Raw genomic sequence first — 144,179 nt, forward strand, 5'->3', positions numbered from 1 at the left:
ACACAGCTGATGCAGATTCATCTCTGCAGTTCCACCAACTCTTCCATTTCATTTACTTTCAACAGCATTTCATCAGACCCCCCCCCAACCCCCCAAAAAAAAGAAAAGAAAAAAAAAAGCTTATGGTCACAACTGACACCCCATTTAAAATGGAATATATCAGAAAGGGAAAGGGAACAATAAAACAATTATTATCTTATAATTAAAAGCACCAAGAAAATGCATAGCAATGGTAAAATAGCAATGCATATAAAGATGATGAAATTTCACTCCTAATGGGCTCAAGGGATCCTATTATATGTTATTCTCCTTGAGGTAGCATCATGTGTGGCTAAAGTATATTTAGCTGGAACAGTGTTAAGCAGGTGATGGAAGTAATTTGGGGATAGTCCTAACAGGACATGCTTAAACACAGCAACTGCCTTACTGGCAAGGTAAGCTCTTTGGACAGAGCTGTGCAGAGATAAAAAATAAATAAATAAATAAATAAATACTATAGTAAATGTGAAACTTTCTCAGACTCTCGAGCCATTGTCTCATGCCCATATTACATTGACACAATAAAAAGCCAATATGCTGATGCTGCTGCCAAAGCAATCAGGAAAGACAGCCTGACAGAGAAGCAAAAGAGAGGCATTGGAGAGCAGTCCGGACACATTCTCCTTCAACACCTCTGTAACACGAGACAATTGGCTGAGAGAGAGAGACAGGTGTGGAAAAATCACCTCAAAAGTCACATTTCAGCAAAGGAGAGAGAGGAAAAATGTCAACTAAAACTACATGGATGTTGATATGCTTTGGACAACGTCTTCTTTCAGAAAGAGGCTATCAGTGCTATCATTCACAACATTTCCCACTTGTCCTTTTTCATTAGAGCGCTCAGCTGTTCCCCCGCGCTGATATGTAGGGCGGGTGTGAGGGTAGCCGTCAGGATGAAGATGATTAATGCCTCCATTGTCCAGCGTCCCGTTTGCTGCTCACCTGCCTGTGGGGACCGAGCCAGATCCACTTTGCGCATCTGGGATTCGGCTGCCCTTGTCCCTCCTCCAGCAGTTAGAGAATGCTTTGCTCCCCCCCACCCCAGCTCGAAAACCGGGCCTCTCCTTAAGGATCAAATCACATCTATGGCGATATGTATGGTGTGGGAAGAGCCTGTGATAGCACAATGTTGGTTACTCATTGTGCTTTTCCATTTGGAGTAAAGCAAGCTTTTATGAAAGGCTGAAAATGAAGATGACACTTATCTTGCATCCAGAATTCCATACTACCTAGCAGCAAATAAATACCAGAGTTATATCAAAACCATATAAAAAACTGCACTTATACTGTAATGACAATGAATTTCAATATGTAAATACAGAAATAACAATTGCAGATAATAAACTACTAACATAACATAACATAGTTTAGCATAACAGCAAAACAGAACAAAACACAACAGAACACAACAGAACACAACATAACATAACATGACATAACATCACACAACGACAAGAACAGGCCATTCAGCCCAACAATGCTCGCATTTTCCTGACTAAACAGAACTTACTGCTCTGATTATCTACAGATAATAGTAGATAGTATCTAACACCATATCAAGCCTAGTCTTGAAAATCCCTTTTCTGGCTCAACTATGTGAGTACTACATACTCTAAAGCTGGGTCATCAACCAATTAAATACAAAGAGCATAATTATAACCTGTAAAATATATTTTTTGGTAACCCATACCGTACACAAATACTACATCAATAGACAGCAGAATCACAAAAACATATCACAAATAACATATAACAAAATACAACCAACAGCATACATTATAACATCAAAAAAGACTTAATATGGACATAAATACACATATAGTACCAGGCAAAGAATATCTAACTGTACACAAGCATCAGTAGTTGTCTTTTTGAATAATTTCCTGAGCTTGAGAAAACTTCCAGCCTGAAACTAGAAGGCTCCAAATGCATGCCAATACTTAAAAGACACACAGTGAATAAATCTGCCCAACTCCAGGCTTTCATGAAGCACACACATGCATACACATGCATACACACACACACACACACACACACACACACACACACACACACACACAGCTAATGATATATAGGTTGAAGCCTGAATCATCTTTTGGTTCTCTTTCTACTCTCTTTTGTGAGCCACAAGAAGTCTGTTGAATGGATCCCTACACACCTGTGGCAATCACATACCTAAACATTACAAAAGTATAGATTATCCTGATCAAACATCAAACGCCATTTTATATCCAGATTGCTGATCTGCCTTTCAGTCATCCGTCTGAATATTTGTTTGGTACTTTGGAGAATAATGGCTTCCCCAGACAAACTGATTAATTAATTCAGTTGCGGCCTGCGATTTCATAACTATCTGGTCTATCAGTCTTGTTACACTTTTTCAAACCCGAATTTTAATGAATGTTAAATACAGACTTGCATACGTATAGTACAGCAACAGCAGATGAAAGGAAAGAAAATCAGGCATTCATGGCACCTGTCTTCTGCCAGCCAAAACTGCCTATTTATCCTTCCATTTCTTTACTCAAAGTGATAGAATGCACAGAAATTTCTGACACACCATCTCATTTGGATTGTTGACAGAATGATAATTAGCTTGGGATCACTTGAATAATTCATGCATCTTAATTAGAAATATTTCCATCAGGGTTTTTCCATGAGTGGAGTTTTTTTTCTTTTCTACATTCCATCTCAGTTCTGCCAAAACCATTCATTCACATTAGAGAACTAGTGGAAATAGAGTATTTAAAAAATTTAAAAAACAAATGGTGAAAAAGGAAGATATGTTGCAATCATGTAATCCCAAAACACGTGTCCAGATGAGAGCCTGCATAGACATGCACAACAATGAACACCTGAGTTTCATTTTAAACAAAAATATTCTTAGTAACAACTCTGAATCCCATTCAAATATGTGATCAATTGCCAATCAAATTAATCCCAAGCATGTTGTTGAATTAACACATTCACTGATTAAAAAGTGTTTAATATGGGGAAGAAACAGAATAGAATACAACACACACACATGGAATAACCTGCTATCAGGTTCAATATTTGACATTATTGAAGCTATAAAAAAAATAATTCAGATATGCAGGGTATCTATGAGCTCTCATTCTGTCATGTGTGCATGGAAGAAATATATCAGCATGTTCAGCAGCAGTCACATCCATCTGTTCCTTAGTTTGCAGCAAAATTAGCTGCTTAATGTAGCGTGTTCCTTTAAGTAATTGGAAAATAATTAATAACCTGAAATTTGATCATCTTTGCTGAATGATTCTTACAGCACATGTAACCACAGCTGTGTTTGAGATTACTCAGGGGGTGGGGGGGTGGGGGGTTGTGTGCCTTATGGTGATATAGCAATTATAGTTTGCTATGAGGTATCAGGATGAAAGGGTCCCTATATGATAGCTATCAGGATAATGCGGAAAGCACAATGCACAAAGCTATACTATACTTGACTGGATGAAAACAAGAATATGAATCTAGTTGCATCTGATTACTACTGTGTAGAACTGCTGTTAAACTGTAACTGTAATTAAAAGCTGTTAGCTGGGCAATCTGTTTTTTAACAACAACAGCAAGAACAACAATGACATCATGTATAATAATAATAATAATAATAATAATAATAATAATAGGTAGATGCATATACAGTTAGATATGGACAGTTAGATATGGATAAGATAAATATAACTTAACTTTGAGTGTTGATTTTTATTATAAAAAAAGATCTATACAGGGGGTCATTCAAGAATTCTAATATCATCAGAAGGAAACTGTGATGCCCAGCTTTCTGAATACATTACCATGTCTCTAGAGTACACAGAAAATGGATGAGTCATTAGGCTCCTGGTTGTGTTGCATGCCAATGTGTGCCACCTGGCTTAGGATGCACCCTGAGAAATGCTGGTGACATATCAAAAGGATAAAAAAATGTGATAGACAGGACAATGGCAGGCAAAGCACAGTCTCTCTCTCTCTCTCTCTCTCTCTCTCTCTCTCTCTCTCTCCCTCCCTCTCTCATTGAGTGGACACTAGTGTACAGCTGCATGGCAGCCATCCCTCTGACACACATTGAGAGTGACTGAGAATATGAGCAGCAGGAATGGGAGGACATTAAATCCTCCCTCTAATGATGGCACTCTGAGATTGTTTTTATAAATATTTTATAAAATGTCATGTGCCTCACAGGAGCACGGCACGAGGGGGGCGGGCGAATGCTTTAGCAGCTGTGCAGGAGACTTAGCGCCCTCATTATGTACAGATCTGAGGTGTCTTGTGCCCCTGGCTTCCCCTGTCTGATAGGATGGGTGAAGGCCTAAAAGAACAGCAGAAGTTCAAATCACTGTGAGCTTCTGCCTCTCCCTAAATGTGTATGCATTTATATAATTCAGTGACTCAAGTTAAAACATCCTCTGCCAGATCTGTTTGGATGTCAGAAAGAGGAAGGTTCTCATTTTAGCACTATTTCCCTGAAAGTACTGCTACAAAAATCATGTGCAATTAAATAAATAAAGCACTTTCAAAGGCAAATAAGATAGTAATGTCAACTGAAGCCAAGTTATCAGACGCATGTGTAACTACTGTCTGCTTTTATGGCCTCTCTGAGATTCTGGCTTGCCACAGGGGGGAACAATGGTGCCATTTTGGCCTGACGTTAACGGCCCAATCTGCAGCTCTTATTCTGAGAGCAGAATGGAGATAACAATTAACAAGATGTCAAATGAAGCCAAGAGCCTGCCTCTCTTTTTCCTGTCTTGTATAACAGGTGTCCTCTCTCCAGTCATAATGTAGTGGCCAGCAGACCAGAAGCTGTTATTGCTCTCATCTCAGTAGCAGAGACAGCTATTAAACTCACCCAATCACACTCCCCTGATGAATTCCCTTATGATGATTAAGAGCAGATATCCTTTGTTTCCTCTTGGGCCCTAAACTGTGTCCAGCTGCCATAAAGGAGTGTGTCATTTAAAAGTAACAAGTATGGAGCCAAATTAGGTGATACTGTAGGGCATAAACCACCAGAGTGCCATGTCTAACATAAAATCAAAATATTGTTGAGCTAGACTGTATTTCTGTATATTTCGTCATCTGAAATGTGCACATAGGGATGCTGTGAAGACTGGACTGGGAAATACCACAGAACACAAAATCTAACATTGAACAAAACTCCCAGGCCAGGAGAACAGGCAGGACAGAATGGAGTGGGGAAATATTAAATGGCACTCATTTTGTCTAATGATGATCTTCCTGTATTTACTGCCTAATGGACCGAAGAATGTAGGCTAATATTTCAGCAATTCCGTTGTTTGTGTAAGCATTTCAGCAAGGACATCCCACCAGGTCAAACCATGTCCCTACCCTGCCTGTGGTGACAGATCTATTGACTTAGAACAAGCAGGCTGTGGAATAATTTTTTGTTTCCATGATTACATTTTCATAATTATGGGCTAAATTATTATTAATGGTTTATTTGCCACTTGGTGAAAGGGCATTCAAAAAAGAGTCATACTGTATATTACAGAGTAATTTCCCCAGCAGACACTTTGGTGAATCTCATTAATAGGCTTTGGTCTGTTGAATGCTACCTTCGTTGTGTTGCTCATGTCGTCTTTGCCGCCTGGCAGTTAAAATACTTGTGATGCCCAGGGTCAACGGTTTTTAAACAATAATAAGAGTTGTAACAGCATGACACAATAAAGCTAATTGTCTGTGGTGAGAGGGAGGCACTGAGACACAGAGCCGAGGAGAAGGGTGAGAACCGAATAGAGCAAAGGGTAGCAAAACTAATTACAGTATTGAATATATTCAATCTATTATTTTTTCAACTTGCTAGAATCATATAATAGCAATTTGGCTGAAAGTTTACAATAGCTGTAGCCAGCAATGGAAGATAAGTAGACCCACTGTCAGGGTGCTACTCCTTTTGCTCTGGTGAATGATATGGGATTTCTCTTCTGGAAACAATGCAAGCCATCATAACCTGTTGTTAATTTCTCAATTCACTTTTGGAGTTGGAAGTGAATCACTCCCAGAATTTTTGGAGCCACAGGTTAATTGAGGCAAAATTTAGACTGTGAAAGGGGTAAAGTAGTGATAAACCCCCTATTTTATTCATTCTGCTGCTGATATTTGCAGTTACATAATCAATGAAGACAAGTGAGGCAGTACTTCTTAGTTAACTTGGACATGGCCATTCTGTTTTTACAGCCAATAGGTGGTTTGCGTCTTGCCGTGTTGCCTCTGTAGTTCTGTTCGTCTTCTGCAGTAGTAGTCACATCCACGTCTGCCTCCTGAAGAGTATTTCTGATCTGTCAGACTGGTGTTTCTTTATTACGGAGAGAATAAAAAGTACTGATATTTCCACATGGTAAAACCAACATGTAATAAAATACCCTTTAATAAAGGCTGAGAATCTAGACTTTAACCAAATATGAATAGTTTTTCTTACAAATTATGGAGTACAGATCTGAATCTAGAAAAATATGGCTATGTCCCAAACTTTATAGTTCCCACTGTATATATATGATGTGCAGTATATACTCTGTAATTAAATGTCAACTTAAAAGAAAGTGCCTTTTCATAAACCAGGGTTTGAACCACATTAACTTGCATAATTTAAGGCTAATGAGAAAACAACTCTGCATGAATATCAAATCTAAGCTAATCTGACTATTCCTGTCATAGCTTCCTTCATTAAAAAGGCATCATGCTCTCCTTTTAATGATCAGCAAAATCATTAAAATTTCAGCATATTATTATAGCATGTTCCTCTCCCATTACACTGAGATCCATTTCACATTCAAAGAGATGTTCGGTTTCATTTAGTCCAAGTCAAACACCAGGTCACACATCCCACACAACTATATTAATCAAAACAATTATTTTAACATATATGAAATAAACCTCATAGAAATTAAAATAATTATATGAATTTGGAATGAACATATTCATTTTTCTTTGGTTGCCTTTCTTAGTATTGGATGGATAGCACATTTATTAAAGTTGTTTTTGATCTGTTTTACTGCTTGAGGCAAAAACCCTTCATACAGACACTCTGGAAAGGGAGGATGTTGTTTGTAGGACTGGATTCCATTAAAAATCCAGCATGATTTGTTTAATTGGGATGACAGGTATGAAATCTGCCAGGTTATGGATTGGTGGGGTACGCCCCATATCTATACAGCACTGAGAATTTTGCACATTTCCAGGTTTCCTACCACAATAAATAACCACAATAACCATAGACTCTCAACCCTTAAGAACCTTAACTTATGTACCTTCTGACCGCATGTGAACACATACAATTCAGATCCAACTTCACAAGTCCTCCTACTTTTTCAATATTACACACAGCGATCAAAATGATCAAGCATACAGGCAAGATAAATGCCGGTCAATTTGCTGATAACATTTGAATATTAAACGTGCATGTTAAATACATACTGTATGTTCAGAAAAAAATCATCAAGGGGGAGCCATATGAATTCCACGACAGCTAGTTTTCTTAAAGTGACAATGACCAAATTGACTGCTGTGGAATTTCTAGTGTTAACTATTTTTTAACTAGACTAACTGTAGATACCTTGTAAATGCCACTTTTCTAAATTAATGTTAGCTAGGCCTAGAGATCATCTATTGACATACAATAAGTGAGAAGTCTATTGTGTATCCAATAACCCATTAAACACTTACTGTAATCCATTTAAAAATATTACAAATAGTTTAATAATTTGTAAATCATGGTAAAGGAAAAAATGACTGAACCCATTCCTATGAATTTCCTTGAGCTAGAATGTGTGTGTGTTTGCATGTATGTATGATTCTTGAATTTATATACATTAGTTATTCATAACAAACACTGTATATGTAGGTTTTTCTCCTTCTGTGTAAAATTGATATGCCACAGTATCCAGACTAAATGTAATGTTTGAATGAGGATTCATGTGTGCTACCTAAAGCAATATTTATCATAAATAAGCTAATTAGCAACTGCATTGCTATTTGTGTGTTTATGGTATTTTATTGCTTAGATTAATTGTGAGAATTTGATGGTGAAAGAGGCTGTAAAAAAGGTAGATTAACTGTACAACACATGTAAGCAATATAATCAGCACTTGTGGTTTCTTTTACAGAAGACAAAGATTTTGTTTGGGGCATTTGACGTAGTTTCTGTCTCCTGAGCTAATTACCGTGTTTGTGCTCAGAACTGTGACTTTTAATTATGTTAGTTTTTTTGCTTGTGCTTCAAATAATACCTATTTAGCTATTTCTATATACTTTTATCTTCTCTGGTTGTTGCTGATTTCAGAAACTATAATTAGCAGAACAATAGTATAATTAATCACCAGATTAGTCACCAAATTGGATGAGGACTGAAAAACCTAAGACCTCTGACGACCCACTCTTTACCTGATCGAAAAACAGCATCTGCGTCATAGACTAAACATGCACTGCATAGCCAGGCCTGGCAAGAACAAAACACAGTTAAAAGATGGTTTGACATGCTCAGTTCTGCAATATTATGCTTTGTATGACTTGGATTGTATTTCCTCCCCCGAACAGATAGAGCAGTTAAGATTTGGCGGGGACCTTCATTTGATATTTGCTCCAAAATGGCTGCAGTAGCTCTTGAAGAGCTGGCAAAGAGCCCTGGCAGGGCAGACAGGACTGTATTTCTCTCTTTAATACACACAATAGTAATTGGGAAGAGGAATGAAGAGTCCTCACCCACACCTGCCACGCACTGCAAACAACCGCTCATCCCCCGCTTTATTTGCATGGAAAAAAATAAAAGCTTCAATAAAAGAAGCATTGCAGAGAGATGAGTTTTTAATCTCAGGAAGGAGATGAGATTGTGACCTGCCTCCATTTTGAAATGGACCTGAGGGGAAATTTGTGGCGGTAGGACTGCCAGCTCCCTCCCACAGGAGATTGTCATTGTACTTTCATTAATTTCCCAATATCTTGCGTGGATAATACAGGCTGAAAATTGTTCCTTCAAAAAGCATGCGCCCCGTGAATGTGCTTTATGGAACACAATCAAAGCAGTGACAGATATTTCAGTGGAAAGGAATTATTCCCTAAAATCTAGTCTTTCAAGAGGTTAGACACTTATTTAGCTTGCATTGCCCTTGCCTGACCCAGATAATGGAGGGTATTACAAGTGGAAGTGTATGAAATGTATTCTGAAAGTAAGTAATGCTTTCATTTAAGACTGCACGCCTCACATTCACAGTTGTGTCTTGAGTTGCCACTAAGGGCTACACAATCAGACCTATAATAAATGGTATACGATGCATTTTCCTGTGATTGTTACTCGCAAAAGACTGGCTCTGTATGCTCTTGTCATCCCTATGATCCTATGAAATGATGTTGGTGTATGAAGTGTCAGCGAATTCAGTACTTGAACGTGCTCAAGGGGCAATGTCTGCAGGTTGTCAATGTATTTATGAATTAAGGGGAGTGTGGACTTTTTAAAGCATCACCAAAACATAGATTTCAATTGAAGGGTTAGGATGGGTCACTTAATAGCCAGATAAATCACACAGTAACAACCTAAGAATGTCAGAATGAAGAATAATTAGAATAAGCACACGACCACAGCAGGTGAGACTCATACACACAGAAAAATGTGAAGATGAATGTAACATTACTCACCCACTGTTTCTGGTTTTTCCCAGACTGGTTCCTGTATCACAATGGAGGTGACACCTGACATGCAGTATACCAATAACACCGCAGACTGCTAGACAAAGAAGTACCATTATTCTCACATCAGATCAAAATTTTCTGTCAACTGCGGCCTGAAGCAACACTGCCTGTAACAGCTGTGTGACTGGACTTATCCCGAATTCACTCACTGGCTGCAACTGCACACTATAAAACTCTCTCAATCAACCATCTTATGTTATTAGTGCACATGCCGCAGTAAATATTCATACAGTACATGCACGTACGAACCGACGCATGTACTGCACGTGCACACTCATTTTTCTTCATGCTAGTAGCGGGCCAATAGCTGCCTGAAAAGTCCTTGCGAGCAGAATGCGAAACTTCATCACCCCGTTTCAGATGTGCTTTATCACATCTGCAACCTTCATCGCCTCATTACAAATTTGCTTTATCACGTCGACGAAATCACCTGCGACAGGCCACTTTCCGGGGCGCGCAGTCGACAGACTCCGCGCGCCGCGCGGCTCTGTCAACGTTATTTGATGTCAATAGCACTTGGCATGCACAGGTTTCATATATTCACTCCAGAGCCCGCAGATGGCTGGGGGCTGGGCGTCTACCGCTCCTTCGGGTTATTGCTATTAACTGCCAAAGTCACCTTCATCCCCAACGCGTGCATACGTGTGCTCATTCGAACCTGCACGCACACACACACACGGAAGCAAAGCCCTTTCAAGCGTGGAAAAATGTGCACAGGTTGGACAGCATGTGTGTGTGAGAAATTAAAAAAAGTATCACTTGTATAACAAGAAGCTCAGTGCAAGAGTTTTCCCCTCAAATTCACATTTATGTTCTTTTTGTGATCTGCCTTTTATCCACTGGTGCAGTGTTCTTTTCTTTAACAGTTTCCCCCTAGACTTGGTGGCCATAGTCATGCACTCATGAAAGTCCATGCAGCACAGAATTTTCAACTTTACACACAGAAGTAAAAATTACAAAGAAAATAGAATTTGTCAATCGTCGTTGCTAAAATAGTATAAAAATGGCACAAATGATGTTCATCTTTAACTGGTAGGCCGATTGAGAAACCAATTTAATTTTGCAGTGACAACCTGGGCAATCAAAGTGGGTAGGGAATACAAGGGATTCTGTAACTAATGGACTGGTCAAGTGGCCAGACGTAAAGAGCCTATTTTATTTTATTTATTTATTCATTTTGTCTAGCTGGGTCTCACACATAATGGCAGAGCCTGTTTTTTTGTGATGGATGTATCTGGAGTAAAGTCAGAATTCTGTGGAAAGCCAAGTTGCATTCAAAGAAAAAGCAAACTACAATGAAAAACCATGAAAAGGAGATATTTATCAGTACCCGAGAAGTATGCAATTGTCCTTTCTTAAAATCTCAGAGAGGCTGTAGTAGTCTAATATATACAATGAGCTCCAGAATAGGACAAAGACATATTTTTATTCTTTATTTGGCTCTTCACTACACAATTTTATATTTGTAAACAAACAATCCACATGCGGTTCTCAAGTGTAGATTCTCAGCTTTTGTTAAAGGGTATTTTTATACATTTGGCTTTCACCATGTATAAATAGCAGCACTTTCATACGTAGTCCCTCCATTTCAGGGAAACATAATGTTTGGGACAAATGCCTTTGCAGGTATTTCCGATTGGTCAGGTGTGTTCAATTGATTCCTTAGTGCAGGTATAAGAGAGCTTTCAGTATCTAGTCCTGGTTTTAGGCTTGTGATTGCCTTTGAAGTCTGTTATGGGTGTTTGTCAATATGAGGGGCAAAGTTGTGCTAATGAAAGTCAAGGAAGGCATTATGAGGCTGAGCAATACGAAATAAATAACAGAGACAAAGGCCAAACCTTAGGCGTACCAAAATCAACATCATAAAAGAGAGCACTGGTGAACTCAATCATTAAAAGCACAGTAATCGCAAAGGGTCTGGTAGGCTAAGGAAGATCTCTACAACAAATGACTAAAGATTGCTCACCATAATGAAGAAAAAACCCCAAACACCAGTCTGACAGCTCAGAAACACTCTTCGGGAGGCAGGTGTAGATCTGTCGTGACTAATGTACGCAGCTGACTTCACAAATAGAATAACAGGCTACAGTGCAAGATGCTAACCATCATTTAGTTGCAAAAACAGGGTAGCCAGACCACAGTTTGCAAAGAAATACCAAAAGCAGCCTGCAGAGGTCTAGAAAAAAGTTATTGTACACAGATTAGACAAAGATTCACTTGTATCAAAGTGATGACAAGAACAAAGTGTAATGGCCAAAACAATCATCCAAGTTCCAAAGCTTCACCCTCATCTGTGAAACAACCCCATTGTTCATTAAAAAACTCTTTTTCAGTTAGACTGACGCAAATACAATTGTTTTCCAATTTGTGTCATTTTGTATTTTTCCCATTGGAATTCAGTTGTTCTTTGCTTGAAGTGTGAATTCACAGGAGTGTGGGAAAGGATTTCTGGAGCATCTGAGCATGTCACAAGTGCACCTGCTGGAGCCCCACAAGGAAGTGGCAACATCTAATTATCAGGCAATTTTAAACAAAATTATGTTGCTTGTGCTTCTGTTTTAATTAGAGAGGCTTTCAGAGGTCACATGAAATGAGTTTTTAATTAGTGTCAGCCATCAGTATATTTCTCCTCTATTGAAGCCATCTCTCCCGATACCTCTTTGTAGTTAATTGGATCAGAGAACTCACAAACATGCACACACACACAGACACACACGCATCACTGTCAAAAGTTTTCACAAATGAAAGTTTATTGAACAAAGAGGAAAAAATAAATATTTGAAAGTATGGGAGTGCTTGAACAAGAGCGTGAGTTTAAATTATGCTTTTGGTGTTTTCCCTTCAATTAATAAAACCACATTAACGACTTGCAAACAGGCAGAGTAAATAAAAGCGCACAGCTGCCAGTAAAAATTAGCTTCTCCAATAAATAGGAATGTCAGGTAATTGCAATTGCAAGAAAGACCAACAGTGGGTGCCTTGAATCTCAGGAGTGTGCTCTGTTTGTACTGGGTAATGACACCGCAGGAGCTAGCATACACACACTGGCACTAGCCACATTCCCTTCTCCTGATTGGTTATCCTCATGACAAAATTAGACTAGCAAATACCAGAGGTGTTCACCTAATTAGCTGCAGTCAGCAGACTCCTTAATTCTATGACCCCTCTTAGGTAAGCTATTCAAAGTAATAGATAATGACTTCTGTCATTCAATGAGCTGAATTCCATGTAAAAATAGTGCTGGATTTCTGGCCAGCTAACTTCAGAAAAGGTGCACAGTGCAATGATCTTTACAGTCACCGATCAGAATATATATTCAACTGGATGTGTATTTGTTATATATAGAATTTGACATTGTTATATGAAGAGATACAGTGAGCTCCATAATATTTGGTACAAAGAGATAATTTTTTTTTTTTCTTGGAAAACTTTCAAACACTCAACGGACAGATCAGAAACACTCTTAAGGAGGCAGGCATGGATGTGTCAGTGATTACCTTCTGCAGAAGACTTTGCAAAAAGAACTACAGAGGCTATACTGCAAGAGGCAAAGCACCAGTTAAAAGGGCTGGGAGAGTTCTGGAACTCACATCAGTGTAAAGGCAAGAGCAAGGTGTGGAGGCCAAAAAGAACTGCCCAAGATCCAAAGCACTCTCCCCCATATCTATAAAACATCTTTGAACATTATAGAGCTCACTGTATATTCAATATCTTATATTTTGATGTGTGAAATATTTTGCATGTATGTGGATGTATATAAAATATTAAAAATACAAATTTTCTAATGTGAAGTTAATTCAATTCAACTTCACTGTGTGTGTACATATATGTCAACCTCCCACAGAGTTCAGCCAGCTGTCACAAACTAAAAATGCAGGATTCATTTGAATTTCAATTAAATAGAATACATTTGCCCATCGTGTGTACCAAGTGGTATCACAGAGGAAAAATAATACAATATTCAGTGATATTATAATGCAGTCAGCGATTTAAAAAATGTTCAGCTCTTTAACAGCAAGTACACTTGAAATTATTCCTTTCAAACAGCCCCTCCCAAAATTTAGGTTTTATCTGAATTAGAGGAGACTACATGTTATATGTTGGCCAAAATAGGTTTGTGTTGTTCACCTCCAGTGGAATTTATCTGGAAAGCAAATAGGCATGACTGAGCATATCGGCATGCATAATGCTGTAGTCTTGATTTAATCAAATAATTGCTTTAGAAACATATTTTGCATCTACAGCATGTCAGACACCAACATTTTAAAAGCAAGATACAGAACATAAAATGGTAGAAGTGAACATTATATCAATTAATGATGTCATGCAAGTGATTTGTTTCCAAATGAACTTGAATGCATTCACTATAAAAGATACCAAGTTAATTTCCAAACAAAATGACCTCTATGTTAATGTCTACATTTGTTTTAATATACATCCTGAACTAATGCCTACATAGCTGGTTTTTCATAGCTACAAATGAACCAACAAAAATGATATTATTTCTTTTTGCCTGACATAATTTCCAGTTTTAAAGATAAACCACATATCTGGTGAGAGAGAATGGAGAGCTGGCCTACAGTACTGTCTACAGAAGTTTCTCTGAAGCACATACACTGCTTTATGACACAAAAAGACAAGAAAACATATCTGCAGCTTATATTGATAAGTGTATCTCACTTCTACTTTTAATCTTTCTCACAGCTCAATTTCTTGTTAATAGGGGACGGAAGGTAATTTGAATTGATTTTTAAGTCCTTCCATTACTAGCGATCCTGCACACTGACTACAGCTCTACAGAAGCGAAACGGGATTTCTTGGTCACTGCCGAAAAAGCTCACAGTTTCTAAGGTCAACCAGCAATAATACGAGTGTCATCAGTTTATTCCTCTACTTCCCTAAATTAAACGTTTAAAGATCATCAATGGGGGGTTTTCGCAAAGAATTTCACTTTGAATTTGACAAATGGTCCCCGAAGAAAAGAAGCCATGGTCTTTAAGGTCTCTCCAGTGAGGAAAAGCAATCTTGCACGGTGTCAACTGACATTCAGGAACAGGGTGTGAGAGGCCGAGAAAACTGGGCGACAAAAGCCAATATGAGCACTTACGGCACAGTGCAGGATAAATCCTCTCCCTCCACGCCCTCAGTGCTACTGCAAGAACCGTGTCCCTGAAAGAGAAAGAAACAAAAGCAAAGAAAAACACCAGGGCTGCAGGCAATTTACAATGCTATTGCTTTTTTGAACTAATATATTAGCGGTCGCTACCTGTAAATTACACAACATATAACCAATATTTCCTCAAAGAAAGACTTGACATTATTGTCCTGGATGAGGGGAAAAAATGAAACAACTTCACAGTGGGGGGGGGGGGGGGGGGCTTTTGGTTTCCTGTAAACAGAAAAGCAACTTCATGAAGTGGCAATTACCATAGTGACATCAATTTTGAGCCATTCTAAAGCCTTTCATGAAACAGAAATGCACAATTACTCAAATAAATACGGGTGAGTCACAAAGGCTGACGAATGCACTCCTAGCATCATAAGTCAGTTTAATTAAAGCACCACAGCAATACAAAATATAATTTAAACAATGTGACTGGCCTATTATTTGCAACTCTCCAAAGTCAGTATTAGCCAAGTTAAAAGCTAGAGCTAAATGATTTAATCCACAGTAACCTCAAGTGGTTTTTGCCTCATCTATATTTATGATACTACAGAGCTAATGTCAGAGTATATTCACACACATTTCAAATGACCTCGACTCAATTCTGAATTAAACAATGTCACTGCAAGAGCATATTTTAACAACCCTTAAATTCAAGAGCGCAATCCATCAGCCTGCATATTTCTGACACAGCATGAAGACCATGAAATAAGCAATTATTGGACCATCAAGCCTATTTAAACGGTTACTGTGCTGCCACAATGCGAACTGAATGCTCTTGTCCAGATACTTACGTAGAAATAACCAGAAAAAAAAAATTCCTCGCTTTCCGTGTATGGAAGGTGTGTTATTTGTAGGCAAACCCCAGAGGGAAGACTGCGCTGGCGTGGAGTAGGAGCAGGCATAGTTTTAGAGAGTTGTGCTGTGGAGAGGTGGAGGGGGTGCGAGCAGCACAGGGAGGAGATTCGGGGGCCTGAAGCGCGAGGCCGAGCGAGCGGGCGGAGCCCCGAGCACTTGATCCCGTGGAGGATCCGCTCTCGGATCGAGTGACAGGCAATTCATCAAAAGCTCGGTCGTCTGACAGGCCTGGATTTTGGTGCGCCGACCTGAAGCGCTTACCTTAGTCTCCCGTGCTTCTGTAGGTCAGCAACTCCCGCCTCTCCTTCGTAAAGCCTCTTCCCCTCCACCCCCACACCTACAGCCACCTTTTACTTACAGCCCACTTGTATGAGAAGGCCTCAGTCAGCATGACTTCAGACTCTTACACATTCACGTTACACATATTCTAAAGTACTCCTGATTTTACTGAGCATTAGCAGTGCCATCACCTAGGATTTAAACAAACACGACAACAACCTGTACTTCGCTATGATACAATGCAGAACATTGGACTCATGGGGGTTGGACTGGGGGTAAAATTGAAAACACCAGGTTCACTATCATTTACAAAAATTGTATGCAATTTCAAATCGTAAGATAATAAACCGTGAATCAAAAACAAAAACTAACATGAACGCAACCTGAATGTATCATTAGCTAGAAAAATACTTAAAATGCTTACGATCCATTAACTTCCTACATTTTTTAAATGTCACACACTCAAAGCACTGTTCTTTTTTACAAACCATGAACATGAGACTAAACATTCCGCATGTAGTGACAGCGAATAAATAATTAAAGAGCAGTCATGCTAAATCAACTGCAGAGCAAACACAAGAGAAAAACGGTAATTGCTTTCATTGAAACATGAGCACACAACCCCATGCTCTACATGCATTCCCACAAAAAGCAAATGGCAGCAATGCTTGTTTTTTAATAGTGGAAACATGGTTCATTTTCCTAAGCAGTATGTTGTGACATGAGGATTGAAAATGGAGTACCTAATGAAGGTACTGACACAGCAACTGCCCTTCACCCAAAATGTCAATCGGCTTTCTTAACATTTCTTAACAATATCTTTCAGATTTAAAAGTAAAATATGTAATGGAACAATGGCCTTTCCCCATACAGGCAAATTCTGTTCACTCATGTGGAGCAACGCAAAATAGACCAGTGTGAATATATCAGTAACGAAAAGAAATGCAGCTGAAGTTTCTGACAAATGAAAATGCATGGTTTCTCATGTTACTCAAATATTCAAATTTATTTAATCTCTCAGAGACCCGTTACAGTTTATGAAAGCATTACACTTTGACATTTTCATACAAATTGACAACATTAAATAAATCCCCAATTACAATGAGACAAAAATTATGTCTTGGATTAATCTGCCGGCATTGAACTACACTGAGAGAAAACAATCATAAGAATGCCTCGCGTTGAAGATCCTTCAATATGACAGAAAGGTGGCATTTTTGCATAATGTTCAAAAAATAAACGGTTATATGACTGAGATGATTCCAAAGATCACAAAAAATCTTTGCCACAAAAAGAGACTTGCTATTTATTGCTACTTCGGTATTTTAAAATAATATCTGGTGTTAAAGAAACGGTTTAAGATTACCATGATCATGATTCATGACATTTCGTAAATGTTTTTAGTGTATTTTAAGGCATCAAACACCAGAATTATTTTTTCTGAGATAAGGCGAAATAATAGCATATTTAAAAAAAAGTAGTTTCTTTTGATGGCACTTTTTTGTTTTTGATTTTACATACTGCAAAGCGCTAACAGCACATGTAGCAAATCATCAAAAAATGAGACTTTGATATTATTTCACAGTGACGGCAGAAGCTTATGTGCTTAAAAAATACAACAGAGGCATTATTTGGCCTTTGCATTTTGCCTGCAGCAGAGGAACAGTGCGTTTTCTGTTTCTTCTGACAATGCCTCGCTCTGTGAGACTCACACTGACTGACATCTCACCTCCTGTAGAATTACACCGTATAGAGAGACAAGGCACCCTGATTCCAGCATTCAGAACGCAGGCGGTGTGCTCTCAGGTAGGACAAAAGGTGAATATTCAGGATGACGTATTAACTGAGAGGAAAAACAGGAATGGCAAGGAGTCCGTCTGGAATGAGATCACAGGAGGAGCTGAGGCGTAGGTGAGGCTGATGTGTGGGCACTCACTTCTTCGATGAGGCATCGCCTTCTTGGCGCTGTCCAGTTGATGGCTGATAGAGGGCAAGTCCACTCAGCTCAGGATCTTGGCTTCCGCAATTAGTCCCTGCACAAGAGCAAAAGCATTGAGCTACAACAGGGATGGACATCTCACAGGCACCATTACAGCACATACACACAGCCACGCAAACATAGTACCATACACATGGAGTTACATTACATAACAGAAACTTAGCTACCTGTACACTTTTGTTACCTTCACACAACACACGCCAACGCCATAGACACTGTTATAGTACCATAAACACAAATACTGTTATAGTACCATGTACAGTACACCAAGATTACAGACAATGGAGTAGTACCATACAGACCGACACCACAGATACTGTTATAGTGCCATACACTTCAACCCCACAAATACTGTTATAGTGCCATACACACCAAAACCACAGTCACTACTACAGTATCCTCCAAGCTAATGCCAGAGACATTCTTATAGGAACACATTGAGCAACACCGCAGTTACAGTACCATGCAAGCCAAGACTACTAACCACTAAGAGATACCAACATGCATGCATATAATGACTGACAAAGGACACAAAAAAGAAAAAGAAAAGAAAAATGAGAAAACGTTACCAACAAATAAGTGTTTTTATTCACTTTTTTCAACTAAACGCGTTCAAGCTGCAGAAAAACGTGGCGGACACGTCCGGATGGAGGAGATCCGCGGATCGTCAGCGTTTGAGGAAATGACATGTGACGCGGCGTGGAGCGCGGAGTCTCACGCCGTCGGGCCGCTGAGTGCAGCTCATTACAGCCGGGGCGATCACGGAAACCAGAGCCGATTAACTGGAGGGGGGGGGGCTGTCAGTCACACTCAATAACACCCGACGCCTTTTTGGGGGAGAGGGGGAGCGCTCTCCGCCACGGCCCGGTCACACCACGCTGTAATTCATCCCCCTCATTATACCGCGGCCGCGCCGACCGGGGAGCCGCGGCACAATTAGACATAGCGGGATTCTCCGTAAACCGTGAATATAGAGAAAAAGGGTTCATTAGGGACCGCGGGGCGGTAATGAAGTTCTATTTCTGTCTGGCGCGCGGCTGCCGAAAAGCCGTACCTGGATTTCTCCAGGACGGAGGCGCAGCTGCGCGGCGGCGCGGGTCGCCTGGGCCGCACCGCGCTCTGCTGAACCGCGCCGAGCCGGAGCCCAGCCGGAGCCGCTCGGCTCCTCCGAGCCGCTTTTCTTTTTCCGGTTTATTCGGCTGCGGCTGCGGCTTCCCGCCCGCCGCCTCCCCGCTTACGCCGGGGTTCCGCGGAGGAAATTGGCCGGGAAGGGCGCAGCGGAGCCGGGGCCCGCTCAAACGCGCGTTAGCGGTTAGCGGGAGCGTGCCGCGCCAGAGGTTCGGAGGGCCTTTGAGGAGCCGGGCTCCGGTGCTGTGAGGCTCACCCGGCTCAGCACCACCTGCCGGGTCCCGGCTGGGCGCAGACCGCCGCCCTGGCGCCGCGCTTCGGCAGGCCCAGCGCCCGCGGAGGGACCGAGACAGCGGCAGACAGCGGCACCAGCGCAGGGCAGGCAGCCAGGGCGGAGGAGGGAGGGGGGGGCGGAGAGAGAGAGCGAGGACCGGCGGCTGGGGGGGAAGGAGGAGGAGGAGGAGGAGGAGAAGGAACGTGCGACCTCACGCGCACCCACTCGTTTCCGGGAAACAGCTGTCGACAGCGTGTTCGCCAGGACGGAGATTTCACAGGTGACGGAGTCGCCGCGGGAGGGTTGGCGAAGCGTCATCTCTCTCTCCCCGGCCCGGAGCGGCGCCCAGGTTACGCTAGCTTTATTCATGAGGCCTGTCACAGAGGGCCCTGTCTGCAGCACGCACCACAGCCCTCCGCCTGAGTCACACAGCTCTGTTTCTGTTAGCGCGCGTCTGTGTAATACACAGCCCCTCACTACACACACCGCTGTCTGTGCCCACCGTCACAGCCCACTGCATACACTTCCTACTGGCAGCGGCTGTCCAAGGACTTGTTACAAACATGCTTCTTTATATGAACCAGTACATTCAACAGCACATACACACACACAGACACGAACACAGACGGACACACACACATACACGCTCACGGACACACCGACAGACAGACAGACAGACAGACACACACACACACACACAAACAGCCAGCCAGACAGACAGACACACAGACAGACACACACACACACACACACACGGACAGACAGACACACATAAACACGGACGCACAGACAGACATACAGACTGAGAGAGACACACACACACACACACACACAGCAGGGCCGAAGTGATATTTTGCATGTGCTGTGTGTTACGGAGTGTGCAATCGAAAGGGACGAGGCGCTGTGCAATCTCTGCCTGTTTGTTCGCTGGAGTGTAATTAAGATTGTGTGTGGTATCTGAAATCTCAGAAGCCCAAGCGATCCAATCAATATGGGTTTCTTTCTGCCTGCACTCAACTACTAATATTTCATCGCTGTGTATTCATTCATCTGTTGAAATAAGTAATTTTAAACTCCTTGTCCTCAGCAGAAAGGATCAATTGAATAATTTAATTAGCATGGCGCAGGGCCAATGTCAGTGGATCAGTGGATTAAATGTCAGACCAATTAGATTACAAACACTCCCAAAAATACACCTGCCTTTCTGTCTTTGGCTATGCCATTAAAAAAAAAATTATTTAATATATATTTGCTCATATATACATACTTCACAGTGTGAATTAGGTACGTGCACATGGCCATCGTTATTGGGAACAATAAATCAATCATCCTTTATTTATATAGCACATTTAATACACCTTAGTGCAACACAAAGTTCCACAATGAATTAAAAGAACAGATAAATGAAGAACATAAATGGCTTTAAAAAATCTGACAAACATATTAGCTTTTGTGTTAGATACACATAACAGTGAAAAAATACCTGCACAAGATTTTTATTCCTATTTTTATTCCTATTTAATAGAAAAATCTTTGGCCTTGGAACTATCAAAGAGTAAGCCAAGAAATGAGCGTCTATGCATTTAAAAAATGCAGAGATTATGTGATTCAGTGCATCATTTGCTCTAGAGAAAGGAGAAAGCTTAAAATTCTGCCACCACTAGGTGCTGCCAAAGACCTACTTTGAGCATCTTTGAGCTCAGCTCCTTCCCAAACATTCCATAGCGCACACACAAGCCCCCCACAGCCCTGCTCCACCCATATCCCATCCCACCCATCCCACCCATTCCACCCATCCCTGATTGGGACACAAGGTTGGGATTTTTTAACATTTTTCTCACAATATATTCAATGAAATGATCAGTAAAGTCATTCACTGGGACATCACAGCCAGACTCATTTCATCACCTGGAGCTCAGTTAGCAGAATATACTCATTTTATTGGGTGGTGGGAGAAAAAATAAAGAAAAACTAAATGTGATCCGCATGTCGAATGAGAACTGCATAATTCACAATGTAACATAAATTGAATTGTAATTGTCAAAAATAATACAGTAACTGAGGGCTAGCGGGGTGTGCGAGTGCGTGTCTATGAGTGTGCGTGTGTGTGCGCGCGTGTGTTTTTGCGTGTGTGTGTTTGCATGTGTGTGCATGTATGAGAGTGTGTCTGTGTGTGTGTGTGTACGTGTGAGTGCGTGTGTGTGAGTGTGTGTTTGTGTGTGTGAGAGTATGTGTGTGTGTATGAGTGTGTGTGAGAGTGTGCGTGCGTGTGTGTGTTGTGGCGCTTGGGGTGTGTTACAGTATCTGTCACCGTGGCTCGTCTCTCAGATTTCAGATGAAAGCAGTTAAAACTGAACGGCAGAAGTGAAAGCATCCCGCGTTTAATGCTTCTAAGGGCTGCACAACAAAGACGACCTTTCTGGAGGTAGGCCTCTGTAGAAGGCACCGGAATGAGACCTACCTTGTAGGGACATTGTCTTTGTTGCACAAGCAGCCGGCTGCACTTGGGAGCATTTATACTGTGTGCAGGATGGTTCCCCTCTCTAAAAAGGCTTCACTAAATAAAGACAGCAAGAGTAGCGATAAGGACTGCTGCAGGGTGGCTCGCTGGACGGTACCCCAAAGCACCTGCCTACAAGGCAGTGGAAAGGGAAACCACCCCCCCCCCCATTTCACTTCAACTTTAAATGCCCCATTTGCATGCCGCACTTGTGTATAGCACACATTGCCAGAACGCAGAGACTAAGAACAGGAAGCAATAATCGACAGCGCGGTTTAACGCTAACCAGACGCGGCAGGTCAATCCGAGGAAAGCGCATAAAAAAATCCCCGAGTCCTGAGAGGAAGCGTGAGCGCGGGGGGAATAATAATGCTAACAACAATAGCCGCAATAATAATTAAGAACGCGGCGCGTGATTTATTTACACCGGCTCCGGCAGTCGCTGTGCTCCCAGGCTTTCAGCGTTTGTTCTGCTGCCAAAAACACAGGGCTCCGCTCCTCCCCCAGGAACACTCCCCGCTTAAATAAGAAAAGACGCACGGGTTGGAAAATCAACAGTTTTTTTATTTATTTATTTATTTTTCTCATTTCGGGGGAAGATTGTTTCTCTAATTTCTTCGTTTTTTTTCCTCAGGCGTCGCTGTTCTTAGTCTCCGAATGGCTGCCGTGTGGGCACTGCCGCTCTCCGCGGGAGGGCCGCGCGTGCGGCGGTGCGGTGGTGCGCTCCGTCAGTGCTCCTCTCTCACCGCGGTTAGGCCGCACGTCCCACGTCCGCGTCGGCGCAGGTAGCCGTCCCGGGACCGGGAGCGGGTGCTTTCGGCTCTGCGCTCTTAGCTTGTGCTGCTCGGTACGTGCGGCAGCTTTGTCTGCGTTCCGCTGCCCCTGTTTTTTTTATTATTAGGGTTTCTGTAGCGCTGTAGCGTGCTGTCCTGAGGCTGATTTGTGTTTGCGATGTCTCCCCGTGTGCAACCCGCCGCTGCTGCCCGCGTCTCCACCGAGCTCCTGGCAACGGATAGCTCAATTACAGCCGTAATGATGCTGTCGGGGGCTCGCAGCCCGACCTTGGGATCGGCGGGGTTTTAATCAGGCCGGGAACGCCGAGATATCCTCGAAATTCTCCTCCAGACGGAAAATTGCCCCTGCTTGGGACGGCCGGAGCGGAATGCGTTATTAATTGCGAATGGACAGGAATATAATCCCTTTAAGAAGGGCCTTTTATGGGCGCGCCTCGCGCTGCGATGCGGGGGGGGGGTGGGAGGTTCCGGAGAACAGGCGGCGCTCCTTCAGCAGCCGCGCCTCGCACCGCGCTCTGACCCCTGCAGCCCTCCCACGCGCTCGCGGAGAAGGTCGCTCCGACGGCCGCGGGCCCCGTGTGCGGGTTTGTGCGTGGGTGCGCGAGTGAGTGTGTACTCGCGTCTCACGAGAAAAAGACTTCTCACGAAATGTCCTCGCACCCGCACAAACGTGAGGGAACACCGCTGGGAAAGTGTGGAAGCCCCTGTGAGTGTGCATGTGTGTGTACACGCTTACGGTGCCGCACACGGTGTGAAGACTGTTTGAAGAGTGTTTAGCAAATTGCATCACAAGTATTCATCGCTTCATCACTTAGAACATTACAATATAATATCTGATTGGCAACCCACATCCAATTTGGCAACACTGCTCACGAGAATGTAGCGAGCGAGAGATAAAGAGGAAAAAGGGGGGAAAAAAACAATGGAGCAATGAAAAAGTACCAATGAAGCAAGCCTTGGTTTCCAATTATTAAGAGAACACGTAAGCTCTGCTTGATCCTCCAGCTGAACAGCTTGCCGTTATTATATCAATTGTGTAGGAGCCGGTGTCTGGAAATCTGCTTTAAGCCAGATGCAGCAGCTTGATTCCAAACGATTCGTCACATTAATGCCATTCTTGTAGTGGTCAGAGTTAAAAACTTGGATGAAACCCTCCTACACACACATTTTAATGGCTTTGGCTTTCTGCTAATGCAAAGATTCATTTATTTGGGGAAAACAGTGCTGCTAATTAAGTAATGTTCCATGCTGAAAAAAATGGCTCCCTGCGTACGGCAACGGTTTGCATATTAAATAAGGAGATACGCAAGCGGCCATCGGTGAGACAGCTGCTTCCCCCGCAGGATTAAGGAAAGCTTAAGGCCACATATGGAACGGGAGCGCATGCCTGGCTCCTGACAGCGCTCGCGCCGGCCAGGCCTGCTCCACTTCGGGCGCGCTCCACAGCGGGAGGACCGGGCCGAACGTGTGGCCTCTCTCAATCAGCGAAGGGAGAGGACGCGAAAGCTTGCTCTCCGTCCCAAGGGGAGGAGGAGAGAGCGCTCCGATCGCGCCCGCGCGCTAGTCTTTATGCTAACGAGATGACCTGTCAAAGCAGATACTCATACAGCATCCGCTTTCCTCCGCAGACAGACGGACGGGCGAATCCACGCGCAGAGATGCAGACACGCCCACGCGTAGTCTGCAGGGTTTCGCGCGAAGAGCGGTCGAGCGGAGCGGCTGTTGTTCGGTACCGAGCCCGCGGTGATTAAAACGCCTGGTTAAACAACGTTTTCGCGTCCCGATGAACGCGTAACGCGAGAAACCGCAGCAGACTGCCGCCGCGTCGGGCGACCTTGTGCGTTTCAAACGCATTTATATTTAAGCTATGAAATTCGCACACGGAACGCGGACGTGTCGCGCGGCATTCGAGTCGAGCGCAGCGACCGCTTCGCTTGCGGTAGCCCCGAAAAAGTCAGCGCATTGCTGAACAAACGATGCACTGTAAACTAATGAAGTCGAGGTTTCCTGGACTCTCCCAGGACAAAGGAGTCAGCTGTTTTCTGCCAATTATCCTAATGACCAGATGGGACGGGACGGGCGCCCCAAAGCCGGGGCCGTGGCACCTCATTAGAGCGCGCAGGTGAGGGGTCCCCCAAGCCGCCGTCCTCAGCACCCCGCGCTCCGGACGTGACGCGAGTGACAAGCAGCGGCTCTGGGATCCAGACGCGCGTCGGGAGAGAGCAGACAGGCTGATGTCCGCGCTAGTGAGAAACCGAATAGAGTGAGGGAGCGCGTCGAGTTCCCCGCTCTCCATTGTGATGAGCACAAACGCTACATGTAATCCATAACCTGACACTGCTTGCCTCGATCTGGCAAATGCCAAGCCAACCGCATTCTCTGCTCGTCCTGAAGGGGGCGCAGAACGGCCCCGGCGCCTCAGCGACGCCCGCCCCCTGTACCCACCTTCCAGGCGGACCACGAGGGGCACCTTCAGCTCCAGCTCGCGGCACGCCTTGGTGATGCCGTTGGCGATGATGGCGCAGTTCACAATTCCCCCAAATATGTTCACCAAGATGGCCTCCACCTGCAGGAGGACAGAAGAGGAGCGAAGAAAGAGACAGAGAGGGAGAGAGAAAGAGCAAGAGGTGGGGGAGATGACAGGAAAGGAGTGGAGAAGAGAACAGAGGAGAGGAGAGGTAGAGGAGAGAGAGGGGGGAGGAGAGGTAGAGGAGATAAGGGGAAGAGAGGAGAGGGGGAGGAGAGGATCTGTTTTAGTCCCAATACCCATCCATCCCTGAGCAGCTCCACTGGACTCACATCACACATCATTAGTTTACACATCAGACCAGCCAGGGAGAGGATGGTTATAAAACCTAAAACGCTGGAAATGCCACAGTAATACTGCATTCTGGGCTGTGCATGCTATTCATCTTTTATAAAAGAGATGGGCTCTTCCATTCCAGGAGGGCCCTCTTGCATGCAGATATTTTATCTCCACCAATTACCATGGCTCCATAATTAGCTGTAAACCAATTCCAGCTCACGTGTGCATTTGATCATGGAAAAATGTTTTAGACAGGGACACAATTCCATTTGAAAGCACACACTCCTTGTTCAAGATGTCAGTGAACTTTTGAGATGCAAGGAAAAACAGATGGCCACCTCTTAGCAGTTGAATACAAATACAAAATCAAATAAATTTCATTTGTATAGCCATTTTCACAGAAAACTGTCATAAAGACACTTTAAAAGAGTAGGAGAACAAGAGCAAACAAGAGCAAAACCCTCATACGAAGGAGAGAAAAACTCGCAGGATGGGAAGAACTCTCTGGAGAAACCCAGCCATAGAGGAGGAGCCTCTGGCCGGGCTGATGTAAAGTTGGGGTAGAAGGTATGTCACAAAAATGAAATGACGGATCTATCACAGTAAATAAAATGGGTTGAGCAGGTAACAGTTGAGACAAAAAACTAGCTGGAACAGCAATGTCCAAATAACAATCTAGGGCTTCAGCTGGTGGTTTCATCAGGACCATTCTGTCAAGATCTTCACAGAGAGGGATACTGTGGTTGATGTTTCCTTTATTTGGGCAGTTACCATATATATATACACACCTCAAAGCCACCTGAATTCTTTCCTGTCTGGCTGCCATGTCAGTCTGAATTCAGTGGCACTAGCAGATGACATGTACATTGGACCTATGATACCTAAGGCATACGTGATGTGCTCGACAGCATTTTGAGAAAGATTAAAAAGGTGAAGAAAATGCAACTGAACCGCATCCAGTAAATAAGGGGTTTGGAGAGCGCAAGGTCAGAACTGAACAAGTGTCAGGAATGGCCTGCGTCTCTCCCCGTCTCGGCTTTTGGAACTGCTCTCCAGAGGCACAAACAGTTAGCAGCCCAAAATGCATTTTCTGACAGATGCCAGGAAATTTGGGCTGAATGTGACTGAAGCACCAGGCAGATATATTACACACAGACGTGCAGGAAGGGGAACCTACTGCAGTCATTATGAATAAACCAAAATGAAGAGACGGGTCAAAACTGAACAGCTGACCCATACCTCTCTGTTCTGAATAATGAATTTACGATGAGTACAGAACGGGACAGGCACAAGGGCTTTTTGATTTTACAGCAGAGCTCTCGTGCCCCTGGGTCACCTGTTCCCGGATGTGAGCTCCGCCTCTCTGATAACGTAGCTAAGGCAGCTCTTTCAAAGCTTCAACCTGCTTAACACTGCAAACCAACAATATACTTTCCATATTTGCGGAAATTGAATAAATAAACACCCAAAACATCTTCAGTCTCCAGAAAAGGCAGCTGCCAGAAACTCCTGGAAATGGTCCAAATCACGTTGTCTCATAGTCTTATGAGGATCTGAATGTTTCTTTAAGGCCAAAGTGGAGACAAAACAATGGAATGACTTGAGCACACGCGGGTTAATTGCACAATACAGGTGTAAACTCTTATGGGCTCACTAATAAAGCACGCTTGACTAAAATTAATCACTAATTTAGATCTGATGACAAGGTAACCTTAATAATGCGTGTAAACCTCTCCCCCACTTCCTGTAACTACAGTTTGTGGATGAAGTTTATCTCCTAATTGATTAAACAGTTGTCAGTGCAATGTTTCTCAATTTTGACCACAAGACTAGCTTAAAGGCCATAGCGAGATACTGTGTCATTTAAAAGCCTAAAATTACAAGCGGTCTACACGACGGAGACAAAGAAATCCACTGCTGTAAAGCCTGTTGAGGATTTACTGTGGCCACTGCATTAAACAAACACAATTACATTTCTGCTGAAAATGATGAAACAGAACCACACACAAATGAACATTTCAGTGTGCTACGGAGCGGCTACGCTGCATGCGAGAAGCTTACACGTTATAATCGCTTGGGCTCAGTTTTCCTGGACCCCGGGTTAGATATCTGCAATAATCAGCCAAGTAATTACTGCGGGCGGTTCTCTGAAAAGTTAAGACGACAGGCTTAAGTTTGCAGATTTATTTCTAATCTGCTCTAATCTGTCAGTGGTGCTGCTGAGGGCTCGAGCAGTGGATTCTGTAATAATGATATTTACACGGCACCATCGCAGCAGCCTCCGCCATTTACAATGACTCGTGTCACCGGCTCCCAGGAAGACGACTTGTTTTCCTCTCAAATTAGGAAAGCGCAGCAGATCTGAGAGCGCACGGCTCGTTTTGTGTGTTTTTAAGAGACGCAGCTGTCTACTTCGAGGTGTTCATCATTTCCCTTCAAAGCATTCACCCTTATATAAAATATTATTCTTTTTGAGAGGCACACGCTGAATTGTGATGCAGAATAAATGTGCATTTTCATAATATCTGAGATGACAATAAATATAAAAATTAATTCAATACTTAATTTCACCAAAGTGTAAATGCGAACCCAGTGGTATTTTAGGATTAAATCCACCACTGGAATATCTGACTCTTGTTTCCAGAGCTACAAAAAAAGGCCATTTTCTCAGAACACATCTCCTTGCTGACAAATCCATACATCAGAAATCAAGATGGCTGCTCTTCAAACAATGATTCATCAGGTGCCAGGGTGGGTTAAATCCACGCTTTGGGTGAGAGCAAAAGACAGATAAAATAGTAATCCCTCCGCAAACACAGCCAGGCACATCTCAAACACATATCCCACACTCAAGAAATGTGTTCACAACACTGCTTGAACAGACACTTTGTGGAACGTGTACTCATTGGGGGAATTCTCCCCTTCTCTCCCTCTCCCTTTCTCTCGCTCCCTCTGTTAAAATACCTGATGCGTTTCCCTCCGTATTAGCCGCGCGGGCTGCGGTGCGAGTGCGGACGGCGGGGGCTGCTGGCCAGGGCCGTGCGAATCAGCATTTGCGGCCCGTCTCGAGTTTGCGTTCTGGGGATGAGTGAAACGTCTCTAACGCTTAGTGACAGGCAGGCGTTGGACTCCGGCGGCTGTCCAGCCAGGGGGCCTCCTGGAAGAGGAGGGATTGAGGGGGATTTGATCCGCTCCTCCTTCGCCTCCCACCGATCCCGGGCTATCTACATGGAGTGCAAAAATTAGGATAAAGGACTCCTTATCTCGCTGCGGCACACAAATCCGGACGGCGATGTGTCTGGCATGAGATTTTGAGACAAACTGGCACCAGGGACCCTTTCCAGAGGCAGGGATCACATGTTAATATGCTCAAATACAATGCTGTAAATACACGGCTTATCCATCCGCTTCAACGCCATTTGGAGCTGGCTGTGACACTGATGACAAAAAGAACTTGCTGTAACAAACTGAAAAATATAGCACACCAATTCTCTCCTTATTTTAGCTCAGTACGGGCAAACAAATGATTGTTCTTCCACCAGTGGGTTCTGGGAACGCAGTTTACTGCAGTGAGACGTGAATAAATCACATCGGGGTTAAACCTGTCACTGAAACCCCCCGTGTTTGTAAATGAATGCGAGCGGCCAGACGCTGTAGAGGGAGACTGTTTTCATCGACGGCCACTCTTCATCACTGTCATCCGTGAGTGACACCTGACAGGCCAGAAGCGCCGCACTGTCCACAGCTCCCCCTGTTACACCACCGCGCGCTGCGATGTCCTCCTCTCAGGCCACAGTGTACTAACACCTTCAGTTAAAGGCTAGTGTCCTGCTGCTTAACCCCTTTGAACCTGCGCTGTATTCACAGATGACTGTACCCCGTGCGGGTCACATGGCCAGGCCGGCACTCAGAAGAGACAGCATGAAGATAACACCTCTGGCAACCGGGGTGTGATGGACACAGCCCTCTGAGTGAACAGCATGGGGGTGGCGATGGCATCGTGAGGCGAGGGGAACCAGGGAGGGGGATTTTAAACATAACTATTCTTTACTTCCTTAGCAGGCGCCATTATGGAGTGCCTTACACAACTTATGTTTTCACCATGTATTGAGAGTTTAAAAGGCCAGATATTGGCGTTGTAAGGCAGGCCTGGACGTGTGGGTCCTCGCCCCTCTCTCTTCGCCCCGGTGTGGTAGCGTTCGGTTCAGATACCGCACCTCCCCCGCTCCGCGGGACCCCAGCGCACCTTGCCTCCCCGCCTCCGCCCACTCCTCCATCGGGCCTTCATTAACGCACTCCCACACAGCGAGGGAGTTCACTTCTCCACTAATATTCAAGATGAGCTCATTCCCTCCGCAGTTCAGTCTCCAATCCGATAAGGGCAAGGGGTGGGAGGGAGAGGGAGCGCGTTTAACTGGGGGGCCGCCAAAGAACCGAGGCACCAAGACCCCGCTGCAGCCACGGCAAAACAACAAAGGGCCTACTGCACAAATAAATTAACGGATGTTTATTTCCTGGTCTTGTGCGCTCATGCTATGAGTGAAAATCAGGCCTCTTCATTCCACGCGTTGGACCACGTTCGGTTTGCCCCGCGGCCTGACCGCACCGCGTGTGGTTTCCTGCCCGCGCCAGTAGCCAACCGACACGACTTGTGTGGCTTTCACAGATAAAGACCGCGCTGGGGTGCTGTGGGCTACAGCCGCTGGAGTGGCTTGCTGAAAGCCATACAATCTATCCCACACTAGAGGGCAGAACAGCTCAACACGCCAGAGAGAACCTCAACGCAGCGCTCGCCCTCGTTGCTATTTATACCACATTTTCAATTCCAGCTTTATTGAGCACCATCATATTTCTTCCACTCAAGCATTTCCTATTGACATCTCTGTATAAAAATGATACATACGATACATATTAAATGATTTATGTATACATATACACAAGTAAATGCATTCATAAAAATATAGATGAACAATATCAGGCTGTTCTACACTGGAACACCACATATTATGGGTAAAAAATGAAAATGCAAGCAAAAGCAGTTTCTCCATAAACTTGAAGATCATTTCAGGAGACTGACACTTAGGCCATCTCAGCATATAAACTTTAAAACACACACAGTACCACACACTTGCGTAACAGGATGCTGGTGTGCTGCACTGCCTACCTGCTGTGAAGGTTTGGAACAGGTGCCAGTGTGCTGCAGTCTCTACGGCGAGATGGACGTCAGTGTGCTGAAGTACTATAGTGCTATAGTGAGGCATGTGCGTGTGTGCACTAGTGTCTATAGGGTGATGAGTCAGTGTGCTGTACTAGTCTCTACACTGCAATGAGTCAGTGTGCTCTGCTAGTCTATACTTCGAAGTAATAATTGTAACTTAAGGCTTTATATAAGACAAATTATGTTATTATAAATAATTGGCTATCAACCTCAAATGAAATGTAATAGTGGTTTTCTTCTAAAATATGATTCATTGATAATTCATGAACCCGTTTCCTGTGATAGAAGGAAACCCTCGATTCCATCTCTGCCACAGATAGGTCTGGAAGGTGGAATCATATTTAATATCGTAACACTACAGTGATGTCTCTACAGTAAAATGAGTGCCAGCTTGCTATTGTTAAGTTCCTATAGAGGGAAGTACGCCAGTTTGCTGAGTTTGCTGTAGTAACTGTGTAAGGTGAGATGAGTGTCAGGGATGAATTCAGAAAAGGACTGCTCTTCCTAGGAGATGCCAAACTAGTTACAATGAAAAAAAAAAAAAAAGTATTCACTATGGGATTCATTAAGTGCAATGGGTCAAAGTCATAATTAATGGCCATTCTGAACTGATAGCAACAGAGCAACCCTTGGCAGCTGATACATATGTAATTTTATATTTGCATATGCGTTTCTTGAGTGTCCATAAGAAACAAGGAGGATACTGTGTAAATGAAGCCAATTAAGCATTTTAACACAAAGAGGTCTGTGCTAATTATGCAGTGCTATTAACCAACAAAAAATAACAACAGCCGGTGATAATTCCAGAAAGAACGTGGTTGCCTAGAGTAAGTGTTCTCAAAATTACTCATGCCCAACCCATTTCCATATTAACTCATTCAAGGCACCCTGACCAAAAATTTAAACCATTTCATTCACACTAAATTTTAGAGATGATAATTACTGTGCAGACACACCATCAGCCTACCATCATAAACATTTAGAGTGCAGTATTTTATGTACAAAGATGAAACTGTCAGGCAGCTGGACATCTCTTCAGTGAACGCTCCTATACAGCACCCTCATAAACACACGCATACGTCTTGCTTTTCCCAGTAATGTTTATCGCTGTTGTCACGGCTCTCATTTGGAATTCATTCTAGATACTTTCTTCCTCACCGTTAGGTTTCGGGAAGTTCAGAACTGTACCAGAAGACATCCTCTTTGATAAATGCACTCAGCGCAATTTGGCTTGGCTGCTTGATTAACAGATGTGCATTAATATTACTGAGAATTGATCACTGAGGTTTTGCAGACAGCAAGTACTACTCATGTGCAGAAACTCTCCCTTCACTGTGCTACAGTTAGGTTTCCATAATGACTAAGGATTATACTTCAGGACTGGGTAATTCTGGTTTTGCTAAAAAATATTGAAGTAAATATTTAATGGTGAAATATTACAGATCCATTATTTAAACTTTTATCCAATTTGGCCGGATGTATTAAAACATTTACAATGCAACATACACATTCACACAAACATATTTTTGAATTATTGTGAGTGCGAGAATCGCAATCAGGAAGCATCAAAATTGTTTGAGGTAGGTTTACCTCAAACAATTTTGTTTTCCAACGGTATATATTGTTGCATTCATACTATAGTAAAGACATACATAACTGAAAATGGGAAAACATTTTCTTTAACTATAAAAATATCAAATACATTTCAGAAATTAAGTAAAAAAATTTTTTTTTTTAAATCAGATTTTTATAAAAGAAACCACATCAAATAGAAATATGCTGATGACTTGAATCTTTTAGAAATTAAGCAGGGCCATTATAAGTTCACTTATTCATCCGGGATTCACAAATATTAAAATGTCATACAAATGAGATCCTAGCAGTCCGTGCCTGAATACTCCATCGAGGTCAGAGGTCATTCACTTCAAAATCCTGAGCTTTGCTGTACTAAAGGGCTTTTGAGGGGAACCATTGGAAGTCACAGTAAAATTGTAATATTTATTTAGTATAAGGCCAGCAAATGATTCATGGAAATTGTTGTAGCAGAATGGTTTTCAACAAGAAACCTAGATTTAAAAAAATAAATAAATAAAATACATGACACATGACCGACATTCTATATTACCAACTGCTGCAAGTAGCGATTATGTGGGGCCAAGCACTAGCAAAATATACATTTGTATAAAACATAGGTTTTACTATTTACATGCAAAGTTGATTGCTTTATGCCACGAATGTATACCATTATACTGTGACTTGTCCTCCAACTAGATTCAAACTGTCCACCTTGGGTCTCATCAACAGTACTACCAAACAGACTCTGACATCGACTGACCCAATTACAAATTAGATTTACAAATTTGCATATTGTGAAAACAGCAGCACAAAGTAGAGAATTCAACAAATATATGAATTCTGCATAAAATAAAAATAAAAAAACATAGGTTCCATAGATTATTCAAGACCAGTTTTACTGGAATAACATCGACAGTTTTTCAAACATACTATTACTTTTTTAAAAGAACATAAGAAAAAAAGCAAGTTAAGTATTGCTACTTCTAGGATATCCACCTTTCGTCCATTTTCTGATGTGAAGAAAGTCATTCATGGCATTATTTTATGACAGCTACTGTACAGCCTCATTTACCATACAATTCATTAGCCATCCAGGACAAGACTAGCTTGGATTCTGACCATGACAGGCATAAGAACTCACATGACCCTGTCTGAACTGGCTCCCAGCAGTCTTAAGAATAGTTTTTTATCATTTTATTTAAATTAGTTTTAATGAGTCAGCTCCTGATTCTATCACTGACCTTCTAACTCCATACATAAGTGGGCAGCAGATAAAGCCCAATAAATTCCATTGAAAACTTTGAAAGTAAAAACTAAATAATAAAACCGCTCAATAAAACCGTTCCTGGAGACACCAGAGCCACTGGGTTTGTGTCTTCCTTTTGAAATTTTTTTTTTTGCATTCTTTTAATTTCTACTTATTAATGTTATTTTAGTCAAAATTTAGGCTACTTTATTTTACCTCATTTTAATCAATTATTATTTTTTAATAATTTCAGGTCCATTTTAAGAATCTATTGCTTAAAATTTATCTTGGGTATTCTTATCCTTGTCCTGTTTTACTATATACTTTTATTACCATTCTAGTGCCGCAAGAGCAACAACAGCAGCAGCAACAGCAACAACAACAGCAACTGTTCTGTCATCTCCTCCCATGGCCTGTCTTACAACTGCTATGCTGATGACAGACTAGTTTTCTCTCCTTCCCTCCCTCTGATAAGCTGTCTATCATTGCAGTGTTGTGAAAAAAGTATTTGCCCCCTTTTCCCCTCCCGTAATGGTTCCAAATCTTTTGACAAATTTTACATTGGACAAAGAGAAACTGACCAAACACAAAACATTTTTTTAAAATTATTATTTCATTTATTTCATTTAAAAAGTCATGAAACACCCATATCACCCATGTTCCTGCCTTGCTACTCTCCCATGAATCCCATTTCTACCCTAGTCCCATTCTTATTGTGGTGTCATGAACACTAAGCTGAGGCTAAAGAGGCCAGCAGTTCTTTAGATGTTCTCCTGGGATCTTCAGCGATATCCTGGATGAGTTGTCACGGCGCCCTTGGAGAAATTTTGTCAGGCCGCCCACTCCTGGGAGGCTTCAATACTGTTCCAAGTGTTCTCCATTTGGAGATAATGGCACTCACTGAACCACAGTGAAAGTCAAGGAGCCTTAGGAATGGCTTTCCAACCCTTTCTAGACAGATATATTTCAACAATTTTTTTTCTAATCTCTTCTAGAATTTTCTTTTATCGTAGCACAGTGTGCTTGTAGAAACTCTGTGATGGCTATTTCACTCGGATGGTGACATTCAATATGTGATGTTTCGATTCAACAGGGCTGTCTGCAATTAAGCCTGGCTGTGTTTAATCAGCTGAATCTAATTAAATTTGGTTAATTGGTTGATTGAGTAACTAAGGCTGTAATGACTTTTTCCCGTGGGTGATAAGGGTGTTTAATAACTTTTTTCATCAAATAAATTAAATAATAATTTAGAAAATGTGCTTTGTGTTTACTCAGTTTCCCTTCGTCTAATGAAATCATTCAGTGTGACAAATATGCAAGAGAGGAGGAAATCAGAAAAGGGCAAATACTTTTTCACAGCACTGTCTTATTATATATTATATCCGCTGCTGTTTGTGTCCTACATGGCTCACTCTATACTTACAATACCAACTCTCTTTAATGGGAAAAGGAAGCCAAACTGGCAAATGGTATTGAAAAAGTAGGAAGGATTTGAACTGTGTTCCAGAACTAAACTAATGAATAAAATTAAAAGCATGGGCAGACAATAAGTCAAACCATGCTGGCAGCACATTTTCAAAGACACATTTCTGTGTACAAATGTCAAAAAAGCAATGAATGCATACTGTATTGAGTAACAAAGCCAGAGAAAGGTGTGATGTCTAAAGGTTTCTTTCACACCTTTCCAAAAAAGCACCTTTAAAAACTATGGGTGCCATTTCCCCATGTCTACACTTAATCTCCTGCAGAGCAAAACTGAAAATTCTCTCTAAATGGCATGCACCTCTGTAATATTTGCAAGAAAAATCTAATTGTATCGTAAAACCTTGTACTGTGTTATGTGTTATTACATCAAATATTTGGCGTGTAAGAATACGTTTATAAGTGCTTATATTTGTTTAGAGCACGAGGAGAAATGGCGGCGATGGTAACATGGTCAGATTTCATTTCTTTCCCTCTTTCTTGCCTCTCTCTTTGGCAGCACCTTATCAAATCTGAGGGGCTATTCATCCCCCGGCAGACAAGTCCCAGGCTTTGCTATTGCAGAGACACAGAAGCCCAGGAGAGCCAGGCTAGGGCCTTGGCTCCTATTGAAAGTTGGGATTGGGCCTGGTGAAGGGGATAAGAGGGAAATAATTATCCGGCCTGTTGAAGCATGACAGCTCCTCCTCACCCAAAGTGAAAAAGATGGAGCATTATGTCAAAAATCTGCTACAAACACAGACACATCTTGACATTGGCATCTGAGGTTTCAGTTCACGTTTTGAGAAAACTTGAAATGCACAAGCTGCCTTCTCCTCCTACAGTTTGTGTATATATATATATATCTGCACCTTGGTAGACATACATGCTGGCACACGCACATGCATATGTAAAATACACATGGAAAAAAAAAAAAAAAACTTGTGTTGATTGAAATGCAAGTATTTGTGTGCATATTATCACATTCACACAATTAGTTGACTGGCCTCGTGCAATAATAGAGGGTGACATGAAACGAAAATGAAACGCATTTGTCCTTGTACGTTGCTGACAACTATGACAAGGCACAAAGGCACACACACACACATACACTAGAATACTTGTCACATTATTCCTATATGGGAAGCTCTGTTAACACTGGAAAACAGTGCACTAACTTAACCACAATGTCTACGTAAATTCATCTTGAAGGGTTGGACATCACAGAATGACGACAGCATTGCTTGGTTACTGGAATTGAAACCATCAATATGTTTCCCTTTATAGCCTTCATTCATAGTGGTAAGGACACATATATGCATGCACACACATTGCATACAGAGTATGAACCTCTTTAGGCGTACACATACACACACTTGGAGCATGATACACACTGTGGCATTGATATAGCCATCGAGATAACAGGACCGGCCGTATACAGTACAGCAGACCATCACTCGAGCTCACAGACGTATGACAAGTTTACGATATCCATGAACTCTGACCTCTCCATCTTTGGTAAAGGGAAAGGATATTGTTCTTGGACAAAGGAGAAAAAAAAACCCAATAAAAAATCTGAGATGGTTTGTGGGAGAGTGGTCTTGAGGGAAGGGTGGGAGTCTGTGGTTTCTCTACGAATTGATAATCAAACCGGTCATTTCCGCTTCAAGGTCTTTCTTTTTTGTGTTGGAGCTGCAAGGTTGTGAACTGTGACAGCTGCCTTGCCGAAGCCCACTGCAGATGAGTAAGACAGTCTTTTCAGCTGGCCAGTCATTCAATTTCCACAACACAGTGGCCATAACACCCAAATAAAGGCGATTGTATTTTGAAAGCACACACACAGCTTTGACTGCATTCTGAAACACATGCACACAAACAGGCGTGCGCACGCACGCACACACACACACAAGAAAATGAAAATAGAACAACTTAAATTGCTAGTATATATGTGTTGGTTATTGTACATACTTCTTGAACAATACAAAACTATATTTGCTTATCCTGCTCCTACAAGAAACAGAACTGTGGCTCTGCAGTATCACAATTCTTGTGAAAAAAAAAGTTGCCAGCTATTAATATCAGTACTTATTTGAAGACATCTTTATAATTGTTTATATATACAGAACAGGTGATTACATCCACTGAAGCAAAGGAGCATCAAACCACATTTTTAAGCCTAAAGAAAAGGTGTTCCATGTATCAGTTTCATGGCACCCAGACTTCAGTGTACAGAATGCATGTTTATGCTCCCTGTGTTACGGACACAGGGCTGGCATGGCATCGCCCACGAGACCCTGGCACTGGCACTTTGCTCATTACAGATAAAGGTGGCCCTTCAGTGAAGTGCACAGCACGCTTCACTCAGCAACGTCCCAATTGGTAGCATAACCCCCCTGGAGCTTTATGGAGCTTATAGAGTTACACACACATACACACATCACACATCACACACACACACACACACACGTATGCACAGACACACACACACACATCTACACGCACATACATACCCACACACACACAGACACACACACACACATAAAACCAAACCGATAAAATGCTCTGAATGAGAGGCAAATGAAATGAAGAATATGAGAAATGTTTCATTGGCAGGTTTTTAAAAAGGAGGCTGAGAAGCCCTTAGAAATGTTATAGGACTCCCGTGAAGGCTCCTTTCATGTGGTCAGGCTGCAGGCAGACCAGGCAGTGAATGAGGGATTGAGAGCAGGAGCGGGAGCGGGAGAGAGAGAGAGAGAGAGAGAGAGAGACAGGCAGGAATGACACGGTGTCAGATGAATTTTACATCTGACAGACATTTCGTACACACACACATCATTTTAGGATTGTCCTGCACGCGTTTTACACCAGGCTCTATTCGCAGAGATATCACACACCCTGCATTCAACAGAAAAACACACCTTTTGAAGCTGACAAGCTATTCATTCTGTATCAGTGAGCGAGATATCATCAGTGACAGCTAAACATAAATATTCTTCTGTTTCTATGAGGGTTAATAGACGCCCATCAGAGCATGCGTTCCAGGAATAGGCAATAGACACTATTTCTGTCGGGAAGAACAAATTCCTCACCTGGGAAAATTATAAATAATAAAGATATGGAGTTAGAGTACATGACCTTTGGTTTTTAATGTATTTTGCCACATTATTATAATTTGTATTATTATTATTATTATTATTATTATTATTATTATTATTATTAATAATAATAATTATATTATTACTTGTGAAGAATTTTCAGAATTTTCAGATTCAAGGCCAGTGGACATCTGGATTGGCTTAAATCACACTTGGCCCGATGCTCAGTGAATTTTAAGAGGCGTTTCTGAAGCTTCTCGACGCGTCGTAGCAGATCCTCGCTCGGCACACGCGGTCGACGCCAAACCTCGGAGAATTAGGCTGATAAACAGCATTAATAATTCAGCCTAAACACCTTGAGAGGGCAGACCTGAGATTGCGTGTACTGTACGCCTTTCTAAAATGCGAGCCACCAGGATGCTGCATGTGCCCCTCAGACATCTCCCCTTTCAGTCATCACCATATTCTACCACAACACTATCTGGTCCTGCTCCTCAGGCTCCCGGTACAAAACCGCTTTATTAGATTGAAGGAATTCATAATAGCGCCGAATGGCATATATAATCACCTCTGAGACTCAGCACAACAAACTAGTGCTGCATATAAAAGACTACATTTTCACTTTGTTCATAATGCTGCACGGCCAATCAAATTTAATTTATTCTAATGCATTCACACAGAAGGTCAATTATCCAAATGATTCTAATTCTGACTGCACCTGATCTTGACAGCCAATGAGCCATCTAAAGGGCGTCTGTGCCTTTAGTCCTGGGAAGCGTCCCATTTGCAAAGAACAACTTTTTTGTAATGCGAACTACACGTGTCACCGCTTGAAGGAAACTTCAGCAAAATAATAACTGTAGTGAGAAATTAACACCTGAAAAAGGGTTAATAAGTAACTCAAGTAATTGAAAATGAAGGTAGTCTGTTGGACATACATGTACTACAGCACGTACATGATGCACACAAACCAGCTCATCAACAGTTCCTATGAGGCTGAATTATAAATGTGTGGTACCTCTACAAACAAACTAACTAACAGTAAATAAATAAACATAAATCCCTGATCAGTTGTGCTCACAAACAGCAACCTTTGGTGTACTTTAATCCAATACAGAAACGGAGAAAAATACTACATTAGGCAATCAAGGCCTTTATTTCCAGCAACAGAATTAACATTTTTTTTTTTCTTTGTTTATAAAAATGTTTTTTTTTTTTTTCCCCAACACCCTGAAAACCATGTTTGAGCCAACACACACTGTTCTCAGCGCTCGCCACATTTGTAGTACATTACATTACATTACATTACATTACAGGCATTTAGCAGACGCTCTTATCCAGAGCGACTTACACAACTTTTTACATAGCACTTTACATTGTATCCATTTATACAGCAGGATATTTACTGAAGCAATGCAGGTTAAGTACCTTGCTCAAGGGTACAACGGCAGTGTCCTTACCCGGGAATCGAACCTGCGACCTTTCGGTTACAAGCGCAGTTCCTTACCCACTGTGCCACACTCCGTCCCTTAAATCTTTCTAATGAGAAAACCCGCACCAAAGTACCGCCGGTTAAAATATGAAGAACGATACCTGTGAAGAAGAGCCCAACGCTTCCTCTTGAAGCTAGATTTGCCTACTACACTAACCGCGGTGAGGGATCACACAGTCAACATGGGGAAGTGGAGTCTCGTTGCCCAGAACAGCAGTGAGAGAGAAAGAGCTGTTGTGTCTGTGATCTGGCGCTGGTTGGCGGTTCTTAGAGACTCGTGTTTTCTCTGTTTCAAACCAGCGTGAGAGAGCCCTGCCATAACAAGCTCCAGCATTTTCACACAAACAGCTGCGTCTGCCAGGCATGTACACGTACAGTCAAACGGAAAAGTACTGGGACACTGACACAATTTTTGTTGACAATGAGTTAACAATGAATTAACGACGAGATAAAAACCCATAAATAAAAGGTGACGGACAGCACTTCCACCTCTTATTCATAGTATGGAGTACGGAGCCAAAACAACCAAAAAATGAGTCACTGTCACACTTCACCGTGTGCACGTACAGGAACAACACACGCGCGCACACATACAAAAGCACACGCACACACGGACACACACATGCGCACAGCAAAGTGTCACTTCCAGCCTATTTTCACTTGAGGATATATTTAAGGAATCTGAGAGACAGTAATTAAATGCCAGTTTTAAACTCACAAACAGCACAGACAGCCATGGGGAACAAACAAACAGCCACAAAAAGGCATAAATCATCACTGCTCAATGTGAAATATCTTCCCTTCCAAAAAAGTGATAATATAACATTTCACAGAGAACATATTTGTAAAGCCTCTATTCATAACCAGAAAAAAAAAGTAAAAATACTTTTTTTTAATGGGGAAGGAACCAAATAACTCACTTTTCTGGTACTGTTTAGCTTGAGAAGCAATTTAGCAGGGGGAAAATAATGTCTGAAAGCTTTAATCCTGATAGATGGAATGCTACTTTCATAGTGCATTTTCCCTTTATGGGAGCCCTCTAAAAATAGCCCTTTTAAGACCATTAATTTGTTACTCATCTGTACGAATCACTGAATAACGGCATTTGCTGAAATGCTATGCCTGCACTTTGGTGTTACTCAGTACAGACAAAATGGGTAATTTAAAAATTGACAGGGTGCATGTTGCAAACCTGCCCCAAGCACCACCTCTGCAGGGTTTTGGGGGTCTCACTACACCACTGACATAGAAATGAGGACAAACAGATGGGGGCAATCAGGACCTTGTTTCTGAAAACTAGACCCAGACTCATACAGGGACTGTATTTAAAAATATTCCCTATAAAACATGCAAGTCCTCGTGTGACCCAGTCTGGTGTCCGAGTGCCCGTGACTTCTCAAAAAGTGAAGCCAACCCGTTTCTCTGCACTGAAGAGTGAGGAATCCGTTAAAAAAAAAAAAAGAACCTCGGGCCTGGCTCCAGGGGGATAACCGATGTCTCCCGTCAGCAGACGCTAAAGACCTACAGGCTGCCTTTCTAATCTGCGTAACACCGAGGCATATCAATTAGCCATTAAGCGTTAGCCCAGGTATTAGCGGGATTAGCACGCGTGCCTCAGCCCAAAGAGCACAGCCGCCCGGAATGCTCCCGCTAGCCCCGGAGAGCCAGGGGCCGCGGCGGAGAGCCGTCCGGCGCCCGGAGACGGCCGATTAAAAGATTGTTCCTGGGCACATTCGAGCAGGTGGAAACATCGTCTCCATTCCCCAGGGCCCGCAGACAGTGGCCTTGTTAATGAATTGGTTATTTGCAGGAGGATCAGGAGCCGGGGCACCACTCCAGAGACCGATTTTCCATTCCTTTTCCCGGCTGAGGTCTGCTGTTTTGCCCAAATAAACATTTAACCCCCCCCCCCCCCTCCCCTCTTACCCCCTCCCGCCCTGCTCAACCCAGGCTGTGCAGGGCAGAGCGAAGCCTTCCTGAAGATGAGCTCCAGTGATTACAGACACAGACAGTTTTCTAATTATTCTGTCAAACATCAATCACAGGGTGATGCAGGTCCTTCTGAGCGCTGATGGACACTGTAATCACTTCTGTACTTTAAATGGAGAATCGCTGCTCTGTGGCGGACGGGTCCTGATGGATGCTGAAAAATGGAATTGTAAACGGCTCGCTCGCCCGCCGGCCCGACATGCCCGCGCGGCCGAGAGCAAGCCCCATAAACCCGCGCTCACGTGCGCGGGGCCCATGTAGAACACCGCAGTCCGCACGCCAGAGAGCAATCCCCACCTCTCTGAGCTGGCTGTGTGTACACGGATCCGTCACGTTAACTACGCACTGCGCAGAATTTACCTCGAACTGACATTCTGCCACCAGAGTACACGTTTCTGTAAATAATAAAAAAAAACAATCTTTAGTGGACAAAGAATATGGTTCTGCATTGTTTGCATGTGGTTTCCATTATGAATGGTGCAGTGTAAGTGTGAACATCCCTATATGTACAATACACATAATATAAAATACTATCTTTGTTCAAAATACCACAGTTCCAGAGGAAAAGTAGCTGAAGGTTATGACCTGTGACTTCTGGAGAGGTCTTAACAAGCTTGGCACAGGTATGGGGGTAGCACTCAGAACATTTGGATTTTGAATACCGGATGCGGACACAACCACACTGAAGCTAGTCTGAAAACCATGTACTGCACATTATGACCTTAAAAACACACCCTAGATAAAGACTATAAAGAGCTATACAATGTACCTGTAAACGTTATGGCACACAGCACATCAGGAAATACTCTGCCCTAATGCCTTGCGTATATTATACAGTTGGTACAGCAGGGGTCCCTCATTTCCCCCTGTCATTCACAGTATATATTTAATGCAATTTTTGTAAGATGGATGGATTTGCTTGATAACTATTTTTCACTGCCATTGTCCTTTTATTCTTATACACCATATACAAATATACCTTAGATGCCAAAGGCTGCACAAATCTAGCGCAATAATAAAGCTATGTAATGGAAAATATTTAATTCACCAATCTGTAATGAAAACATTGTGTCTAGTATTTATGAAATGAATGCTCCATTTACTAACAAAAAGGCTTTGGGGTACTGTACGGTAACATAACATAAACATAGCTTCTTCTCATTGATAAAGAAGCGGATTTGTTTGCCGCATACTGTATATGATAGCCTGACAAACGACATTCGTCCAACAGATGTCACTCGGTCAGCCAGGGGAATACTGTACACACAGATGAAGATCTTGTTTCCATAGTGGTTTATCCCAAAGGACACTTCCTGTAAGTTTTCCTCATAAATGCAACCTTGCAAGAACATTTTAATTGATACTAGTGCTACTGTAATTCCTCTCTTCGTATTGATGGAATCCCTGGTATTTCCCCTAGGTACAGTATACAGTCCAGCATTTCAGCCTTCAAATATATATGTAGACATAACACATTTATCATGCACTGACAACAAAAACAACTTGTATGCCTGTAATATTAAACGGAAGTTAAGATCTTTTTTTACTTTGGAAATGTTTGCAAGTTGGAGAAAAGTTGTGTTTATATACATATACAGTATAATCATAATGTCAAGCTAAACACTATGTTTTTCACTACATCTACTAAAAGCTTTATGACCGATCGGATTTATTTCGATGTTTTAGTCTGAAGCAGGGCCATTATGGGATCCAAACACAAGTTAGACAACTAAGTACCAGAACAGAGTAGACAGGACCACTACAGACATCTAGTGCACAAAACAAGTCAACAGCAGAGTATTAAGTGCATAAATACAAGACATAGTGCTCTTAAAAATAATCCAAGTATTAATGCACAGCTACTACCAGTACTACTACTAGCAGAGGCAGAGGTAATGTTGACTGACAGTGCTCTGGTAATGTGTGGCAGACCTTCACTCTTCTGTTAAGCCACGTGTGCAGAATTCCACTGTCAAATACTAAGCTGCCTGCTTATTTCTCTCATGTTCCTAATGATAGAAACATTTCAATTGCGGTTGATGGTCTTTCCATTAAAAAAAGTGAAGAGGTGTACTGATCAGAAATGTGCCTCATAGCAAATCCAATTATAGTGACAGTAATCGCTTTGAACTGCAGCCAGTGTTGTTTAGTATACATGACACATTTCAGCCGGTGAGAAAATAGGACTGAAATGCTGTTGAAATTGAGGCAGGCGGAAAATGTCGGTAGACACTGAGTATATCCTGTGTCACTGGCAATCTTTTAGCCTTTTAATCTTCAGACTTTTGAATATGTTATTTCAGTTTCACAAAATATCTCTCATTTATGCCATGCAGTGCTTACATTCCAACTGTGTTCCTTTGTAGGCACAACACATTCACTAAAAGCCCAAATTACACACACAAAATGCGTTCAATTACAGAAACATGCCAATCAATACAATGTTTTTACTTTTTTTAGATAGAGATGTACTATATGCAAAAACTGGAGGGAAGCCATACCATAACCATATCCTCTTTCATCATACCATACTAGAGCTCATCACACTCATTACACCATGGCTTCAGGGCCTAATGCAGACACTAGACTGGTGCAGTAACCTAACCTGATTTTGGGGAGGTGCATTAGAGCAAGATGGGATGACAAGTGTGCAACAGATGCAAATTGGCAGGAGGGGGGAAATATTGTTGAAATCTTTTTCAACGATGTTTCGCTGGAATCAAATTTCAAAGGCAATAATGCATTTTCAGTACATTAACTGCATGCAACTGAAACATTAGCTACCTCCTTATGGCTCAGCTTTTCCCGGACATCTCTGCGTGCTGACCCTGCTCCACGTGAGATGACTCCGTCCTTTAAAACACTCTGCTGGGAATGCATCCCATCAACTCACAATGTTCACTAGATGCACTGGTGGGCACTGAGTGCAGCGCAGTGCGTATAGCAGGGCAACAGAGATCTTCAAATTATATAACAAATACTTCTGACTGTACTATGACTGTAGTCATAGCACTGACCTCTATGTATCTGTATGAGGAAAATGATAGAACAGCACAACCTTTTTCACTTTGTGTCTTTTCATCAACTGTTTGTGCGTATATTTTTGGTAATGATAAATACATTCTGTTATCACAAAAAAAAACAAACAGACCAAAAATACTTATCTATTTTTTTAAGGGGATTAAAGCTTGCTCCCATGCCATTACTCTGAGTGATGTGATTCTAATAGCCATTTTGCAGTCCCACTTTTGTCAAAGGTATACAATTCTGTAGAGCAAATCCAGCTTCAGTCCAAAAAGAGCTTAATTCCTGAAATAATGCAGAAATGACTGTAAAAAAAAGTATTTGTTTACATTCAGAATCTGCCATTTGTACAAATACATAAGTAATCAAGCAGCATGACAGTGTCACCCAGTGACACAAACAGCTATATTATTTCCTTAGATTCACGCTTGAAGGGAAAGGAAATTAATCTTCCTAATACCTAATACTCTTAAAGCAATTAAAAAAAGAAAAGAAAAACTAGAGCCCTGGCATAATCAATCCTATAAGCACCTTCAATGCTCAAATAGTCATTCTTTTAGGTTGAAATATTTCATAAATGTATTTGTATATAATTACTGAATTGAGCAATTACAGGAAAGGTAGAGCAGAGCTTCCAGAAAATGTTGGGGGACAGAAATAATTATTCATTAAAAAAATTAATGTAGGTGCCTGCAGAATTTCCTCCCTGATGTAACAGATTATATGAAGCAATATGATTATGAAAAATTTATCAGTACCTGCTATTGGATAAAATTCATTTCACATTTCATATGATCTGATTTAAGATTCTCCAACTAGTGTGAAGGAGAGGTACAGCAGTACTGTAGTTTAACCACAGTGCCTCACACCTAATATATATATATATATATCAGCCTTCATCTCACACAGTTTCTACAATTTTTGAATTTTAACATCACAAATAGCATGGTGCAGAATCCTAATGACGAACAGCGACCGCAGGGATCGAACCCCAGGAAAAGAAAGAGGCCACACTGAAACCATGCAAGACACATTGTTAAAGGCAGCCATGTCCCTCTCCAGGATTTGAACTGCTGACCCTTCTGACTGCTATCCCTGCGCTTTACCACCTTTGCCAAACAGCAGCGTCTATACATCAATAAGAAATACGATTTTAAAAGCAGTCTGAAGCTGCCATTCAACATAATTTGGGAGCCAAAACTGTCACCCTGTCTTGGAAAAAGCAACATGATTGTCATTTTATCATTTATGTGCTAAGCAGCACTGCACTTACTGGCATTTAACAGAAATGCCAATATTCATGACAAGTTGGTTAAAACCAATAAATTATGACTGCCCAAAAAGAACATAACCTTGCAGACCGTTGAATAGGTTATAAAGGAACTAAGACAGGTACACATATAACACATCTGATATTAAAGAGAGGGCTGAGGGGTCAACTGGTAAGAATCATGTGTAGTGGTAACAGTCAATAAATAAAATTGAAAAAGATAAATCTTGTACTCTCAAAAGTAATATTTAGTATGGTAATATACTGCGCGGCATAGCAAATGTCAATTATGAATACGTGTTCCTTCTGGATGGGAAGGCCCGGCTATTTGACTGCTGTCCTCTGCTGTTTGGGACAACTGTTGACATGACAAAACGATTCATAAAGCAATACAGGTAAGAGAATGGCTCAATTAGCTCTACTCCGATGCCAGATCCAGTATTGATTTTCTCAGATGAAGAATGACAGACAAGAGGTTTTTCAATCAGGCTGCTCTTTGTGAAGCGATGACAGTGTCCAGCAGAGAAGAAACTCAATTGGGACGAACTGAATAATCGAGCCGAAAACACGAACGGCAGCGGGACATTCCTGCACACGCGTATCTCGGGGAGCGGGATGACATTGTGACGAGACCGGCGTCTCACGACTTATGAGGAACCAGACCCGCGCTCCACGCCCCGCAGCGGGGCTAAGACCAGCGGGTCCCTCCGATGCACCGGGGGTCCCTCGGCAGCAAAATCCAATTACAAATCAACCTTCAGGATGCGGGGACAGAGCAGAACAACAACAACAGCAACAATATGAATAACAAAACAAAACAAAACAAAAACTATATATCCAATGAGGTTTTGCCTCTGGCAAAAACCTAGCCTGATTTCCCCTCAGGCATAACAAATGAATTCATTATTTGAAGATTTTAGAGTATACTTCATAAGACATAGGGCACCATTATTATCCACTATAAACGTATTATATTGCTTTTGATAATCATGATGTCATAAAGACCAAAGCTTTGTGTTCTCCCTCTGGGGCCATTGAACATTTGTTTATCTCAAAGCGTAAAAACACAATGTGGATCCACACCAAGATACAAATAAAAATAATAAAAAATAAATAAATAAATCAGGAGAAAGCGTTGGATGTAGCATGCATTTATAACTCTTATTTTTTAGTAATTGGATACCTCCCAGTCATACGCATTCAATCGGTTTAACTCTGCCGTTTTTATACTTTATTATTATTACTATTAGCCTGCTTGTCAGGGATCTTACCGGAGGCTTATTTTACCCCTTCTATACAACTGGATATTTACTGGAGGAAAGCAAATCATGTACCTTGCTTGAGGGTTCAACAACAGCACCTCACCTGAGAATAATCCCAAAAACGATCTGATCATATCTTCAGTTCATACTAGCAAGGCCACACTGTTACACTCTATAAGATTACCATTGAAGCTAATGCAGGACTTCTTGTATTTTAGAAGTTTGTTCAATTTGTCAACCGCACTGCTTGGAACTTCACATCTGTCTCTCGACTTACAATTAACGTTCTTGCATATGAGCAGCAAACATTTAACTCGAAACAGATTATTTATTTATTTACTTACTTATTTACTGTCGGACAAGCGAGGATTAATTAAAAATACGTTTATCTGAATCCAGCGGTTCCAACAGCCCTTGTTAAAATGTTCAGCACTCTGAATACTGAACACAAGTGGTATTGCATGCTAGAACACCTCATTTAACCTACATATAAAATATATTTTACGTGATATAATTTAATAATTATTGTTGAAAATGAAAATGATCAATTAAATCACCATATTCATTAATAGGTCAGTCTACAGTAATCTAGTGGAACCAAGCAACAAGTCAAAACAAACTATATCAGGTACTAAGATTAAATAATTTAATTCAAGAAGAAGCAGTCAATTAGAATAATGAATTGAAATCATATTCTTTATTGAATGCAGGCTCACTACTTCTAAATTACAAAACAGAAGACATTAAACAAAGAATTAAAGAGAGAGACTGATAAATCAGACTTTGTTAAAGTGTTACTCTCTTCCAGATTCAGCGGCACACCCGAAAGGACACAAGCTAAAAACACACAACCAAGGAACCACCACCAAGGCTCAGAAACCAACTGCAGCACAACACAACTTTTTCCTGTGGCCATCTTAAATACCTTACCCAGCATGGCTTGAGGATGTTTGCCTTATTGGGTGTGCTAAGTTAAGGTGTGGAAGGGAAAGGGGGGGGGGAGAGGGAGGCCAGTCCTTGTCATGTATGACTGGCCTATCTAAAAGCTGACCGTGTACTTATTGATTGAAGTGAACTTACATTGTTGGATGCAGGAGGTGGGAGCCATAGATCGCCTACCTAGATTAGAGTATCAGTGGACTTTAAATTGCCCCAATTACATTTGCTTTGATGTTTGCGGAGGGGAGGGCAGGCCCGATTCTTAGAAACAATATAAAATTATATCCAATTCACTGTTTTACTCTCTAAGGCTGTAATCTAAACGCTAGATATCTGATAATATATTTAAACACAAACAGGCACATGCACCCTAACAGGTAGGCTACATGCCAGAGTTGAGTCCCTCACCCACAGTACACGGTTACGTTTCATTTTTTGTTTTTTTGCTGGCACAGATCAGAGGAGGCTGTTTTTCAGAGTGGGGGAGGAGCGATGACCTGCACGGGGCTCGCTAATACGACCCGGCGGCCGGACGCAGAGCGCCCTCGCGACAGCTCCACCGCGACGCGGCTCCCGACGCAGAACCCGCGATCTCCAGAGCAAAGGGCGCACGCTCCCTGTGTAAGCCTGCGGCTCTGTCGCACTGGCACCGCGAGCTGGACCAGAGCCAGAGCCCCATCTCCGCTCTGTTAGCGCCACGCCATTGCCCTAGCGCAGGGGTAGCCCGGGTCCAGAGACTCTCGGCACTTTGCTTACGGCTCAACCCTTTCTCATCAGCCCTCCTCATCTCTCACTCATTGTCATTCTTACAGTGGAATACCACAAGAAGTTTGGCTTCAGGAGCAAAAAAGAATAAATAAAAAATAAATAAATATATAATAGTTTACAGGATAAGGATTAAATGAACGTTTTGACTCAGGAATCCTAACAAAGCTAGGCTTGTACAGTGGATCGTATTCTGCCCCATAAACACAGGGGAAATTACTGTGTACTCTACAGTATACACGGAACTGAATGACTAATATAAGAACAGACTGATGATACAAGGCATCAGGTACAGCTCTCGTCTGTGATATGCCTGTTTACTGTTTATCACACAGCAGATGCTGAGAAATCAAAGAGGATATATGCAAGAAAGGGGAGTGGTGTTTTTTTTTTTTGGGGGGGTTTATCATTTTAGAGTATTCATTGGTCATTTAGAAAAAAAAAAACTCAGTCCCCTTCTCTCCATGGTCTATAGAGACAAAGGCAGCACACAACAAACTGGCTAACAGCTAACAAGGGTTAATAAATGTCAACAAGTGATAAAAGGGGTTAACACCCCCCCCGAAATAAAAAAAATAAAAAATGAATACATTTGATAATTAATACCAGTAGACAGAAAAACTAGCAAAGTACAATTTTAAGTGCCATCACTGTCGTAGAAGCTACATTTATGAGCTGTTTCTTGCAGAGGAAATGTGATAAGCCCTGCAAGTTTATATTCCGAGAGAGCGTTTTTCACAGTGATTCATGTATTGATCGAGTATATAATTCAGTGTTCTTGTTTTCCTTCCAGGGGCCAAAAAAAAACAACAAATAAACAGATACAATAATTCAATCCGATAAGCAATGTATATAAAATGCCAACAAAAAGCAACCATTATCACGTTATCACATATTTGATTTTGAACTCAACTGATTTAATTAGATAAGCAACCACATTAAATACAAGTGATGGTGTCTACAGGAAGAGATCTGTTTCGGCACCTGAAGGACAATAAGGGAAACGCGCTAAGCAAACATTTTATCTCCCTACTCTCTTTCTCAGGCTTACACGACTGAGAACCGAATGCTATTCATTTGACTTAGTCACAGCTGGCTTTTGCAGCAGAAATAGGTACACTGTGTTTTATTCTGAATTAAACTCAAGTGTTTCAATTCAATAGGTGCCACGTTTGTGTTTTAGTTTCTCGCACTGTAACCCTAACTTCAACAGACGGATATCTAAAAGCTACATGTTAAACACGAGCTTTCTTTCTTATTGCTGAACCAAAAATAACAGACATGCAAAACCATAAGAATTAAAAAAAACAAACAAAAAAAAAAAGTTAATCGGCAGACTCTGGGTGTGTTTCCTGGTGATGTTATGCCAGCCCTGTACTGCAGCCATCTTCAGTTCCTGTTTGTTTCTGGGCATTTTGCCTTCAGTCTTTGCGATCAGCAATTGAAATGCATGTTCAAATAGATTCAAGACCAGTTATTGACTCGCCCATTCAAGAAGATTCCACTTTTTGGCCCTGAAAACGAGTTGCTTCAGCAGTGTGTTTAGGGTCATTATCCAGCCGAAAGATGAAGCCCTGTCCAAAGAGTTTTTAGGCATTTGGCTGGATCTTGGCAGATAAGCTGTTTCTGTGCACTCCTGAACTCATCCTGCTGCTGCTGCCGTCAGCAGTCGCACCATCAATGAAGAAAAGTGAGTCAGTTCCAGTGGCAGCCATACACGCCCAAGCCATAACACTTCCACCACTATGTTTCACAGTTGAGGGGGAGCACTCTGGATCATTAGCACTTCCTTTCTTTCTCCACACTTTGTTTTTAATATCACTTTGGTACAGGTTAAAACTTCATCTGCTCATAAGACTTTGTTTCAGAATTACAGTTTTCAAATAGTACCTTTTAGCAAACTCTAACCTGACCATGTGTTCCTCCTTCCTAACAATGTATCAGACAGTTTGTTTTGACCCACCCAATGTTTTGGTTAAAATCAATTTATTAAGATTTTTCAGCCTCGTGATGGTCTACTTGACTGGCATTGACACTTAGCCTATTGGTTCTTGTGCTGAAAGACAACAGCAACAGACTCCAAATGCAAATTCCTCACCAAGAATGAACTCTATAACCCTTTTATTAGCTTCTTTGTGCATGAACTAATGATGCAAAGACAAACCGGTCAAAAAACAGCTGAGCAACCAATTGTCCCATTGAAAAAGGACTGTAATTCCTACACGGTCCACCCAGTATGGATGTAAATACCCTCATATTAAGGCTAATGCACTGATGCAGATCCAATATGCACTATACCTTCACATTCATTGTTCAATTTCATATCCAATGTGCTTGAGTGCAGAACCAAAACAACGGAAACAGTGTCACTGTCCCAGTACTTTTGCGTTTAACTGTAATAATAATATACATGTGTGGCAATGTAACAACATTAGCAGAATGCTGTGAGAAAATGTCTTGGTCAAAGAGAAAGAAAAGAAGTCCCATCAGAACTTTTTATAGAAAAATAGAGGACAAACAAATAAAATTCACAATTTGTAATGCAGATGTATCATTTTAATATACCAATACCTAAGTCATGTGCAATCGCATGAAAAATAAGCGCACACAAGAAATAAAGGTATGTGCCCAACAAAAACATCACTGACTTAAATCTTTCTTTTTCTTGGAATAACAATAAGCAAAGCAAATATAGCAGCAATTATAATAAATTGAAATAGATGACGGCGACACACGGTAGCTTTTCTGTTTTATCAAGGTCCAAAATGACTCATTTACAGTTATGGATACAACTTTCCTGTGTGCAGACTGTTTAAATCAGCAGCTAATGGATTTCACACAGAGTTGAGGACATCTGCAGAGTCAATCTCGAGAGCCATGCAAAAAATAAACACAGTAATGCTGCCTACTCTTTACTTTGTATTTAGCGTGTCTGACATTTTAGCGTAGCATTTTGATGCTGATCGCAAATAACGAGCTTGCTTATGAAGGAAGAGTCCGGAGAAGCAGGCGTGTCGGGCGGTGGGCGCGTACGCCAGAGGTTGCGGAAACGGCGGCAAAGCCGACTGAAGCCGAGAGCCGAAAGGCGAGTCTGGCGTTGAGCTCCGGGCCGCGCCGCGGCGACGGCGCTCAACGACCAATCCGACGGCCCTCCCTGGCGGTTCGCTCTCCAGCGCCTGAGCCCTTCCGGCAAGATTACCTTCACACAAACCCCCTCCCTCTCCCCTCAGCACAACTCCTCAGAGCAGAAGAACAATTACTGGTCTTAACAGACGGCGCTCTTAAAGACCTCTGCTGGTTAGAAGTTCTCCCGGCCTGCTTCCGGAAGCTTCCGGGGCATTATCCGCCAGCGCCCGGGCGCCGTCTCCACAATTGGTGGCTCCTAATGCACGGCACGCAAGACGCGAACCCCATTACCGCGGAGAGGCACGTATCTGAGATTTTCATTGTTTGGCGGCGTGACAGACAGGAGCCCGCGCTCCCCCTGGTTTTCGGGGGGCAGGTGGAGGGCTTGAGTGGCGGGCGGCGGCGGCCGCCGGGCCGGGGAGTCTCCCGGGAGGCGGGGGCAGCGTGATGGGGATGGGATGAGGGCGGGGCGACTCGGGCCGCGTCGGCAGGGATCGGGGTAATGAGGAGCGCGGAGAGTGCCGAGCGCTCCTCCCGGACGCGCCGGTCGCCGCGGAGACGGCGCCGGCTTGTTTCAGGCCTGAGCTCGGAGGAGTGGCGGCTCACCAGTCCCTCTCATTAACACTCCACAACATTTCTCATTTGGCACCTGGCATTAGGTTACAGAAAACATCAACCCTGCATAAAGAGGACCAATAGAGTGTGGGGTTTTCCTTTGAAAAAGGCACTGCTGAGGAAAAAGACCATTACAGACCACTGTAATAGGATTTTTTGTATTTTTTAAAGATCAAAGGAGATGGAAAATAGGAGATTTCTAAAATATGACAATTTTGTGAATACTTCTTAATGCATGGAAGATGAATCTGCCTTGAATACCCACTGTTTACACAATCATTTCGTTCCAGAACTGGAAAAGACATCCCTTTCATGTCTTACCCGGACCTATCCCAATATTCCCTGTGGCTCCCCCTGTGCCCGAGAGAGAAAGCAGAGCCCTGTGTTCATCACGTCAGACACAGGTTAGCACAGGTGACTCACCAAAGGCTCATACAGTATATGATTTGTACATACAAGCCATGGTGACACATTGCTTCCAATTTGACAGCATCAGACTGAATTAACTGATGTTACTTTTCCAGCTTTTCCTGTAGCACAAAGAAGAGCTCTTTCATTTCAGTTCCCTTCAGAAATTTCATTTTAACCTTAAATACACTTCCAGGTGTACCAATTTGCCAGCAATTTGCCAGCACTATGAGCAGGTAAAATGCCCGCAGGTTACAATTACTGGACCAGTCTCATGCCCATTGCGGTGTGCCAGTATGTACGTCCTGAGAGTGAGATGTAGGCATTCTCTCCGGCCCTGAAACACGATTGAATGAATTTTCTATGAAGTCTGGAAAACATCAATTCTCTAGACCTCTAAAGACTGAAAAAGAAGAAAATAGGATAGCTATTTTTACACCATGATGTTAAGAAACAGCCTACAGGTATGCGTGAATGGATGAATGCGTGTGTGTATGTGCGTAGCGTGTACACATGTTCTGGGCCTGTTGTATCAGCCACTGCTGCAGTAGCATAATAAAAAAAATGCACAAGCAAATAGAAACCTGTGTCCAAAAAAGCTGTTCTAAAAAAAAAACACGGTGAATGCAGACTGTCCTTTGTCATTGCTGGAGGTGCGCACTGCTGAACAGTTACATAATCCTCCTATTATGAAATGCAGGGCTGAGACCACAGAAGGATCCTCTCCCCTTTGTGATGCATTATTCAGGGCCATTTGCGCCTGTGTGTGCTGCCCGTGTGACACCGGACATGGCCGTGTTTGATCATCTGCTCGACGGGACGAGCTCTGCAGAGAGCCCAACGCGGCGGTGGCAGCCTGGAACAGGCTCCCCGCCCCGGTGGGTGAGCCTGGGCCACTGGACCGCGCGCGCGAAAACCCAGCGGCTCCCTGGAACTGGCCCGCGAGTCAAACCTCTGCTGTCCCCTGTCAAAGTCACAGACGCCACAAACACAGATACAGCGGCATGTATACGCTCAAGAGGCATCCGGAGGATGGTAATCAGATCCTTCAAAACGCGGGACTTGAAAATGCTGATTTTGTACACTGAGGAACTAATGAGCATGGGGACTACCATGCCTCATAGTTAACAGCGTCATTGTCATTTGTTGTCTTGGGTAAATTAGGTTTAGGCAGGACGTGCATTTCGGCTGTCCATCGCAAAAGCAATACATTTAATGAAAAATTGCACTAAATTTAATTACTGCGCTCTGTAGTCTAACTAACAAATGCAAATTCAGCATTGCAAAGAGAAAAGCTTTTATTTTTATTATTTTTTTTAGTGCACATCGGTTCTGTTCCTAAGAGCTCCATCAGCAAACTGCACACAATGGCAGTATCCCACTGTTCTAATAAAATGAGCTGAGCAGATCAAAGCACAGAGAACATGTAAAAACCAAACTCAAATATAGAATGCAGCAGTCAACTCCTAAACTTTTTCATTGCTGCTATAATTATTTTTAAATTGGCTGAACCCCACCCCCACTCCAACACTACTACCACCCAAGTGACTACGCGATGCTTTTATCCACCACTTCTGATGAGCAGACAGAGTTCTGTCTCACGCAAACCAGCTCGGCGGTGCTGCCGTTATGCTAATGTCACTAATCGTCTCAATGTCCACAGTAAGCCGGGAACAGGCAGATCTACTAGAGTTTCAGAAATGCCTTTGTTCCTGTGCCGAGGTGCTGAATGCTAACTGTTCTTTCTCCGCTCCCATCCTCGACCCCAGTCAGTTCGACGGCTCCGCCTGATGGGAAGTTTGGCAGCAGCCGCCCGCCGGCCTCGCCTGCCGCCCGTGTGCCGATGCCCCTTCTCCTGCGGTTGAGGTCCGTGCCACGCGCCTACAAATCCAAACGCTCCGAGAACACTGACATCTGTTTAATTAAAAAAAGCTTCCCGACTGACCTAATGTTCACACAACAACGAAAGCGAGACAATGGCACGGCATTTGCAGAAACATTCAGCACTTAAACGCCGCAGGAGAATGCATTCATGATCTCCAAGGCAAACAGGAATGCTACTAACCAAAAAGAACCATTGGAAGAGATGAACATCCGCAGGTGAACACCAGCAAGGCAACTGTACTTAACCAAACAATCAACCCATACCTTGGTGAACAGCTATTCAATTATATAGTAGTCTTTAGGTATTAAAGAATAAAATGAGTATCCAAGAGTGCAAAGTGATAATGGGTGGATAAAGCACAGGTATCTGTACCATTTATGAAGAAAATTACATTACAAATTTACTGCATCCTTTAATCCAGTTTTTTTTTGTATTGAATACAAAATATACAGCAGTTTTTTATTTCAAATCATAAAAATAAATGAGAATTTATTTATGTCAAGAAAATGACATCACAAACATAAACCTTCTCTACTTTATGTGCACTGTATGAGAAAAACAAACATTTTTAAATGAACAAAGTTGCTTCACATTCGCTCTTGAAGGAATTGCACACGTGGTGCATCACCCATTATAAATGAGAAGTCAACTGCTCACAACTTTCTTAGCAGCAACTGTCATAAACTGAATTACCTAATTGTATATTTGGCAAGGCAGACTCCTAAGATGTTTTCTATCTCAACATCAATTCTCACAGCCTTGTGTCTGTTCTGGAATTTGTTGATAGCAAGTTAATGATCAAATTGGCTACAATGATACCCACACTTGGATTTTAAAAACACTATCTAACAATATCATTGAAAGGAACCTAGCCTACAACTAAACATAGCTTCTGACCATTTATCTTGCTTGCTAATCATGCATAGGTGAAGTTATTCCTGTAAGATTCCATATTTTGAAAGAGGAATATGGTGCAATATTTATTTAATGTGGCTTCTATTGCCTTCGTGTTATAACAATTGTATACACCAGCTAAGAGAGGTGGCTGATTTGCAGGTACGCAGAATGGTAACACCATAGCTGGTAAAGAAGGCAACTGTAGAATTGTGTTCTCCTGTCAAATACTACCTAATACCAAACAAATCAGGGGAGAACCAATGGAAGTTCACATTAGGTCGTCTCATCCAATTGTATTTAACATTAAAAAAATAAATAAAAAATAAGTGCATTTATTTATTTTTGGCATTTATCTGTTGCAAAGAAAATTTACTGTCAGTCCCAGAGGCTTTGAAGCGTTACAGTTTGGTGAGAGAATAGATAAATAAATACATGAATAAATAAATATGATTTGAAGTTTAAAAATTGCCTGGTCCTCAAGAAATATGTGCTTGGAAAAACAATAGAGTCTTGTCTTTAGACCAGTGTATTGCAAATTTCAGAATATAGCCAACGCAAGCATGAGTGACACTATATGAATTGTAACAAGGGTCCCATACAATGTACACACAATGTACAGTGATTATCTGTTCTAACAAAAGCAATTTCAACATTAACAACTGAAGTAAAAGAGAAAATGAAATGACAAGGATTTTAACCATTCAGTTTTTTTTTAAAGAAAACAAATCAGAAGGCAAATGCATCCTGCAAGAATCTAATGATTTACATTCCTGCCACCGATCTGGAGTCTCTTTACAGTCTAAATCCCAGACGAAATGCAAATTCAATGTACTGGAGGTCTAATGTCAATCCTGTCTCTACTACAGGAGCGGAGCTTTGTCTTCCAAACTGCTGAGCCGCACGTATGCCATTTCCACAAGAGATGGAAAGACTACATTAAAATCAATACTCTTTATACCAAATTACAAAAGACATTTTGTAGAGTAATAATTGGGATAAACAATTCCGTTGTTTTCTAAGGCAACATTTTTACAGCATATGCTTACATTATTCATCAGCTGACGTGACAACAGGTTATTTTTATCACGTACTCAGAGGTGAGAAAGAGCCGCTTTTGCTTTAGATATTTAGAGGACACATGCAACAAATTCATACGAGACCAAAAATAATAAATAAACCACGGATGTGAGAACAGCGTAATACATCAACACCTAGGATGCTAAACTAGCATTACTTGAAAATTCATCTTTTCTGTGTGTGCGTCAAAACACATTTTTTCTGTAGTTCTTCAAAACAGGGGAAGGCATTATTAAATTGAGATATTTTTCCTCCTTTTTTCAACTGCTGGAGCGAGAAATAAATAAAGAAAGAAACAAGAAAGGGGGCTAAAAAGTTATCTTCCCTCATTACATGCATATTTACTCGGGTCTAAAGCTTTTAATTCAGAAGATGATAATTATGCATCGGGAAAGAACACGCTGACACAAACATTTTATAAGAACGCTCTGTTTAATTATGAATCTAAGCAGGGTAATTATGAGATCAACACCAACCGAAATCACAGCGCGGTCAGGCCTCAGTGAAAACTGCCAGCCGTTTGAAATCCATGGAGTGAGGTCAACAATCTCAACGCATAATATGGGCTAGACCAGCGTACATCCAAATCGCTAATGTCTGCGACTCCCACAGAATCTGTTGACGAGCAGTCCTTGCGGAATACCATGGCACTTTTCTCTCAGAATTAAACCCGTTTTGCCCACTAAGCAAACTGCGAAGCACGTGAGTCGCATGAAGCGTTTCCATGGTAGTTGTGGAGCTGACTATGCGTGCAGTATGCAGGATGGTAGAATGCAAACAACACCAACTCAATGAATCGCACACGGGCTATGAACTGAATTCAGAACTATATTTTAAACCGCCCTAATGCCACAGCACTTTCCTGCATATATTTAATAATCTACATTACGCCGACATACCCCGCCTGCAGGCTGACGATGCTCTCCAGGGGAGAGATCTTCTAACCTCGCTGCATATGATCATACAGACGGAGCAGAACAAAGCTCCAGGGCCAGTGGTGATAAACGCGCAGTAAAATAAGTGGCTGCCCCATTTCTGGCTCCAGTTCTGATGCATTTAACAGAGGAGATTACAGGACAGCCTTACCTTGGGATCTGCGGTGAGCAGCTTGAACGCCTGGTACACCTGGCTCTCCTTCACGCCCCCTCCCAAGTCCAGGAAGTTAGCAGGCTTTCCTCCGTGCAGGTCGATGATGTCGCACGTCGCCATGGCGAGACCGGCGCCATTCACTGCCACCGCAGGTCAAGGGTCAGACAAAAATCACAGAGACAAAGTTTCACTTACATTTAGTGTCAAAAGTCAGAAATCTAGACTTTACACCACTGAAATATATCCACCTGTTCTCAGATGTCTTGCGTTCATCACATCATATCATTGTCATTATTAGTATTATATCATAAAATGTTTCTGTCTATTAAATATTACATGACATTTTAAATAAAGTTCAAAATTCACAGATTATAATCACATTAGAAACCAATTCTTTAGAATATAGCCATGAATGACTGAATCGTACTGGTCAGTCTTTACAAATGAACAGAAGCAGAAGAAATGTAAAGCCCTTTGCAGTCGAAATGCTGCCTGAAATATCTGCTATAAACAGAACTAGACACCGTTTTAATCACTGCCTTCCAATCTGGATAATACTTGTGCGTTGATGAAATCGGGAGATTCCAATTACTCCATTCCCAAATGGAGGAGAGGGCCCTTGATTAAAAAAGGGGTTCTGTTTCGATGCTTCAGTGGCGCATTACCCTGCGCCACCAAAATGACTCAGCCTGCTGTGTGGTAAGCAAGCCAAGTGATTCAGCCCGTCCCTGCTAAACTCGCCCGGCTAGGCGCAGACGTCTTCCTTCATTTAGTTTATCAGTGCTGAGACTGCAGCCTGGCAAGCGCCCAGACAGAAGTCTCAATAAAAGGAAATTCAGTTTAACAGCTGTCACTTTGGAGGCTTACAAAGCTTTTAAGGGAGGCAATCAGCTCGGTATTGTTTTTATAAGGATTTAGGCTCAGACAGCAGTTACAAACCCACGCTTGTATACCGTATATCTTTAACACCCCCCTCTTTTAAAGAAAAGCGGAGGTAGACTCACTCTCAGTCAGACGTCTGCAATCAACCTCTCATTTATAACAACTGAAAAATGACTTCCCTGATGATCAGTCATTAAAAAAATGCCTCGGGTTCCAGCGTACTCCCTCTGGAGCCGTGAAGCCGATCATAATTTTGACTGTATTCCAACTCCAGCGAGTTGCAATAAGTTTTAGCTCGGTCTCCACCTTGAGGGGCTGAATGAACTTAAACTTCAAGCTTCAAACCACGCTGATCTGATGAGCGTGTGCATGTTAAAGTGGAGGGAAAATGGCTGACTTAGCTCACCAAAGCACGCGATGTTTCCGTCCATTCCGATGTACTTGAGGTCGTATTTGGCCGCTTCGGTTTCGGTGGGATCGCTCTCCGTCATGTCATCCATCGCAAAGACGTCTTTCTGCCGAAACTCCGCGTTATCATCGAAGTTTATTTTGGCGTCAAAGCAAACAACTGCGGGTGAGAGAGAGAGACAGACAGACAGAGAGAGAGAGAAAGACAGAGACGGAGTGACAGAAAAAGAAAGAAGAAACAAAGAGATACAGAGTGAGAGAGAGAGAGAGTGAGCAATGATGCAGCTTTGATTCTCATTATCGCACTGGAATCGCTGCTGAATTAATTGCGGTGTTGTTTAAGTTTACCTTAACCACACTCGCTTCAGTAACGCAGCAGTGCGGAGGGAACGGAGGCAGGGGCAGGCTCCGTTACGGTATTTTAAGAAACGGGGCCCAGCGTGTACCCGTGTGACAGCGCCAGGACGGGACGCTGCATATGATTAAATACTCTGTTCCTCGGAAAGGAAATGAGGTCCGGGGAACATCCATATAAAACGTCGGCGCCGCGCAGTGTCCACGCTCGGAGCGCTCGCACCTTTCAATAAACACCATCCATTCAGATCCAGCACCGCGGGGGAAGAACGCAGAACAGAAATAGACCGCAAGTTCTGTCCAAGACCCAATCGAAATAGTTTGGGCGGTGCAACAACAAAAAAAAAAAAAAAAGAATTGAAAAGAAAAGGGAAAACATTTGATCATTTTTCCTCATTAAAAAAGCTAATTGAATCGAGATGCGATTCTCTCCCCTGTGCCGGGGCGGTGCGGCTCCTTTGGAATTCGCAACGCTCAGTGGATTTCTGCCACGCTCAGCCCACAAAATAAAACAATCATTTCTACACAATGATTGGGGCCTACATCTATCAATAGTGCATAACAGGCCTGGAAAAATGACAGTCACAGCACATTGGTTCTTTCTGGAACCCACTGTAAATTTACTGGGTAATGACTCTTCTCTGGGAAATAAAGCCAGGCTAGCGCTCCCAAACGTAATAAACCCGACGCGCGCTCGCCGCGTTTCGGAAGAAAAATGCCCCTGCTTCCGCGACCGGAGTCGTACACGGCAGTTACTTCAAATGATGTTCTCAGCACCCAGCCTCCTCTTATTATGGGAAAGAATGCAATTTGAAGAGTTTTACATTTTCCGTTCTTTCGCTCCCCCTGGAAAAGCAGGGCAATGTGGGCACGCATAAAAAAATAAAGGAAATAAAAAAAACGTCTCTTTATGGCCTTGGGGCCTCCAGCGAGGGCCCCGCGGCGCTGCGCGGCACTGCCACTCCTCCGCAATCTCCCCCTCTCCGCACCGCCCTTCTGCCGTCTTACCCAACAGCTGTCTATCGCCATTAGGGACGCGCAGAAATACAGAGGAAACACTAAAAGCGCCAGTTTTAATGAGGGGCGAGTCTACAAAAAAACAAAAACAAACGAACAACTGTTCCGTTAGAAAATCACCGTCTCTTTGGTTCAAAGCCCACTTGGAGGGAAGATCACAGCTTGGATATAACGTAACAATGGTCATTAATATATATATATATATATATATATATATATATACATCCGACTATAAAGTCCTGTAGAGTTGTCACAGCTAGATAATAAGTAGCTTTCTTTTTGAACAAGATAACAAAGACAGTGGCAGACACCACATTTTTTTATTTATTTTTTTTATACGTACGCAGCTGTCAATCATGTTATATAAAAAGAAAAAGCTGTTGGTAAAGGAGTTCACAACAAACACAAACAGGGCCCTAAAGCCAATACACCACAGCAGGGGTAAAAGACGGTCCTCAAGGGCCAATAACTGCTGGTTTTCCACCCTCCCTTTGCCTGGGAGTCAGGTGTGAAGACAGTCTGGCCAATCAGTAGCACTAATTACCCGGGAGAAAAGAAAACCAGGGCTGGATTTGGATTTGAGGGCCAGAGTTGATGATCCCTGCACTACAGGGCCAGCCTCAGCGACATCCTTAATGACTTTAAATGACTATGGTCAGTCACATATACTGTACTGTAGCAGTGGAACACGACTGGTTTCACCCTGCCAGGGGTCGGGCGGGTTTAAACTGGCCAAGTTTCCTTTAGTTACAGCAGCCCTAGCACCTTCCTATGACACACCAGGCAGCAACAGGCTTCCCATAATCCCCAGTGAGCGATACATCTCCTCTCCAATCAGCATTAGCGCTCTTGTAGCACCGTTCAGTCTGTAGTGAGTAAAACAGTCACTGGCTTGCAGAGGAGTGCGTACACTTCAGCCGCAGCGATATTTGCATGTGAGTGGATGACAATTTGGATACTCGAGAGGCATAATCTGTAATATCAATGCGCGGAGAAAACAATAAAAAGCAATCAAACGCATAAAAATACGCATATGCACGGTGCCTCAGCATAATAGCAGGAGTGCGTTGCAGGATAAAGTAGGCTCAGCAGAATTACAAATCGATGAAGAACCGGGGATGACAGATGAGGACCACGGCAGTGGACAACACCTAGTGGACTTTATGCATAGGCATGTGGAAATAAAGGGTTGGCTGCATAATGGCAGATTATTTGGCTGCTTGTTGTTATGATAAATGATACCCAGCAATTGGCACGCATTTCCCCGCATACAGAGGCACAATTTGGTCCACTGTATGCCGGGGACGCCACATTTTGTACTGGTCTGGTCATTTTCAGGGTTTAAAAAGGTGAAACTGTGATGGTGCTTATCTACTTATTCAGTTTACTGTGAATGAGGGAGGAAAAAAACTAACAATTTGTTCATAGTTGCTATTAAAATCATTGTTTTGGTACTTCACACTAGTGCCAAGCTGACTGATTTAAAACTCCAGTGCCAACTGTTCTCCTACATCTTAAAACAGACGCTCTAGTACTGTAGGCTCTCTATTAGTTATTCTTTAACGAGAAACAAACTTGGTTTCTCCCCCACTAATCAAGAAGAAAAGCAATCGTGGAGTGAAAATGAAGAAATCCTCCATGGCAGTCCCCTACAGGGCCAAGTCATTATACAGCCGGTTTTTTTTTACCTTATTTGTAGAGCAGAAAATGAAAGGCATTTATATTGCTTAAATTTGACTTGACTACCTTGCATATGAAACATCAGCCCACGGGCAACTTGCTGAACTGTTCCCGTACGCGTGGTGTGTCAGGGATGTTGGGCGTTGTTGAATTTAACAGTCCTATGGTACGAGTCAATAGTCCACAGTACTCTTTTTCCTTCTCAAAAAAAGTTAACCTATAGCAGACCTTAGAACTAAAAAGAAACAATCACCTTCTATTGTCGTAGTAGCATTTAATTAGCACCCAGGAAAGGTGCAATATCATTGAGATGCAGTGCCATTGTAAGACCCCTGCTGAGTGTGTGTATGTGTCTGTGTGTGTGTGTGTGTGTGCATGCGTATGTATGTGTGCACGCATCAGTAAGTGTGTTTTGCATAAAACACCTACATCTTCAATCTATACAGACACTCAGATAACAAAAATTCTCACACTTGGTGCTTTGCCTTCCTCGCAACAGACTTAAAAATAAACATTTTATTTTTTTAAAATAGTATTTAAAAATGATTAGAATTCATATAAATTATATAATTATATTAGATAACAAAATATTAGATTGCCTTTAAGAAGATAAATGCTTTTGTAACAGATCATGATGACACTGAACAGAAAACACTGAATGTATAAACCACGCACAAGCATGCACACATGCACACACAAGCTCGACCGACAATAAAAGAAAAGAAGGACTGAAAAAAAAAATTGTTTGCTTTCATATTCTTACCTTGTCCTTCGGGAGTTTCACCAAGGGGATTGACTTCAACTTGAGTTGCGTCGACTTTCAGGAAGAGATCATAGAGTCTCTTAATCTGATCTGCTGCCTGTGTGTTCCATAGAGGGCAGTCATTACTGAACAGGAAGCCTCCTAAGATGGGCTCACCTGTGTGCATACGCTTAACCAAACACGTCAAATCACCTTCCAGCCACCCCAGCCGGGCACGGACAGCCCGGTACATTCCTGCCACACTCACATCTTTAGCAAAGAGGGGTGGCTGCTCATCTGTTTGATGAATAACTTCAGGTTCATACGTTCTGACAAGTCTTAACAGAGCAGAAAATATAGCCTTTAACTAATCAAAAAAAAAGAAAACTTGTTACATTTGCATTATGTTCAGTGCACATGACCTTTTAAACACTAATTTACGCATGAATTAAGGCTTTTTTTTCAGAAAAGAATGTGACAATATTGCATAAAGCTACAATGTAATCATTTACAGTACATTCTGAGCAGTCATTGTCTTACAAAATAAACCTCCAAAATAGCAGTGTTAAACTAACGTTTGTTTCTATTGTAATAGAACAGCTCTGAAATTAAAAGCAATATGACAGAAAGAAATTGCAGCTGCTTTCCTCCACAAAATCTAAATGCCATTTTGTGTCGTACAGGAGTACCTGCACTTCAAAGCAACGGTTTAAATAGATTCCAAATCTGAATACATTACAATTTTCGAAGAGACGTTTAAAATAAAAATATATGTAGAGGCAATGTTGGCAAAACCATAGTGACAAGCTTGACACTAAACAAATCATTTCTATTTCCTCTCGCTGAAGGAACGATATATATCTATGTTCAAATAATGTCGAAAACAAGTCATGTATTTCTCCATTTCTCATAAAAACAATTCATTAAATTAATTTTTCCCTTCATTTGAATGTTCTAAACTAATAGAATTTCTTATGCTCATCTGCACATTAAGAATACTAATGAGCAATCTGATGTTACGGGACAATTGCTTATACAATACGTTTAAACTGTTTTGTCTTGTTTTAGAAAAATCTACTCCTAAGCTGGTTAAATGTCTAGCACTGGCTAAAGACATTGATGTTTTAGTGGACTACCATGGCTTTATGGATTTACAGTGAATTTACTGCCAAGCTGTTTGGAGAGGCTTCGCGGATGCTATGTTTTTATTTTACAGGCTTACCTTGGTGGGGGGCATCTGTGTGTGTGTGTATATATGCATTGGGACAGTGAAACTGAAAACTACAGGACTTACAGCCCATTTTTTATACATTGCCCCCCCATTTCAGGGGGAAAAAAAAGTTGACAATTGGCTGCTCGGCTGTTTTGTGGCCAGCTGTGTCTTTGCATCATTAGTTCAAGCACAAGAAAGCTAACGAAAGGTCTTCGAAAGGAGCTCATTCGAGGTGTGAGATCTGACATGAAAATAAGTGCCAATCCCAATGACAGTATATACACACACGAGAGATCATAAACATTAGACCACCCCAAGAGCCTCAACCACTTTAGTCTGATCAATGTGTAATAATGATGTGTAGGTTTTGCAGTATTGTTTTTATGATGAATTGCAGTGGAGTGTAGTATTTGTATAGCAGTGCTGAGCAGCTGTTGTGAGGCAAAGTACCACACCATTCGTTCATTAGAACTGAGTGTATTACCTGTCGCTCCAGAGGTCCTTTGAAACCCAAATTAGCTGCCATGCGAACTGCCTGATCGTCTTGCACCCCTTCAAAAATATCTATGACTTCCTGTGGCAAAGGACAGGGGGAATGGAAATCTAACATCAGCTCTAATTTGACATGAAGTAGATGTTCATATTAAATCATGAAGGGGCAATTAAAGCCCTGGCATCCTGCCAGCCAAAAGCCCTCAGTCCGAGCGATGGCTTTATAATTACCACACCATCACACGGAAATCACTCAAACACCAAGCTGCAATGTGAACGCCATGAAAAGAAGTGCTGAGAGAGAGAGAGAGAGAGAGAAAGATAGAGCGCTGATTGTTTTTACAGTTGCGGCAGGGGTACAGACAGGCTGACAGAAAGTGAGAGCATGATAAGATTGAAACATTTGCAACAGGTCATACAGACTTTTTAGTCAAAATATTAAATAAATAAAAAAAGATTTTTACGTTCATGGCAATGTGATCCAATGAATAAAGTGACAATAAAAGACAGGTTAGATTTCCAAATGGGGCACTACTGTTACACTCTGGAATAAGCTACTTCACTTGAAGAACTTTGAAAATGTCCTACCAAAATAAACAGATAACATATTAAGAATCTAAAGGAAACAGATCAGAGTAATCTGTAACGTGTGGTCAGTTGATTCCAGAGGGGGTGAATGATGCACTCAAGCAAACGGCACCTTGAAAATGAGCTCGGGTGTCTTGGCCGCCACCTCCTCGATGTCCATCCCGCCCTGGGGACTGCCCACCATGACGGGCCCGTTGCAGGCCCGGTCCATGAGGATGGCGAAATACGTCTCTCTGGTGATGTCCAGGGCCTCAGCCACCATCACCTGAACGGCAGAGGAGAGCAGAGGAGATCGCATTTATTGAGATTTCATAGCCTACGGTGTGCCCCAGTTTCTATTCACTCCCAAAACTAGCCTCAGAGACGAATGAACAGAGAAGGAAAGAGATAAAGGGGGGGGGAGAGAGAGAGACAGAGAGAGACAGAGAGAGAGAGAGAGAGACAGAGAGGGAGAGAGAGACAGAGGCCCTTGCATTATCAGTGCCTCTGCAGCCTAATTGGACACACTGCATTTGGCTGCGTCGGGCACTCGTGTTTAATTCCTCACAAATGAACACTAAATGGAAATGAACAGGCGCCTTTATCTCCGGCGTGGCTGCGCGCGCTTGCTCCCTCTTTGTGTGCGTGTTCCGCTGGCAGCCGAAACGGGCGTGATGTCTGGAGAGGATTGCTGCATTGTAAAGCGAATAAAGCGGGAGACACCATCTATTGAAGCACATAAGAAGCACATTAACAGATCCCTACAATAGCCGCGTGACAGCTCGCCTGTGGTTTCATTCGGGGAGGCAGACCCCGACAATATAATTACAGCCATTTAGGCATTAGATATTCAATCCTGGGTTGTACATTGCTGTTGCTGCGGCTTTATTCATTACTCTAATCTGCATCCAATCCATGAGGGAAGAAAACAGACATGGCATAAGCTATTTCCACTTGAAATTGTTTACGATGATAACATACGCAAGATAATCAATTTAATTCATGCGGAATTCACAAATCCGCCATGCATCTCTGTGATGAGTAACACGTATGCCTGCTGAGCATTATAACTGAGGGCCAACAATGGAAATACACGCAAAGCATGAACAAAACGAATCTGCTCACTGCACTGCGCTGTGCAGCAACGACTCCGGCACCTTTATTAACTCTTTACCTTTTTATTAACATCCTTTTATTAACATCCTGTCAGCGTGACTGAAATCTCACATTTTGTGAACCCTTTTTTTAAAAAAGGAAAAAAAAGATGATGTTGATCGTTAGATTATATGGCTAAACTTTTGAGCTGGTTTAAAAACTGAGAGGAGCTTGGGGGCGGGGGCGGGGGTGGGGGGTTGGGGGGGTTCCAGGGAAAAAGCAGGCGGTAATGGGGAGCTCTAGGCCATATTTCACCGAAGGAAAAAAAAAAACATGCCATTGGGTGGGACGGCTTCATTACCTCCAAATGTGTTTTCCCTGCAATGTGTATGTGTGCGGGGAGAAAATAATATCCCTGCTTGTTAGTGACACAAGGTAAGGCTGGCATTCAACCGCTAATACACACCAAGAGTGTGACTCACACGCATTACTTATTACACTATAACGCCACGCTGAAGAGGGGAGGGAAAGACGAGCACAGACTGCAAATAACAGGAAATCAACATCATCTTCCGAGGAAAATCAAAAGGAATAACAAAAAGCAACAATAATGACAGCTCTCAAGAGTCTAACAAACCACGATATCGAAACAAGCGTAATTCATTTGCATGAAACAATTATGAAAGTAAAGTCATTAACCCACGATTTGCACTTAACTGTTTTAACTTTGACTCCTTCCTTTGGGGTCTGCTTGGTGGTCAGGTTATATCCCAGCATCTTACTGGCCAGGTCCCCAACAACAGCAGGGCTGGGGATGGAGAAGAACAGGGAGATTACAAGAGAGTTACAAACTTCCAGCTCCGTTCCATTGATCATTTACTTGCTTAGCAATGATTATCTGGCATTATCTCGTATATTTTTATCATAAAGTTAAAGGCCAAATATAGAGTTGAGTTATCTCAAAAGTTATGTATTTTTGGTGGAAACACAGATGTCGCTGGACTATCAATGATCCTAACCGATGTGGCCACTGAGTTGCTCTGTAAATGATGTCAGAAGCGTGGTACTGCTTGATGCTGCCTGAATTAAGTGGAATTATGGGTCAGTGCTGACTTGACTTGAGCCTGAAGTGCCAATCGATTGACCGATAATTTAAGTTATAAAGCAGGATTTCTGAAGTGTACAGGAAAAATAATCACATGCCTGCCTGTCTGTCAGAGTTGTGAGAGTTGTAACCTTAGCCCACTGCTATGAATGAGTGCATAAGCTCACACACAAAGTGGCTCGCCAACAATGTCCCAGAACCCGAGACGAAGAAACAACGATGGCTATCTTCTTTCAGCGTCATTTGGGTCTTACTGGAAAATGTTAGTTTTAAAGTAAAAAAATATACATTGCTTCGATCAAATTAAACTGCATTTAAGCACAAATTGTTCACAGAATATTTACTTAAGGTTAACATGAAAATGTAATCACAACATGTATACTGCCTTGAAATAAAATTTTTGGTTACCCTCCCGAATAACACTAGTGTGTTTCCAGCGTTGCTTTGAAAAAATAAGAAAACACTTTCGCTGAAAACACCTTCACTGGCGTCGGAAGTCTCTGCTCAGGCAGGGTGAAAATGCAAATGCAGATTGTCACAGCACGAACGATACTCACTCTTTCGTTAAGTGCACCCCTCCTTTAAGGCCGCTGTCGAACACGCCCTTCCCTCGCCCCCCCGCGAGGATCTGTGCCTTTAACACGATCTCCTTGGCGTCTGTAAAGGGAGGAAGGAAACGGCGGCGGAGTGAGCGGCCCGTTCCCCAATCAGCGCGTTATGAAGGAGGCCATTATCCCGCTCCCTTCCCTCTCTTAAATGTCAGCCTGCCCATCGCCCCGGGCCTCCATTAGCTGCTCCCCCTCAGGCAGGGCGCGGGACGCGGGGCGGGGCGGGGCGGGGCGGGGCGGGTGCGCTACAGTGCCCCACTAAAGGCCTCTCACTGCGGCCCCCGGTCCTGCCCTGCTGGGGCTAATTATGCAGCACACTTCCCCCCCTGAGTGAGCACGCCAGCCCCGAGAGTATGAGAGAGAATCCATCACCAGCTCGTCTCCCACACAGACATGCGGCCTACACGCAAATACACACACGTGCTCGCACGCGCACACACCAGCACGCGTTTCGGCTGTGTATACAGAGACAGACACACACACACAAATCTACTACATTACATTACAGGCATTTAGCAGACCCTCTTATGTATTTACATAGCATCCATTTATACAACTGGATATACACTGAAGCAATGCAGGTTATGTACCATGCAGTTGTACCTGGGAATCAAACCTGTGACCTTATGGTTACAAGACCAGTTCCTTACCCATTATACTACAATGCTGCCACATATGCATGGACACAGAGATATGGACACATGCTCACGTGTACACACAGACACGCACGCGTAAGGCTAACTGGTGCAATTGGGTGGCTCTGTAGAGTGAATGACTGTAGCCGTTCCCCATGCTCCAGCTCCTGGGGTGTGGGGCTGTGCGTTCCATGCCCCTCACGGACAGCACTACTTAGGGTGTGTCGGATGGGGTTAGAATATACTCCGTTTCACTGGCTCTTCGTTGGCAAAACCTGCAAGGCTGTAGTTTCTTAAGTGCTTGTCTATATTAGAACTGCACTTCAATAAAAACAAAGATGCCAGTCTGAGTAACTTGGCATATAGTTAACACCACTTCTGGCCAGTACTGTATTATTACATAATTTAACAAATAAGAGATGTAACTGACACTCAAGGGACATTCATGTTTGCTCCATTACTAATATTTTGGACAGACCATCAGTACTGCAAAGATTCCAAACCCAGTGTGTAAGCTAAATTCAATCTGTTTACTCCGATAGTGCCTCATTGGCCTTCCCAAAGACGCCTCAATGGAAAACAATATGAGATGCAAAGTGTTCCATCACAGGCTGTTAGATGAGCTACCTATACATATTTAAACAGGGGTGTTGACCTTACGCCAGGAGTGAATGGCAATGATTGCTGGAAAGGCAGAGAGCATCCGGCTAAAAGCTTTGCAGAAGGATTGAATTCAGCCGTTGGAAAATGAGCCATTGGAAACTAATGAGAAGACCGGAAGTGAAAGTGGGAAGCTGCTTCTGTCACAGTGAGAAGTAGAAAAAGAAAGTATAAGTTAGTGTGAATTCACACTGGCTGTGAGGAGTCATAAAAGAGTGAACATGCTAATAAACATGGACAGAGCACAATGCTAAAAAATGAGCTGAAACACTGATAAAACACAGGGTGTGATTTACAAAGACCTTCAGCAGGTTCAAACCTTGTAGCACATGCAAAATCAAAAACACGGTACTTTCACTAACATTATTATTTATTAGTATTAGTAACATTAGTATTTATTTAGCGCCAATCATTGGTTGTGTTATTAGTTTTGTGTGTGCTAAAAAATTTTACACCAGCTAAAGGTCTTAGTAAATCAAGCCCATAATGTCTCACACACATGTGCAGTGGAGAAAGGACGAGAAGAAAGAAAAGAAGAGAGAAAGTGAGTGATTTGGAAAAAAGGAAGCAAGAAGAACGGACAGACGGACTGACGAAGAGTACACATTATGAATTTACTACAAGCACCGTTAAAACAAGATCATTTAAAAATACTTTTCTGCCTTGTTCATGGTATAGCCTTGTGTTCCGCTACATTCAGATTACACCTAAAAATAACTGAGGATTCTTTTGCCAAATCATTACATTCACTATAGCAGGAAAAAGTAGAGCGTGATTGCTAACTCAATCATGAGGATACAATTTGTAAACTGATATATAAGAAATGGTATCCAGGAACAGTAAAAAGTGCCTATACTGCTGAACTGAAAGAGGTATTTTAGGTATTGTAAAGAATGCATTCAGTCTGCCCTTTTAGTGGGGCTATTGTCAAAACGCTCTCACACCTGCTTTCAATACTGATGGATGTGTTACAGCTGTACTGATGGATGTGTTACTTACTGTAAGAAAACTAAATTTATATCCCAACAACCTTCAACATAATTCACAACGGATGTTTTATGGTTTTATTTACACTGCGAAGAGCACCTAAAGGTAGATCCAATATTATTTCTAAAGCCCTTGGACATAGATCCATCATGTATGCTAGAACAAAAGCAAGGGCTTCTCGGTCAGTACCGCCATTTAGATTGCACGCAATTTTTTATAGGGACGAGGGGAGGAAAAGGATAACAATCCCGCATGGGTCTAGGCCTACCCAAAGGAAATCCAGGCCTTATTGTTCTTCACCAAACTATACAATAGCCACCTTCCCTTCTGGGATCCTAGCGTGAGCCCTTTATTCCTCTGAGTCCGGCTAAATATCCAGCATTCATTTTTCACTAGTCAGCCAGCTGTGCTGCCTGTACATTCTAATCAGCCCCCCCTCCCCGATGCGGACGTGTCAATATGAACACACCTGCTCTAGATTTCACATTTTGCCGAAGGCCTACTCGGACCGTCGGTTCCACCAATTACACTCACTTGGCTCTGGCCCTTTACCTGGCTGGCATTTTGAAGGCGCAGTAAAGCGGCGATGCCCTTTGCGACCACACCACTCCAGGTACCGCCAGGCGAGGGAGAAAACCCTTTTTGCGGTCATCAATATTCAGCTGTGCTGAGGCGCAAATGTCCCCAGCACAGCCAACCACGCTAATGCATATTAAAATCATGATCTGCCAAAGGACACACGCTACTGCTGCACGTCGGCCAGCAGGCCGATGGCCGACAGGTATGAATGCTCATCTCTGATATGGAGTCAGTGGAGGAAGAGAGAGCCTTAAAGGAAGGATGGAGGGCTAAATCTAGTTGATTGCAGAATGGCCAAGAAATCAGTCATTTTGTGTTGGTAGAGCCATACTGAAAGCCCTCGATAGCAGCCTAAGGAAGAAGCGGGAATGGAAGTAGATGCTATCATGCTCCATCATATCTCTTTCCAACAGTAAATCAGAGCGGCTATACATGATGCAGTGGAAGTGAAAATTTAATTTTGTTTGCGTAAAGCCTGCTACTTAAAATTTGTATTTTATTTTTTTATGACAAAATACTTCACTGCGCCATCCTTGGTGGAAATCTCACCATTTCCATTATGAATTGAATGCTTTATGAGCTCACAGGATGTATAGAGGCGCAAGCCCTGACCTGCTGACCTGGAGGCCCGGCTCCACGGCAACCCGTGACAGTGCGCTGAAATGGTCTCCGAGATGCATCAAACGGACTGCCGAAGCGCGGCGTGGCCATGCGCTTTCATACGATGAATATCTCATGAGGTCACACAAAACGCCGGGCTATTGAAATGCACGGCGGCGAGTCTCAGAGCGAGCGGGAGCGTTCTCACGAGGGCCCTGCGTGATGTCTTCACTCTGGGAACTCATCAATCGCCCTTGTAAAGCTGATCTTTTAACAATGCTTACTATCACAGCTGTTCTGCAACAGCACTGACACACAGCTGCTGAGAGAGAGAGAGAGAGAGAGAAAGAAAGAGGTAAACTAGGATATAAGACAGACTCTCTTCTACGTTTCACATCCTGCTTTTGGTAGAAAAAACAAATCTGTTAAGAAAAATATAATGATTTCAGCCTTAATAGCATCTATTTCCGAAGCACTCAGAAACATGCAAACCCTCAGCAAAACTCTTAGCAGCCCACAGATAATGTTCTACAATCGTTGAGTTCGTGAATGAAGATACAAAACTTATTTTACCTCCTAAGGACACAACGAGAAGAGCATCACAGCTCTATCCGTGTCCTTCCATCGCAACAGCAATAGCAATCTCAGTACGACAGATACCCCCAAGCAAGACATTTGCAATTAATGAGCACAAATGAACTTGAAGCTTATTTACTAATGACAGCAGTCAGCACTGGCTTGTTACTTCTGCTTCAATGTTCATCTCATTATTGTTCACATCCTCTTTTAACAATCTGAGAGGATCTTGCCAGGGGTTAGAGACGACGGAGTTAGTGTTGTCTGATATTTAATTAAGCCATAAAGCACGGCTCACTGGGAGTGCATTAAAGAACGTGCCGGAACCTCCCAGCCAATGCAGGCACAGTGGGCCAGAGAAAGGAAAGCGTTCCCTTTACCTCCGTGCCACGCCCTGAACACGAAACCAGCCAACCGAGAGGCAAACAAACCGCATGAGAAAATGAAATGCACGCATATGTGAAGTGATAAGCGTTGATAGAGCACTTAAAATCACCATAACAATGTGCACATAAATAACTGCAGCCGAGTTGGACATGGATGTCGGATGGCTAACAGGCAGTAGCTTGTCTATGAGAAATGTACAAGCAGGGTACGCCGCCTAAACACGGCATTAAAATGGTAGCCCATCACATCCTGGTGCAGCTTCATAATGCGGGACAGATGGCTTTTGCGTACCATTTCTGATTTCCACTTTGGTTTCAGCTGGCTGTCGACTGACCCGATAACCTTCATCTAAAGGTCGATTTCTAATAGGTTCTGTCTACACTACGGCAGTTATAATGTCATCCCCATTATAAAAAACTACTAAGCGATTATTCTCAAAATGTAAAGCTCAGAACAAGTCAAACTCACACCCATGCTAGCTTTAATTATTGAACTGTGTTCACAAAAAGAAACAAGAATCAAAAGCGCATGGCACACCAATGTTTAAGCTGGTTGAAAAAAAAAGATAATCAGGATTGTAAAGCCAATCAATATTTAAAACTTAACTCTTGTAAGTTTATTATTCTTTTTATGTGCCCGTGTGCACAGAGGCATTACATGCTATAAAAGTTAGTAGTCCTATGAGCATGCCTATAAGCACATCCTCTAAATACTAAATAAACACTGCAAGTAGCTCATGGCTCTGTAGACGTAGGCCCTACAATTCAAATCAAGCCCACGAACGTGTTGGTTGCATTGCTTAAGACAGATCGCACTTTGGTTTCTCCACGCAGCATACACATGGATGAAACAATGCTCTGGGATGCATTTATACATTTAATAATAGCATTTACTTGACAGGGAGCGTACAATTCGCATTACTGTGTGTAAAGGAGCCGGATTTATCTGAGCAGCTCAGTTCAATCTGTAATCCCAGGGCCAGCTAGAAGAGATAAAATGGCAGAAAATAAATCATAATTCTATAAACAGCGATCCAAAAAAGCAAGGAAAATAAATGCGTATGTATATACTGCATATGTATATGTCCTGTACTGCATTACAAAAAGACATAATAGAGCTGTGGGTTGCATTATGTAAGGATGAAGAGGGACAGAGTAGAGTGAGGAACTCGAGGATACAATAACCCGCAGAAATTATGATGGTGACACCACTGATACGCATTGAATCAGCTTTAGAGCTTATCGGTGAATTTAAAGGCTAGCTGGCACAGCTCCCTGTGTTCACAAGGAAGTCTTTTCCATAAATGAGAGACTCTCACTGAAAAAGCTGTCTGCCAAATTTGCTTTGCCTAAGGGGCACGAAACAGTCACTTCTCATGGTCGACCTTGTCCTCTATATCACCCCAATATTTTATTGCTGATGGGGCAGGGGTACTTTTTTCTTTTTTTAAAGATGTATTTCTGTTATAGATGGGTGGGTGGATGGACGGACAAACAGACCGACAGATAAAAATGGATAGTTGAGTGGGTGGGAATTTAAAAATATGTTTAGGCCTATATCTAAACCTGTCCCAAGCAAAAATAGTTTTGAATGGAATCTTCTCTCTATTTATGTAGCAATAGGGAAACTGACTCAAGTGCAATGTCTTGTATCCTTAAAGTCACTGCAGAGAGCCAAGCCATTCCCCTTCAGTTAAGAGGGCAAATATGACTTCTGGATCCTGATTCTTGGTTTGAAAACTCTTCTACTAATGCACAAAATATATGAGCACTGAAATGCCCTAACTGGGCCAACCATGACAGCATGCCTTTCCTAAATAAATGGTCACTCAGGTCCAGCATACAATGCAAAACACTATGTCTAAACAGCCAAACCTTTGTGGGGAGTCAGCCACACCTTTCAATAGGAGTTAAGGCCAACTGAGGACTGGATTCATACTGAAGGTTCTGCCTTTGATTTACACAGTATGTAAATATGTTATCTGCTTACGCATACATGCATTCAGGAGCTTGTGATGATCCTCACTCAGCATACGCTGATATATGCCCGCTGTCATTCAGGCACACGGATATAAGCAGGGAATCACTGACAGCATGATTGAGCTGTCTGCTCCCGGTGTAGAGGCCATCTTAGAGCACTCCACTATGAAAGAAAGACCTTGTTTCTGGTAATGCTACCTCCATCTGCAGCGATGTACATGACCTATGCCCTCTGCCATGGTACAATGCAAACTTCCTTTACTGTAAGATGCTGTGTCTACTGAGTGGCAGAGAATAAGATGGGCTCCCCCTATGCCCGTACAGATATTACTCTTCTTCTTCAGTTTTACAGGTGGTTGACAAGGGCAAGGTGTAACAGCCAGTTATTTCAGTAATCACCGTGATACATATTTATCACAATTAAATAACCGTGAATGTTTTTTTACTGTGATATACATAATTGTATCAATTATCGTCCCATCCCTAGCAGGTATGCCCAACCATAAAAGCGTGGATGGCGTACCGCAGCCTGGCAGGGATATGCACAGTTAGCCATACCGCTACCTTGGGAGGGAGGCCTTCAGACCGCAGGGCTGCGTCTCATCGCACACTAGCGACCTCGTCTGGCCGACTGGGTGCCTGCAGCCTGCCTGTGCCATCTGTGCATGAAGTGTACCGGTCCAACACCGCGGAAGTGCAGCTCAGCTGGTGCACCGCGAAAAGCACTGGCAGCAGAGAAGAGTGTGTGCCTGGCTGTGCTCTCCCAAACTGATAAACAGGGCTGAAGAATTACCAGCCTAGAAAGATATTGGACTCCAAAACGGGGAAAAACAAATCAAATGAGTTAAAATGAATTATTTCTTTCAGTCTAGATGAAAGCCCTTTCAGTGTCATAGTGGTGCATTTTTAGACAATGGAAAATAAATAACAAAAGTTTAAGCATATGGAAATGAGGTGTGGTAATGTAATGATAAGATTATTCCAACATTGGGTTCTGCGAATAACCAGAATCCTTTGATAGGCAGCACTACATTTCCCATCAGCTCAATCTCACGATTAGACCTACATGACATCATCACCCTGTAATTTCCTGACAAATGCGCTGCAGTGTAATTCCCATTGAAATAACTCCTCTACAAGGCTAATGAGTTCCTCTTAATTTCTCTTAAAACAGTCTCTGCATCAGTAACCTATCACTCAATCTAATTCTCTTTAGCTCCCTCTACTTCCTGATTGCTGCACTTGCCAAAGAAACTGAAGCTGGTGCAAGCCTGGATGACAGCTGGAATCTGCGCAACAGAAAGGACAGCTGTGAGCTGGTGGAATTTGACCTCCTTTACTTTCTCCGGGCAGTGTTTTATATTACATGGCGTCTTTTATTCTGCCCGTACTGTGATGTGGAGAAAATCATGCCGGTCCCCCGTCTAATGATACCACCTCTCTCTGGAGCAGAACAGAGGTGGATAAGTGGTCCAGACCTACAGTGCCATATCAAATCCTTCTGTCACTGCAAAGATGACAGGCGATTCCTTGTTATACAAGTCCACCTGGCTCCAGACACAATCCCCGATAATGATTTCTCAAGAGGTAGCCTTAGCGCCGCTCTGCGCAAAAAGGAAGCGTTGAAATACGCCCGTGATTCCCGCCTGCATTCCCTCTGCCAAGGACGCTTGACAATCCACCTGCTGTGAAAATTCAAAGATGAAAATGACACAATCAATGTTAAGATGTCATTGAAAAGCCTATGAATAACAAGGAGACCGTACAAAAGGTACAATTTATCTATCCGCTACAATAGGCCTACTTTAGCTATTTTACCATTGTACCAGTGAACCATTGCCCTTCTGTTCCATGACTGATGGAATCCAAAACGTTTGATTTCACAGAATAAATAGATCTAATGTAAGAAATAAAAAAAGTATGACTGGCCATATTGTAGGCACAAAATATGTGCAAATAAGTTTGTGCTCACCTTACAAACGTAGCGCAATGATCCTTAAAAGCCTTTGAAAATTATGCGTGTACCCTTGCAATGTCATTGCAAGGCCATAAACCAAATAAGAGTGGGAACCTTGTTTTACACGGAGCACATTTCACATCCTGCACTGAAAGGCCCTTTTTTCCACATTTGTGTGATGCTCCAGTGAGTGTAGAATAAGTATAAGTACCAAAAATGTGTTTTGTAGTAATTCCTTGCATTTGATTTGAACAAAGTGATCCACAATTATGAGAGAGTATTTGACATTTCTGCAGGGCAGTGAAACATCCCCCCCCGCATGCATCACCAAGATCCCACAGGATGTCTGAAAACATCACAATTAACAACACCAGTTCAAACCAGAGATGAGTGGTTATATATTGCTTGATAATTAAAATAAATAAATATATAAACTCCCAGTCCTCAATAACTTTTAAATGACTAGTTGGATACTTAACCACTTTCCATGATTTTCGAGATGCTAATGTTTTATTTCAAACAATTCTTGGGGACCTTTACAGATTGTGGAAGCCCTGTTAAGGGACAGCCAGAGCAAAAAAAGTATCCTGTCTGTCTTTCATATAACTCACCTTGGACCACCCACTGGCCAGACGGTGACTAAGGGCCGGACAGCAGACCTGAATGGAGCTCGGAAAATAAGACGGAGAGAAAGAGACACGCGTGTGCACGGCCAGGTACTAAGAGCACTGAAGAGAGACAGAGAGAGAGGGAGGACGGAGAGAAAGAGACACGCGTGTGCACGGCCAGGTACTAAGAGCACTGAAGAGAGACAGAGAGAGAGGGAGGACGGAGAGAAAGAGACACGCGTGTGCACGGCCAGGTACTAAGAGCACTGAAGAGAGACAGAGAGAGAGGGAGGACGGAAAACTACGGCAGCGCGTGCCTGCTACAGAAAATGGAACTTGTAGATGACTAATAAAAGACTTTTGATGAGGTGCTCAGACTCAAAGGAGGGTATTGCTTTCTCTGCTTCCAAGTGATTCATCTCTTTTTAACAATGTAACCCTGGCGCAGGCGAGGACTGCGGTGGGAGCTAAAAGCACCTTCCCTTTCAGGGCGGAATTATTACCGTCCTCGCGCGCCGCGCGCCGGAGCCGCACATTCCTCACAAAAGGCACCGGCGCAGCATGAGAATGAGGCCGCATGAATACCATCAATTATCGCCACTTCTCTGTCGGGAGGGACTTCATCGGGAAGGAAGTCGTGAATTTTTTCCCCGCGCTATCAACATTCTAATAAGAATATACTCTGAGTCTGCCTGACCCGCTCTCCGGGATTAGAGCCGCCCCCGCTTTCCCGCTCCGCCCCTGAAAAGCGCAGCCCCCCCCCCCTCAGGTGACCACGGCCTGCAGTGGACTACTGAAATAACTCCCTCAGCGCTTCAGAGGAAGTTGGTGGTGTTGGAGGGACAGAGCTGTTGCCCGTGCATGCGTGTTGCCGCGACAACCTTGCGCAAAACTAGCTGCTCGTGAGCCGGTCTTCTGCGCGTCCTCTTCCCAAAAAGCGCATCTACCGGGTGGGTAATGATGGCGGGGAAAATTGCACACACAATCCATCGCTCAACATGGCAGCTGGGTGCAGATTTCATTGTAGGAAAGGCTGTCCTTTCCATCATCAAAGGGAGGCTGAGGTCTGTGGGAGATAGCTGCTGCTATTCAAAACCTCCATATACTTTCATTCTCTTTATTCTCCTCTGAAGGCAAATGAGGACACTGATATTTTCATGTTACTTTCGGCTAGTGAATTCCATTGAAGTAAACCTCCGGTGTTGATGCATATTATCCTATGAACACCTTTCAGTAGAAAATAAGTGTTAAAACAAAGCTCCCCATCACTGATAAAGTGGTCATCACTGCAGCCATGGCATCTTTGTAAATGACAACAGGTCATCATAAGGTGACAGGCCTAAACCTAACTCACGTTAACTCTGAAGTAATCACATAATTTATAATCATTACTCTTAATGTCACCTAATGTAGTGTAATGAACCCTTTCTAAAAGAGTAAAATCAACAGCAACATAAAAAACTGATAAGCAAAATGTCTTTTGGACAGAAGCCAACAAAACTTTTGCAGAAATTAGAACTGCAACGTTATGCAGACCTGGACGACTCCACCTCTTAAATTATGGAGAGTGTCAACAGGTTGCTGTGTAGAGTTTGAAATGGCGTAAGCCATTTATATTGGCCTGGGGAAAGTGTATTAATCATCCGTGGTTCCCATCCAACACTGCCCACTGCAGCACCATTGCGTCTGCAGAAATCTGTGTGCAAATGGGCCGACTGATCGTAGAATGGAATATGTAAATGGAGAAATGCATCGGTTGGGAGAACATGGCCATGTGCGGCGGCCGCTCGGTATGTGCCCGCCTATTTCACAGCCAGGCCAGCTCCTGCACCTCTGAAGGTGAACCATTCAAGTAAACCTATATAGAAGGCTGCTCTGCTTTACCTTCTAGACTCTTCCACCATCTGCAGAGATGCATTCTTCTGTTTATCAATATCCCCCTGTTTCTCCCTCACAAACCAGATTTTAAAATAATAAAAAAATGTTGAACTTTATCTCCCTACAGCAGTGGAAGTTTTATTTTAGGTGAATGCCTAATGTTGGAAAGAGTTCTCACACTGTAGAACACGACAAGCTGTATGAGAAACACAGGCCAATCGAACTGCAACAGGCTTTCTGCACCACGTTTACAGCAGGCATAATAATGAGACACTGGGTCTCCAAGACAATCTTCCAGAGCATTTGATCGAACGCCACACAAACACCTAAAATGAGGTTAGTATTGACAAAAAAGTGAAACAATTACGTCAGGCCAAATGGAGATGCCATCAGAGAGAGAGAGAGTGGCTCGACGTATGCTGCCTTCGTGGGAGAAATGATGAATGAAATGCCAGAGCACAGTGAGACCACCACAACACAGACACCCGCACACCAAGTCCTGTATCTGTAAAGATAAGGAACTCATCAGACAAAAAGGTTGACCTATTTAAGGTTTACATATTAGATTGGACCATTTTCTCAGAACAAAAACATGGAACTAGTGTTCCATCGAATTGACATGATCCTAGGACAACCAGTCCACTTCCCTATTTAGTGAGGGGACACTCAGTTTGAACTGAAGCCATAGATACTGTAATATCAGTTTGAAAAATGGCATCTGTAGGAAAGATCTGTCATGACATTAGTCAAAGACAGCTATGGTATTTTCAATTCATACAATTATGTAAAAATAGGTATAGCTTTTTTTTCTTCTTTTTTTTAAATCTGGGAATATTAATATATCCATGAAGTCATGAAGATAGGTTGAGTCAAAGTAATGTAATGACCACTGGTGTCAGAAAAGTCAAATGATCACAATTTGCTGTGTATAGACTCGATATGTATACATAGCCTACTACAGGACCCTAATAGAACTGATTTGTAAATCATGCATAGAGAAATCCATTTTTCAGCATTTACAAAAAAGTGCATGGATGGTCCGATATCAAATACACAGTCCCAATGCCAAATGCAGTCAGTTTTTGTCTTTGTTTTCCCAAATCAAGAGCAGATGTTGCGATGAGTGCTACATCATAAACATGATTGGTAATGTGCATAAAACAACAATAATTTGTTGAGACTTAGAAGCAAGTTAGTGCCCTGAGTGAAACCTGCCTGTTGATATTATGCCAACCAGCTTATGGAAACCATTCAGACTGCTATACACTAGGAGTGTTGCTTACATCTCCTGCTGTGCGCCTCGGGTCTTCAAACTGCAAGAGAGGGTGTGTGGAAGACAGAAAGCAGGCTCAAGAGCACAGTGTGTGCTTGGTGGCATTGTTTAACGTGACAATCCACGACACTTAGGAGAACAGATGGCAAAATATTTTTTAATTGGCCAATTTCCTTAAATTACAATTGAAAGCATGTACAGTAGCAACAAAATAATATAAGTTTTCCCATGCGCTCTGACATTTACATCGTATTTATTTATTTCACTGCCATGTCATTATTTAAAGCGTTAGACAGTCACACAATGTGTCTGTGTGTGCATCTGCGCATGTGTGTTACAGCCACACAACTGCTCTTCACTACATGAACACACTTCATGGGTGGAGAAGACAGGGGGTAGTTAGTTTTACAGCAGAGTTAGAGAAAAGTCTGTGTACTGGCTGGCCTACAAAGCTGGGAACCTGTGACAAACCTGCCTAGCACTTCAGTGGACAGAAACTGGACAGCGTGTTTGAAAAGACATTGGCGAACGCTCGTTGTTATTGCAGGTCTCAGCACTCTTCAAAGACTCTGGCGAGTTTTCTAGAGGCCATGCTATTTTGAGTGGATGAAAGCAGTCTTTAAGGTGCCCGGAGTAAGTGAAGAGTTTCTGGCAAAAGGGATGGAGGACTCAAGATATCCTGCAGGTTACCTGCAAACAGCATTACATGAGATTTCACAGGAGGTCCATTAGGATAAAATACACTGGGGTGTGATTAGTACATTCTTTTTGTAATGCACTCTGATCGATGCATAATCATCCCTTACTGGCTTTTCACTGGCAAAAAATAAACATCAGATTACAATCAAGATGACCATCAATCCATAGGTGCTATGGTAGCATTCTTACCATAAATTACAACACAGCCAACGTAAATAAGCAAAAAATGTGCAATTAAAAATTTCCATCAATATGGTGTGGATCTTGAGTTATAGGCCTAGATGTTATATAATTGTATATATAATTCAGAACTACGTAATCAATTAATGTATAAAGCAAATTTAGCAAGACGATAAGATGTAGCCCAGTATTTTACTGCTAGAAAGACCCTTAAATGACCCAAACAAAACATCCACTTATAGTTAACATTATCCAAATAATAAAATCATACCTGTCCGCCTTGAAAAGACAGAGAAATGTTGGCAAAGCAGCAAAATTCTGAGTGAATAAGGGTAATGTGCAGCACATCATATCAATACCGCACAGCCATCAGGAATTTGAAATTACATTTTGATTTGTGAGGTTCCCGAGAGCAACCTGCGGTCTTTAGAACGTATTTGCAGAAATAATTTGAAAGACGTCCCAGTTGTTTTACAAGAGAAATACAAATCAGGACTGCAATCAAAGTCCTTTATGATCCATAAACTCTGATTTAAAAAAAAAAAAACATAAATAAATAAATATATCGGATTATAGGTTTGTTTTCCCTTTTCGACGTTATTAACAATTCAATGACCCTTGGTATGCGTGGTTATTCTAGACGCAGTGCTTGGGTTTGGAAATGAGAGGTAAAGCGGCAGAACAGTGAGACACATGCAGTGATTAATGGCCAATATCCCTCCTGCATATTCACTAAACCACAGTCTGGACCCACAAGCTCAGCAATTACATAATAATAAATACATACTATTTTCGGTATTGCAATGTGAGATACTTATTAAATACGCAACAATGCAAAAGTTACTTCACGTGTCATAGAATGTCTGAAATGCTAGGCTATTCCTCCAAATCAGAAAGAAGGAAACCCTACAGAACTGTTGCATAAAAAAGGTAAACAGGCACGTAATTTGCACAGGGATGTGTTTACACAAAGCAAACCAGGGGCACCACGCATGACTTCTAGTGTGGGGAAGACATGACAGATGGCACCGACTCAAAAGGGTGGACGGTCGAAAGAAAACATATGGTGCTGCAGATGATCCTAAACAAGACTGCAAGCAATAGTCAAGGTGTGAACAATACCCTAGACTGGATCAGAGAGCAAGCAGACAGGCTTTGTAAACACTGAAAATTTCTCCCTTCCTTCCACAACTGTGCAATCTAATTATAACTGAACAGAAAAGAGTTTTCAAGGGGCGGAAGCAATACATTATATTACAACACTGGCAGCTTAGAACATTCACCCATCCATGGAGCATACCATTACATACAGTAAGAAGTTTACAAAAAAATGTATATAGGCCTATATCCAAAATGTACTATATCTAACGGGGGTCTGACCCTAAGATAGGTTGGCAATTATCACTGCTCAGTAAACTTTGCTCCAAAAAGGAGATGAGAAAGATCTTGGCCAGTGTGCAGAACTTGTGCTCGAGAGAATAAAATGAAATATAATAAATGTAAAATGAATGAGACAATGGAATTTTCTGTCAGAGCACTCAAACAATAAAACAGACAAGACAATCAATGTCATAACGCAAAAATATAGAGGATTAGATATAATGAATGAGTAAAATAAATAATATTCCTGCACAAAGTGCTATTTGGTAAGATGACTAAAGGGCCCATAAACAGGAATTGGATAAATAGGTTCAAAGGCTGTCTCTGAATTGAGTGACTGAGCTCATGATGCTGTGGTACATCGGGCCCAATGGTAGCAGCAATGCTAACAGGGCAATTGGGGTCTCATGGAAAACTGTGGGCCTTGTTCATGTACATGGCTTTCATGGAAGAAAGGCAGGCACAGATAATCATTAGTGAGGCGTGCACGAACCTCTTGAGTATTTTAATAGGCTTGAACATTTTAATTCACATTGCCACATGACACAGTGGTCCAAATAGGAAAGAGGACTGACCCAGCACCAATAAATAGATAAATAAACCGAGGGAGCAATTTCATCCCTGATTCAACACTAACTTTAATATTAAATGTGCAATGAGTAATATGTTTTGGTTTTTTTAAAGCAATGCCAAATCAGAATTTTCCCCTTCAAATTGAAGAGACAAAAAGTCAGATAAAAAGTTTGACTTAAAACAAAAACATGCATGCAGGCTTCATCACCACTACTGAAACCGAGGTGCAGAAAATCCGGTTCCATCCCTGAACTTTTTCCCCTCTCTTTCTTTTCAGCACTGAGTGAAGATCAAGCAGAGGCAGATGCAAAAATCACATCCATCCTGAGAAACGGGATGGCTGTCCTTCCACTCCAGTTCAAACAGAAGCAGCAGTCCTTCCGCAGAGGAGCCATGACACACAAACTGAGTGGCTCTAGAACATCAAAAGATTGGCCCCGACCAATCTTCTGAAAACCACAATATCAAAAAGAGGGTAGACCAAGCACAGTCAAATAATTCAAAAACAAACTCATCGGCAACAGGGAACGTGTTACTGACTATTCCTGCTTATTCAAGTAATATTCTTTTATGGACCCTATCCACTACTGCTCAAGATAAGGAATTTCATTTTTTTTTTTTTTAAATAATGACATATGCCTGTTTATTTAAGAGAGAGTGAATGAATAACCCCTAATAAATTCCAACTCTGATAATTTCAAAAGTGCTACCCTGCTAAAACAACTCTTTTGAAGTTTGTTTTCATACCTGCATTTTTCACGGGGTTTAATGTCAGCACACTTCTGCATTATGCTGTATTTTTGACATATCCAACTTGAGATCCCCCTAATAAGCACACAGGAGATTTGGCTGCTGTTCACAAAAAAAGAACTTTTATTTTGAATATTCATATCACTGTGATGGGAATTTAGATATTCTATTTTCTTGGTAAGTGTGATTCTGATTTAACAAGCCTGCATTCCTAAATAGGCTTCCACTGAAAAAGGTGTAATCTCAAGAACAATTCTATTTAATTTTTTATTTTAACTTTTATATAACAATAAGAATCAACTGAACATTCACAGTGACTACTAAGGGAATGGATTCAGGTAGTAAGTGCGTGTAAGTGTGAGGTCAAACATGGGGTGGGTGGAGAGATGTGTGATCAGGTTGGCAGATGCAGAAAGCCAGTTTAGGGTTCTAACCAGGACACTAGGGTTAATAACAGAACTCTTTCAGCAATTGGTCTGGGACCTTTAAGGATCAGTGTGTCAAGACCTTGGTTTAACATCTCATCCAATCGATGGAAATTTCTTCAGCACGTTGGCCCCAGAACTGCACAAGGACACTGGATTTAGCAGGTCAAGATGGAAGAGTTAGCTAATTCTGACAGAAATTAGGTGGGTTCCTGCTAAAAAGGCCAGGTTTTTGGAAGTGTCAACTAGCACCTTCACCAGCAACAGGAAATCATCAATTACATGCGAGGGATCCGGATTGGACAGCCTTCAGAGCCAAGCCCAAAGCCATAAGCAATGTCACCAGCATGGCAAAACCAGTGTCTGACCTTAAAGTTAGGTAATGGTGAAGGTGCATTTACAGAAGGCTGTGACTATCAATTTAGGCTTATTTCTGACACACATTAACAGTTCTCAAAGATACCGTAGCACTTTCTCCATTCAGAGTCAATTGCTTTGCTGCACGGTAGGTCATTTAAAAATCAGGTCACCACTTGGCATTTAATTGAATGTTTATTGAAAAATAAAGGCTAAATCTTCCATAGCAGAGTGTTATTCATCTCTGGGTGTCCTACAGACCATGAAAGAAAAGATGGAGAATTTAAGTGGAAAAACAGTACACACAGGAGATTGGTGCAGAGTCTGTCTATACTTTGCAAACTTTCAAACACATACAGGTGAGTGTGTGTGTTTTTAAAGCCAAAAGAATGGTAATGGTTTTTCCACGATTTCTATTATTATTATTTTTGGACAATGAAAGAATTTTTTGACCTAAGCAATCTTTTTCAGGCTTATCTTTTGAGTTTGCCATTGTATATAAATACTGCAAATTATATTTTTTGAATTATGAACAGCAAACAGGCACAATACACACTGACATATATGTCTTCCTATTTGTTTTGAGAAGCCTGAACACCAATGAAAAAATCCAAACGAAAACTAGACTGAAACCTAAGCCTCTCAAAAGAGCTGTGTTATCTGGACAGCTAAAATTCTAAATTCATAAAAATATAGCAGTTATTTTGACAAAAGACAACCAGTCAGCACAGATAAAAGGAAAATATTTCATTTAACGGATCCTGGAACAAAATAATTGAGTTTTGTGTGCATATACAGTGCACATGTTCATCAATCTGGCTCAACATGTGGAATAGTGAAAAGTCGACCAAATGTTTTCCTATCTCTTCCTCGTCCATCTCTGTGTGGAGGGAAAAAAGCTAGGCAGACAGGAGAGATACTGCAGATGCTAAGAAATCTATTATAGGGATTTGCAATGAATATCCATCAAGATTTAGCCAACAGATGCATCTGCCAACAGGTTTATAATATACAAAGTGGCCAAAATCATTTCCAGACTTTCATTTTGTGGGGGGTGGGGAGAGAGGCAGTAACAATGCAAAATGGGAGACCGTAATTTATATTCATTACATGTGTTGCGATTCATGTCTGAACATGATAAGGTACCAACGAGCTCATGCTTAATGCCTATGCAGGCATGTCTCATGACATCACGCCTTACCTGATGAAAACAGAAGACTACATTTTAGTAAAGCATTATGCTAGCAAGTAATAGGCTTTATGCTTCCAAACAATTTAATTGTAAATTTCACACCCTGCAACCTCATGATTTTCTTTGCTGAATACACAAAACATATTTGCTTGTTTCCTAAATTAATGTTATTGGAATTGGACTTGTATCTCAAGTCACCAGAGTGCCATCTGCACACTCGGGAGGATCACTAAGCATGTACACTTTCCTGTCAGTCAACATTACAGCCTACAGTCAACCCCCCGTGTCACTCTCTCTCGATAACTGGAAGCTTGTGGCACATGGAACATTGTTGGAAGCAAGTTATGATGTGTTACCCTGAGGAAGCTGTAGTAACCATGGCCAATATAACTCACCATGCTACTGGCAGGACAACAATAAAGCAGTGGACTGTAATCACATTTGGTTAATGACACAGCCTGTGATAGAAACTTGTGAAAGGAAGGCCCAGCCTTAAATGGCAGTTTATACGTTTACAGACTGAGCAGTTGGGACCCAAAACTAGCATCAACAATCCAACACTTCAGAAGTTATAGAATGATTTCAGAACATTTTTGTTAGATGTTTTTGCCAGGATTTCATTTCAGACATGCATACATCCCTCCTACTCCCACCCCCTTCTCCCCATCCCTACAAAACAAAAAACAAAAAAAAATCTACTTCCACGTTGATTTACTGAACATCAAGTCATAAACAACCTTAGTGTTGAATTTGCTGTGGCTTCCAATCAGCATACAGCAATTTGTTGTTTTTATCATTTTTTCTCTTACCAGTTCGCTGGAGTAAAAGCAAGAGCTGTGTAGTCAAGCCATGACTGATGAAGCCAGCATTAAGCCTGCTGCTTTGACAGTGAGATCACTTAACAACACAGAGAGCTGTTTAATCTGTACAACGTCTCACCTGTACTTGCAGTTTTACTAGATTAGGGATGGATGCAGAACCATTTGTACAGTTTAATGTCATTCAAAACAGTGGTTTTTTTTTTTTGTACTTTTTACACAAAGGTGGAATAAATTTGCTTGCTTTTCAGTGTGCTATTTAATGGGGCTGATGTTCATAATTAACAACTATCTACTTTCATATTTCTCATAGGTAATATTGCTCAATATAATAAAATAAACCCATTAACTTTTGAGATTAGGACAACAAGACATTTAAATATGTAACTAGAATGAAATATACACTGCAAAATTGCAATATGTATTTGGGACAGAACTGCCACTATAAAAAGTTTGTTACTGAGTCCTGGTGAACCTTCAAACCTTTCACATCTGAGATCATGGATTCAGGTCAGCCTCACATACTTTTAATTTATTTATTTATTTTTCAACTTGTATTGTGGGTTCAGACACCAATACAGGCACACACACACACACACACGGGATACAATTATCCATCTAAATATAGTAAACTAATTAGAAAAGAAATGCTACTGACAATAAGTATAATAAGTAAAACATTCTAATATAGAAGAAGGTCCTTAACTGTGGCTACAATGCCTCTCCAAACTTGTGGAGTGCCTGATTTTGTTCCATTGACTAGCAGAAGACATCTCCATGTATACAATATCCAGAAAATTACGCAGCCAAAATTTGATGGAGAGCTGGAGAGGTGGGAGCCAGAGCTGAACAACAATCTTTTTTTGTCATGCCAGGTGTCCAGAGTTTATATTCTGTTTTAGGAAGCTTAGATCTACAGATGTCAATTGAAAGAAAGAGAACAGGATCCAAAGGTAAATGTTCAAGCACCTTAGCCCAAAACCTTTATACCTCAGGGCAGTTCCACAACACATGCATCAGCTGTTCCTGGAGGGCAAAAAGTACACCAGGGAAGAGGCGCTAACCCCATAAGATGTCTCTTACATGGAGTACACATTTTAAACTGCCGATTTGGGTTCTTTGACCCTCTGTTGCCATGCAGTGTCCCAAACTGCAGGAACCCTCCTCATTGGTTTCGATCCTTATTCTATAGTTTGGACCCAGAAGGAGTGTTGTGCGTCATGAGTTGAGTGTAAATATATGAAGCTTTACCTTTCGGAGCTGTTCCTACACCCAGTCTATTACTGGATTTTGTATGTTTTAAAGGCAGATCTCAATCTAAGGTAAAAATAAATATTCTGGAGTATTTTGTAGTGAGACACAAGGTCCTCGAATTCAAGAATAGAATTTTGAGCTGCAACGACTTATAATACTTACATACTCTTTTGTGCCCATGAATTCATAACAAATGGACTACTGCCTGTTAGAATATTCCAGATCGGTGAATGTTTATAAGACTTTGATTTTATAAGTTTTGAAACCCAAAAATCCTTCCACAGCCATGAAAGTTTGAAGGACAAATGAAATGATATCACCATAGCATAGAGCACATTTCTTGTAACTAATACCAGAAAACAGTATATCCTGCTACCTAATTGGCTGAATTTTATTTTGCTCTATATCCTTCCAAAGGGGATTTATGGAGGGGTTTAGCCAGTAGCTTATTGTACGGGAAGCAGCTTCCCACCCCTTTACCCTTTATTATTTCTTCTCGACCTGTCCTCCAGATTGTTAAATTTCTTTTAAAATGATTAGTGTCTTTTTTTATTTGAAAAATAATAAAACCTTAACCTTAGATGACATTGTTTGCGTTACCATTTCTTCCCTAAGTGACCATAGCATCACTCCAATTTCCACCATATGTTCATGGATTGGACTCACTGCGTTCTGCAAGGCCTCAGATAACATTTCAGCAGCCATGCCGCAGACGACATCCTTGCTTGTGTGAGTTTTCTGAAGAAGAAGCTGTTTTTTTGAGCGCCGTCATTGCAAATGTCAAATATACCAAAAAGTATACACTTTTGTTCTAAAATAGAAGTAAGTTAAAGAAGCTAAAAAAAAAAATAAAAAAAAAAAAAGGCAAAGTAGTCAGGTGCTGTGACCATCTCTCAGCGTAAGATGGTCCAGGTCAGTCCAGGTCAGCCTCACTTCATACCCTGAATAACCTTCATCCTCTAAGTTGTGTGGCACTATCATTCACCGTTCACTTTTTAAGTCTCTCCACAAAGTGTGCATCTCCAGACACCCGGCTCCAATTGAGCTGTCAGGTCCACCGCTTCATGGCTTAGTAAACAGGGGGAGGGGGCCCAGAGCAGATGCCCGCACAGCTGCACCACATCCAAACAGAAATCCATTTGAGCTGGAGTCACAACCTCAACGTACGCTACCATCTCCACGGGGACCATGTCATTTACCTAAACGGACGCTTCAGGCAAGGGAAAGGTCATTTAGGCTCATAAAAAAACAGGAACAACTCACATCTAAAGCATGGACGTGACCTGAAATGGACTGTAGAGTAGAAAAAACAGGTACGGGTAGTTATGGGTACACTACCAGAAATGTAAGAAATGAAGAAATTGGTACCACCAATGAAGAAATTGGCCTAATCATAACCCCTCTTCTGAATGAATGAAATTTCAGACAGAACAAAAGGGCTAAAGCACATCATGTACTTTCAGATAAGCAGGATCTGGTACAGGCTGTTATTATCTTTACCAGGGTATGTTCCAATGTTCCCTCAAAAACCCACAGTCACATTTTCATCTCACATGTAAGGAAAGCATAACTGAGAACTTGAGAGAGAGACACATCTCAGACTAATCTCCCAAAGATTTAACTGATCACCTCAGGGTCTGGAGGCCCACATCTCACAGGCCTGATTAACAACATTCCTAGGAGGCAGAAACTGTCATTGCAGATGTCCAGCACATGAAACACAACAAGTGGGTTGTGTCAGCCACAAAAAATGAAAAAAACACACCAGAAACACCTATTCCTGAGATGGAAGTCAGCCTGCCAAAATGGCAAAACTGGATTTGATGACACATCATCCAAAATTAGCCACAGCTGTTTGTGTGTGTGTTTGTGTGTGTGTGTGTGTGTGTGTGTGTGCAAATCCCGGCATTAAACAAACATTTAATTTATTTTGTTAGCGTTGTTGTGCCACTCACTCAGTCTTTTGGCTGCTTCCAGGGCATCGGCGGGCGTGTCTGCGACGAAGAAACGCTGCACCGCCACCCCACTGTCCTGCATCAGCTTCTTGCTCTGGTACTCCTGCAGGTTCAGCCATCTTATAGGGTTCACCCTCGTCAACTGTAGGAGGAGCAGCAGACACCATTAAAATCCTCAAATCCACAGAATAAGGAACAGGCCTGTGAGAGTAATTCGACTTTATTTATTTTTAAAAATGAGCCAGAGGTTGCATAATACTCACTACAGTCTTTGCCACTTTGTTAATTAATTATGGCAGAAAACCGACATGTTCCACATGACTGTGTCCATGTCAGGGTCTTCTGTCGTTACAAATTAATAAGTGAGTTTTCTTTTTCCCAATTATTAGGCTATATAAACACACAGGAGGCCTTAAACAAAAGATTAAAGTGAGCCCCACTATACGTGTCTGCGGATAAAAAAAACCCAAATTACTTATTCTTGTTTAAATTAAAACAATTTAAATAAATAAATAAAAACAGGGCCATTTATAATTCTGTTCAATGTAAAAATGGTACCCTCCAGTGAAAAGTCCTCCGGTGTTCATCACGTCCGCTAGGTTAAAACTAGTGGACACCTGAGAAGCAGGTAAACGTTGGCCACATTGTGAAGCTAAATCTGAAATGAGCTACTGTAAATGAATCTTTAAAAAAAAGAAAACTGTTTACACACATGAAGGTAAATTAATGGCCCCTTATGTACGCAGTAGTCATGGTGGTAATTGGTTCATTATGCTACTTGAAAGGCTGATCAAGACGTATGATCTCTCTTGAAAGCAGGAGTGTGTGCCCAGATACTTTACACGCCTACTTAAGACACCTTCTCGAGCAGAGGCATATGGGCATGCTCTCTGCTCTTTATGGAGAGTAATGGAAGAGAGCGACACAGGCCAAGGCGGCTTAGAAACTGTTTGCTCAGCAGATGAGACTGCTGTTGACTCCAGCTGTTGCTGCTATTAAAAAGGCATTCGGTTTTAATATGAAAAGCCCACTTAAATGTTACATTTCCACTGCACGTCGTAGAGGCCCATTATGCCAAGTGTGCGCATTGCCCATGTACCATTTGTTAAAGAACAAAGCCATTACAGCAAGGTTTCCTCAGTGAAGACAAATCAGAGGCAGCTGAAAATGTTGAATTTATGTTTTGTTTCGTTTTTTCTTTTTCATTTGGAAAACTGCAAGGCCTGCAATAAAGGAAAGGGCATAAACATTAGCGAGAGTAAATAATGTTGGTTTGAGTCACTCCTAAGAGGAAGCAGGAGTGAAATTGGCTACTTCATTATAGCAGGCTGGGAGGCGCTGTGAATAGCAATAGGAGTGAAGGGCAACAAACAACATGAGGAATGTTTGAGACATGTCCTGCAGAAACACAATAACTCAAGAGTTGCTTTATCAAGTTAAAAAAAAAAAATGCAAACAATGGAGTGACATCACAGGATGGGTAACCCATGACCTCCCTTGCCGAATGGATGAGTGACATAATGACATCCACACCTGGCAAGAACTGCCATTACCGTTTCCCCCACTTACAAAAAGAAAAAATCAGACATGGCAGGACAAACAAAGCTCTTCAGTCTTGAGATGGTTCTAATTATACTGCTCGCCTCCCAGAGAGGGTAGAATGAACTGCAAGTCTTCATTACCCAAAACTGTATATTCCCCCCCTCCCACCCCCACCCAAAGACAACACTAGATTCTAATGTTCTAATTCCTAGAACAGCGCAGCTTCCGACCTAAGGCCACATTTGTACTTGTGTTGACTGTGTCCGTGACGCTGTACGCAATATGCACATCGTGATCTAATCACAGCCATCATTTCCTAAGAAAGGGAACAGCATCTCAGCATCTCTCAGGCAATTCACGTTAATCACCTCACCACACAGTCGGCATTAGCAAGCGCTAAAATAAGGGCGTCTGTTTACCTATAAATAAGGTGGCGGTGAGAAATGCCACAGTGGTGCACTGCAAAGTAGCAGCACTTGTAACCACATTTGACATAGAGAGCAGGTCTGAATAGTGCATGGGGCCTGGATATGTCCACTGAAAAAATTAATTATGCTGAGAAATGTCTCAATTCCAGAGTGTAGACTGCGGCAACAATGCAATCTCTAAAAATGTGTCTGAAAATAGAGCTCTTTTTTGTTTGTAAGCTTATTTACGTGTGGGGTAAGCCTTTCCTTTTGACTTCTTGTTCTGACAGAAAAAAAAAAAAACATCTCTCGGGGTTCACCCAGTGAGAAAGTGTATTAGCATACCAGGCCTGATTGGTTTGAACCACTGACTGGCTTAAACTCACATTCAGTCTTCACTAAGACACCGCAAACTGCATTCGTAAGACCAAGAAACAATAGAGCCCTTCCAATGCAATAGCCTGTCCTGGTTTATAGACTCCTACCTTTAGTATATAGACATCATATCTAATTCTATAGTACTGTCAAAACTCCTGAGTATCTTATGATTTGTAGGGGCTAGCTTATATAATAAAGATCCAGCACCTTTTAACTGCTGGGAAATCGCAGCACTGGCAAGGTCATGCCTGTAGTTCATGATCATTTCATTTATCAAACATTGCCAGTACACAGACTCTATGTCTAATGGTTCAAACAATCATGACCATATCAATACGGGTGTGATCAAAGTAAATCTTCCAAAAGTGAATTCCGACAGGCACAGTGACCGCAGAGTGCACAGAAGACTTAACAGCAGAAGAGGGACGACAAGGCCATGGCATGACTTTCAGATGAGGTCGGGAGCCACTCCATGATTTATAAGGCGCCCGTAATGAGGCACGCTTTGTTTGGCGTTCCGATGCAGATGGCGGCATCCAGAGCAGACTCAATCAAGCGCAAAATGCCACACATGCATCCCGATTCCCTTGAAATTTAAGGATGAAATAAACAAACACTAACACTTCAATTAATTCAGCCACCGAAGAGATCCATTTTGTTTAGCTGAGAGCAAAAGATTGTCGTTTAAAGACATAGGTTAACAATGTAAAACCCTGACAATCCGACTGTCGGGGACAACGGCACTGACAGGAATCACACCCGCGGAATCTCATTAACGCCATAACGGATGACCACGGGCACTGCTGTCATTACGAGAGGGCGATGCTGGCAGATACAGAAACAAATGAGAAACAACGACAGATGAACCAAACAGAAGTGAAAAGGATGAAACGGAGATGTGAAACATAAATATAGGCTATAGCATCACAACCGGTGGCACCGCACCAAGCTTGTCCCCTCACCCTCAGGGTTCTAAATCTCACTCAGCTCTACGGTTCTCTTATGTGAAACACATTCAGAAAAATGGTGAGGTAAGATTGGTTATTCAGTAGCCAACCAGACAGTCCCCGTTCATAGACTACACAACCTCATTCACAAATGAGTCCCCTGGTTATGATGACCAGCAAAATAAATGGACAGTAATGAAACCCTTTTCTGTAATGTGTATGGCTTCTTCATCACTCACCCTTATGAAGTCGTTACGTATGTTACATTACTGCCCAGGTCAATTTTTTTTCCTGGAAGATGCTCAGATTGATTAGAACTAGATTGTCCTAAATAGATGACAACATTTTTATGGGTCGCTTCCACAGGCTGGTCGGACGTTTCTATTCATTAAAAGATCTCGATGTAAGACAGCGACGCGCTGTGCTGTTTTAACTGGCCTAAATTCATTAGCAGTCTTGGTGAGCTACAGAGGGTTCAGGGATGGGACACAATGCATTGCAAGTACTCTGAAAGCATATAACATGATTGCCCTGAATACCTTATCATCGCAGCAAACTTCTGACACCCTACATAAAATGTTGCCTCTTAAAGGAGCGGTGTTCAGGCACTTGCGACAATTAGATCCTCAGATAGCAGAGTTTTACAGTGCTGTGAAACCCATTTTTATTTGCAGAACCCACTTTAGATGTTTGAGCGCGAGTGAGAAGTGCTCTTTGTCTTCGACAGCTGGGGCAAAATGCTATTTGGTTTGGGTCTCCGTTGGGAAGGACTGCACCAGATCTCCCACAACGGAGTCGAATGAGCTCCCACATCACATGAAAGTACATCAACGCGCTTCCTATTCTTACTGTCATGCCTGTCAAAAAACCCAGCACCCAGGAGTGGTATTTATAGCTAGAAGCAAAAAAAAAAGTCAGAATATAAATCCAGGCCTATATGCGCAGTTCAGGAATCTTTCAGGAACAAAATTAGCCACATAAAACTAAAAATAAAAATGCAACACTTCTACAGAGGCATTGGCATATCACCAATATAGCAGAGCGTACTTTCAGTTCTGCAAGGGATAAGGTGTGCCTTTTTTGTCCGAGAGATCTTTGAGAATAGGGGGATGTGAATGCACTGGGCCCATGACATGGATAACAGGCATGTCATCTGCACATGGCCGTCCCAATACTTCGAGTGTTACTGTAACGTGATCTCGATGGGTACTATATGCCCTTTTCAGTGTCTTCAATTTCAGAAAAAAAACTTGAAAAATATTTAAATTTGGGAGGAATTTATAGAATTATAGAAAATGTTATGCAGAACAAATTTCTGATTAATCAGACAATAATGTATTATCATTCTGTATCGTAACATGACCTAACTTGAAATATCACAGGAAGACTGCTCACGCCCATTTGACCAGAGGAGTCGCTATTGAGCAACGAAGTTGAGGATGCCCCACTGTGGTTCTTTGTAACCATGCAGCTGTGTTTTCCTGTGTGACCTTTGAATGTGATATCCAATAATATTTAACGGTGCTCTAGACAGGAAGCAGGTGCATGGCACAGCTTCGCATTTCCGGTACTAGGCCTACATTCTGGGTACTACAGGCAGAAAAGAAGGAAGTAAAATATTGTACTTTCAGACTTGATCACATTTCTTTTCCAAGTGATTTTAACAATTCGGTAGGAAATGACAAATTTAAATAATGCAGAAAGGCCATCAGCATATGTCTTTACTCAGAGACATTTTCTTTTGTTAAAAGCAATAGTGAATTCATCACTCACGGATTAGAGGGACTGCCATGCTCAGTATGTCAAAAGTTTGTGGAAAGATACTCTCTTTGCCTTTCAATATGCAAACCATGCAAGTCTATCCAACTTTAAGGTAAGGAACATCACTAAATAGCCTATTTTTGGAAAAAGTTCCATTTTCATGGAAAACTGCAATGAGAAAAAGTGGGCAGAGATTAATCCAATCTGGCAGCTATAAAAGACAGTGTGTTTGGAAGATGCTCAATAAAATCACAAAACAAAGTTTCCAGATTACCTGCACAACAGTAGGCGACGGAACAAGCAAAGACATTTTAAAATGAATCATCAGAGACCCCACTGTCACCGAACAAATAATTCCAAAAATAACAAATGCTGAATATGTAATAGGGTTTGAGGTGTCCCTTCAGGCACTAAAAGTTACCTTGGGCATAAAGAGAACTGGAATATATGGATGGCACTTAATTTTACAGAGTTCAGACCAAGATAAATTACTGCCACTTCCATGCACACTGCTACTTACATTTTATTCACATTTTTTGCCCAACACCCAATAGCTTATATATATATATATATATATATACACACACACACACACACACATACTCTACATAGGTAGCCTATATGTCAGCTAATAATTACATTTTATGTCTGATAAGATAGATTCATAGAAAGAAGATAGGCTTCCTCTAAAGTAACTCATGTAGGTTAATGCACTGCTCTCCTAAGGTAGTGAGAGCTGAACTTTATGTGCAAAGTATATGTATCTGAGTGAAGTGCTGAAAAATCCTTGCTATGGAAATCCTTGCCACCTCCTCACATTGGCATGTAAACTGGAGCAGCAGTGTGTTAGACAGACAGACAGAAAGAGAGGGACAGGGAGAGGGGGGCAGGGAGAGAGGAGGAGAGACAGAAAGAAAAATAGAGTGGGAGAGAGAAAGAGAGAACTGAGCGATGAACCACACATTCATATTTTTCATTAATCTCAGTGTTCAAGGGTACTTCACGCGGGTTCACAGTTCTGGGGGGGCTTTGACCATTTCTGTACTGACCGAGCTGCACCCACAGGCAGCGGGGGATGAGGCTGACCCAGCCGTGACCACCCCCCGGTGACCTGCCCCTGCTGCGATGCTTCATTAGCGAAGCCAGCAACACAGTCGCATGCTGGTTTTGCGCCGGTATCAACATTTTCTGGACAGTGTACAGTACAAGTAATTTAGAGTTGTGGAAAAAAGAATGTCAATAAATATGAAGAAACGGACACAGCCATGCCCTAAGAGGAAGGGGTGAGCAACACTGTCATATGCCAAGGCTTCTGATCTTCCCAAGAGGTGCTCACTGTATACTAATTACTTTCATCAGCATTGTCTGGAAATGAGCAGCAAAATCACTTAAACGCTGAGGGCACCAATGGTATTTCATTTCGGGAGTGAACCACAGTACTTCATAAATTTTAAAAAGTGCCAGGGAACAGGCTTCAGACATACTGAAATTGAAAAGGACAATGTTCCTCAGCCGTGAAGCCATAAAAGATGGAAAACAATACAGAAGACAACTTAGCCGTGGTGGGTATGCATCAGTGCGCGACTTCCTTTCTCCTTCCTTGACGGCGTGAAACTTCGACAGAGATTACAATCTCCGCAGATACACCAAGAATCCCCCTCAGAAGCAGCGCTTCTTACCCCTCCCCGAGACTGATTGACCAGGAGCAAAATTATTCATTATTCAGAGCTGAGCAAATGACATTCTGGAGAAAACAGAATGATTTTGCCCCGTGGGCTTCTCTCTGCCTCTGTGGCATACAACAGCTTAAGCTGTTACACTGAAACTGGAAAAACACCAACTTTTCTGCACATAATGTGTGCGCTGAAATAAAGCCGGAGCGATTGCCTCGTCCTCAGTATGAGAATCAGGCTAACAGCCAAGGGACACGGGGCTTTAAGGAGCCCAGTCTTAACTGTAGCTTGTAAGCTCGTCAACAATGAGCCTTGCCCTGTAAAATAGGCCAGTCTGCACCGAATCGCCCTGGAATGAAATGTCCCACATTGCTTGGAAAACAAGCGACTCTTCCCAAAGTGTTCCACGCGGAACAGTTGTGCCTTTAGCAGTCGAGACATTCGGATGACATTCGGGGGTGAGAGCATGACGTCCAAACGCCACGTACACCAAGACTTTCAAGACCGGAGGCTGCTCATTTTATCCATTATCTGTATGTGTCAGCTTGTAAGATTAATCCTTTCACTGTTTTCCCAATGTGCTAATTGGAAAAATGCCTAGTGCATTTCCTTCATTGCAGCACTGTTTAGTTTAAACACTAAAGATGTTTTAAAGTAGTTAAACATCTGAATACGAACGGAAAAGTAATTAATTAGGCCCGGGCCAATGCTGAAACAAACGCTGCGAGAGCAAGTCTATTACAAGAAATCGGTAGATTAAAAAAAGGGCTTAAATTGTGTCAAAATTAAAAGGCAACCATGCCTGCCTGTGGGCTGCAAGCTCAGGTCTAATGGGAGACTCTCACAGGGCAGGACTACATGTGATTTTGCAGAAAATCACGACAATGAACGAGAGCTGTAGAATATCATAACGCATCGCAGTGTTTTACTGAACCTCTGATGTCCCTATTTTAAATCAGGCTATGCCTGATATATGTTTAAGTGCAAGTAATGTCATTTTTGTGACTAGCTTTTTTTTGAAAGCAATTTCTTTAACAACCCCTTTTTTTTCCCAGTCAGGAACTGCAAAACAGTGACCATTTCAAAATCTACAGGTTAGGTTGTACTGCAAGAGAATATTATGGACATTTGGAGAGGAGACATATTTCTGACTGGTACCTTATGAGCACATATCACACCACAGAAAAGAACAAATGTACCGGTGAATGGTGAAAGTAATCTGGGATAATTTAAGCCCACCATTCCTCTGGTCAGATCAACCTCTAACAGTTGCCTAATAACATAAAACCTGCGACTACCGAGGCTGGCCTGTGTTTGCGGCATGCCTGAATACAGCACATTATGCAATTATGCATATACGACAATGATTATTACACATGATTATCATTTTAGAATAATGCCAGTAAGCACAAGTGGCACTTTAGTCTGAAGCCTCAGTGTGTGGCAAATAGTGAAACTTTTATTTTATTTTATTTAAACTATAACCATGTTATAGACATATAATAATGGTAACGGCGCAAATAAAATAGATGGAAGGGGCTGAGGGAGGATGAGGATCTTTCATCCTCCCTGCATTGCTCTATGCGCCGTGAGACCAATCTCTTTCAGTGCGCTTTTTTTCCCCTTTACTGCTCGACTACAGTCAATTAAAGGGAGGATCCAGAGGCTGGTCTCAAACTGAGCTATTGATAACATTTAGCATTTAAGTTAATAGGCCACATTCCAGTACCATTAACAATGTCATTTTATCTTCCAAATGGGATTGTTGCTGCATTTAAAATGCACATTATTCAGCAGGAATGTTAAAATTTGAAGTGCCAGAACACTGCCCGTTCGGTAAATTGGTCAGTGCATTCGCATGGCTAGTCATTGGATTTATCAGTATTGTGCACGTTCCCTCAGCTTGCAGCCTCCAGATGGTGGTTTAAAAAATTATTTGGTTATTATTCAACTATAATCACACTCAATTATTGCAACATATTAGGAATAAAGCTACTGAACAATTCAGTCATTTCACAGTGCTACCTTGAATATTTTGGGTATACATATGGTGTGTACATAATCTTTTTTATAATAATGTAATAATGCAACATACTAATGGAATCATTAAGAGGAGGAAAACAAACATGGGTAACACTTACAACTTGTTCAGAGTAAAAGCTATTTCAACCGATGAAAGGAGAATTATCTACACAAATGTTGTTGTGTTACAGTATTTTTGGGTTACAATGCACAATGTCAAGCAGCACTTCTTCTCACACCACAGCTGGCGAATCAGGTTTTTTCACAGGGATGATTGGGAGGAAACGCTCTGTGTGCAGGCAGGCCTGGACGGGCTGGGGTCACTACAGAATGATGAGGTACGGATCCCTGCCGGCTGAACCCTCCCTAACCCTGGGCAACGGCGCCGCCAATTACGCGTCGCCCTGCGATGAGACCCGCCAGGCGCTGGCACGGCCAGGATCCTATCCCGGACGGAGGGTCGTCCGTGCGCTATATGAAGAATAAAGTTTTCAAATCATTGTGTCGTAACGACGATGGCAGCCACTGCAATAGGAAAAACATACGTAACCCCATCATCGACCGTATGTGGTGTCTTTTCATGCAATTATAATATCATGCATCATCCAATCAATAACCTCACCCACACTGGGACAAGCACAAGTCTGTCATTAGCAACAGGTTACAAAACGAGCAATGGAATCCAAACATAAACTTTGTGTCTTAAAACTGTAGTAGTTTACCTTGTGATTTTTAACAAAATTATTATTATTATTATTATTATTATTAAATTGATTACTATGTTAGAAAGTCACCTTCAAGTTAACAGTCAGCACGTTTGACACCCAAACAGAGCATCGAGGTGGAAAAAGCTGGGCATTTTAAAAATGGTAAAAACAATGAGCTTACAAAAACATTGGCACGTAATATATCTAGATTTTCTGTCGATACAGTGGTTGATTACTCCAAAGGGTTTGACTGAATTGCACAAGTCATTAAACTACAAGTGTTGGATTGAATACAGGTCCTCATCTCAAAAAAGGCCAGTCTTTGCAGAAATGTTCAAACTGCAACACCAGATATAGCTATAGTATATGAACTACATTAATTGCCATTTTAACATCAAGGTTCAATCTTCAAGTGCACATGCATAAAACCCCAGTAAGGTTATTGGATTATTCTAAGATATTGGACTGCCGAGTCCCTCTCTGCTCTCACAGTTAATTCATGAATATCCATAGCAAATGCTCTGAGAGCCCAGAGGAACAATACCATTATTACAGAAGACAAGGACAGTGGAAGTGGATATCTGGCCAGTGTGATTAAAGATGGCTTGGGGTGTTAACCTGGGTTAGTCTCGTGCTTTATGTCCATATAAAAAATGAGCATGTTCAAGCACTCGAACATGGCATTCAAACCCATGGGGCACCAGGAGACCATTAATCCATTGTACTGTAGTACAATCCAATACACAAGCTATATAGGAGAGGAGCATTTTAGTCTTACAAAGCAATGAGCGATTTAATATTGCATTTCAGGGAAGGGAAGGGAGTGCTTCTACTCCACCCACAGTCGCTGTCACAACATGATTCTTTGTTCTGCTATTTCGGTCTTCTAACTTCCATATTTCTACCTTAGGACTCATTGCTGACCAACTCACAGACAAAACTGAAAACTGCAACTTGATTACAGCTGTAATGATATAATGTAATGTATAATGATGTGCTGTATATTTCAACTCTACCCAACCCACCCTAAATGTGTGATTACTGGCCAGACCAAGCGCTGGGCATGTGGATTATGTCATTGAATGGAACCACATTTAAGTGCACACATTTATGATTTAATACAGACAGCGTAATAAAGCACGTTTGTTTAAAATCACTAGAATGTTACGGTTTCCCCAATTTCTAAAAAGTTTTGTGAACTAGTTGTTTGACTCATTAAGCATCTGTGCCATCTCAGTAGATGCAGACCCACCCTTAATGCATTTTTATCACTATTTTTCCAGCTTAGGGTGTAAACAAGTGTTTTTCAGCTCAAGCCTGCCACAAATTGTTGTTTTGAACACTTCAAGACAAAACTGTTCATGGATTCATGGGCAGGAGACACACAATTAACTTGACAAACCTAAACACATAATGGCCCAAGATCTTTGTGTGTCTCTCCTGATGGAGCACTTTGCCCCCTCTGCTTAGTGCAGATTTTATGATTCTTTAAAATCACACGCAAGTGTAATGCAAACACATTATGAATTAGCAGCTGAATTAGCAGCAGCCAATTCGGGGAGTCGGGGCTGGCACACCACTGGAGTAAAAATCCAGGACTGCAGTTTGCGTCTCCAACTTGGGACCCTGAAACGGTTATGGAGGCACGTGGTGCTACAGGCAGGCCACAGGTGCTGTCCTGAGAGGTTATGAAGAACTCAGAGTTGAGAGGACGGGCGTGCTCTCCTCAAGGACGTGTGCCGACCCGACCCAAGAACACGAACCTACAGAAACATGTCCGCACTCACACAATATAGCTACATTGCGTGGCCACTTTCTTAGATACGCCTGCTTGTTAATCCAAATAGCCTGTTCCTCCAAACAGCAAATTATGTGGCAACAACTATATATATATACACACACACATACACATACTGCACAGCCGCAAAGAAAACAGACATCAACCCTTTGCATATTCTTCAGCATATCTAGTAGGCTACACCGAAGAAGGCCACGGGCAGAAACGGCATGTCTTCTTTGCTGCTGTGAAATTAAAGACCTTCTAAAATACTTCATATAGCCATATTACACAATTGTGGACTTTTTGTATGGTTGTGAAGCACTTCCCATAATTCACGGACCATTTTGAGAACACAACACATGGCACTTCAATTCATTTCGCATTGTATCTTTTTTATTCCACAGCCTCTCTCTACTGTTTTCTGTGGTGCTACACATTGAAACAGCTGCTTTTGAGCAAGCACGTTATATTGGTATAGCCTATATATATTTTTAATTGGCATTTGGCAGCCTCTCACTGCTTGTAACACCGCAAAACTGTAAATGAACGGAGGAGCTTTATAAAACTATTCAATACATAGTCACAGAGTGCTGATGTCCCAGCTCAAGAGCAGGGGAGGACATACACCAATGCATGGTCAGAGCTTGGGTAAGCCAGTCAAAGGTGGTCTAACAATCCCTCGTGTTCTCTGAGAATTCACAACAACCCATCTTTGAGCAGTACATTCAATGATGGCAGAAGTTATAGGCTACAACATGACCAATGTAAATTTGAATACAGGACCTAGCAAGCAGTAAACCACCCCACTTCTGAGATAAAAGGCATATACCAATAGAAAAAACATGCTGTTACCCATGTTAAGATGTCCAGCCAACTAATCATTCACTGAATTCATCAATACTCACAATGAATTCATGAAGCTGGGCAATGGAAAAATACCATAACATATGATTATGAGCAATATTCTTTAACCAAAGTACAGGCCCACAAAATGTGACTTGATTATATTTCAGTAAGACTCGATTATGCCTACATTCTGCATATATTTTAAATTAATAAGTTAGGTTAAAAAAAAGTTCATATTCAGTACTTCAAAATGGACTAAATTCATCTGAATGGCATGATAAATGAGAGAGGGTCAGTCTGCTTTTCTAACTATGAGGCACACCAAAATTTGAATTTTAAAAAGGAAATGTGATGCATTCAAAACTCAGCCAGGAGCACGAACAAAATATTGCCTGATTTCACCTCAAAAGCTAAAGTGACAACCAGCAGAGAAACTGAAAGACAATCATCCCATTTTCTCACAGAATGCACAATTTCAGAAGCGCTGGGCACTGCATACCCCAAAGCACAAAAGTCCCTTCATTCAGTCTCCTCTCATTAATAAATGAGCCTATTATGAATTATTTTTCTTGCAACAGAACTAAGTAAATAAATTCTATGAAAAGGTCAATTTCTAGCAAAGATGCATGATAACGCCAGATGGACAACAATCTTTTTTTTTTTTTTTCCTCTACGAAATGTAATAATTTCCCTGGGCCAATTTAGATTCAATTACGAGCCTGGCCATTGCTCTCCACTATCAAACCTGGTATCCCTTGCATGTTAGCTGCACCTAGCACATGCATGTTAGTACACAGTCACACACACACCATCATAGTAAAACACAAATGGTGCAGTGCCCACTGGGGACGGCTAAAGGAAGAGGGCCAGGGGCCGTAAGAGCTGACAGCTCCCCTGCGGAAGACTGTGGTGCATCTTGGGATCCAAGCTGCCACAGACGAATGCAAAAGCACCACGCGGTGCCGGGTCAGGCTGCTTCTCATTTTAAGCACAAGCATATCTCATTATTCAGCCCGGGATGTTATGGAGTAATAAGTCCCCATTTCGAGGGGCTGGTCAAGAAATGTCACCTTGCTTGAACAAACCCATAAACAGCAGTAAAACAGCCCTGCGATGCACGCAGTGAACCTCTCACCGCCTCCTCTGTTGTCAGTGGTCCGTCAGTCGCTAAGCAGACTTTAAAAGGTGAGACGATTGCTCATTTTCATTCGCGCTCATAAATACATCACAGCCTGCTGGTTCAAATTATTCCCCTCACGAGTTTAATTAGCCTGCAGCTGGATTTGCACTTTTCAAATGCCGCTGCAGCCATGTGTGCGACTGCTTAGGCGATGCGGGCTCTCTGCTTTCTCCCACACCCCTCCATCTCCCTGTCCCTGCATTTACACACTCCTGCCTCCCAAACCCGTCTCTCCACCTCTCCTCTCCGCAGTCTGACACCTCGCTCATGTGCACCTCTCCAGCTCCCTGTTTATGTCTCCTCTCTCCTGCACTCATCGGCGTGTTAGCGCACGCTCACCTCCACGCTGCTTTGCATCTCTCTCCTTTCTTACACCCCTCTGAGTTCTAAGCACCCTTTTGGAACTGTATGGCAGATGTGTGATGTCACTAATTGGAGTGCGTAAGAAACATATTACACAATGCAGACATTCGGGCTCCACAGACTCAGCCGCGCTGTAATACTGTGAGGCATGTTTAGATGGAACCCTGATGGATGAAGCAGAATATCCGCGCTAAAGGCAGGGGAAAAAAATCAATATCCTTTTCGGAGGACACTTGGAAGGAAACTGAATCCATCGCTCATTCAGTCTTTAGCATTCAATATTCAGAGCTTTGTACATGTACCTTTGTTTCGCCACCCTTTTTCTGAATGAAGATGTTAACCAGGCCCAAGATCTGCAACAGAAGAGCTACCGATACATTTTAAACTGCACAGGGGGATGGAATTAGTCTTTAATGCACTGTTACCATTAGCATGGCTAGGGGAGAGGACGTACCGAAGCTCCATTAGAACTGCAGAAAGCTCAATACGTCGATACGTACCCATTGATTTTTAAAAGAGCCCCGTTAGAAAAAAACAAAAAAATATGTACTGCAGCTTGACTTCTTTCATACGGCAGACGGCTATTTCGCCGGCATATTCATGAAGAGCGATTTGCAAATATTCATTGACCTGAACCTGCTCTGTGGAGAGGATGTAGAGCTTATGGAATTCCAATCAAACGTTTTCCAAAGAGAGTTTTGAAATGATAAACGCCCTTTCATGGTCTGCCCGAGTGACTTTTCCGGGGGCAGGGCGAGTGTGGAGAAAAAGGAACAGGAGCAGTCAGCAGCTGTGACTGAGCCACAGAGCTGGACATCCATACAGGGTTTAAGCGAAAGGCCCCTTACAGCATCAGGAGCAAACCTTAGGCTACTTTCCAGAATACCACTGAAACGTACTAATCTGCCATTTTATTGCTTAAACAATGAAGCATAATAAAAAAGGCTGTGTTTAATCAGGCTTTAGTACATTTACGTTACAAATGAACAACGTTCATACAATCATATCCGTTTGTGCATTTTTCCTGTACGTTTCTTACTACCTTTGATGTAACTGGCTGAAGTGAACAGAGCACAAGAAAAAGTCAAAACACAGGCCATCTCGTACAAAGGCCATGAACTCAGACAACAGAGAGAGATAGCACATCAAACCAAAAGGTGTGCAGATGGGAAACACAGCTATCCAGGGGGTCAGTTTATTCCCTTTAACGCCAAAATGCAATGAATTCCAAAAATGGCTGTTTCAATCCAGAATGTACATCAAATACTTCACTACTGGGATTGGCTTAAACGGCATTCTGCATTGTGCATTTTAATGCGGCTAAAAATGAACACCAGAAAATATTCCATACACGCTTTCTGCACAAATCACCGAGGCACTGAAAAACCCTGACTCAACCCGGGACACCAAGAGGGGCTTTTTGGACTGGATTTGGTTTGACAGTACGTGATGTTAGAAAAAAGAAAAACACTGCAGACAATCTAGCCTTGCCATAAACCCCAGAGCTTATTTGCGCTTCACTTTCATTCAGTGCAGATTACTCTAATACCATTTTCTGGCGCCCGGCCTTTCGCAGTACTGGAAGAGTTGAGTCTCAGGTTTTTACGTATACAAAAACCATCTTACATTCCGGCACTGTGTAATTATACGCCATGTTGTGCTCTTTGTGCATGCACAGGAGTCGTCGCTATCTGCCTGGAACTTACAGTGCGAGCGGCAGTCGGCTTAAGGAGCATCCGCAGACTGCGCTGAAAATCCCACAAGGCCCTGGGACACACTGCGTCCCCAGGGGGGTAAAATCCCAAGCGCTAATCATAGCAGAGTCCGAAACCTTTGAAATGAGTCAACTTAATTAACACCTTCGATGGCACTACACTCAATTAACTGTAATGTGCCTTCTGGGGCATTTTTAAATGTTTAAGAAATTAACACATTATCATTTTACAGATTGTACCTAATTTATTTGTTCTGTTCATAATGTGAACATTTACCCATCCAGCCACATAGACACTAAAGGCTCGGAAATACTTTTCCTTTCCCTGTGAATTAAAAATAAATACTTCCCTCAAGAAAAAAAAATAAGATTAAAAAAAAATTCTTAAACAAATTTAAGTAACTTAGATTGGTACAGCTTTGACTGCTCTACAGATGTTTAACAGTGTAAGAAAAAAAATGGTCACATTAATTTGACCAACAAAAAAAGAAAAAAAAAGAGAGAGATTAGCACAATTACAAACATCTAGTTTGGGTAGGAGTACTGATGCATATACATACGAAACTTGTAGCTGGGTTTAATTTACACAAAAGGCACTGCTCAGAATCATCATCTGCACTGCCTGTTATAGCCTACCCTCTTCAGTGAAACAAAGAACATGCCCAAGGAATCCACCTACTGCATCAAATGCTACATTTTCTTTTGCCGTAAAATGTCGATTGTTGATTTTTTTTTTTTTTCCAACTCACCCCAAGGCAGAGAAAGACATATGAATGGTCTTGACACGTATGCATCTGAACTGAAGGGTCTGAACTGATCTGAAGTCAGTGTATAGGAGCAGTGACCGGCAGGCTGAGAGAGGATCTGGAGCCCCTGCGAATAGGATCATCCACAAGGCCAGTACGCTGCACACGGACTGCAAACACAGGATATCCCTCTATACCGATTGGAGCTTATCCATTACCATGATTAATAAGACAGATCATCAGGAAGCCCTACTGAAGGAGCGAGGCCTGCAGAAAGATAAGCATGCGGAGGGACCTGAGCCCTGTGGGGTGTTGGGGCGGAGTCACTGTAGACACTGGAAATTGATTAGCCCATTAAAGCCTCAATTACCGATAATATGAAAACACTGAGTAATTTGCATCGTAATTATAGCACACGCTAACCAAAGTTAGACCATGTCTGACAGCAGCAAACCGACAAACAACAAAACTGATGCCAGAGACTGATATAGTACATTAGAATGGAAGCCGCGTGTTTTTTACACCTTTATAAGTTTGCCATTTGGATTGGATCAGGGCTATCAAGACAGTTGGCCAACTTTTTTAATTAAACCTTAGACATCTTTTCAACAACATTCAAGATTTGATTTTCATCGATCTACCAATGAGCCATGGTCTTTTTTTTACTGATGCATATAATCTGCTGTACTGTGAGCCTGGGGGTTTGGGTTTCTTTTGGGTTAAAACAAGAAATGGGCAAAATTCCAGAGACAATTAGCACATTTTGTTTTGAGTTCGGTTCATGCTTTTGCTTGTATGTTTTGCCATTCTGTTTGTTGACAGCTGTGCAAACAACACAGTTGGCAGTAATTATTTCTACTTCGGAATAAGGGAACTCTGAAATATCAGTATATCATCTTTGAAAGTGATGTCTTCTGTTATTTACAAAACACGCTAGCCTTATTTGTTTTCATAGTAGAGATCTTTAGAGTGAGTGATTGATTATTCTTCATTACACATTCATGTTCTTCAAGCTTAACTTTTAAAAAGATCAATTTTATTTTGGTTCACCTAAAGTTGCGCCCCTCTTTTGGAAAGAAAATAATAAATATTCAAATAATGCATCTGATGAAGCTGTATATTTTATAACCTACTGATAGAGGCTTGGACATCTACATCTGGCACCAATTTTTATTGCCAAGGCAAGATTTTTACAGCTGTGTACGATTTGTCTTGCCTACACCTTGAGGGTAAGTTGAAATAATGAGCGATCAGCAGGATTAAGTTACAATTTTCGGAACTCCAAAAAAATGCAGTTCATTTTTACACACAAAGAGGACTATGTCCTTGTGCTACATCTGTACTGTTTTAATAGATAATTTAAACTAAGCAGGCAGAAGGAAGAGACGTGAAGTTCCCTGAGCCACATTGATTACGTTGCCTTTCTGTCCAGATATTTAGGTCTAATGCATTTTGAATGTGGGCGAAAGAAACCCACTCACAAAGCTGGGAGTCAGGGAAAGTACTGCCTCTTGCGTCACACGCATTTTTATTGGTGAGCTGTATAACCGCATAGTTAATAAAATTTACCTTACCGACTATCAATTATTAATTTGTTAACATAAGATAATCAATCAATGGAATTATTTAAAAAGTGCATCCCTATTTCACAGGCTACTGCCTTTTTATAGAGCTACATCTTATTGTTAGTTAATAACCACAAACCACATGCACGGTAAGACGGATCCATCAATTTTTTTTTTCCTACTTCGACTTTCAGAACAATAGCATGATCAAAACTCATCAAAGCACTAGCCAATATTCAGAATCTTCGGCTATACCATTTTTCTGCCATTCTTTATATGCGGCTTTCCCTTGCTGTATTCTTTAGTACCAGGCCTAAATATTGTCTAATTGAGATGGCAGACCTTCCTCTCGATAACTCGTCTCCTGGATACCTCATGAGTTCAGATAATTTGCACTTGTGTAGCTGGCTTCCAATGTTCCGTGATGCTCCAATGTTGAACAGTTAGCATGACATATTAACAGAGACATGCAAAAAACTGACCACATATAACAATCGCGGTGCTCTCCAAAATAAACCTTCAAAAGTGCCCTTTTCAATGAAACCCCCTCCCTTCTGCCCCCACTGAGGCGGTTAGGGTTTCTGACACCAAGCACACGGCTTGTCAAAACACCCTCTGGACTCGACTCACAGAGTTGACAAGAGCTGATCAAAATATGTGCATAAGAAAACAGAACTGCAGTGGCACTGGGGGAGTTCTGGAACAGGGCGAGGAAATCTCCCCAAATATTGCACAGAAAGCAAAACCTTCTGCCCAACTCCACTGATGCAGTCAGACACACCTCTTCATACGGATTTTAAGCAGTCCCATAGGAAACTGCTAAAAACCAACTACAAATCAATCAGTTCAATCCTTACATTTTAGTAATCCATCATTTGTAGTGCAGATGATGTAACTGCAACTTTGTTGAGCGTAGGCTCCTTTCCACTGATTAAAATAAAATGTAAAAAATAAGCACAAAATTACTATTTTCTCTCAGTGACTACAAAATGTTAGCATTTTCATCTGCATCCCTATAATCTTCATAGGTAACCATGTAAAAAACAGCAAAAAATAAATGCTGTCGATATTATGAAAGTACACTCAAAGTCACGCAGTCAGAGGGAGCTGGTAAACAGCAGGTCCAGAACAATTTTTCTGTTTGATCAAATTTATATTAGTGGAGGATGGGAAGGAATGTACTTTGAGACCATTCTGTCCCCAAAGCATTATTCTCAGGCACAACTAGTGTGGCCTTTTCTTCAACACAGCGCCACCCAAGGCTGTAGCTTCTGGGGTCAGTGCTGATCTACTTTTAATTTGGGAACACTGAGTTGGCTAAGATGGGAATAGTCAGACAGGACAAAAAACATAAACCCTAAATAACAGATACTAAAGTCCACCCCTCAAACCCCTAAGAGAAGTTTTTTGGAAACCTTCTGAAACATGCAGGAAGAACAAGGATTTTGCACTGGTTTTCAGGAAATAAGCCTACACACACAGAGAGAGACATCAATACAATGATGGACAGTGCAGTATTCGGACAGTGGCGCAATTTTAGTTGCTTCGGCTCTGTACTCCAGCACATTGGATCAGAAATAATCCAATAAATGTGAGCTTAAATTACAGGTTGCCATCTTTAATTTGACGGTATTAACATCGCTGTTGGGTGATCCGTGGAATTACAGCCCTTTTCATACAGTCCCCTCATTTTAGCGGAGCAAAAGTAATTGGACAAAAGGCTGCTCAGCTGTTTCTTATTAGTTCTGGCACAAGAGAGCTAACAAAAGGTCTATAGCTGATTCCAAGAGTGGAAATTGCATTTGGAATTTGTTTCTGTTGTCTCTCCTACATGAGGACCGAATAGCCTAAGTGTCAATGCCAGTAAAGCAGGCCATCACGAGACAGAAAAACCTGAATAAATCAATCAGAAACACAGGCGAAACATTGGGCGCATCAAAATCAACCGTTTGATATATTGTTAGGAAGCAAGAAAGCACTGGTGAGCTCAGTAATAGCAAACATAGACCTCAGAAAAATCACTGTAGAGGTCGAAGAATACTTTCAAATGTGAAGAAAAACCCTTTTTCAACTGTCAAACAGATCAAGAACACTCTCCAAGATGTAGGCATAGGTGTATCAAAACTACCATAAAGAGAACACTTACACCAGCATAACCTCAGATGTTTCTCTGCAAACCACTAGTAGCCTAACCCTGAAGAACAGAACGGCCAGGTTAGAGTTTGATAAAAATTACATAAAAAAAACTGTAGATTGCTGGAACAAAGTCTTACGGACATTTGAGAAGAGTATTAACCTGTATAATACAGGGTTTTTCCTGGCTCACAATAGGGCTTAGGTGCCTTTGCCTGACAGTGACTGTGGTCGGTCCAGCTTTACAGGCACCATATACTCAACACATTGTATCCCAACATTTAGCTACAGAATGTAAACCACACAATGCATTGAAATGTAGGCTATTAAAAAATGAAACACATGACAAAAATAAAATTAAAACTGGAACAATTAAAATATTTGAAAGTGCCAGAACTGTGGGGGGATAAAACCTAGGCTATAGCAACAGAAGGATTAACACATTGTAAGGTCATTCAAGATTAATGATTTCATTTTGAATTGCAATGTCTTGAAAAGCATTTCATTTTTGACACTCAGTACTTAGGGTACAAAATGAATTAACCTTTTAACTTAATGAATCCACACAAATGGCATATCAAAGTATTTAAATAATGTTTTATACATTCACTCAAAGAATGCTTGCACCATCCTTTTCATCACTGGTGTTGTGTGTACCTTAACACTAAAGGATTTTCAGAACTTTATTTTTCAGTTCAATCTGCACAAAGGCAAAATGGTTAATGATAATTTCCCAAACCATTTCCCATTCACTCCATTGTAAAGAGACTGTATATCTGCATAAACCATTATCGCATATTTCATATATTTTAATGGAATTATGTCCAATCACATAGCATAACGAGCTAGAAATAAACATTAAGTCAGCAGATGCCTCACAAATAGGCCTAAACCGACAATTACCCTATAAAGACACAAAACCACAAAAATTTACAAAGCAAAGTTTTTCTGTTGAAAATCACGGCGATAGCGGACGCCTGAAGGTCCGTGGTCATCAGCACTGTGTCTACAGTCTCATTTTTTAATGCAATTAAGAGGAGTCTAATGCAGTTAATTTAGCATGTCTAAGGCTGCACGTAAACCTGAAAGCAGTTCAAACCAACTATCATTCATGACCAGACTGTACCAATAACTGCAGACCATTTATAATTGTTTTGCAGGAGTGTTCAGCACAATTTCTTCTATAGACAGCTGAGGCAGCTTGAAAATACCCCATATTAAGGATTTGTGGAGCTTTTAAGAAGATAAATAGCAGTTTTCCATATTTACTAAAGTTCCACACCGGAGGTTTGCGATGGCAAAATGACAGAAATGTGGCATCTCAGAAATGTGCATAATTAGTTTAATGTACATGATTTTAATGCACATGAAAGCTGTGATATTCGACCACAAAAATATGGAAAGAAAGAATGGATATTTATGCATATGACCTGCTAAAGCTAATTTATCATGGCTGGTGGCCATTGTGGCAAAATAATTGCTTCTGTTTAACGCCTGTGAAAAGCTTGGCAAGACATTGTCAGTATATCAGACTGGGGTAAGTTTTCGGATTTTGCTCATTTATTCAGAAAATATTTAGCCTACTATGAAATTTTACTTCAAACAGCTTTGACATATTAGTAGTCATTAGCCATTTCAATTACATTCAGAACGTACACACAGTCCAATGTTACATTCTTACCACCTAGTATGATTGTATTAGGCTAGACGTGTGAAATAATTGTAACAGTATATGCAAATGCCCTGTAATGTGCCTACGCAGGGTTTTTTTTTTCTTTTTCTGCACATATTAATGTTAATCAAGGAAACGCATTTCCAATGGTAATGTGAGCCCAGCCACATCCTCAGATTATGAAGCATGCAGCTTTATTCATGAAAAAAGCCGGTGCATAGACACTAAAGCACAAGCAACTTCATTACTTACCATGAAGCGAGTTGTGCTAACATCCAAATAGATAAGGAAAGCTGATTTTATTTGTTACATAACACCCAGGCAAGCTTTCACAAAGCAAACAGCCGACTATACAGACCAATCTGGTGTGTGCTTATTATAAATGCCTGTGAACAGGTAGTGGTTTCTTCTCCATTAATCCCTTGGAGCACCCAGAAGGTGAACCTACGTCAAAGCAGCAAGCAACACAATTAACCAGCTGAACACATTTAACATTAAACACTGAATTAACTTAAAAAGTCAAACAAACACATTGATGAGTAAAATGAATTTCTCCAAGAAATATCTCTCCCCTAAGGTCTCCCCAAAAGAACACTACATATAGGCTAGGCCTATATGGTTTTCCACACATCTAGTAATCTCCAAATCTGAAGCCCTCTCCATGACCTCCCTGGGTACCAACTCTCTCATTTTCTCTTTAGATGGCATTCTGTAAACATATAACAACAAAAAGCATGTTGTTTGTAATAGCAATAAGGCAGCATAACCATAAGAGTTACATTTATACAGACAGCGCCACGTTTTTGGGTCGCCTAGCATCCAATTCCTGCAGGAGTACACTCTGGAAAATATACTTTGCATAACCATAACTTTTTAAGTGTTACATTTATCAAGTGTTACATTTATGGCGACTCTCCCCTATGTTTGTGGAAGGAGAGAACCTTTTTAAATCTTTTTAAAACACATGACTCCATCTTCAGGAACAGTTGCCTGTGTAGAGAAGTTCAGATATGGTGGCTCTGGAGATGGTTGGCCGTTGGGTACGGAATTAAACAACCTGAAATACTAAAACAGCATTCAGAAGTTTTTCACTTAGAGGTGACAGTACCTATCCATTGCATCCATGGATCCTGACACCTGTCCAAAACTCGACTTCACCAGAGATGGAGTGGTACAACAATGTTGCTTTCCTGCCATGCGCAAGACGCATCTTAAATACCGGTGCATTTAAATGAACTCCCTGCGGCTGTGCTCATTTACATAACCAGTCTTAGTATGCAGGAAAAACCCTGCTAAAGTGACGGAAAGAGGACAGTGTGGAGAAAGAAAGGAACTGCTCATGATCCAAAGCATCCCCACCTCATCTGTGAAACACGGAGGAAGTGGTGTCATGGCTTGGGCGTGTATGGCAGCCACTGGAACAAGCTCACTTGTCTTCATTAGTGATGTGACTGCTGACAGCAGCAGGATGAATTCTGAAGTGTGCAGAAACATCTGCTCAGATTCAACCAAATGCCTCAAAACTCACTGGACGGCGCTTCACCTTGACCCCAAACATGCTGCTAAAGCAGCTAAGGAGTTTTTCAGGGCCATGAAGTGGAATTTTCTTGACTGGCCATGTCAATTATTGTCCTGAATCTAACTGAACATGTTTCACTTGCTGAAAACAAGATTGAAGAAAAAAACGCCACAGAAACAAACAGGAACTGAAAATGGCTGCAGTACAGACCTGACCGATCAATACCAGGTAAGATACCCAGTGTCCATTTGTCCAATTACTTTTGCTGCCCTAAAATGGGGAGACTATGTATAAACACGGCTCTGATTCCTCCTAAGGGTGACCCCATATTGATGTACAGTGTCCTCCAAAAGTATGGTAACAGTAGAGTCAAATTAGTTATTTTTGTGTCTGACCCATTGCAATATACAGCAGAACTTGAGAGATACAAATTACAAGATTGCAGGCTAATTTGGACTCTTAACTCTGCTCACAACCATGGAAGAAAAGTCAAAGTACACCACTTTTTTTTTTTTTTTAATGCTACTTCTGAGTTCATACCCTGGTCGAGTAACCAGTGAATGTGTAACCATGACATTCATATCTCTGAGGTTCTATCCTATACTATCCCATTGTGCAGATATCCTTCTTACAGAGCAAAACTAGCCTAATGGATTAGGCCTGCATGATGTGTATTTCAAACATAAGCAAATATGATCATGATTATGGTTATCATTTAGCCTAATACATTCTTACATTATTTTGTCAAATATCTGGTGTGTTAACAGATTACCCTCTAAATTATCAAAAAAGCCTAAGTAGGCCTACTTCCTATCAGCTACTATAAGGACTATTAACCTTGGTGAAATGTTATTTGTATCCACTTACATCAAACTTGGTCGACTGTATTCCTTGTGGAAAAGAAATGTAAATGTGTGTTTGCAGTAGACAGATGGGTACGCCTCAGAGTGTTTGAAGTCCCTGTGCCGGAAAAGTCTCCCCTTTTAAATATTCAGGACTGAGGCGTAATCCACAGGCTCCCCAGTTTAAAATGGTGTGGAGTGTTCCCACACCGCAGAGCAACGGCTTTGACAGAAGACCCAAAAAACTTTGTACAAATGGCAGTGCTGTATAGATTTTAATAACTGATGTTTGAGCACTGCCATATTGAGAAGAAAGGACAAAAGAAATTTCCACTTTCAGTGAAATTAATGAAAAAATGAATGAATAATGAATTAATGAATACTGGCAAACCACTGTATTCTCTGCCAAATGGTCAGAGACAACACTAAATAACATCTACAAGAAAGGGTTTACGTAATTAACCAATTATCAGTTTTACACAACAAATTCGGAAAGTTTGAAAACGTCTCAATCCCCCATTCATATAGGCTATTAAATATGGTTCAATGAAAAACATCCTCTCAACCTTTCTAAATATATAACCATCTTTCCAATTAAGACATGAACTGTAATATAATTTGGCATAGTATACAATCTCATTATGTGAAGCTTTCCTAGATAGATTAAGCTAGTCCCCAGCTACTACCACTATACCTCATTATACTGACAAGTTGAAAATATATGCTTACAAAGCATCAACGCAGAATACAAAAGCAGATTTCTGAGCAGTGAGTCCACACAAATGTATGCGCAGGACTCAGCAGTGCACAGCACAGGTCCACCCACTGCCTTTCAACCAGAAGGTTTCCGGTTCAATTTAAGCGAGTTTAAAGGCTAATGCAATCTTCTGTGATAAAGTGGGGGACAACTCCGAAACCCTGAAACCTTGCCTCCTACTAAAAAGCACGATGGCCAATTATACAACCACCCTGTGGGGCTGCCAGCCACAGCTGGCACTGGCACAGATAAAATTCTATGCCAAATTGCTGTATTATCACAACTTTCCACTCATGTGTTTCATCTCATTCCACTTAGCTCTAAAAATAGCGGTTCAGGCTAGAGCTAAAGCTAATCCATAAGCTGTTCAATATACAGGTAGGCCTCATTTATCCTGCAGGACACTGATTTGTTACAATGAAATTTGCCTTGAGAGAAAACAAAAATGCAAATACAATGAAAAAGGCCATCCATAATGCAATTTATAAGGGAGGATTCCAAACATTTGTGGTCTCCTGGTAGCTATATTCTAAGATCGGCTTGAGAGAGGTGATAATGTTAAATTGGGGATTACTGCAGGAGGTGCTGGAGTGGGGTTGTCCCTGGGGCTAGACTTCACCAACTGCCACTCCTAAGGAGGCTGGCAAATCTAGACCTAGACATAGTAGCCTATAACTTTAGCCTAAGGGCCATAAAGTAGCCCTGGCGTAAGCCAGCTATTTCAATCAGCCAACACAATATTTTCTGCATGTGCCACTATTTTGCTATATTAGACATAGGCACAGTGAAATAGCTCTGCTTAACACCTTAGCTTATGTAGTTTTACAGGTGACAACAGTTTATCCACAAAGTGCTGTCCAAAACAGCTGTTGGCATTCTGAGAACACTGAAGGTCTGTTTTTAAATTGCTATAATAGACAAAAGTAAATGTTGAGGAATGCATAGAGGGTTAATATTAAATCTTATAACATATCCTGCAGCTTAATGCAGCCCACTAGTGACTCATGGACATCATGTAATAAACTGGCTTAGCTAGGATTTAGCCTACTTATTTAATTTATTTTCCAATTGGGTGCTTAATGAAATTTTCCCATTACATTTCCCAATGTTTATCTATATGCACTTGCATAAAGCTACCAAACTGTGTACCATGAATTAATAACCTATGAATAAATGGCAAGAGAACAAGTTTTTGGCAATAGAAAAGAGTGAAGTCATTGAAAGTCTTTTTTTTTTATTAATACCCTAAATGTCATCTTTCCTCACAGCATGCTCAAAATATAGCACAAAGTACAACACTTTGTATAACTACCGTAAACCGTAATTCAATTTTACTAAATTAATTGAGTGAACAGTTGGACAGATGAAGTTGCCATGAAGAGAAGAGTTCAGGACAATAATAATGTCCTCAAACCATTCAAGTAAACTGAACTTTTATTTATTTATTAATTTATTCATTTTTGTAGATTTACAGCAGCAGCATTGCTTCCACTTAGAAAACAAAAAACTGCCAATAGAGCTCCATAGAAATATGTCAATAGAGCACCATACTTGCTTATAATGCCTATAATATTTATAAATTGTACACAATAAATTGGAAGCATATGCAATGTTTTACAAAAATATAAAGGCAAAATAAATTTCACAAATTCCACATCATTTGTAATAATTTTGTAAGCAAGCCAAGGGCATCACACCAGAAAAGACAATCAGACCGAGAAGGAAACACAGTTAAAGTGAAGGAAAACCTGAAGATGGTCAAATGGAATGTTCAGCAATTATGTAGGCTAGATCTAATGAGAGCTGCAAGGAGTTCTGTGGGGGGTGGCTAGGCTCAGAATCCTAATTTAAAAATTTTTAAAAATAAAAACACATTATTGTGGTTTCGTAATTAAATTAATTTGCATGTAGCTAAAAATAGATAAGAATGTTTTTATTCCATTTTCTACCCCTCCAAAAACCTTATCGGTCATGGATCCACGTACAGTTCTGAGAACTGAACATTATCATTTGAGTGCTTTGACATTTACAACTGGAGTTCAGTATCCCACAATTCAAAAGAATTAATTTTATGGAAAAACGCAACTGCCAACATCACATCAGGATATTACGCACCCTCCTTTTTTCATATGCAGGTAAGCAAACTCCTGCTAGGTCACATGACAGCACATTTACCATGAGACAATGTGCTATTATCTGACCTAGCAGGATTGTTTCTCCCACATGAATGTACAGTGGAGATGAGCAAGTATTATTGTGCACAACAACAAAAGTACTGCCATTTAGGCTAATTTGTCATTTCCCATGCATTATTCAGGCATTTTAAAGTTGGGTTTCTTCATATTCACCTTTAGTATTTTCTGTTCTTGAAAATAACAGGCAGAGCAATTGACCTGTAAATGTTATTCTTTTAAGAAATTCTCTGAAATCCAATTATCACAGCCAAAAAATCAATGGGATTGTGCAAGATTTCGACCATGCTCCAAGTGCAGAAAAACACAGATAAAAGTAAACAAGCAAAGTACGCAAAGGAAACTTTATCAAAGTCCACCAACCAGTAAGTGACAAGTGGTGTTTCTTGATTTTAGCTCCACAAGTTTTTAATAAAAGCTCACTTCTGTCCATGATTTTGGATGTTAGAATTTCCTTCCACTCATCACTACAATTGTGCCGCCTGAGTTGCAGTGTTTCCTTATGATTTCAACAGTGTGTGTGTGTGTGTGAGAGAGAGAGAGAGAGAGAGAGAGAGAGAGAGAGAGAGAGAGAGAGAGAGAGAGAGAGAGAGAGAGAGAGAGAGAGGTTTCATACTTGCAATGACCTTTAGACTACTGCATGGTTTCAAAAAGACAGCCAACTAGCAATCATTAGCTAGGTCTAAAAGATGTTTAACGATCTAACTTAAGATCAAACGTTTGCACAGAGTGCACAGAACAGAACTTATTAGCTCTTGTAACTTAATTACCTAACCTAGTAGCCACAGTTCTAAAAAGGTAAAGCCAAAAAAGCCACCGTATGAACTAACTCAGTATGAACTCAGTAAAAGGCATTTTAGCACCACTCATTGTTTCCTTATCAACTCAAATATAAGAGTAGATAGCTTGCAAGACAGCCAGCTGTCAACTCGAATATAAGAATGGATAGCTTGCAAGATAGCCAGCCATACCAGAGTGAGTATCTCTCCAGATGTTGAAATGACATAGACAGCCAACCGTTACCACCACTGATCATTCTAGAGGGAGCTGGACAAACAAGTGCAAATCAGCTTCCTATATTCTCTGGAAAACTAAAAAATCCCCAGTGATGAGGGTCCCTGATTATTTTCAAAGATGCCGGCTTTGCTCTTTACGATAAAAATGGAACGCGCTGATGGCCTCATATGGTGACGCATTCACCTAGCTACAGAAGCATATAGCTGCCACAAAACTACGTCCTTATGTTTATTTAGCTATTTACTTTAAGTTGCACGTATGGCTTGCTAACACGTCACAGCACTGACTACTGGATGAAGTTCCAACTAACTCCCGCTAACTTAACGTTTATAAAAAGGTGTTGAAAATGCGATTGCAACGGCAATACTCGGGCAAATTATTACTTGGAGTAACAAAGTTCAGAAACTAAAATTAGTACCTTGCTCTTCTCGAGAAGTAAGAATTTAGTGCTAGCTCTACGTAGTCCTCTCAGTAGCACCTGTGAAGCCATGGATGCCGCCATGATGAACCGGAAGCAAGAACTGAAATGAAACGTGCGTGTGGCGAGAAGGGGGAAGTTTCCTCCTCGTTTAACGCTGGTATCGACGGGAGTTGAAGTCAGTGAAAACTTCTTTACACACGCTGCGTGTGTGTGTGCATTTTGCAAACTGTAACTTTTCAGATCTTAAATAAGTACTGTTTAAGCGTTGTAAATATGAGAGACCATTTTCAAACTTTTATGCCTATTTCCACGATACAGTGCTTGTACAAATTATGGAAACACTGTGATTAAAGAAAAAAAGAACCCTTTTGTTTATGGTGTGCTTTTCATACACCCAAACCAGACAATTGTTCAAACATGTGTAGTAATTTAAACAAGTTTTTAAATTTAACACTGTGTAATTGCACATTATGTCTTCTATAAATGATGAGATTTGACTCTTTTGTGTGACACAACGTTTGAATGACCACATTCTCTTCGAATGATAAGCTGTAAAAACACAGAACCAAGTTACATGAAATAATTTAGGAAACATTGTGTAGCATTGCTTTAAAATAGAGCTTGTGTAATTTGTGTGAGCTATGATAGCTAATATTGTTTGTTGTAACTTGGCCTCATTTGATATCAATACTTTTAATGGCTAGCCTAGATGTCTGCCAGTTTTAATTAATGATTTATAAATTGTTCTTTGTATGTGGGAGTGACATTTCTGCATGTTGAAAATGTGTTTTTGTTGAGATAGCGCATTTACTCAAGTCAAGTTTGTGCTTATTTTAAATGTCTGTATGTTCCCATTTTAGCCAATTTAATGGCTTGCTTCTAAATATAATTTGTCTCCAGTAGGAGTTCAGGTCAAATAAGTTTTAAAATTATATTTTTTATATTTATGAACAATAATAACAGTAATACTATAAATAAACATAAGCATATAGACTCTTTTGACCATTTTACTTTAGATTGCTTTGTTCACTTTGTGACATAAATATGAATATATATATATATATATATATATATATATATATGTGTGTGTGTGTGTGTGTGTCACTTTTTTAAATTAAATTTAAGCTCAGTTGTCACAGTTTTTTAATAGTTTATTTTACATACTACCTTATGCTTATTTTCATACCCAACAGTAATGTGTATTTCAGTAATGCTGCTTTGAGTCTTTAAATTGCTCTGTCCATCGTGTTCCAGTGACATTTGTTCATCATTGGAAATCAATAGGTTTTTAAACACTCCACCACTTGCATCCAGTGCATTAGCCTTCACGTTTTTAAACCCTGTGATGCTTTTCTCCTTATCTTATTCAGAACTTGCAGCAACACTGCCAGCCTTCAACTGTAATGATTGTTCTAAAGATTGTGATGTTTTGTATTAGCTTTAGTATTTATATTTGTCAAGTGAAAAAAATCAACATTTTAATGTGTTGAGCTGTTCATAATAATCATGTCAGTTAAATGCCTTGAATGGTTTGGCAGATTTATGTTGATTTTGCTGATAATTAAAATGAAATGTTCTAATTTTCTAATGCAATTTTATAATGAAAAACAGGATCATTAGTCAATAAACAAGAAATCAGAGTATCATGATATATCCAGAAATGTTATTTACTGTTTCATTTTTGTCTGAGACATTAAAATGAGTGCACCCTTGCTAGACACAAAATATTGTGATTTGCACCTGTGAATGTGATGGTTCATCCCCGGGGAGTGAGAATTGCCTGCTGTGCATTAATCAGTCCAGCTTTTTGGCAATACTGCTGCTAATATATAAAAAAGCAAGCTCTGTTTTTCTTGAAATGTGCACTTACTACAATATCACACATGCTACAATAAGTTCAGAATTGCTCACAATCAGTGATCTTAAAAAAAAAAGATTTTGTGGAGTACTTTTTGATACTGCATGTGCTTTGTGGAAATACTTTTGGCTAAACAATTGGTTAAACATATTTTTTAATAAATGATCACCTGTAATGTGTCTGTAATGTGTCACTTTGAAATTCAATAATTCAATAATAATTAATTCGCTCTGATAACAGGTTGAATTTAAACAAAATATTTTAAAAAAATATATAGAATTATTTAAATGCATGAAAAACTAAAGGCTAAACTATTCATAATGGTGGAAATGTTATTGCCTTTAACACTGCTATTTATATCTCATCTCCAGTTGAAAGTACATTTGCCTTGCCTGCTGTTCCATATTCTCTAACATTTAAAATGTTAAAATTTTAGGTTGACATCCTCATTCATCATGAAATGCAGATAAGCTCCGCATCCCAATCAGGCTTGAATGTCAGCCGTCCACAAATGAAATGGCGTACGCAACGCGTGTTATTACATTCTCCGGTGTTCAGTTTGTATGACCTGATTTCCTCACTGCCCTTGGGCTTAAGACCTGCCTCTTCTTCGCAGCTCCAGGAGTAATGATGTGATGTGTGGTCCCTTGAATAAGTAAATAATCAGTCCCATAATCCTCTGAAGCCCTCATTACTTCAACATCTTTAAAGGGCAGAAAGGGCATACTTGTCATAAAAAGCAGAGATTATGACAGAGCGAGACAGCTGCTTACAAATGATCAGCGGAAGATGGACAGAGCTGGAAACGGGTGGTTCAGGGGGAGTTAATGACCAAAGCAGAGATATGTGTGCCGTACTCTTGTCATCTTTTCAAAGTGATTCCATGCAAATGAATTCCGTACTTTGATTCATGCATATATTAAATTGGTGTTATGACTAAATGTGACCTATTTTCTTGTATTTTGTCTCCTTATTTTAGGTTACTTCCAGAATTTGTCTAAAATATGGAAGGTGTACACTGTGCAAAAACAATTTGTACATCTGAACCTCCCGCTATTAGATTGGGAAACATTAAGATTTATACAGTGTACTAATAAACAATTTTACTGAATTGAAAGCAGAAGCTTTGTAAATTTGTATATTATTTTAATTGTACAATTAAAGGTAGATATTCTTTTCATATGGAAATGTATAAACTTAGATGCCTTAGATGAGAATTACCAATCAGAATATATTTAATATTCATCCCATGTTTTCCAGTGTGGTTTTATTCAATGTAATGCTAATTAAAATAATTCTCAGTGCAGTGCTGTATTTCCTCTGCTGTAGATTCAGATGTCACCTTCATGTCTTAGTAGACCACTATACAGGTGTTCTTTCAAATACATCAAATTAAAATTTTGAGGTAGATAATATTTTTCTTCTTTGATTACATAAGTTTCTGTCACTTTTTTAGGGCAGGATTGAGTGATTGGGAATACGAAGACCCAGGGTACATGTCATAATAACTTCAGATTCAGGAGTGATTGTATGAATAATTTATGATAAGGCCAAAAAATCCTGTCACTTCCTCTCTCAGCCCTACTGTCAATGTATGGATATACCCATTCATACGTAACTGTGCAGAATCATCAATAAGGTTCACTCCTTCTCAGGCCTTTCTAACGACATAGGAAGCTCACTCGTTATTTCCACTTGGGACGAGAGGCACAGACTCTGCCTCCACTTCTCTGACAGACAGCTCCACATTGTTCCCAAGAAGAAAGGACACATTCAGTCACGAACAATGCTGCACCTTGATTTCATACCATTTCTGCTGTTACTGCTACCTTCACTTTCCAACCGTCGTGTATGGCATTGTGGTGCGCTGAAAGGTTGGGACAATTGACCTGAAATCTGCAGCCCCTTGTTCGCCTACATACAAAAAGGCAGCAGAATTTTATATATACAGAATATAAAAAAATGGATAAAAGTCAGAGTGACATACCCTTATATGCTGGTTTAACTGGGAATAAGAATAGTGTGGCAAGGCTTGAGGAAGCTGTAGTGAAGTGTAAGTGAACTTCCTATATTCTTTGTATGCAATGCCTAACATTTTTGGGCTGACATTACATGTAGACAAGTTCCTGTGTGTTTCCATTATTGTAGGTTTGTGGTATGAAGACAATGTAAAGACAGTTAAACATTCAGAAGCATCACTTAATCCACAATACTGACAAAATGGCATATAGTTATCTTGGCTTTGTCCTCGAGGGTCACCTCAACATGCTACCACTAAGGAAAGAGACATACAGCTCAACACTGAGGTGCCAGAATTAGGGTGCCCTGGAGGCCTAGATGCTGAAATACAATTATTTATTTAGCTCGCACACCGCCTCCTCTGTTTGGGTAAGAACCAGTTTTTCACCAGCAGCCTTGAATCAGCAATGACTCTTCTACAATGATACCTCTTTTTGCCTCCAAATGGCATCACTTCAGCCAAGCCAGAGAGACATGAGCACTCACATATGTACTTACCTCAGATTTTGTCGGCTCAAAAAAGAAACAGTCGGTAAAGCCTCCATTTTATTTTAATTGGTTTACAAACATCCTCTGGCCAATAATCGTTTGTTAAAAAAGGGCACTTTTTCCCATTCTAGTAAGTAGTTGGATGGATGTGGGACTGCATTCATGATAATCACAATACAATTTAAAACACAGCCATAAGCTTGTATCACGGGTCTCATCCTATGAAGTGTTCAGTTAACAATTAATTAGAATTTATGTTTACTTATAGATTTGTATAGTATTAACACACCACAAGAAGGCCTGGTTTTCTATATAATGATAAAAAAGAAAGAGCAGCTTAGTTCCATTGAGAGCAAACCTGCTGCTGGAAGGGAAAATTAAAAGTGGAAAAAGCTTTGCATTAATAGTCAGTCCCACGGTAAGAATGTAGTTACAGACCAATAAGCATGTCATTATTCAGTGCACTGGGGTGATGAATCGCGAGGAATATTTTCCAGTTTTTAATACCCAATACTGTTTTGCTTAATGGGACAGGAAGCCACTACTGGGATAAAGGAAAGTCAATTTGCTCGGTGTTGTCATTAGGCCTAACACTCAGAAGGTCCGTGGCGCACAGTAGGTAGAGGGGTCGCGTCCCCGTATCTCGGCTGATTTCGCAGAGTCTCCCCAGATCCCCTCCCCATGAGCAGTGGATCAGGGCTAACTCGTTTTCTCAGGAGGTATGACTGCTTGGGCCTCACGGATCCCCAGCACAGCAGACTCTGGCAGAAGTAATCCATTTAAACGGTGAATAATCCAGTCCGTGGAGCGGGAGGCGGGAGGAGCCAGGCATCAAACGGCCCATCTGAAGTCATGCCGCGCCTTGTTCCTGTGGATTCCTGCATGTGCAAATTTAGATATCAAAGGAAAATGGAACATGGAAAGGAACTTTCCTTCTTGCATATATGCTCATGGTTAATTTTGAATGAAGACTACTGGGAAATATTTAATTTCAGTGACAACCAATTTAGCAAATTTGGATGCAATCCACCACTATTTTTTAACTATTTTAGATTGCTACAATATCCACGCACCTTCTACTTCAGAAATGACACTGTACTCACAAGAATGAAGAAATGGGCATAAAAAGCATCCTCTTTAAGCTTGACTTGATTTTATTTTTTGCCCTAACCAAAACACAACAATAAGGAAAATGTAGGATATTATTGGGTAAGCTAAGCTCCCTCTTTTGTTTCACATGATGCACAATACAGTGAGCAGTCCATATGCCGAAGAACACCAACCACGTACATCCTTTTGGCAGCAAAGCAAGCAGCTCACGAAGTGCGCATAAAACAGCTACGGAACCAAAGCCTTGTGTTTTGAACAAGTTTACACACACAAACACACACATACACACACAGATAGTGAGAGAGAGAGAGAGAGAGAGAGAGAGAGATCATCAGCCGGACTCATCTTCAATGGCCTTGGTGTTCAAATGAAGCCTCCTCACTGCAGTTTTGCTACAACTACAGCCAGATCATTTTCATTCCTCCCACTCTTCCTTGTTGGCAACAAAAGTCTTACATGCAGTACATACACAGGAACATATAAAAACTCCCAGAACACACATTGTTGTTGGAGTTTTTTTTTTTTTTTTTGATGATTATTATTCAGAATCCATGTAGACCCAGGGCAGCAATGAGAAATGAAAGCTCCAGTGTCGGGGGGTTAGATCTGAAGTTCAAAAAATGTCAATAAAGGTATCAAAGCAATCAGGATGGTGTTGAAAAGGATATTGCAGTGATAAATCATGAAATGCTGAAATGCCTACAGAGCGTGCAGAGGGGGAAAGGGGCGTGTGTGTGTGTGTTCGAGGAGTGGGGGGTGAGGGGGTGTCAAATGATGCACAGAACTATCATCAGAAATACCCTCCAGCTCAAATGCACATATTACTCAATAAACATAACCCCCCCCTCCGCCCCCGACAGATTTTTTAAGTTTTATTTATTTTTATTTTTTTAAATTATTATTATGCGTAATAGGGAATCATGATCATGAAACAAATTGATTTATTTTAGTTGAAGCCAACTAATATAGGTGTTATTTGATGTCATTCATTAAAGAATATTCCATGTTCCATGACAGAACAACTACACTGCCTCCATAAATATATGCAATCTATTTCTCATTTAATATATTGAAACACACAAATGATAAACTACAGTAAGCAGGTAGACTGTTAAAAAATATTAGCCGTATGCATGATTTCTCCTGTGCTTTTCCCACTAAAATAGCTTCAGGGACAGGACATCAGTCCTGGGCACATCAAGGTCTAATGCACTCCAAAGAGAGTCCCTATGCACTATTGATTAATAATAAAATGATGAGTACCACGTGTAGATGGAGATTGGAAAAAAAAAAAAAAAACAATCAGATATGTAAAGCCCATTAACCTCGTTGGTAGAATCTTGAGAGGAACTTATCTTCAGCAGACATCGGTTTTGAAAGCACAAGGGACCTACAACTAATTAACCTTGTGAAGGCACCCTCTGTTGTATGAGATTGGGGTAAGAATATTAAGGGGCATTCAGAATCCATCAGCTATACAATTAACATATCCAACTTTCAAGCACCTTTTTTTGACATAAAGCCAATATTTGTTTGAACTCTTACTACTTTCTCTCAACATTACTCATGGATTCTTAATGGCATGTTTGCCTCCCCTCAACAAGCAATACATTTGGCAATTAAGACATACATATTTAAAGAAGATCTATTTGTTGAACCCCAGCTCAACTCATAAATTGAATGGTTGCTTCTGGATTTAGCAGTGAACAAACTAAAATGTATTTTCCAGAGCAGACGTGTGCTTTAGAGATGAGATGAATAGCTTCTTTTGGTCTGGAGCTCTGGAAAGATTGTCTTTCTTTTTCGGAAAAGGTTGGTGCCAAAGCAGAGATGACAATATAATCGAATTATAAACACAAGCTGACAAGCTGAAATTCCCATTATACGTTATCAGCATTATAGCTTCACAAATAAATAACATCCAGTGATTTGAATTGTTCATGTTTGTATTTGTAACCAGATTCACTTGAAAGATGTTATTAACAAGCCAGAAAACAACTGAAAAACATTTGACAGTCAAAGTTGTCCTGAGTTTCTCTTACCTATGCTGTTATTTGTGTGAATGGTTTGGCAATTCCATGAGTTCTGTTTACTTTCTTCTTCACAACAGTGCTCATACTGGCAGTTGTACAATGAGGGATCCATTACTAAAAACTGTGAATTTCTACTTTTTTCTGTTAGATGCCTTTTGCTAATATTTCCATTTTGAGTGTATTTTTGGTCTCTCTCTCTCTCTCTCTCACACACACACACATACATACACACACAATCAATCAATCAATCAAATTCTTTTCAACACAAACAAAATTAAGATAAAATCCAATTTATGTGCACACATTAATTATATTTAAATGGATCACCATGTATTGAATATTTAAAAAGTTATTTTGGTAGAATAAATGCAGTCTATGCACAAATTAAATAATATCAGAAAGGGATGGTAAAGCCAGACAGTGTGGAGGGCCAGGGTGACAGCACAGCAGGGAGAACACAGACCCTTATGGAGTTCATGCATAATTCTCTTTGGTTCCATGAGGTGATGCATGAGGAGACAAGGGTGACAGCCCTGGGATCGTAGCTGATTGCTCACACTGCTTCCCTGAGATGGTACTGTTGCACTGATGCACTATTTTGAGCACAGCACAAGAACAAAGTCAAATGCACTATTTTGTACTGTGCTATACTGTCTCAGTTTCATTCTGGATGCTCATCCAGCAAGTTTATATAATGGATGAACATGTTATGCTTCAAAATGCATCCAGCTGCATAAAGTGTTCTATGACACATATTTTTCCCAAAATGTTAAACAGTCAGCTAGCTGAGGAATAATGCAGTAACAGTGTCAAAGCAAATATATCTAGCCAGCTAGCCAGCCACTTATGCTTGAGTAGCGTGTGTTTAGTACAATTATGAATTCACAGTCATTTTTGGGCAAAAGAAGGAAAAAAAAAAAAACTTTCAAAATCAAAACACTTCAGGTATTCATGTGAATGACACAGTGCTGTGACGCTATAGGTACAAATAATTTTACCGGTCTATTTGTAATCTAGACTGCAATTACTTTTCAAATTGACAGCAAACCTAAAATTGCATTTTTGATGTGCTGTACATTACATAATGGCATGTACTGTGCCCACTGGCCATTGTTTATGAGTCTATGGTGTGTGCACTCATCAGTACCTCTTTCATCAAGGCTGGAGTCCACGGCCTGCTGTGCAAACTCTACTGTGAAAACAAGCCACCAGAACAGACCCGGGTCAGAGCGGGTTGAGCTTCAAAACGTTTTCTGCATTGAGCAGATCTGTGTCAGGCAGGAGAAAAAGCAGGACACACCATTAGCTCTGCAGTGTGTGTGAGGACCACACCCTGTGGCTGTTTTCTGCAGTGCACCAACCAGAAACTTAATGGGCACTCAGACAAGCACATTCTGTCAAGACTAATAAAATAAATAATCAGAAGCATGGAATCTGGCAGCCAAGTGCATAAAGAGCAGATGCGATTTTACATGAGGCGAGCAAAATTTTAATTTGACTGAAAACAGTGGCTGCATTGGGAAGCAGGCTAGTAGTCCAAGCCGTGTAGACTTGAAATGCATTGAATGTGTGTCTGGTTGGAAGTACTCTCTTACTGCGCTAGTTGATATCTATATTAGAGATTGCATTTTTGTCTTTGTTCACTTGTTTCAATATTGTCTTTGTTCACTTGTTTCAATATGACCAATGAGTTTCAATAATATGATTCATATAGTTTTAGTGTTTCATCCAGAATGACAACACAAAATAATTTACTATACATTATTTTAAAACAATAAATGTTTCTCATTCTGCTTTTTCAAGGATATTTTCACTTCTACAGCCCACCAGCTTTGGTACATCAACATCAACATCAGAGGACTACAAATCTTGCACACACAAACATGAAACATGACAGAAACCCTTCCTTGCTGGGTGATGCCAAGGTCAATTGTACAACACCCCACAGGGTTCAACGGTCAGGGTTCAATTCTGGACAGTATAACACATCAAATCCAGTTATTTTCAAAAAGAACATACAGTATAACAATAGCTTGCAATGGTTGCACCAGGAGCAATGAGACATAGGAGTCTCTGATGCATTTATAACATTCCTAGATGTTATACTGAATTAAACCGGACAAATGATGCAAATCATTTGTATGCACACAATTTGTGGCTCACAGTCTTTCACTGGTAATGCTACATAATACGGAAATAGGTCACTAACTAAATATAAAATGCAAATATATATATTTTCAAAAATCAAGAATCAGACTCATTTCTGCCAGTAAATGATATCTATGAAAGCACAAGCAGGTAAATGTGCATTCACTGTTTCCAGGACTATCTCATCTGGTACATAATACTCAGAGACATTATCTTTTTTTAATCTAACGTGGAGTGTAATTTGAAAATCGTATCAGACACACGGTTACACTTCACTTCTGCTTCCCTCTTCCGCTGTGAGGCTCTAATTATTTCTCCAAATTAAATTCAATTTCGGCTCCACCTTTCTGATGCAACTATTTTTTTCCCCCGCTCGGAAGCGAGCTGTGCATTAGCACCACGTAAGGGCTGACATTTTACCAGCCAACTGATCTCGGCGCATACTATTAACTGCGGTTTTGTCAATACGTCTATAAACAGAATGCTCGAGCGCCTGTAAAGCAGCGGGTATGTTTCTGGACACCCTAAGGCTTTCAATTTAATGGCTTGCCTTTGTGGACGCTGACAAATTCAATAAAATAACATAGAGAAGCTATGATTTTAAGCTATGATTACCTTCATTTTTTAAACAAACCGGTTCTCAGGCCCATTACTGATCATAACAGCATTGCTGTGGGAATAGCCTCGTAAGATAAAATGGGAATTTCCTGATGGAATGTCAGTAAAGGTTGATTTAAGACTACTGGGAAGCATTCACATGCAAGGACTATCCTTTAGCTAATGGGCTGCATCGGGCATATGTAATCTGACTTCCCATCCTGGAGATGACAGTAAACCAACAGAACAAACATTATACCTTCCAATGCAAGAAATGCATGTAACTTTGCAGGAAGCTAAAATGATGTGTTAAATGTTATTCATATGTAGATAGACATCAGTGTATGTTCTACCCCTATAACAATGACGTTTTGAATTCTGATAACCATAGTAAAGTAAGGAGGACAGATTTACTCGGCAGTGTGAAATTGCACTGGTCATCATTTGCAAGCTGCTTTTCGTTCATGACGCTCATTTATTTTTATAGACCTGTAGCTTCTCCATCCTCCAGTTCTGATTGAGAGTCATGCTCTTCTGAATAATTGATGCTTAGCTGAGCTAGCTCTTGAACATTTGCGTGCAATGTTGTCCTCCAGCTAACTAGGGAAAAGTAGAAAATCCAAATTGTGAATGCTTTTGTTTGGTGGAAAATTAAAAAGTCGGATAATGAATGAATAGGCTCTCAGTGTCTCATCATTCAGTTCGAAATCTGAGAAACTTGAAAATGTAGGCATATTTTCACAGACATATCAATAAACATAGCATGGTACAAAATGAACAGATTAACTTTAAGATACAAACAGCAATGAATTCTAGCAATGAAACAAAACGGCCAATTACCAAACATCTTAGTTAATTATACATTTCCTTTTTAGCCTTGATGGCATACAAAAAGTCTTTCAATTTGTAATAATTTATGATAAAAATAGCAAATAAAGAACCAATGGTACAAGCCCTGTGGAAGCAATCATTGCCTTGGCCAAGTTGATCACTTGCCACCCTCCAGCAAATGGTATTTGAAACAGTTAGGCCTGTCTTATAAGCTCACTTGTGTAATTTCAGTCTTGCTATAGAGCCTGTATAAAGCCTTATAAAGAACACGCGCCTATGAAATGGAACAAGCTGCTCCACCACAGAAAATTTTGAAATATTTAAACCAATAATGCATCACAGGGTCACAGAAAGGATTAGGACCCGGGTGCAGAGATCACACAGGGAAGCAGAGGTAAAGTAAAACAATAAGCCCTCACTGAAGATTTAAACCAGTAAAACAAAAACAATACACAAGCAAACACAAGAAGCACAGGAAGTAAAAACTACACACAGGAAATTAGCAGCAAGGAGACCACATAAGAACACATTAAAACCCAGCACAGAATTGAACAAAACCAGGAACTTAAATACACAGTAAGACACATGCAGACAATCACTGAAAACTAGCAGATGTGCAGAATTTGAAAAAAGTAAATTATCCACTTATGACCACAATTAGCAGGCACTAGACACAAAACACAGAGAATGCACAGGAACACAGGTGAGAACTAAAACAAGGCGTGTTAGCATCGGGACAGAATGTGGCCGTATATGAGCTATAAATAAATAAGTTAAACTTTATAAGGAATGAAACTGAAAGCTAACTTCAGTTGAACTACCAAAAAAGAAAAAAAAAAATTCTAAATATTATATGGCAGAGGTTCAGCCATCACCTATTTGTAATGATGTTCATTGATTCAATTATTTTTAGAAAATGTTAGATTTAAAACTGAATCTGTTTGCCTTCTGGAAATAATGCAAGTGAAGAAAAAAAAGAGTTGAGCAGTCTCTTTTTTGTCATTTATTTTTGAAATGTGTTTCCAACTAATGTCATTCTCTCTATATTCTATTACATATATTAGTCCCTTGCTCGGCTAACTACACCCCCCTCCCCTCTCTCCCCCCCCCCCCCCCTTCATTTTTTTCAGATGGGTTTTATTCTTGTTTTATTCTCGCAAGAACTTTTAGCCTATGTAATAGGTTTTTCTCCCCAGTCTGTTTATGACACTTATTCTCAGAGGAGAGAAACTCATTTCAGTGCAGTGCAGCATAGAGAGAGGAGTTCACTACAATAGATTCTGCCCAAGTAGTGGTCGAAGTGTTGAGGTGGTGAGCCAGCTCTCCTTCCTGTGACCTCTGCCAGACTGAGGTGAATTCACCCAGTGAAGGGGCAAGCCAGAGTCATGATGTCACAAAAGAGCAGTCATATTTGAACATCAGATCACCAGGTCAAGCATAACGAAACAGAGGTTTGTTCATCCGGGAACGGGGGGCCATGAGTTTCATTGGGAAGAGTGAGACGGATGAGGGGAGGGGTGGTAAAGGGAAATTGTGACATTACTGCCTGGCACAATTTTGGGAATGGACGGGACTGTTAATATTCAGACATTAGGCCCATGGAAAGGAAAAAATCAATTCCAATTACAATAAGACAGTAATATTAGAGAATGCTGATCGATAAGGGTTGATGAGGTGTGCACGTGTGTGCAATGTATATGCCAGATACTCTAGAGAATGTGGAGATAATGAGAGGGTAAAAAGTAGGCTTGTATTATGAAAACTAGGGTGGCAGGGCATAACCCATACTTATAAAGCACCATACTTATTGGGCACTTCTTTCTATTGGGTTTCGCACAGAAATAAGTACAATAATCACAGTCCCCTTACATTATATTACATTACACTCACTCAGCAGACACTCTTGCTAATGTGACTTGTAGGAGAAAAATAACTACATTCAGTTGATTGATATAAACAGTAGCGCCAGGCTGGCTAACAATATTCCCAGATCAGAGTAAAGATGCGACATCACTACAAATGCTGAATGCATACCAACTCCAAGAGAAACCTAAAACTATAAAACCACAAAAATATAACCATAACCTGAATAAGGTGGGAGCGCTGGGGGATGGGGAAGCAGTCAACTTAGACGCAATCTAAAGAGGGGGTGTTCCCTCTGCATAGGAAGATGACCAATGATTTTACTGTCCTGACCACTGTGAGAAGTTTGTTCCATCACTGGGAGGCCAGCACAGGCATCCCAAGAGACTGGAATAAGTGACTTCCCAGGGAGGTTTTGTCCAGATTTAAGAATGGAGATGACTGGCAAGTTTTTAAAATGCTTTTTTTTTTCTTATACCAGCTGCACTCATGATTAAGTGCTTTTGACAAGACTTTTGATTCTCAGGAATATTTGAACCTAAATCAAATCAGTTACATCAAAAAATGTCTTAACACCTGGAAAATATGAAAATTGGATTTTTTGGTAAACTCAACATCGAAAGCCGCATATATTCATACTAATGGAAGTAGCAACCATATTTTATGTGGAAGAAAAGATGGTTCATTTTGAAAATAAGAGGTCAAGAATCACAGAAATGAAAGAACATGAGTCTTAGTAACACTGTACCATTAGGCACCAGTCATCCATGAGGGGTGCCACGAGGGATTTTGGGCTCCTGTCAGTCGGGGTCTTTGTAATTGTCCAAATTCCCCATCCCCCTGACCACAACAGCAGTTCCTAAACTGTAAATAACAGATCTCTTTGAGGGTTTCTCCAATGCTGTACTCATGCATCTTCATGAGTTTAGTGGTCACAGAAATCAATGAAGAGGTGCTTTTTTAGGATTTCACAAAACATAACACATTTCTTGCATGGATTATTCACTCAATGTTAAATTGAAGATAGAAGACTGAATCCACCTCTTACATTCCATATCTGAATTCACACATACTGTGATTACTCTGTTCATTGTTTTACTAGTGCAAGAATGTGTAAAGTATCAGTACTGTAATGAATTCGATAATTTTTCACATAAACATGCTGCTGTATAATCACTATCACTGGCAGGATTTGAATAAACACAGATTGCAAAGTGGTCTCAATATACATGTAAGGATAAGCACACACTATCCGCTATTTTTCCCTTTTCTTTTTTTTTTTGTTGCTATATTTCAGAGTCAAGTTTGTTGCAGACTGTGAATGCATATTAAGCTGCATGAAGCTCTTCATTAATGCCCACCCACATTTCCTGATCTCCCACTAGTTGTGTTCAAATCTGGGGTTGGCTTGTCTGCATTATGAGTTCAAGAACAGGCAAGATCCTAGTGCTCCAATATGTCCCTGCATCTTTGCTGGAAACTGAGGCAACTGGCCCTGAACACATTGTCGGTAAGACTTTAATACCAATAACAACTGTGACAAAGGGATAGGAATTATAGATGAGTTTTGAGTCAACAACAGATGCCCCCAACTCGCAGCCAAATGGGTTTGGAGAAACTAAGCTGGAACTAGGTCTGAAACAAGGCTGCATTTGTTGTGTATGTAACCTCAGTAATACGGCTGGCCGTTCTCCATTAGATACAGGTTTTCTGCGATGCTTTTCAGATCCAGCCAGTTCAATTAGGGAGAGACAGTAGTTGTCAGACTGACTCAAGGATAAGTACCTCTGAGTGCCTGCAATGGATGTAATTTCTCGAAGAGTCATGTCTCTTTATTTAACTAACCTGATTACAGCCATTTTCCTCTCCTATGAAACACAGTTTAATTTGAATGAAACACCTGGGCTCTCGTATAATACAAAAATATGGACAGCTGTGCGCTGGCACATTCCCAAAGTGTCCAGATCCACTGCAATGAGAAGGACCAGAATTATGTCCTTGGAGGCTGTCAGAATTCATGTTTTCTCTGAAAACTGTTCAATCAATATCGTTTCACTTAAGACTCAATCATTTAAAATCTGCATGGAGAATAGAAATTGTTGACTCGTGAGAGGATATTACAGTAGAAGACATAGGGAAGGAGGTGTGTGTGTGTGTGTGTGTGTGTGTGTGCGTGTGAGTGACAGTGGGTGGCAAGCAGTTTTGGTCTACAGTCCTGGAGTCCAAAGTCTGTTATTTAATGACAGGCGCCTGGGTCTACCACAGAAACGCAGGGATCAGGTAACTTCAAACCAAGCCTCAGCCATCTGATCCTGTCTAGGCTGGCTAATTGTCCCATCTTTATGAGGCAGTCCAGTGTTTCCTGCTGAGAAAAAAAAAGATCAGTGTCTGCAGAAATGACATTGAGGTGAATGACTCCCTGTCCTCAGAGCTGTCTCCGGTCAAGAGCTGCACATTCTAACACTCTTGCTCATTCCATCAAACTGCATTGCAGGAGTTCTGGATTCAACATTATGCAATCCCCAAATTAAAGTCCAGGTGTGAATCAATCTACATCTTTACAGATAAGGTCAGGTTGGTTTATTAGGAGAATGACCAGCTGGAAAGGGCATCTCAATGTGTTCTGTTGAAGGGCTTCACAGTGGATTATTTTTGTAGACCTGATTGCCCTAAACTATTTATATGAATGGTCATGGTATATCCATGGTGAGTTGAATCTTTGTTATGGCTATTGGTCATACGGTCCGGGAGAAATTAAGCACAAACAGAAAATTATATGAACTATTTGAGTATAGACAGCATTACAATATGAACAGTTTATATTTCCAAAATAATATCATTGCTTTAAGCGCAAAATAGTCTCTTGCAGCTCTTTGTGGGTTTTATAGACATCAGTTGTTCTAAATCTAACCAATAATGACAATTAATTTTAGTATTAAGATTTTTCATGATCCTGTGTGCAATTTTAGTTTAATATATTTAATAATTTAATAACTTAAAATTGATATCTAATCTATTCATATAAAACGTTAATATAACAAATATATAACTTAATAATTGTTGCACTTTCCAGATTTGATAAGTTAAAAAAGTCCCATTTTTTCAAGGTTTTGTAACAAATGAAAAATACATAAGAGCCAGGTAGGATGTGCTTCCTGACATCAAAGCCATCACACTAAGACAAGAGGACAGGCAACATAAAAGTTTAATAATGCACTTTAAACTCAAGATTAAAAAAGAAGAAAACAGGAGACTCTCTGAAGTTATAGCATAACTCATCCTATAGAAATGAAGAAAAATAAGTTTCTGTTGCAGCGCAAGAATTTTGTCACATTACAATTAGCACCCAGAAACATGTCCAACCCCCCCTGAGTCTGGGAACCTCTATGTCACTATGAATTATACATGACGGAACATAGAGATGTAAAGAGGTATGGTTTTGTGTGTTATTTATTCATTTCCTTAACATGTGGACATGCCCCATCACCAGAAGCCTTTTAACAGTATGATTTCCAACAAAACCCAGTCCTGCAAAGATCTGGAAAATCTATGGCTGCAGGGCTAAGCATGCATGTGGGAGATATCTGTATCCAGATGGTGTCAAAGGCAATAGATTTGCACCTGCAAGTGATGCTGCAAAGCTTAAACAATTAGAGCAGGGAGCCATTGATTAAAACCATGGATGCCTTTGTTCATGTTAGTCAAAGCCTTAATTGTTGCTAGGGGGCTTTTCTTAAATCGCTCAGACATTTTGGTGCCGGGAGCTGAACCTCTCTGCTGTCAATGCTGAAACTGGAGAGCCTGTTCCCCCCCTCCCCTATTCCCCTTCCACCTCCAGCACCTAGAATATGACCTGCTGTAAATGTGAGGGAAGTGATTAAGCCGGACTCAAGGGGCTTCACCACCATCCTGCAATTTCAATTCATTGTCAATTTCTAAGAATTATTCCAGCTGTGGCTCTTGACTGAAAATCAAGGTTGAAAAATTAGGAGTCCCTAAAATACAAATGATGAATATTTTCAGGCTTATTTTAACTTGCACATATATCATATTTCTTATTCAAAAGTAACAACTTTAAATGAGTCCATTAATAATCACTGAATTTTAATCATTTAGCACAATGTAGCTGGCATTCTATGTAAATGCTAAAGCTTTGTGAAGAAGCTCATTTACATAAGACAGTCAATTTTAATTCCCTCACAATAAATACAGTAAAGCAGTTATTGGAAACCCTAAAGCTGTGCATCAGATCATGCATATTTAATCATCTGGTGGTAACTTCAGTAGTCATAATGTTAAATATCTCTGGGATATTTTGTTCAGTTAAAAGCCACAAATAAAATGAACAAATGTTTTGGTAGAGAAGTAAACACTACTCGGGAGAGATAAAGAAACTGATACACTGAACGCAAGGCCACACAGTGTGGGTTAAGATATCTGCTAACAGAACGTCAATGAGGACTGGATAGTGTTTGTGCAGAGGAATGAAGGTGAGTGAATTTCTCAAAAGTAACATTTCTTCTCAAAATTTTTATACGTACCGAGTGGTTTTTTTTTTTTTTTTTTTTAGTTCTCCATCCTTATATATTATATCTTTCTATGAGCTACATCATGTGAAAAACAATTATACAAAGCTTAACAAGGCTCTGCTTTCAGCCTTCCTAGCTGAGGCACTTCTAAATATTTCTGAACCTTTCTATTTAGCAACCTCATCTTCACTCCTTTAAAAAAAAACATATCAATCACTTCTATAAAGAGCCATTTGAAGCCATTGAAAAGCTGACATCAAAGAAGTAGTTCCTCCCCTCCTATTTTTTGTGGACAGAATTTTCTTCTGTATTCAGGATGGGCTTTATGTGCAGCAGGCTGCTGGGCATCAAATGGAATTGCTATCATGTTCATGGTGTCATGTTGGCTATTATAATGTGATTTATATAAATAAATATGGATGCGACTGTGTGTGTGTGTGTGTGTGCAGGTGTTTGTGTGTGTGTGTGTGTGTGTGTGTGTGTGTGCGTGCGTGTGTGTGTGTGTGTGTTGCCTCTTTCATCTGAGTGCTACTATCACCTTTACTGCTAGCAGATTGATTGTTGTACTGAGAGTGCTGAAGCCGAATGCAGATTGGGTGGAGGTTCTGCACAGTAACAGCTGTCCAGGCAGTTTGATGTGGGGGAGGTTACTGGGGACCCAGGGTCACTGTAATGAGTGCCGGACCCTGAGACTAGAGATCAGAGATGTAGAAGCACTCCGAAGCAGCTCTGAGATCCAGGATAACCCAAAAGACTGATTTCCCTACTGTTTCATCTAAACCTGCTCTTTTTTCACTGCCTGATTGATGAAGCAGTTTCCAATCTTTTGCCTTGTATATGGGCTTCATAAATCTATGAGATGTGTTGATTTGGGAATCAGCAATGCTTGCTGGCATTTTGTGGAAAACACGTGCGCACACACACACGCACATACACAGACACGCGAACACACACACACACACACATGCTCACGCACACACACACACACACACACACACACACATACACACACACGCACACACATACACACGCACACACCACGCACATACACACACATGCACACACATACACACGCACACACACACGCACATACAAGGAACAAAAGAAAACCTGGGTCCTCTGCCAGGCTTTCAGATGCAGATGCCACAGCATAGCCAGTAAGCTCTGCCATTCATTTCCTAAGGGCCTCGTAACTGTTGTCACAGGGACGGAGAGTTTATATTGAAGAGAAAGTACTTTATCAGTTGCAGATAGTCTCTCAAGTATTCCTAAGCACTTGTAATTTCACTGCTCTACCCCTAAGTTTTTATAGTCGATCTATTGCTTACAAAGCATGAAACTATATGAAACTCATTTATTCATTGTGCTTATCTTCAAGCTAAATATTGGTTGAAATGAAAGTGGGAAAAACAGCCTTTTTTGCTATTATTTATGCGCTGGATTAAATCAACATTTGTCCTTAATTTTGACTGCCAATTTTATGCAGGTGGGAGATTTCTTGAAAAAAGTCACATTTGCATTTATTGGTCAGTCAAGGTTAAGTACAATATTGATTACATCTAGACCACAGCCTTTTAGGCAGTCATTTACTAGTACTAAAAATTGAAAGGCATACATTGCAAAGTGATTAAACATAGTCCTTAAAGTAGAGATTAAATTTACCCTTTGAAGTATTCCTGAATCGTTATTTTCATATTTATTTTCTCATTTCTCTCACAGCAGCTCTATTGTATATTTTTTCTGCAAAATACAAAGCTGAATTCAACCTTCCTGGAAGCCAAGCAGAAGACAGGTGATGCAGACTTTGATATCTAGCAATCCTCTCTCAGTGGTAATACCGCAGTTCTTGTACGGACTGCTACTTCCAGTGGGACAAGAAGGTCACTGGACACCTGCATTTATCGTCATTTATACTTCTTTCTATAAAATGTGATGTAAAAAATTCAAATTCTATATAAAATTCTAATACTGTCAACACTGGCTTACCAACAGTAGGAGTAGCCACAAAAATACCCTTTCAAAATATACACTGTAGTTTTGTAATAATGTGCGTTGTACACTGAAATGTTTGTTGATGCACCGATTGCTATCTTCATAGCATTTAAAACACGTAGCCTCTTCATCAAAATAGCAACCAGCTAAAATATAAACCAGCTACCCAAGGCCTCACCTGACCTGTTCCCCTCCTCAAATACACGTACGTATTTGACTTATTCGTGATGATTTTATCCACAAGTGAATTCTCCTGAGAGAAGGCATTGGAAGTAATATCTTCTGTACATGTACTACAGTGTCAATATCTTCTCATTCTCATATCAACAATGTTTCCAGGAGGAAAAAGATTATTTTCACTCTGCAGATAATAACAAAAAATAAATAAAAAATCAAATATCTCAATAAAACCAAATATATCCAGGCAACCCGTTGCTAAACACGGGGACCTATTTATGTCGTTATACATTAGCTCATTCTACTTACAGTCTATATCAGAGATGAGCGCTAAACAGAGCATGCTATCGCAAGACCATAATGCGTTGCACAGTGCAATAGATTCAAAGAAAGGCTGTATCAAAACATTTACAAATTCCCTAAAAGAGTAACATGAGATTCAGAAAACACTCACAATGTGTCAATGTCACCACAGGAATCTTTAATCTAACTTTTCTTACCCGAGCCATGATCTCTGGTATTGATGTATGCAATTTTCCATGAATATAGATTTTTGTAATGCTCCTGCATAAAATAACAGAAGGTTATGGGAATATGGCGGATTATTTTTTTCCAGTTGGTAGTCTAATTATTCCCAAAATGTGCATTTTGTATGTTATTGAATGTCATGCTTGATTTCTGCAGAGGTGAGTTGTTATATCCAATCTATACTTAGAAATCCCATTCAATATTTGTTCTCTTTTTGATATAGTTTATTGTCTATTGTTTTTAGCATGACTAACCAAATGTTAAAAATATAATGGCATATTTATGACATTTTAAGTGTGTAATGTTGTTACTATTATTGTTATGGTTGAGTCCAGAATGTAGAGTTTTCTATTCAGTTTACCTCTGGGTCAATTATGTTTTGCAAGCTAGTGTAAGCTGACTGTCATCAATTAACAATATCATACACACACTTAAGAATTGATTTAAGTTAATTCAAAAATAGGATGAAAATTTAGGTTTAAAAAATCAAGCCACAAAAAATAAGACACTCATTATTTTTGGTTGGCTTTGTAATTAGCTGCTTAAAATTTGTAACATTTTGAATTTGCACTCAGAATAATACATGTTTATTTTGGGCATAATTAGGTCATAATAATTCAGAGAATATAAGGCACAGGAAAATATCAGACAATATGCAAGTCATTCATAGTGAATCTGCCTTTGTATATTAAACAGTGCTAAGGCCTGCTTTACTGTATCAGACCTCCGTACCTCTGCATAAAATGGGATTAGCATTCTATGGAGTAAACAAATGGTGACTGATCATACCTGGATCTTTGTATCAAGATTATATGGAAGGCTTCAGATATATGCCAGGACTGGATAGAATTACACCCTAAAAATCTAAGGAAAACTATATTTGTCAAAATAGAGAGAGAGAGAGAGAGAGAGAGAGAGAGAGAGAACAGTTGTCACAGTGAAAGACTTCTGTTGAAACAAATGTAACAACACTGGATTTTATGCTCTTGGCAACCTTGAACGTGTTATGATGTGAAAGGGATGGAATGGGAAGCAGCATTTGCAGGGCCCCAGGTGAGATAACTGCCTACCAGCTGACACGTGAACCGGCAGAACAAAGCCATGCAGGATCACAGGTCTGTACCAAGAGAACAGTGACTATAACACATCTTGTCAATGAAAGATCATGACTCCTCCCTTTTGCTGTCTTAAGAATTCCATTACCCCTGTGAATAACATAAAAATGCATCTTAAGAATTGAATTGTCAAAGTCAATTTATCCTGCGGCTGTTCATTATTAATATAGGATAAAGAATGTTTGCCTGACAACTTGAAGTAACTCAAGTAATGAAGTAACAATATGTGTGTTTATGCATGTGCATATATTATTACAAATTAGTTATTACTATTACTATTATTATTATTATTATTATTATTATTATTATTTAATCTTTTCAAAAAATTAAAGCTTGATATATGTGTACAACTTACTTCACTTAGTGCTTCACTTACTTTTTTATTTTTTACAAAGGCACACCATATAGACACTGTCTCTATAATAATGTCATTAAGCCACCAATGGTGGTTCTATGCCACCCATGCTATTGCACTTCCACCTCCAAACTACAGTACAACCTTGATGGTACTTATACTTGTGTAAGTGGCATACTTAGTGCACCGTCATGATGGATAAACAGAACTTAGACCTTTTTTTTTAGACATATTGATCCAATCTGTCTTTGGTAAGTTGTTGTTGATAAGTGCCCAGGCATACTGTATTTCCTTATGTTCACATGTGCATGGTAGGCTGATGCTCTGATGCCTTGAGTTATTTGTCAATATGGGAACTTATCTGACCAGTGAGAAGTCCATGTGTCACTGTGTGTCATTCCATGATGGATAGGGGTTGTCCATTAACCCTGGCGATGCCTCATCGATAGATACTGTATTTCATGCAGGGGAGGATGCGTAAAGCTGTCTTGGTTGTTATCAGTTTATTCCATGTAAATTTTCTTGACACACTATGATGGTAAGTCTAATACACCGCTGCCAAACTAAACTTTACATTTAAATACTTAACTTCAGCATACAGTCTGAAGCGAATGAAAACGGTGAAGCATATAGAAATGTTTACGTAAAAGAGAAAATTAAGGGCAGAGTAGACAGAATCCATTTTACTCTCAGTGAAAAAAAAAATCTAAATCTAGCAGCAACAATCAGATTACATGTTATAAAAGAAATGTCAAAGGAAAAGAAAACAGTTAGAAATGTGTGATGAAAATGTGTGATAAGCCTTAATATCTCCCTCCTAGGTCAGATGTTCCTATAACCGGCCAACAGACAGATACCTCAGAACAAGCAAAGACCCCACAAAAACCAGTCCTGTGGCCACATGCACATGTACGAATTTGGTTGAAGGGCACAAGTCTACAATACATATGTGTCAATCAGCAGACAAAATATGACCCTGCTGATTATTATATATACAGATTTTAATCAGTTGGTTATATGGAAAACATATATTTCCATATATATTTATATTTTCCATGAAATATTTTTTTCTTATTCACAACCAAATGTCATACCACTTGATGTGGGTTATTCATCACATTTGTACTTTTTTCATTTTCAGTTTCTGTCTGTTTTCAGATGTTTGCTGTGTTTCTTTGTTCTTTAAGGGAGAAATGACCCAGGTTCATGAGAATTCAGTAAATCTCTTAGAAAAGGCCCAATGAAAGCTAAAAAGCTAAAGGTTAAAAAGATTTGAGTCTCAATGCATTGACATCCGGCATCGAAAGGTTATTGAATCTAAAACCCAGCTTTCCTTGCTGAGACAGTACCTTCATACAGTTGGACAATGACTGTGTCATGTGGGTTTTAATTTAATTTCTTATTGAATTGCTTTTTGAAATTAATTTAGATTCAACCAACAACAACTTATATGCACCAGATGAAATCAATTTTTCATAAGTAGCAGGTTGTGTTGATTTGAACTTCACATTCAGATGAGCAAAGCAAGCCAGGGGGAAAAAAATAATAAGTCCAGTTGGGTTTTTGTTGATAAATTTAATTGTGTATTAACTTTGTGTCTTTAGTCCAGAGTGGCTCAGTGGTTAAGATATGGTATCAGTGTTTTTCTTTCTTCTCCATTTGGAATTGCCATTGTACTATGCTTTCACATCACTAATATACCATCTGCACCCACTCAGGGAGCCCTGCAGCTTAAGTATATGTTCTTCACTAACACTTCTCCAACTCGCAAGTGAATATTTTCCACACCACAAGCCACACAGCATTAGATGGGACTACCAAGGTATACTTACCTGGTGGATAGATAAGAGATGCTTTTGCATCAGTAATCTGGGGAATTCATGCTGATTTTGACCTATGCTACTCTGGCAGCTGTGGTCTCCCAATCATAGTTGGTTAATTAAATATCTCAGACATCAACAAGCAGTTTCTAGCCCAGGGCTATTCAACTGGCAGCCCACTATAGGCTTACTTTTGCTACTTTGATCTTTGAAAAACATACAAATAATGTATTATGCATATGTACCAAAACCGTGATGACATATTGGTCTGCATATACCCAGCATCTGTGTACCTCCCACCAGTAAAAGAATAATGAATGCTAGCTATATCCGTCTAATCCAGTATGTTAGCCAAGCAGGCATGCACTGCAGAGATAGATATCACAACATTGCCTGTTTATTAACAAAGTGCTACAGAGAAAGCAAACATTCTGGCTCAAGGCAGTGTATTAGCCCTATTGAAGTAGCAAAACTAATCCAAACATACTTCATATTGATGTGCCCCAACATTCGCTGACTGCCTTTGCATCCTCACAATTAGAGTCTATTGCCTTGAGAGAGGCAGGAAACCTCTGAATATTGAGGAGGACACAATCAGCGGTCCTGTGTGACATTAGAGCTGACCATGGGATGGATTTTCTGGCCAAGCTGAAAAAATAGTGATGTACACTTATCATTACATAAAAAATACCAAATTAATTTCTTTCTTTTTTTAAATCATGAGGCATGTTTAGCATTACGCACAGGGGTATTTACATGTATTTATGTTCGAGAAAAGGTCTATAGATTGCAGTTCACTCCTGTAAAGGAATAACAAACAAATGTAATCATGGGAGTCAATTGACTTTCTCCCAAATTTTATACTTTTACTGTATTCTGAAAAAATCAAGGTTTCAAGGGGAAAAATTTTACTGGTCAACTCAATGTTATTTCCATATTTCGAGATTTTTTGTATGGTTCTTAGCCCTTGTATTTTCGTTTGACTGTGTATTTCATTACAACCTATCAATTTTCAAGATGGCTCTTTAACATTAAGCTATTACAAATTTCATAGCTTTATAATTCACACTTCTTACTCATCTCCTAAGTGTTGGAGTGTATTTTTGGCTCTTTGATGATTTCCCTGTGTTAATGAAATATTTATGAGTTACCACTTTGTTAATTAAAGTTGTACTGTTGGCCTGCCAGGATCAAGCTTAACTGAGATTTTTTTTGTTTTATTGGGAAAGATGCATGAGGACAGACCTGCATGACCTGCACTCCATGTTAAGTACATAGCATATTGACAAAGGCACAGAGGATTGGAGTGTTTGCATGCCGGAAGACAAAAAAAAGACCTCAAAAATAAACTTTCACACCCTGTGCCAGCTGCTTGTGAGCCACGGGAACCACAGAGGCGTTGCTTTGTGTTTCTATGGAAATTAATTAATGGAAGGAGCAAGGCAGAGTCAGAACCAGCATTTCAATTACATTAAAGCAATTGTTTTTATCTTTGATGCAGGTTAATGAAACTAATTAGTCTTCAAAGCATAAACCCTTCTGGTTCTGCTGATAATTGGTATTGGCTTAGATAACAATTTTTTTTCTCACCTCGTGCCGAAGAAGGAAAAACATTAGTCCTTATCGTTACTTAAGCCATTTCACCAAGGGTTTTACATCAGCTTTAAATACCTTGGATTCGTTATCTTATTTGGCATTTATAAACAACAGAACAGCCCTAAATGTCTTGTGTCTGAAGGGCTGATGCGTCTGGGCTGACTTCATTTTGGAGTCCAAGTCAGCACAATCAAGAACATGGTAATGGTGTGAAGGTTGACAGGGGCCGGGCTGTCAAAGAGTTCTGAAGGATATCTGGTTTTGTGACTGATGATGCATTGGGTTTGGTATAAAGTAGAAAGTCAGGATGCTGTGCTATTTCAAGTAAGAATAAAGAACATCACATGGCTCTCGAGTAACAGTACTTTGATTACTCTTCAGTGACTTATTTTTGTCTATCTGCATTTCATGCAGAGATTGTACTAAGAAGTATACACCACTTTTTCTAGAGGCTTGGAAGTATGACTAAAGAATGATGGAAAATTAAATGAAAGCATTCCCAGTATTCAAGTAAGGGCATTTTCAGATACAGAAACTTCTTTCAGATTTCCATAATCCTACATCCAGCTATAACATGTATTGCCTTCACTGTGACTTGAACATATGAGCAGGGAAGTTAAATGTTTCTCAGAATTCATATTTCAGACACTGAAGAACCCTGTGTTTATTATGAAGCATTAATATTTAGTAAATAGTAATATAGTAATATAGTAAAATATATCAACACAAAATAATGAAATATCCAAGAAATAGCATGCATTTACACCACATATCACAATATAGGATAAAAGCTACAATAAATGCTCAATGGCAGCCAAATCTACAACCACTTTAAAGGCTTTGCTGGAAAATATTCTAAAATATTGGAAATCACAATTTCTTTTATGCATTTGCCCCACTGTGGTGTTTAAACCCAGACCTACTCTCACTTCAATGCTGAAAAATACCACCTCATGTTAGCATTTGTTTTAAAATGTTCTTTCTTGATTGATTGACCTTTCTGTAAACAAAAAGACAAAACTCACAATGTGAGTGGGATGGATTATTTCCATTTATATCCGTAGGCCAATGCTCTAAAC

General features: G+C 41.0%; 1 protein-coding gene across 1 annotated transcript; it reads right to left on the bottom strand.

Annotated features, from left to right (window-relative positions):
• Positions 1–24,691: 24,691 nt before the first annotated feature.
• suclg2 (succinate-CoA ligase GDP-forming subunit beta) lies at positions 24,692–118,196 on the bottom strand. The gene is made up of 10 exons (XM_064305069.1): positions 118,038–118,196; positions 89,857–89,998; positions 68,104–68,203; positions 67,159–67,249; positions 65,480–65,632; positions 64,772–64,861; positions 63,096–63,192; positions 59,280–59,441; positions 57,989–58,131; positions 24,692–25,318 (listed from the first exon to the last, which is right to left on the bottom strand). The coding sequence occupies exons 1-10, from the start codon at positions 118,119–118,121 to the stop codon at positions 24,707–24,709; spliced, it is 1,674 nt and encodes a 557-aa protein (XP_064161139.1). The 5' UTR covers positions 118,122–118,196; the 3' UTR covers positions 24,692–24,706.
• Positions 118,197–144,179: the final 25,983 nt, after the last annotated feature.

The sequence above is a fragment of the Anguilla rostrata genome, chromosome 13 (genome assembly GCF_018555375.3).
Source record: "Anguilla rostrata isolate EN2019 chromosome 13, ASM1855537v3, whole genome shotgun sequence".
NCBI lineage: Eukaryota > Metazoa > Chordata > Actinopteri > Anguilliformes > Anguillidae > Anguilla > Anguilla rostrata.

Bases quoted from the DNA above. Each gene is read 5' to 3' on its own strand.
- suclg2 (XM_064305069.1), bottom strand. From the start codon at position 118,121: ATGGCGGCATCCATGGCTTCACAGGTGCTACTGAGAGGACTACGTAGA. The intron at 67,250-68,103 runs GTGAGTATCGTT...CTCCATCCCCAG, and splicing joins GGGGTGCACTTAACGAAAGA to CCCTGCTGTTGTTGGGGACC. The intron at 64,862-65,479 runs GTGCCGTTTGCT...CCTTTGCCACAG, and splicing joins CACCCGAGCTCATTTTCAAG to GAAGTCATAGATATTTTTGA.